Source organism: Macaca mulatta, chromosome 4, assembly GCF_049350105.2.
Source record: "Macaca mulatta isolate MMU2019108-1 chromosome 4, T2T-MMU8v2.0, whole genome shotgun sequence".
NCBI lineage: Eukaryota > Metazoa > Chordata > Mammalia > Primates > Cercopithecidae > Macaca > Macaca mulatta.
Genome location: NC_133409.1, coordinates 149,441,608 through 149,585,198, shown reverse-complemented (window position 1 = coordinate 149,585,198; position 143,591 = coordinate 149,441,608). Strand labels below are relative to the sequence as shown.

The window sequence follows — 143,591 nt, the reverse complement described above, 5'->3', positions numbered from 1 at the left end:
AGATAGAAGTTATTGGTGTTTTCTGACATGGCCTCATGATTGGTTGCAGGTATTAGGATTTCATGCTTCTATCAAGGGACAACTACTCAGGTTTTGGCCCTGACAGCAAGTGGGACATTTTGGGAGGAGGAAAGTAGTTGGAAGTTGGGTTAAATTTGTATCAGTCAGGTTTCTGGCAGGAAAAGGATGGCAAACTCAAATCTGCTAATTTGAGGAGAGTTTTAATAAAAATTCTATTTACAAAGCTATGATCATCAGAGCATAGACAAACAATAGGGACAGAGAGGTAACCTGGGCTAGGGCGAGCAGGTAACAGGTGTGCTGTTACAACCTCAAGCCTGACGAGATGAGGGAAGAAAGTGATGAGGGGGCCCTGGAGTCAGAGAGTGCTGTGTCGAGAGAGTCACCTGAGAGCATATGTGACCCTCTGGTTGAATAAAACTGCCAGCCTTCCATGACCTGCCCAGAGATGGAGTGTGGAGAAAATTAGCCCACTTCCTTCCTTTCCTCTGATCCCCTGATTATGCTCTTCATTGCTTAAATCAAACTAGAAGCCAGGAGGTAATCCATACAGTCAGTTGTTGCTAGGAGCACAGAGCAAGGAAGAGAAGAATGGGAAATAAATATAAAGGACTAGATGGAAGAACTGTGGTTGGGATGGGGGAGCATGGAAACTAGGAGAAAAATGATCACAGGTTGGAAGGGGAGAGTCAGGTGTTGTAAACTCAAATCTATCAGTTGAATGGTTTTTCCTATTTTTGAAAGTTCAAAATCAAGAGTGATTTGGGAAGGAAGCTTATTATGCACTGACTGGACTTTAGGACTATGTATATTAAAATAAAAGTCATGGCTGTTTTTACAGAGTCAAATGTACCCCAAAATACTTTCCTCTTCCCCTTCTTTCTATTATCTTTTTCTTCCCTCCTCCTCCTCCTCCTTCTTCTCTCTCTTTCCTGCACATACATCTAAGGTGCAAAGATTATGAATGACCCTAATGCTTGTTTCATTCCTCACTGTCATCATTGGTCCAAGCTTAATTATTTTTATTTTAGTTTTAGTTTTAATTTTTTTTTGAAACAGAGTCTTGCTCAGTTGCCCAGGCTGGAATGCAGTGGTGTGATCTTGGCTCACTGCAACCTCCACCTCTCAGGTTCAAGTGATTCTCCTGCCTCAGTCTCCTGAGTAGCTGGGATTACAGGTGCATGCCACCACACCCTGGTAATTTTTGTATTTTTTTAGTATAGACAAGGTTTCAGCATGTTGGCCAGGCTGGTCTCAAACTCTTGACCTCAGGTGATTCACCTGCCTTGCCTCCCAAGGTGCTGGGATAACAGTTGTGAACCAGCTCGCCGGGCCAGTTTATTATTTTTAATTTGTTTTTTGTTTGTTTTCAATAATGTAATGGGCACTGGTGAATCTACCACCTGGCACATAGATGAGAACATGGACAATAGCTTTATAATATATTCAACTCTATTCGGTCAAGTTTACTAATTGTGTTATTTAGATCTTTTTTTACATTAAATATATATATTTTTTATTTGCCAGTTATACCTCAATAAAGCTGGAGAAAATATCTCCTTCATAAACTGTAAAGACAAGAGTCTGAAAGAATTATTATTTTTCCAGAAGGTGAACACATTTCCTTCTCCTTTTTTTTTTTTAATTATATTTTAAGTTCTAGGGTACATGTGCACAACGTGCAGGTTTGTTACATATGTATACATGTGCCACGTTGGTGTGCTGCAACCATTAACTCGTCATTTACATTAGGTATATCTCCTAATGCTATCCCTCCCCATTTCCCCCACCCCACGACAGGCCCCAGTGTGTGATGTTCCCCTTCCTATGTCCAACTGTTCTCATTGTTCAATTCCCACCTATGAGTGAGAACATGTGGCATTTGGTTTTTTTGTCCTTGCGATAGTTTGCTGAGAGTGATGGTTTCCAGCTTCATCCATGTCCCTACAAAGAACATGAACTCATCATTTTTTATGGCTGCCTAGTATTCCATGGTGTATATTTCTCAATCCAGTCTATCACTGATGGACATTTGGGTTGGTTCCAAGTCTTTGCTATTGTGAATAGCGCTGCAATAAACATACATGTGCGTGTGTCTTTATAGCAGCATGATTTATAATCCTTTGGGTATATACCCAGTAATGGGATGGCTGGGTCATATGGTATTTCTAGTTCTAGATCCTTGAGGAGTTGCCACACTGTCTTCCACAATGGTTGAACTAGTTTACAGTCCCACCAACAGTGTAAAAGCGTTCCTATTTCTCCACATCCTCTCTAGCATCTGTTGTTTCCTGACTTTTTAATGATCGCCATTCTAACTGGTATGAGATGGTATCTCATTGTGGTTTTGATTTGCATTTCTCTGATGGCAAGTGATGATGAGCATTTTTTCATGTATCTGTTGGCTGCATAAATGTCTTCTTTTGAGATGTGTCTGTTCATATCCTTCGCCCACTTTTTGATGGGTTGTTTGTTTTTTCTTGTGAGTTTGTTTGAGTTCTTTGTAGATTCTGGATATTAGCCCTTTGTCAGATGAGTAGATTGCAAAAATTTTCTCCCATTCTGTAGGCTGCCGGTTTACTCTGATGGTAGTTCTTTTGCTGTGCAGAAGCTCTTTAGTTCAATTAGATCCCATTTGTCAATTTTGGCTTTTGTTGCCGTTGCTTTTGATGTTTTAGACATGACGTCCTTGCACATGCCTATGTCCTGAATGGTATTGCCTATGTTTTCTTCTAGGGTTTTTATAGTTTTAGGTCTAACATTTAAGTCTTTAATCCATCTCGAATTAATTTTTGTATAAGGTGTAAGGAAGGGATCTAGTTTCAGCTTTCCACATATGGCTAGCCAGTTTTCCCAGCACCATTTATTAAATAGGGAATCCTTCCCCCAATTCTTGTTTTTGTCAGGTTTGTCAAAGATCAGATGGTTGTAAATGTGTGGTATTATTTCTGAGGGCTCTATTCTGTTCCATTGATCTATATCTCTGTTTTGGTACCAGTACCATGCTGTTTTGGTTACTGTAGCCTTGTAGTATAGTTTGAAGTCAGGTAGCGTGATGCCTCCAGCTTTGTTCTTTTGGCTTAGGATTGTCTTGGCAATGAGGGGTCTTTTTTGGTTCCATATGAACTTTAAAGCAGTTTTTTCCAATTCTGTGAAGAAAGTCATTGGTAGCTTGATGGGGATGCCATTGAATATATAAATTACCTTGGGCAGTATGGCCATTTTCACAATATTGATTCTTCCTATCCATGAGCATGGAATGTTCTTCCATTTGTTTGTGTCCTCTTTGATTTCACTGAGCAGTGGTTTGTAGTTCTCCTTGAAGAGGTCCTTCACATCCCTTGTAAGTTGGATTCCTAGGTATTTTATTCTCTTTGAAGCAATTGTGAAAGGGAGTTCACTCATGATTTGGCTCTCTGTCTGTTATTGGTGTATAAGAATGCTTGTGATTTTTTCACATTAATTTTGTATCCTGAGACTTTGCTGAAGTGGCTTATCAGCTTAAGGAGATTTTGGGCTGAGACAATGGGGTTTTCTAAATATACAATCATGTCATCTGCAAACAGGGACAATTTGACTTCCTCTTTTCCTAATTGAATATGCTTTATTTCTTTCTCTTGCCTGATTGCCCTGGCCAGAACTTCTATACTATGTTAAATAGGAGTGGTGAGAGAGGGCATCCCTGTCTTGTGTCAGTTTTCAAAGAGAATGCTTCCAGTTTTTGCCTATTCAGTATGATATTGGCTGTGGGTTTGTCATAAATAGCTCTTATTATTTTGAGATATGTCCCATCAGTACCTAATTTATTGAGAGTTTTTAGCATGAAGGACTGTTGAATTTTGTCAAAGACCTTTTCTGCATCTATTGAGATACTCATGTGGTTTTTGTCTTTGATTCTGTTTATATGATGGATTACGTTTATTGATTTGCATATGTTGAACCAGCCTTGCATCCCATGGTTGAAGCCCACTTGATCATGGTGAATAAGCTTTTTGATGTGCTGCTGGATTTGGTTTGCCAGTATTTTATTGATGATTTTTGCATCCATGTTCATCAGGGATATTGGTCTAAAATTCTCTTATTTTGTTGTGTCTCTGCCAGGCTTTGGTATCAGGATTGTTTAGATCTTTTATATCCTACTTTTGCCTTCTTGACTTATAAAGAACCCAGAAACATATATTAAAATATCATACTATGAATGGTAGATTTATTGCTTTCTACCTAAATATTGTATTAATTTTGATTCATGTCTTTGAGGATATTTTATTAGATGCACCTATATTTACAGTTGCTATGTTTTTCTTTTCTTTTCTTTTCTTTCTTTTCTTAGACAAAGTCTGGCTTTATCACCCAGGCTGCAGTGCAGTGGTGCAATCTCGTCTCATTGCAACTTACAACTCCTGGACTCAAGCCATCCTCCCACCTCAGCCTCCCAAGTAGCTGGAATTGCAGACACGCACCACCATGCCCAGTTAAGTTTTTTTGTTTGTTTGTTTGTTTGTTTTTTGCAGAAGCAGGGTTTCGCCATGTTGCTCAGACTGGTCTCGAAATCATAAGCTCAAGCAGTCCACCTGCCTCAGCCTCCCAAAGTGCTGGGATTATAGGTGTGAGCCTCTGTGCCCAGCCTATGTTTTCCTTGACTAGGTGAATGTTTATCATTATATGAGTCTTTCTGTCCTATAATACCTTTTTCCTTAAAATATGTTTTTGACATTAATAAATAAACACCATTTCTTATAATTAGTTTTTGCATGATATGTCCTTTCTATGTTCTACACTTAATCTCTGAAATGACTTTTATGCTTTAGGTATGTGTCTTGTAAACAGTATAACCTGAATTTATGTTTTTGCATGCAATTTATCAGTCTCTGTCTTCTGGTCACAAGTTTAGTCTATTTGCATTTACTAAAATTAATGAGATATATGGACCTTTATATTATTATATTTTTAACTTTAATCTTTCCCATGATTTTACTGACTTTTTTATCCTGTTATCCCTTGCCTAGAACCCATTCTAGCATGTGTATCAGGCCTGGGTATGCTGCCTAGAAGGTGGATGTATTTTGACTCCTACTTTGGGATGTGTTTTCAGTCTCTGTTAAGGTTTTGGTTGTTCATTTCTGGCAACCTCCTTCACACAGGAAATACCCAGACTCAGCCATTTGCAGATTTTGAAACATTGTTCTGGTTCTCTGCATATGGCCTGTCTCTGGACTCAACTCAACACCCCATGTCCTCACTCAGACTATGTTACTTTAGACCCAGCCTGTTAATATGTACTGCATGTCTGCTTGTATTTTTTCAAAGAAACCTCTAAAAGAAATTATCAATTTCTTTGAAACATTAACTTGATAGGTTCTTTTTAAATCAAGTAATTTATTGAAAATTATATGGGTGCTCTAAACTACACTCCCTGGATAATCTAACCTGTAAATAGTTTGAACAGATATCTTTTACAGTCAGAATAATGATACTAGTTAATACCAGAGGACTAATCCACGGGTAGATCATTTCAAAATTTACTCTGAGAGCTTAAAAGAAAATATATTTTGTAGGGAAAGAATATTTTTCCAAGATCCAATCAGTAGTGAAGGCATCCTAACAGTATCCAGGATCCTCACATGTGAAGAAAAATGTACTAGGTAACAAATGAGAAGACTTACATACACTTAGTTCTTGCAGGAGGAAAGGAACTGTCTGGGTATGGAAAAGGTTGCTAGGCAAGACTGCGATTGAAGAGAAAGGATAATGATAAAGGGGCTTTGCAGAAGCTCTGGTTAGAAGAAACAACTGATAGTAATGAATATGTATCTCTCCAACCAACGAGAAGCATATGATGAGGCAGAGTCACTTGTCTCGGGCAGCCCAAGCTACTAAGAAGCACAGATAAAATATATAGCAGCAGGGGGAGATGGGTGAGAGAATGTAGGATAAATTACCATTCAAACTGCCAGTAGAAATATAAAATTTCAAGGAATAAATTCCACAAAGAAATACAGTGTTTTAATTACAAAAATTTACCATGCAGCATAAAGACATAAATGATTTAAGAGATGTGGCATGTTCAGAGATGGGAGTATATTTTGGGCTTGTATTTTCTTTTTTTTTTTTGAGACGGAGTCTCGCTCTGTCCTCCAGGCTGGAGTGCAGTGGCCGGATCTCAGCTCACTGTAAGCTCCGCCTCCCAGGTTTACGCCATTCTCCTGCCTCAGCCTCCCGAGTAGCTGGGACTACAGGCGCCCACCACCTCGCCCGGCTAGGTTTTTTTTGTATTTTTTAGTAGAGACAGGGTTTCACCGTGTTAGCCAGGATGGTCTCGATCTCCTGACCTCGTGATCCACCCGTCTCGGCCTCCCAAAGTGCTGGGATTACAGGCTTGAGCCACCGCGCCCGGCCTGGGCTTGTATTTTCAAACAAAATTCATATGACAATGAGAATTCAAACACATTAGATTATTAAAATTAAATTTAATGAAGTTGGTAGCTATATTCCGGTTATGTGCAAGAATGTATCCTTTTCTTAGGAAATACACTCTGAAGTAGTTAAGGATAAACAGCTCTGATGTGTGCAATTTCAGAAAAAAAAATATATAAACACAAAATACTATTCTTATTGCAAGTTTTCTTTAAGTTTTACATTTTTACAACTAAAATGAAAAAATCTACTTAAGGCTATAAAAATATTACCTCTATAAAATAAAAGCAAGATGCAAGGTAAAAAGAGACTGGACATACCATAATGCGAAGATTCTCCTTTTTGTGTGTACTTGTATATCCAAGAAGGAAACTTTCCATTTTTCAGTTGGGAAGTAGAGCCAAGATGTAGGAGCAGCAGGGGAGTTGAGAACCAACAATTCAGTAAAAATGCTTTCAGTCAATTCCCATCTGTATTCAAAAAAAAAAAAAAAAGTCTTGCTCTTATCCCCCAGGCTGGAGTGCAACGGCGCGATCACGGCTCACTGCAACCTCTGCCTCCTGGATTCAAGCGATTCTCCAGCCTGAGCCTCCTGAGTAGCTGGGATTACAGGTGCCTACCACCATGCCCGGCTAATTTTTGTATTTTTAGTAGAGACGGGGTTTCACCATGTTGGCCAGGCTGGTCTCAAACTCCTGACCTCATGTGATCTGCCCACCTCGGCCTCCCAAAGTGCTGGGATTACAGGCGTGAACCACTGCACCTGGCCTCAAAATTTAAATAAGTAGGTAACAAGTTATAACACAATTATATACAGTCCTTCAAAACAATGTTTTAGAAAGATATTTAATGACAAAATAGAGTTGCTTACCATATGTTAAATTTAAAAGGAGTTACAAATTAGCACATTCACTGTGATTTAAAACCTTTAAACCTGTTTATGTTTATATTTATATCTGCATTTATCCCTTTGAAGCCTTCTCCAAATCAACTGTCACCCAAGGTTCTAAAATACAATAAAAGTGATCTTGTTTTCTTCTGTTCTTGGTTATAATTCTAAGATGGTCTGACAAGTCTATTGTGATTGACTTTAAAAATGCAGGTGTTAAATTAAATCTGTATGTGGAACCATTGATCTCAATGATATATGCATCTCTGGAAGTTGGGTACTCAACTTTATCTAATCTCCCCCTTTGTTCACCTCCACCAGGCTTGCAATGCCCTCTACAGTCCAGGCAACACATACACAGTTTTCAATCCCATTTGAACTGCTTCTGGGTCTCCCTATGTTGCCTAGGCTGGTTTCATGCTCCTGAGCACAGGCAGTCCTCCCACCTTGGCCTCCCAAATTGCTCAAGCATCTTCTCTGAACACAGTGGAATAAAGCTAGAAATTAATAACAAGAGAAATTTGAGAAACTATAAAAATACATGGAAATTAAACAATACGCTCTTGAATGACCAGTGGGTCAATGAAGAAATTAAGAGGGAAATTGAAACATTTATTGAAACAGATGACAATGAAAACACAATATACCAAAACCCATGGGATACAGCAAAAGCAGTAATAAGACATAAGTTTATAGCTATAAGTGCCTACATCAGAAAAGGAGAAACTTTAAATTAGCAATCTAATGTTGCATCTTAAAAACTACAAAAGCAATGGGAAACCAAAGCAAAAATTAGTTGAAGAAAAAAAAAGTAAAGATCAGAGTAGAAATAAATGAAATTGAAAACAAAAATACAAAAGATCTATGAAACAAAAATTTGCTTTTTTGAAAAGTTAAACAAATTGACAAACTCTTTTAGCCAGACAAACTAAGAAAAAAGAGAGAAGATCCAAATAAATAAAATCATAAATGGAAAAGGAGACATTACAACTGATACTGCAGAAATTCAAAGAATCATTAGTGGTTACTATGAGCAACTATATGTTATAAATTGGAAAATCTAGAAGAAATGGACAAATTTCTAGATGCATGCAACCTACCAAGATTAAAATAGGAAATAACTAAAACCTAAAAAGATCAATAACAAGTAACAAGATCAAAGTCACGACAGTATACCAGTAAATAAATCCCAGGACCCGATGGCTTCACTGCTGAATTCCACCAAACATTCAAAGAAGAACTAATACCAATCCTACTCAAACTATTCCAAAAAATAGAGGAGGAGGGAATACTTCTACAAGTATTTTATGAGGGAATACTTCTAAACTCATTCTAAGAGACCAGTATTACCCTGATACCAAAACCAGACAAAGACACATCAAAAAAAAAAAAAAAAAAAAAAGACCTATAATGTCTCTGATGAATAGTGTTGCAAAAATCCTCAATAAAATATTAGTAAACTGAATTTAAAAATACGGGGATGGTTAATGGGTAAAAAAATGGAAAGAATGAACAAGATCTACTATTTGATAGCACAACATGGCAACTATAGTAAATAGTAACTATACATTTAAAATAACTTCAAGAGTGTAATTGGATTTTTTGCAACTCAATGGATAAATGCTTGAGGGTATGGATGCCCATTCTTCATGATTTGCTGATTTCACATTGCATCTTTTTTTTCAAAACATCTCATGTACCTCATAAATACATACACTTACTATATGCCCACAAATATTAATAATAAACAATTTAAACAAATTAGAGCTCATACATCCCATATACATACTTCCCATATTAAATCCCAAACATCTCATATAAACACTTTATTATTTGAAATTATTGGCCATGGACTATGGTATACTTTCATTTAATTTCTTCACCAACTCTATCCAAAAACAAAAAAATACCCTTCAATCCCCATGTGCACAGACCTTTGTTAGTCATATCTGCTCATGGACTCAACAAGCAGTAATTGAGTCCACTGACTGCATTTCCGAAATCCACACTCATGATCTTCATCTGTATGTTAAATAAATCAGAGCCATCATGAGAGCATGTCTTCATGGGGAACACATGTGCCTGAGTTAGATTCATCAGAAAGATAAAATTTGTTATAACAAAGGGCTAACTCACAGAAGCCAAAGAAGATATGTAAAAGGATTGATCTAAGGATAGTACACTGCGTTATACAAGAAATCCTCTGTTTATTTCTTATCTCTAATTTTCTCTGCCTGTCATCTTCATTATTTTACATATCTCTGCTTTCAAATTCACATAGTACAAAATGGTCCCTGCCAAGATGTTCTCAGTTCATCTCTCCTTTGCCCTAGGCATCATCTTATAGATTTAAATGGAATCCACCTGTGTTGATTCCAGATTCCTGTGGGAAGGGCTTCTTTTCTTAGACCAGTCAGATGCTTACTGTGCACCAGTAAAGTGTTACCAGGGGATGAATTCACATTACAGTACATGAGCATAGTTACTCTTGATGTGAGCTTATGGAGGGGATGAGGGAGCGGTACAGGTGATACACAAAGGATCTGCTGGTCTGCACATCAGACTCAATATTCTCTACTACAAGGAGACAGGGTATAAGCCCAGTCCACCTGCTTTGGTCTTTGACAGTACATTTCATTCAAAATAAGTACAAATGCAAAAATCTGTGGTTGTAAATCTACTGCACTATTCTTATGTCTGACGCTAATAACCCAAGAACAACTATAATAAAATATTTCTGATTTTGAAATTAGCCTGCCACGACTTGCATGGAAATTTACTACCGGTAAGCCCTTGTTTCTCTATCCCCTTACTCAGCTTTCTTCAGTTGTATCTTCAGAGCAAGAATCACCACCTAATACTGCATATCTGTTTATCATGTGATTGTTTTTTCTTTCCTGCTAGAATTAAAGCTCATAAAGGTAGGGACGTTTTAACCTTGTTGACTATTTTATCTGGAATAGTACATAGCACTTACTAGGAGCTAAATAATTATTTGACAAATGAATGGATACATTAATTGATGAATTTCATGTGCAAATCTAGCCTTCTTTCATTTATATAAACCACTGTTTTCCACTAGTCACATACGCTGCCTGCTACATGTAGAGAACCATTATTCAGGATTTCAGTTCTGCCCTAAACACTTGGATCCTTTCACAATCAGGGATCTTCAATTTCTCCACTTGGTGTTTTGCTCAACAAATGAAAGTGCCTTTGAATATTCACACTTGGTCTTCCAAAGCCACATCAGCTTTTAGAACAATGTTTCTAGACAATTTATTAGTAACCCTTCAAAGATGTGCTCCCCAATTTTTATAAATGTGTAATTACATTTAAACTGAAGTGACATAATGTTTTTGTGTCAAATATTGTAGACAATGTTGACCATCTTTGCATATGCTATTTTCCATTTGAGTTCTTCTGTGAATTGCCTGTTCACCTACTTTCCAATATTGCTATTAGGTTATTTACCTCTTTCTTATTGATCTGAGTCGTACTTTATTTCTTCCCTTGTGTAATATATGTATTTAAAATATCTAAATATATTTAATGACTATGTTGTCCAACTTTTGTAATCCATATTAACAAATATCTACCTGTTATATCCATTTTTAAGAAATAAATAAAATGTAATAACCTGTACTTTTCTCATCCTTCTTTGCTTTTCTAAATAGTATTTATGTATTCCAACTCTTTTTTACAGTTTAAATATAATATACTTAAGTGTGGGTTGTTTTGTTTTTTAGTCCTGCTTGGTGTTCTCTGAGATTTGTAATCTGTGATTCGTTGTCTCTTATTAATTTTGGCAAGTTCTCACCTGGTTTCTACAACATCAGACTCTTGCAGCTTCCTCAGCACCCAGCTTTTGCAGGGTAGGGCAGCCAGCAACACCCACAGCTTCGTCAGGCAGGCACATCCCCTTTAGCAGTCTCACAGCGGAGAGTGACCACCACCACCCCACTTCCACGAACCCTACAGGAACAGCTTTCCCCAACACCTTAGAGGAAGGATTTCTGACAAGTCCCAGAGGGTGGATTCCGGCAAACTCCTGCTGGAGCAGCAGCACAACAGCTACCTCTCTGCCATTCACTGAGCCATGGACGTGCCTCCCTAACAAGGTCTGACCTCACCCTTGGAAAGAAAACTGGAGAAGGCTCCTTCTTGGGTGCTCTTTCTTAACCTAGGTGATTGGGTGCTCTTAACCTTGGGTGCTCTTTCTTAACCTAGGTTAATATTGAGTGTCAACTTGATTGAATCGAAAGACACTAAGTATTGTTCCTGGGTGTGTCTGTAAAGGTGTTGCCACAGGAGGTGAACATTTGAGTCAGTGGACTGGGAGAAGCAAGACTCACCCTCAACTGGGTGGGCACCATCTAATCAGCTGCCAGCACCACTAGTATAAAAACAGGCAGAGGACCATAGAAGGACTAGACTGGCTATCTTCCACCCTTCATCTTTCTCACTTGCCAGGGACTCTCAGACCTTGGACTACAGATGGAAAGCTGCACTGTCAGCTTCCCTACTTTTGAGGTTTTGGGACACGGACTGGCTTCCTTGCTCCTTAGATTGCAGATGGTCTCTTGTGGGACTTCACCTTGTGATCATGTGAGTCAATACGCCTTAATAAACTCCCCTTTACACATATATCTATTCTATTAGTTCTATCCCTCTAGAGAACCCTGAATAATACACTAGGGAAGTAGCCATTTCATATTATATTATATTATATTATGCACTATTATATCTGTGACTGCTATATTATTTAGAGTTCTCTTTACTTCTTTCTAGCCAATCTCTCATTACTCAAATCCTGTTACAGTTTGTATTTCTTTATATTGATCTTTCTCATTTCACATTACTGTGTGATTTCCTCTCTCCTGACTAGACCCAGACTTATAAATCCATAAAATTTCATTCAGGCATGAATCTAGAATAAAAATGATTCTCAGACATGCAAAGATTAGAAAATTTGCTTCCAGTATATCCTTTTTTGGATATTAACAGAGGTTTGTTTTAGCAAAATTAGGTAGTCAAAGCAAGTAAGAGGAAGATATCAGATACCTGAAACGGTATCTTCTACCAAAGAAAACAATGAAGAGAATCCCAAGATAACATCTGTTCAGCAATCCTGGCAATCATTTCTTAGATTGAAACTAGAGAACTAAGAGCACTGGGAAGTGGATAAACATGATTAGTATGATCCCATAAATTTTACAGTATTGTTGAGATATTCAAAATATCTGAGGATGTGATTAGAAAGAAGACTACATATATATATATGAGGGAAAAGAAACTGCAAATAGAACCTTCATAAAAATTAAAAGATGACCAACAAAGGAAATATATTCTCAATAGTGAGCATTTACGTGTTTAAAAAGTACATGGTAACAAACAAATCATAAATACTATCAGGTTTGAAAATATTAAATATAAATTATAAATGCCAGAAATTGGGATATGAAATAGGGAAAAAAAAGTAGAATAGGAAAGAATAGGGTTAGCAGTATCTTCATCTACAAGGAGAAAACTCAAGAGATCTTGAATATAACTGATAGAGTAATAGAGTACTGTGTTTAAAAATACAGGGATTGCCTACAGAGGAACTAAACATAGTAAGATAATAAAATCACAAGAAAGATGTCAGAGACATAATTGTTGGTGGTCCAAATTATCTGGTTTCATAACAGGAAGTCAGTGGATGTCTAAATTAATACCCCCACATACACAAAGATACGCATATTACTGTTAAAAGTCATTGAGTTGGGGATAATGTCAGTGGAGGAAAGGAATGGCATGAAGGGCTCTTGTTTTCATTAAAATAGATCTGTATTGTTTAACCTTCAAACTATATACTGGTATCCTGATAAATTTAAAATAGTAATTGTAAAGTAAAATATCATTCTTACTGAAATACCCAGAATGCTGAGATGGTGGCAGAATGTTCAGTGTGAAAAAGCATAGTGGCTTGCACTAGAATGACAGCAGTGAAGTTTGTTGTAAGCATATAATTTTATAATGGCAATCTCTTACCTGTGAGAGCGTGTAAAAGACTGAGCTCCTCAGTTCTCAAACAAAAGCAGACTTTAACTCTTGCTCTAGTTGTGCTTCTCCGCTTCTCAAACATCCAAAACCGCGTCTCAGATTGCATCATATTCTGAACACATGGAAGGACGAGTACGGGAAATAAGAATAGCTGGGTTACCACCCTCAAGGAATCCTGACCTCTCAAATCCAGACCTGCCAAGGGTCAAGGAAGAAAGGGAAAAGCGGCAGCTCCCTTGAATTTCTAAAGTGCAATGTCCCCACCTACTCGTGTATACGACCTGATTAACATCCCTACAGCTGTCCATGTCCTCCTAAAATAAGAACCTTGAACTTCCAGTAGTAGAATCCGTGTCCTTTAGCACAATTCTACACCAAAAGATAAACAAAATATTAATCAAAAAATTTTACAATGCAATGAAAGTGTGGGAACGAGAATTTTAAAACATGCCACACAAGGTTCGTTTTAAAATAACACCATCGTTAGCATTCCCTTTCCCTAGTATCTATCTACTCTCACAGCTTCTGCTCAGATTGTCTTCTCTCCATTGTCTCTTCCATCTCCCTGTACAAATCTCGTCTCTTAAACTGTCTTTCCTGCCAACACCCTGCTTCCCCATGTATGAAGCTGGCAGCCCTTTTTCCCTCTCATTGTTTTCCAGCTTCTGATATTTCAGATAAGAAATCTGATTCCAGTCTGGTTCTTGTCTTTTTATGTGTAAACTGTGTATTTCCTTCTTGGAAGCCATTAGATCATTTTTATTGCCATTTCATTTTCTGATTTTGTAGTAAAAATTTTCATCCCTATAGCTACATAACTATTTGTATATTTTCATGATTCCACTTGATTCCTTTAAATTGCATGAATCTTATCTAGCCAGAGGCCAAAGTCTTCCTTTCCTTCAGAAAAAAAAAAAAAAAAAATCTTCGATTTTTTTATTGTATCCTATATCCTTTCGATTTTTCTGGAACACCTATTATACAGCAGTTGGAGATGGCTGTATAGAACTTTCTCAACATATTTTCACAATTTTATGTGTTCCAAGGTAGTTAAAACAGGAATCCGGTTTCTTTTGTAGTCTCTTTCCCACCCTCTTATTTTTTTTTACGACTCAGAACCACTACTTGAACACTCTAATTGATAACTGCTTAGTTATTTCTCACCGACTTTAAAGAGTGTTTCTTCATTATGCTCAACAACGAGAGCAATTTAAAATGAAACAATTTTAACCTGTCTCCTCAGAGACAAGTTCTGTTGGCTTCTTTTTTTCCTATGTATTATGTGTTGGTAAAATTTTCCAGTTTCTTTGCACATCTTGTAATTTTTGTTTGATACTGATATTTTAGATAATGTAATGTATTAGCTGAATTCGGATTCCCCAGTCCCTAAGAGTAAGTGCTCTTGCTGTTTGTTGTTTGTGTTAGTGACTTGCTAGGGCAAGTTCTTCAAAGTCTGTTTCCCCCTAGTATGCAGCCTATGGTCTCTCCGCTAAGGTTGCTTGATAATTTTTGCTTTCATTATTAAGCCTGATTTCCTAGGGTCACCCCGGTCATCATAGCTTAATGTCAGCCTATGATTGATGAAAGGTTCTGCTTAAACACCTTGAGTCAGTAAGGCTTCCACACTTTGCCATTGAAATGAATGTGACTTGGAAAACGCTTTCAAAGTTCCGGGACTTTACACGTATGTCCCAGTTTTTACCTTCTGCCTTCACATGAACTTATATTCAGCCAGGTCTCTCCTGAGCAGGCTTAACCAAGCTGATGCAGACAGCTTTCCACACCACTGGGGATAAATGAGATTTTTAGCAAGGCTATTTTTGACTATCTCGTTCTCTGGATCTCCCTGTTAAAAATTCCTGACTGGCCTGCCATCATAACTTCAAGCTAGTTGAGATGTTAACTTTCCGTAATCATTTGTCCTGAGAGCTATGCTGTTTTCTACAAACGCCAAGACATTATTTTGAGGGTGTGTGTGTGTGTGTGCGCACGCGCGCGCATGCATGTGTGAACACTCTTTTCCAAACAATGTGAGCTCCCTCTGGCAGGTTAGAAGAGCTGTCTAATCCCATGACCTGTCCTCCCACACAGGAGAAATTCTGCACCATAAGTTGGGGTGAAGGAAGTTGGTGAACGCATACTCTGGCCAAAATAATACTGATTTTGCTGTTTTTATTAAGATTCTATTTAGATTCTCTTAAACTAAATCCTTCTTAATGTTCATATCCTTTGGTCAATTTCCAGAGTCTTTAAATGATTATTTTTGGCAACTTTGTCCAGTGTTATCATTGCTTTTCAGATTCGTTGAAATGTTTTAATGTCAATATATGTGGTATATTTTTATGTACTTTCTATGTGAATTTGAAAATAATCTGTATTTAGCATTTGGTACATACACACTTAGGAGTATACGTCTTGTTGATGTGTTGACTCTTTTTCATTATGAAAAATTTATCTCCAGTAATATTCCTTATTTGTAAAGTTTTCTTTATCTGATATTAATGTAGCCACTGCAGCTTTCTTGCCCAGTGTATATTTTTTCATCCTTATATTTTTAACCTATGTTTTCATACTTAAAATGCATTTCTTAAGGACAGTGTATGGTCAAAAGTCTTGCTTATTTATCCAGTTTAGAAATATGCATTTAATGTAATTACTGAAGTACTAGATTTAAGTCTACCACCTTGCTGCTTTTTGTTTTTGGCCCATCTGTTCTTTTCCTTTTATTCCTCTTTACTTGCCTTTCTTAGTATATTTTTCTCTCTCCTAATGGTAACTGAGTAGAGAGATGTCAGAACTTAGATCTTTAAGATTTGTGGAACTTTAAAAAATATTTTATTTTATTTTATTTGAGACAGAGTCTTGCTCTGTTGCCCAAACTGGAGTGCAGTGGCGCAAAATTTGTAGAATTTGAGTGGAAAATCCTAAATAAGAATACCACAGAGGAAAGCCCAAAATTCTGCATTTGAAAGACATTTGCATGCAGAATAGGGGTCCCTCTTCGAGTTTTCATCTTTTGGGGGGATTTTTCTCCTTAATAGCAACTCATTCTTTCAGCACCAAACTCCAACCTCCGTCTTCTCTTCCTGGTAAGACTGCATCTTTCTGCTTGAGCTTTGTTCTACCGTCTACTGCTTTAGACTGAAAAGTACTCTCAGGGGAAACTCACAGCAAATGTTGACCTCACCTAGTTACTTTCCTTTTCTCAATATTTATCTCCTCATGTATTCTGCATGCTTCAAAAGATCTCCAATGATTGCAAACTTTTAAGTCATTTTTATAGATTTCATAATTTTTGTTTCTAGGAAGGCTAGATGTAGACATAAGGTTTTTAGTATAAGTAAGTAGCTATAGAAATAAATGTATAGATGTTTACGTGTATGTCCACAAATAGGATCTTAGGTTTTTGACATTCCCATAGCAATGAGCACACCTAACACACAGATCTTGATGTAACTTTTTAACCAGACAGTTCTAAGAGGAACCAGAGCTATGACAGATTCTAGAACTTGAGAAAAAAAATAAAAGATGATTATAGAAAGTAAGGATATTTTAAGAATGGTGAATACATGTCAGATGTCAGAGATTAAGAATGTGTTCAAAGAAGAATGGTAGATAACGTGCTCTTTACACAGATAGGCAGAAAATAACTGGAAGAAAGAATGCATACTGCAAATACCTAAATAACAATAAATTCAGTATGATCATATTAATAACAAACAAAATAATCTTCATTAAAACTACGTTTTCTTCTTTTTTTTTTTTTTTTTTTTTTTTTGAGACAGTCTTGCTGTGTCACCCAGGCTGGAGTGCAGTGGCAAGATCTCAGCTCACTGCAAGCTCCACCTCCCGAGTTTACGCCATTCTCCTGCCTCAGGCTCCCCAGTAGCAGGGACTACACGCCCGGCTAATTTTTTGTATATATATATATTTTTTAGTAGAGACGAGGTTTCACCGCGTTGGCCAGGATGATCTCGATCTCCTGACCTTGTGATCCACCCGCCTCGGCCTCCCAAAGTGCTGACATTATAGGCGTGAGCCGCCGCGCCTGGCCTAAAAATACGTTTTACCAGAAATAAAAATAAAACTTAAGTCATAATGGAAAAACTGTAAGAAGAATATAACTTTTCTAAATATGTATGCATCTAATAATATGACTTAAAAATAAATGATACGGGCCGGGCGCGGTGGCTCACGCCTGTAATCCCAACACTTTGGGAGGCCGAGATGGGTGGATCACGAGGTCAGGAGATTGAGACCATCCTGACTAACATAGTGAAACCCCATCTCTAATAAAAATACAAAAAAATTAGCCAGGCGTACTGGCGGGCGCCTGTAGTCCCAGCTACTCGGGAGGCTGAGGCAGGAGAATGGCGTGAACCCGGGGGGGTGGAGCTTGCAGTGAGCCGAGATCGCGCCACTGCAGTCCAGCCTGGGCGACAGAGCAAGACTCCATCTCAAATAAATAAACAAATAAATAGATAGATAAATAAATAAAAAATAAATGATACAAAAATTGACAGAAATGAAAATATAGATAAATTTGCAATCATAGAGATCTTAAATGCTTCTCTCAATAATTGGTGAAAGAAATAAACAAAAAATCAGGAAAATATATTAAACAATTGAATAGCACTAATAATTAAATCAGCCTAATTGACACTTATAAGACATTAGAATATGCAATGGCAAAATACATATTATTTTCAGGTGTACATGAAATATTCATCAAGATAAACAACATACTGGATATAAATTTAGTCTCAAGAAATTCAACAGAATTAAAATTGGGTAGAGTATGTTCTCTGACACAAAAAAAAAACCCTCAACTAAATTAGAAAGCAGTACCAGACTAATAACTGGAAAATCCCCTAAATATACAGAAATTAATCAACACACTACCAAATAAGCCACAGGTCTCAGAGGAAATTACAAAGGAAATTAGAGAATATTTTAAGTGAATGATCATAAAGTTCATTATATCAAAATGCAGAAGATAAAGCTGAAAGAGTGCTTGAAGGCAAATTAACTTCTTTAAATGTATACATCAGAACTGAAGAGAAGTTTAAAATTAATGGTGTGAGCTTCTACCCTAACAAGGTAGAAAAAGGAAAGCAAACTAAACCTAAAGAAGATAGAAGAAGGTAGAAAGAAGGAATTAAAAAGCAAAGACTTGACCCATCGATGATAGACTGGATAAAGAAAATGTGGCACATATACACCATGGAATACTCTCAGCCATAAAAAGAATGAGTTCATGTCCTTTGCAGGGAGACGGATGAAGCTGGAAACGATCATCCTCGGCAAACTAACACAGGAACAGAAAACCAAACACTGCTGTTCTCACTCATAAGTGGGAATTGAACAAGGAGAACACATGGACACAGGAAGGGGTACATCACACACCGGGGCCAGTTGGGGAGTGGAGGGAAAGGGGAGGGAGAGCATTAGGACATATACCTCGTGCATGCAGGTTCTAAAACCTAGATGACAGATGGGAGTGCAGTGAGCTAGGATCATGCCACTGCACTCCCACCTGGGCGACAGAGTGAGACTCTGTCTCTTAAAAACAAAACAAAACAAAAACACAGAAAGCCAAAGATGGTTCTTCGGAAAGATTAATAAAATTGATAAACTCCTAGGAAAGAAGAGAGAAACAGAAATTACCAGTTAGAAAAGGAGAATAGGACTGTCATTATAGATGCTTGAGACACTGAAGGGATAAAAAGAGATACTGGGAATAACTATGCAGACTAATTCAACAACTGCATTTACATATATAATTTAGTTTTAGCATACTAACGGATTATGAAGTAAGACCATTCCATTTCACAGAGAAAATTGGTGGGTAAAAATGACATACATCAATTGTCCAAGGTGGTGCAACTGATTAATGTAAATGAGAACACGTATTTAAATTCCAGTTTTTGTTATCATGAAATCGATGCACTTTCTGCAAGTTCCATCCAGTCTCTGTTATTATGATGGAATTTTAAACACTGTTGGATTTTGAGACCATAAAGAGGCCATGGAACTGATAATAAAATGCAAAACCCTTGAACAAACTACAGATTTTTCTGGTATATATGTTGACTACGACTCATTTGAATGCTTTTCATGGAATGTTTTTCTCAGAAAACCTGCATTCATATAAATAATGATAACTTAGCAGACTAGTCAACTTAATTACAGTATTTATATTAAATAGCATTATCAAAATATGTTTCTAAGTATTTTAGAATACTAGCAGATTATTAGGAAATTTACATGATTTAACCTTGCATCTTTTTCCATTAAATTACCAGGAGAAACATTTTGTTTTCTTTAGCAGACAACAGAAAATCTCATGTTGTTCAGTGTCAAAATGATATTCATTCCTCTCACTTGAGTCAATGTACTAATAATTTTACATTGCTACATGTAAAGCTAGCATACTAGGCTCAAAACCAACTAGGAAGTAGTCAAATGTAATGTGTAGGTGAGATCGAAGGCAGGCTGAAAGTCAGTATACCAAGTCTCCCCAAACCTTGCAGAGGCTGCATACGCAACACACACACACACACACACACACACACACACACACACACCCATTATCTAGTAGCAGGACTTTGGCTGGACTAGTCTTCAACTGAATCTGAGCTCTGAAGCTAGGCTCTCACTGTTTGATGGTGTTCTGATCCTATGCGTGAAAAACCACAGCCTACCAAATGAATTTATAAATAAATATTTTAAAGTAATAATAGGCAAAATCTAATGGCATCGCAAAAATAAGTGGTCAGTTTGCTGTTGGAATCTCAAGAGATTTCTGCAAGATAGAAGGTAGATTAGAATGGTGTGAGGATAATCCTGCAGTTTGTTGTGCAGAAAGTTGGAGGCTATAGCAGATTCTGAATGGAACGAGGAGGAGAACACCTCCATGTTCATAGAGGGGCATGCTGGAGGAACAGTGAAGACCATCAGAAACTTCATATGTTTATCACTTTATCATTAATTGAGACAATTCTCATTGATATATATCATTTCCACAGACTTCCACTGAACATAGATAGCACCAGGCACAGATCATAAGAAGCGTGCCAAGCAGAAAAAATCAGGATGAAGAAAAGGGTGTATGAATGGTTAATATGGATGGTTCTACATGATGTTACAACTCTATATGACATTACACATTTTTAAGCATTTGGAAAATACAGATGTTTAAAATTCTGGGGCTTTTAGGAATACAAGTGAAGAACTCGCTTAATTGAAAGTACAGAAGAAGAAAAGATAAGATGTTCCTTGGCTCCTATTAGTAGAGATATTTTTTTTTTTTTAGAATAGAGCTAACCAGAAATGTAGAAAGATACGTGATAAGCAGAATTGCTGTCCATTGTGTTTCTCCTGTATCCCAGTCACCTAAAGCATAACAGGTGTGGAGACATGTGGAGTGGGGTGTGGTGGGGTACAGCATGGTAAAGGTTTCTTAGGGGCCGGGTGCAGTGGCTCACTCCTGCAATCCCAGCATTTTGGGAGGCTGAGGCGGGTGGATCATTTGAGGTCAGGAGTTCCAAACCACCCTGGCCAACATGATGAAACCCTGTCTCTACTAAAAATACAAAAATTAGACGGGCGTGGTGGCGGGCACCTGTAATCCCAGTTACCCGGGAGGCTGAGGTGAGAGGATCACTTGAACCTGGAAAGCAGAGGTGCACCAGGGAATTCCTCTGATGGGCTGAAACGTGGGACAGCTTAGGATTGGGCTCCACCTACATGGTTTCTTCCAGCAGTTCGCTTTTGATCATTTTCCTTGCACAGTTCTTATGGCTGCTCCACTCAGAACAGCCACCCCTGAGGAGACAATTGGAGGAGAATGACCACGAACACGGCTCTGATTCTCGGAGTCTTTGCCCTGACCACCATGATAAGCCCCTGTGGAGATGAAGACATTGTGGGTGAGTGCACAGTTGAAGCATGTGGATTCAGAATTGTGAAAGAGAATGGCGGCCGGGCGCTGTGGCTCGCGCCTGTAATCCCAGCACTTTGGGAGGCCGAGATGGGTGGATCACGAGGTCAGGAAATCGAGACCATCCTGGCTAACACGGTGAAACCCCGTCTCTACTAAAAAATACAAAAAACTAGCCAGACGAGGTGGCGGGTGCCTGTAGTCCCAGCTACTCAGGAGGCTGAGGCAGGAGAATGGTGTAAACCCGGGAAGCAGAACTTGCACTGAGCCGAGATCCGGCCACTGCACTCCAGACTGGGCAACAGAGCAAGACTCCATCTCAAAAAAAAAAAAAAAAAAAAAAAGAATGACAAGAAACTGTGAATCAGGTTGTTGGCCTCAAGAGGTAGTCTGTGAAGCCCCAGCTCCTCTCAATCTGAATTGTTATGTTTATGAAGCCAAATCCCAGCCTAAAATCCATGCTTAGTTAGTAGACCAAAGTGAATTCCATAAGGTCCACCTGTCATTGAAGTGTTCACCAAGGGCATTATTTTCTTTCTAATGTCAGAACCATATAATATACTCCTGAACATTATTTGGCACTGATTTACAATAGCTGCTGGTATTACAGATGTTTCTCCAGATAGATTGCTTTCCTTTAACAGCCATTTATGATTCTACTACTCCTAACCTACTCTAAACTGTTTCTCAAAACTATTATTAATTTATTTTCATTGTGTCTGATTCCTTTGGACAACCAGGTCCATAAACTTTCTTTGCCATATAGAAAGTAGCATGTCAGGCCGGGCGCGGTGGCTCAAGCCTGTAATCCCAGCACTTTGGGAGGCCAAGACGGGCGGATCACGAGGTCAGGAGATGGAGATCAGCCTGGCTAACACGGTGAAATCCCGTCTCTACTGAAAAAAAAAAAATACAAAAAACTAGCCAGGCGAGGTGGCGGGCGCCTGTAGTCCCAGCTACTCAGGAGGCTGAGGCAGGAGAATGGTGTAGACCCGGGAGGTGGAGCTTGCAGTGAGCTGAGATCCGGCCACTGCACTTCCAGCCTGGGCGACAGAGCGAGACTCCATCTCAAAAAAAAAAAAAAAGAAAAAAAAGAAAGTAGCATGTCATATTCTTTCTTTCCAATATAATCTATATTTTCCAAGTTTGGGCTTGGGAGGTGAGGAGGACAAATTTTATTGAAGATTGTTGGAATTGGAGAAATTAAAATAATTAACTGACATTGAGTATGTGAATTCACTACTTTGATCTTCGTATTTCTCATATGTAAAATTAATTGTCCCATTGTTCTAAGAAATGCATAATCTAATAAAATAAGTATGCAGATGTGTATTTTAATGACAAAGAGCACATGGCAGCCTGGGAGGGGCCAGGGTCAGGACCCAGCCTGGGTGCATCGGTGGCTGCACAGTCCTCAGGTAGCTGCACCTCCTGCCCCCTCCTCACCGCCCTATGCCTGACTCACCACAGCTGCTGGGCATGGAGCATACCACCCATCCCAGGAGAGGGAGTTGGATGACCATTACCTGCTAGACATGCTCACCTACCTGGAGGCCTTCTGGGGCTGCATGTGCTTCACGCTGCTGGAGCTAGTGGGCTTGCATCAAGCTGTTATAAGTCACCTCACTCCAACCAATGGCTGCCCACGGACTGCCTGGGCCCTGCAATGGGTGTCCTCTATGAGTGCGCCTGGCATCTGCCCAGTGCCTCTGCAGCTGCGCCACCTATGTCCTCCTGGCCATGTTCCTCATCCACTACGTACAATGGTCCTTGTTTTCCCACTTCTGACTCCAGAAGGAAAAGCAGCGCCACTCTGTTCATGTATATTGGCATTCATGTTCTATACCTATAACGGCTACTGGCCAAGCAGGTACTTGAGCCAATATGCAATATGCTGATGACTGGGTAACAGATTTGGGTTTTCTAACAAGTTTTGTCTTGTGGATAATGGGAAGGCTGATAAACATCTCCATTCTGATCCTATCCTAAGAAATCTCAGAAAACCAGAGGAGGCTGGACACAAAATATCAAGAGGAGGCCTGTTTGAACATAAACTGTGGCCATCTACTTTGAAGAAATTGAGAGGCATTGCCAGAGGCATTGGAATCAGACCAACTCATCTTGAATAGGATCTGCGTAAAATGAGGCTGAGACTTGCTGGAATGCATTTCCAGGGGATTTGGCATTCTTAGTCACAGGATAAGATAGGAGGTCAGCTGGACTGCTTTCACAGATACCTTGCTCATAAAACAGGATGCAGTAAAGAAGCCAGACAAAATTCACCAAAACCAAGATTCAAGTTAGCAACCAAAGAGACCTCTGGTCTCCTGACTGCTCATTATTTGCTAATTATGATGCATTATCGTGCTAAAAGACACTCCCACTAGGACCATGACAGTTTACAAATGCCATGGCAACGTCTGGAGATTATCCTATATAATCTAAAAAGAGGTAATTTAATCTAAAAAAGGTAATTTACAGATTAGATGCCATCCCCATAAAGCTACCAATGACTTTCTTCACAGAATTGGAAAAAAGTACTTTAAAGTTCATATGGAACCAAAAAAGAGCCTGCATTGCCAAGACAATCCTAAGCCAAAAGAACAAAGCTGGAGGCATCATGCTACCTGACTTCAAACTATACTACAAGCCTACAGTAACCAAAACAGCATGGTACTGGTACCAAAACAGAGATATAAACCAATGGAACAGAATAGAGCCCTTGGAAATAATACCACACATTTACAACCATCTGATCTTTGACAAATCTGACAAAAACAAGCAATGGGGAAAGGATTCCCTATTTAATAAATGGTGCTAGGAAAACTGGCTAGCCATATGTAGAAAGCTGAAACTGCATTCCTTCCTTATACCTTATACAAAAATTAATTCAAGATGGATTAAAGACTTAAACGTTAGACCTAAAACCATTAAAAACCCTAGAAGAACACCTAGGCAATACCATTCAGGACATAGGCATGGGCAAGGACTTCATGTCTAAAACACCAAAAGCAATGGCAGCAAAAGCCAAAATTGACAAATGGGATCTAATTAAGCTAAAGAACTTCTGCACAGCAAAAGAAACTATCATTGGAGTGAACAGGCAACCTACAGAATGGGAAAAAATTTTTACAATCTACCCATCTGACAAAGGGCTAACATTCAGAATCTACAAAGAACTTAAACAAGTTTACAAGAAAAAAATCAAACAACCCCATCAAAAAGTGGGCAAGGGATATGAACAGACACTTCTCAAAAGAAGAAATTTATGCAGCCAACAGACACATGAAAAAATGCTCATCATTAGTGGCCATCAGAGAAACGCAAATCAAAACCACAAGGAGATACCATCTCATACCAGTTGGAATGGCGATCATTAAAAAGTCAGGAAACAATAGGTGCTGGAGAGGATGTGGAGAAATAGGAACACTTTTACACTGTGGGAATGTAAATTAGTTCAACCATTGTGGAAGACAGTGTATGTGGCGATTCCTCAAGAATCTAGAACTAGAAATACCAATGGGTATATACCCAAAGGATTATAAATCATGCTGCTATAAAGACACATGCACACATATGTTTATTGCAGCACTATTCGAAATAGCAAAGACTTGGAATCAACCCAAATGTCCATCAGTGATAGACTGGATTAAGAAAATGTGGCACATATACACCATGGAATACTATGCAGCCTAAAAAAGGATGAGTTCATGTCCTTTGTAGGAACGTGGATGAAGCCAGAAACCATCATTCTGAGAAAACTATCACAAGAACAGAAAACCAAACACCTCATGTTCTCACTCATAGGTGGGAATTGAACAATGAGATCACTTGGACACAGGGTGGGGAACATCACACACTGGGGCCTGTAATGGGGTGGGGGGAGGGGGAGGGATAGCATTAGGAGATATACCTAATGTAAATCATGCATTAACGGGTGCAACACACCAACATGGGACATGTATACATATGTAACAAACCTGCACGTTGTGCACATGTACCCTAGAACCGAAAGTATAATTAAAAAAAAAAAAGAATGTTCCCAAACTCTTGGCCTCTTGGCATGCATGTGTGCTCATGCACACGTGCAAGCACGCAGACACAGACACAGACTCACACACACAATTATCTGTAAATTCCCAGAGGCAGGGAAGTGTTTTGAGTTTCATGCTGATAAGATGAAGGTTGCACCTAGTTTTTGAAAGGACAGGAAAAATCTCACAAACAGCTAGGGAATTGTGAATGGAAAGCCTCCCCTAAAATGATCAATAAACTCAAGGCATGGTAATCATAAACTCATATAAGTTCATTGTCTTTTTTGTAGAAGTTCGTGCAGTGTCTGGCTTTCCCAAATCTTCTGTGGTCTTGGGTGTTTCCAACACTCTCATCTGCCTAGTGGACAACATCTTTCCTCCTGTCATCAATATCATTCGGGTTTACAATGGATGCTTAGTTCCAGGAGGTATTTCTGAGACAACCTTCTACCCCAAGAGTGACCACTCCTTCCTCAAGCTCAGTTACCTCATTATTCTCCCCTCCACTGATGATTTTTATGACTGCAAGGTGGAGCACTGGGGCCTATAAGAGTCACTCCTCAAGCACTGGGGTATATTTAAGTCCCATAATGGTGTATATATCCTCCAATTGTATCCCAGGTCCACATTGCCTTGCCTTATGACCTTTAGCCCTCATTGCCACAACTTCATTTCCCACAGTTGCAAAATTTTGTAATGATTGACTTCACTCGTCTCCCAAAGTCTAGGTGTGTTGTACACTTCCAAATGCACACACCAATCTCCTCATAGACACACAGTATCTTGTAACCCTATCTATTTCTTTTTTCTCAGAACCTGAGATTCCCACCCCATATGTCAGAGCTGATAGAAACCATTTGGTGTAAACCAAATCTGCACCCTTGGGTTGGCTGCAGGCCTCATGGGCATTGTGATGGGCACCATCTGCATTATCTGAGGTCTACATTCAGGTGATGTTTCCAGCCCCCAAATCGCCACATTATCCCGGCCCGCGGGATAGTCAGAGCAGGCCCTGGAGGAGGGGGTGGGAATTTGGGGAACAAGAGACACGAGAAATGGAGACAAGACAGTGCTCTGATCAAGTCTCGTTTAATGGCGGTAATGCACTGCCTTATATACACTTGGAGGGGAAGGGGTTGGGCTAAGGCGGAAATGATCTCATTGCCGAGGGCGTGGCCAGGTTGGTTTCGGTTTCTCTGGTCGGACGTCATGTTGCGCCTGCGCTGTTAAGTAACAACTAAGTAACAATTTTCACGCTCGCGGGAAAAGTGAGCGAAGAAGAAGCAGGAAGAGTGCCATCTTTAATGAGGTATTAGTACAGGGGAAAAAAGGCAAAGATAGGGAGAAGGTGTGGGGTGGAAATGAATATAGCTCAGGCGTTTAATCCTTAATTATTATTCGCTATGGCCGGGGCGTGCAGCTCCGGACAGGTCCCCCTTTTTATATTTTTATGACAAGAAAACCCCTCGGGAACTGCGCCTGTCTTAGGTTGGGTCAACTCACCCCCACCTTCTAGGCCCGTCATGGGATAAGGCAGCAGCAAGGGCGGCCCTCCTGTCTTAGGCTCCGATGGGGATAGTGTCCTCTTACCCGTCATTGACTGTCCAGTTCAGCACACAGGGGAGGTGGTCTTATTAAGATAAACAAGACTCACCATTTTCAGTCATCTCAAGGCGATGATAATGGACCTGTATAGGTTTGGCCTGGAAGGCCTCAATTTGTTGTCTGACAAATGCCATAAGCTTATTAAGGATTATAGGCCCGAGAGTGAGGAAAAGTAGAAGAGTGAGTAAAGGACCAAGAAATGGCAGGAGATAGGGGAGAAGTCCATCGAGTCCAGTCCATAGTGGATTGGCGGCCAGGCCTTTTCTGCGCTTTTCTAGTTCTTCTTGCAAAGTTTTTATCTTATCTCTGACGATTCTGGATTTGTTGGCGTAAAAACAGCACTTTTCCTGTAAAGCCAAACATATCCCTCCCTGTTCTGCCGTTAACAAATCTAGACCTCTTCTATTTTGGAGAACTACTTCAGCTAATGAGTCTACTTGGTCTTGTAAATCTTGTATAGTACTGGATAAAGTTTGTACATCTGAGATTAATTGATTGGATAATTTAGTATATTGGGTTAGTGAGACTCCTAGGCCTGTGGCTCCTGTAGCAAAAGCAGTGGTGATTCCTAGTCCAGCCAACAAGGGAATAAATTGTATGGCTCGTTTCGGTCTATAAATAAAATGTTCAATAGCGGGGATGGGGATAGGTTCATCTCCCGGGATGATATCAATGTCGGGGAGAAGAGTCGCCAGAACACAAAGCCCTGTCCAATTTGTAGGTAGATACGTATATGCCATGTTGTTTCCACAAACGAAAACCGAGCCATTTATAGCACACAAAGGGTTGGTGGCATTGATTATGGAAGTACAGTTGCCAAACACAACATAGCCTAAATCAATTTCTTTAGTGTTATTATATGATGGTGAAAAGAGGCAAGGGGAATTAGAAAACGTCATCGGTTGAACTAAGGGGGGGGGGTAATAGGACAGGAATTATTTACTAAGGATTCATTTGAGTAATTGACATAGGACAATGAAAGGTTAGGTATAGCTAAAGGAATAGGGGGGCCCATTTTAAGGCAAAGCCAACAATCGTGGGCTAGGCTTGTATTGGACATTTGAAGTAGATTGTAAGTAGCATTGAGGATATCAAAGGTTTGGGCATCGAGCTTAAAATTACCTCTAAGCTCAGGCAGGGCTAAAGGGTGATATTGAAGTTCAGGATAAGAAGCTTTATGAATTTCTTCTAATTTTTTCTGGACGGTTTTAATTCTTGCAATATCTAATGGGCCTCCTCCATCAGAAATGTGAATGGGGGCGGTAGTGCTCCAACAAACAGGCTTTCCTTTTTGGCTGTTACAAGGAGATTGTACAAGTTTATTAGTGGATCCTAATACTTGTACGTCATTGATGCCTCCTGTTTGCGTTTTCAGTAACGTGGCCGTATAATATGTTCTATTGCCTGATTTGCATTGTTGATAGGATGTATAACAGGAACTATGTACAGAAGATTGGAAAGAGCTACAAGGGCATTCTAAGAGCGGCCCGCTAGGTGAGGTATCTCTTGGGGTAGACTTACATTTCCATAACTGGTTTGGCATTAGGTAAGCTGTCTTGCCCGTGCAGGTCACCTGGGTGATTCTATCTGACGGAGGTTCAGATATTTGTCCCCCTCTGCAGTCACAAGGCTGGCCGTATTGTTTTCGTAATAATTCTCTTGCCTTACGAGGGTCACCAAAACCTGCATAGACTGTCACTATGTTATATAGAGCGATTATTCTCCAAAGGAATTTCATGTTAAGCTTCATTTTCTGAAAAACAAGAAAGAAAGAACTTCTCAGGGAGATTTATCTTCCCTGGACTGACAATGGTTATGATTTATTTGTCTTACCAATCTTTCAGGCAGCCATCTGGCTGCATCATTTTTTTGTGAGAAGATGCATACTGAGCCTCTTCCCCAAATTAAAACTGGATCGGGGCCATGCCATGAACTATCGAGTGGATCTTTCCATTTTACCATTGCAAACTGTTTTTGAGATTCAGGATGCCAGAAACGGTCGGCAGCCGATTTTCCATGACTGTCCAAATTTTAAAAATTAAGGATAAACAGGGCATGATTGAGTATGTTTCTGGGAGTACCCTTCACAGGGTACCAGCTCCCCCCTTTTAATTTTGTGATAATAGTTTTTAATGACAGATGAGCTCTTTCTACTATACCTTGTCCTTGGGGATTGTAGAGAATGCCTGTGGTATGTTTAATTTGTAGGGTATTACAAAATTGTAAGAAGGTTTTGGCTATATAACCGGGGCCATTATCTGTTTTGATTTGTTTGGGTATTCCTAAAATAGAAAAGCAGTGTAATAAATGAGCTATGACATGTTTAGTGGCCTCTCCTGTTTGGAGAGTTGCACTGATGAATCCACTATAGGTGTCTATGCATACATGGATATATTTTAGTTGACCGAATTCTAAGTGGTGAGTAACGTCCATTTGCCAAATTTCGTTGGGGATGAGTCCTCGGGGGTTAACTCCTAGATGGGGAACAGGTAAATATGTTATGCAGTTGGCGCATTGTTTAACTATTTGTCGAGCTTGTTCTCTGGTAAGTTTAAACATAAGTCTTAAGGTTTGGGCGTTTAAATGATGTAAGGCATGTGCTTTTTGCGATTGTTGCAAATTGTCTGTAGTGACTGTGGCTATGGTTTTTGTTGCCATGTCAGCTGTTGCGTTACCTTGTGTTAGAGGTCCCGGTAATCCTGAATGTGCTCTAATATGCCCAAGAAAAAAGGGAGTAGTCCTTTTTCGGATAAGTTGTTGACATTGTAAAAATAGGTTAGCTGTGTCTGAAATATGTTTAATTTGAGACACGGTCTCTAAGAGGGGTATTGAATGAGCCAGGTAGGCGCTGTCTGTATAAATGTTAAGTGGCTGACAAGGAAAAGCTGATAGTGCTGCAATTATAGCTTGCAATTCGACCAGCTGAGCTGATGTATAAGTGGTCTGGAATTTAACGACTACATTATTGTAAGTGTAAGCGGCAAGTCCTGTGGAAGATCCATCAGTGAAAATTAGTAATGCGTCATTGAGAGGTTCTTTACTGGTAATATGGGGAAATACAAACGCATGAAGTTTACAAAATTGAATAAGTTTGTTAGGTGGGTAATGGTTGTCAATCGCGCCAGTATAAGAAGCGCAAGCAATTGGCCAGGCTTCCGTATTTTGTAACAGCCAATGGATGCGTGATTGAGTGTAGGGCTGTATAATGGTAGAGGGTTCTATTCCAAAGTATTTTCTACTGTTTTCTCTTCCCAAGATAATTAGATCAGCTATGGCATCATAATAAGGCAACAAAACCTTTTTAGGGGAGGAGGGCAGGTGTACCCACATAATGGGATTGTTCTGCCAAAATAGGCCAGTAGGGGTTATTGTTGTGTTAAAAATAAGGAATATTAATGGCTGAGAATAATCAATACCGGTAACAAATTGTGTTGCAATGGCATGTTCTACCTGTTGGAGTGTTATTAATGCTTCTTTAGTAATGGACCTGGGGGATTTTGGATTAGAGTCTCCTTTTAATATATCGAAAAGAGGTTTTAACTCTCCTGTAGTGAGCTTTAAGTACAGTCGAAGCCAATTTATGTCTCCCAGTAATTTTTGGAAATCATTTAAAGTTTTTAAATGATCACGACGTATAACGGCCTTTTGATTAATGATTTTGGGTCCATTAATTTGGAAACCAAGATAAGTGTATGGATCTTGTAATTGTACCTTTTCTGGGGCTATTTGTAGTCCAGCTGCTGTTAACTCTTGTTTGAGTTGGGCGAAGCACTGTAAGACTTGTTCGCCAATTTCTCCTGCTATTAAAATATCATCCATATAATGTATAATATACATTTGTGCCCATGTTTTTCTGACTGGCTCTATAGCGGCAGCTACATATTTTTGACACAAGGTAGGACTATTGGCCATACCCTGAGGTAAGACTTTCCATTGATAGCGCTTCATTGGTTGTTTAAAATTTGTAGATGGAAGACTAAAGGCAAATCTTTTCTGATCAGCAGGGTGAAGGGGAATTGTAAAAAAGCAATCTTTAAGGTCAATAACGATTTTAAAATATTTTTGAGGAATCGCAACCGGTGAAGGCAATCCTGGTTGTAAGGCACCCATAAGGATCATAGTGATATTTACTGCTCTTAAATCTTGTAAGAGTCTCCATTTACCAGACTTCTTTTTAATAACAAAAATAGGTGTATTCCAAGGGGAATTACTTTCCTCAATATGTCCTGCTGCTAGTTGTTCCTGCACTAACTGTTGGGCAGCACTTAGTTTATCATTGAGTAAAGGCCACTGATCAACCCAAACGGGCTCATCTGACTTCCAAGTAATGGGGTCAGCGCACCTTTGGGGTGCAGGTATGTCAGTGGCCTGAGCTAAAAATTTCCAAACCCCTTTTTATCAAGTTGTCCTGAAACCAGTATAGGCTGTGGGATACCGTTCTCTCCTTTTCCAAGACCTTTACCAGGGGTGTATCCTTGAGTTAACATTTGTGCAGTAACTATATCATTTGGACTACACATTATAATTTTCATTTGAGAGAGCAGATCTCGCCCCCAAAGGTTAACAGGTAGGTAAGGGATGACAAATGGCTTAATGAGGCCTGAATTGTTTTTTTTACCTGTCCATGTTAGGTATTTAGAACTTTGTTTAGGATTACTGCTTTGTCCAATTCCTCTCAAGTGAGTTAAAGTTTCTGTAGTAGACCAATGAGAGGGCCAATCTTCCTGTTTAATGATAGTTACATCAGCCCCTGTGTCTATTAGTCCAGTGAATGCCTTCCCGTCTAACCATAAGGTTAGAGAGGGTTTTTGATTTGTAATTGGTTGCACCCAATATATATCTGATGATCCGAAACCTTTTATATTTCTATTAGAGTATTGGATATTATTATCTGTTTTAACCAAAGGTAGCAGGATTAACTGAGCTATTCTAACTCCTCGAGGGACAGTAATAATACTATCAATAGCTCTGGCCATAATTTTAATTTCTCCTTCATAATCATTATCGATAACTCCAGGGAGGACTTGTAAGCCTCTCATGGTGACACTACTTCTTCCTAACAGTAGCCCAAAAGTGTTAGGTGGTAAGGGTCCATATATTCTGGTATTTAAGGTTTGCGGTCCCATTTCAGGTGTTAGTATTGTGTGGGAGGTGGAACTGAGGTCCAATCCTGCACTTCCTGGGGTTGCTCTACTAAGTTTTGAAATGGATTGCTGTTGCTGGCTGGAACAAAGCTGACTGCCCCATATGCTTGTTTCGGGGCCTGAGGCTGGCCCCTCATCCCGTTTCCCTGCCTGGGGGGTAAAGGATTTCCTTGATTGTCAGTTTTAGATTTACATTCGTTTGCCCAGTGCCTTCCTCTTTTGCACCTTGGGCAAAGGCCTGGGATTTTTGCTTCTGGACTCTTATTTTGGTTTTCACAGCAATCTTTTGCAAAGTGTCCCCTTTTACCGCATCTAAAACATCCCCCTTTATCTTTACCTTTGTTAATGAGGAAATCTCTTACTGTTTGGCCGCTAAAAGCGGCGGCCATTGCTAGGCCTTGTTGATATGAGGGCCCAATGTCTGAACAAAGGCGAATGTATCCTGTTAAATCTGTTTTCTTTCAATAAGGTCTGATTGCCGCTTGGCAGGCGGGGTTAGCATTTTCATAAGCTAACTGTTTAACATAATCTACACCCGTTTCTGCATTTCCAAAGATTCTGCCTGCCGTGGTCATAAGTCTATGCACAAAGTCTGAAAATGGCTCATCGGGTCCTTGTTTAACCGCTGTGAGCGAGGCCCCTGGATCTCCTTTAACGGGAAGTTTTCTCCAGGCTTTTGTAGCAGCAGCCTGGATTTGTGAGAACAGTCCAGGGTCATATTGCATTTGGGCCTGAGTGTCTGCATAATTACCTGAACCAGTTAACATATCAAAATCCCAACCGTTTCCTGCCTGTTGATTTCTTTTAGCTGTATCTCTACAATTTTCAAAGAACTCTGACTTCCAAATTAAGTGGTCTCCCCCAGAAAGAACTGCCCTGACTAAGGTATTCCAGTCTGTAGGAGTGAGCCAATTCTCAGCTACAGATTCCACTATAGCAAGAGTATATGGAGCAGTAGCCCCATACTGAGAGGCAGCAGTCTTTAACTCTTTTATAATAGTAAAATCAAATCCAGTATGATGCCTCCAAGCCTGTCCCTGTTCATCTATGGTTTCCGTGACCGGAAAAACGTCTTTGGGGGAGGAGTCTTCTCTATGTCGGCTAGCAACTAACCCCCTCTTGGAACATGTTGTCCAGGCCGCTGAAGTGGGCGCAAGGAACCCTCCATAGTGTCTGAGTTAGGTATTTTTTCATTTCCTGTTTTTAGCTTTTGGAGCCTAATTATCAATGATTGATGTAACTCTTCAAGTTTAATCTGTTCTTCTAGTTGAGCAATTTTTTGCTTTAATTCTTCTTTGGGATCTATTGCTGCCATAACAATGGGCGCAGAAGCCTCATTATGTGTCTTATTATATGGGGGTGGGTATGAAGTAAAGGGAGGCAAATCAGTGTTGTGATATTTAGCCGCCTCTTCCTCTAAATCATCCCAATTTATATCCAATTGATTAGGCTTATTAATTTCCTCCTCCTTTTGAAGCATCTGTAAAATTGGGTATTTTTTTGGTTTGTTTTCGTGTGGTATTTCTTTATCTATTACAGAAGGAGACTTCATTTCCTCATGATCACTTTCGAGGGAAATGAGATCTTCCTCCGTATCTTGCAGAGGCTTTGCGAGGTTAGAGCGGGAGCTAACCTTTAAAATATGCTCTGTCTGAGCGACCGCAGCCATGACTTGCGGATCGGCCTCCTTCTTATCTATTAAATCTCTAATGAGGTTCCAATAAGAGAAGGCGGTTACAGGAATTTTTTCTGGCCCAAAAGCATTATAATAGTCCTGCAAACAATCCCCTACTCTACGCCATCTTTTAATATCAATAGTTCCTTCCTGTGGGAACCAAGGGCAAGTGTCTTTTACAAAATCAAAAAATTTAAACAAATCATTACCTTTAACCTTTACTCCTCGTATCTTTAAAGCCTCTTTTAATTGTCCTACATATATTTGATGTTGGCTTAATTCTTGTCCCATTTCGGACGCGTCACTTACCTTCGATCCTGATGCGGCAGGTTCCCGCGGTGATCGGAAGAATTTGACTCCTTTTGTCTTTGTTAGCGGTCGACCGTCCTTTGGCGTCCTCTTCCTCACGGAGTCCCTCGTTTCCAGGTCCCTGTTCGGGCGCCACGTATCCCGGCCCGCGGGATAGTCAGAGCAGGCCCTGGAGGAGGGGGTGGGAATTTGGGGAACAAGAGACACGAGAAATGGAGACAAGACAGTGCTCTGATCAAGTCTCGTTTAATGGCGGTAATGCACTGCCTTATATACACTTGGAGGGGAAGGGGTTGGGCTAAGGCGGAAATGATCTCATTGCCGAGGGCGTGGCCAGGTTGGTTTCGGTTTCTCGGGTCGGACGTCATGTTGCGCCTGCACTGTTAAGTAACAACTAAGTAACAATTTTCACGCGCGCGGGAAAAGTGAGCGAAGAAGAAGCAGGAAGAGCGCCATCTTTAATGAGGTATTAGTACAGGGGAAAAAAGGCAAAGATAGGGAGAAGGTGTGGGGTGGAAATGAATATAGCTCAGGTGTTTAATCCTTAATTATTATTCGCTATGGCCGGGGCGTGCAGGTCCGGACACCACATGAGTTATGGCCTAGAAAACAGGAAGGTGAGGACTCAGACATGTCATACCTGGAACAATATATCTGGAAGAAGTGAAGCTGGGAGTGGAGGATTCTCATCTTGTATATCTAAATGTGTCTGAAAAAGTTGTGGGCAAATTAGAGACTGGGTTGACCTTGAGACAGGAGCATGGAACTCACCAACCTCATGTGACTTTGTGCTTCAGGTAATCAGTCTTTTTATTATTATTTTTCATTTTTACTTTTACTATCATTTTTATGTTTTATTTTTTTATTTTTCTAAATTTTTTTCAACAAAAATTGTTTTTCTTTTTTTTTTTTAAATTATACGTTAGGTTCTAGGGTACATGTGGACAACATACAGGTTTGTTACATATGTATACTTGTGCCATGTTGGTGTGCTGCACCCATCAACTTGTCAGCACCCATCAACTCGTCATTTACATCAGGTATAACTCCCAGTGCCATCCCTCCCCACTCTCCCCTCCCCATAATAGGCCCTGCTGTGTGATGTTCCCCTTCCCGAGTCCAGGTGATCTCATTGTTCAATTCTCACCTATGAGTCAGAACATGCGGTGTTTGGTTTTCTGTTCTTGTGATAGTTTGCTGAGAATGATGGTTTCCAGCTGCATCCATGTCCCTACAAAGGACACAAACTCATCATTTTTATGGCTGCATAGTATTCCATGGTGTATATGTGCCACATTTTCTTAATCCAGTCTGTCACTGATGGACATTTGGGTTGATTCCAAGTCTTTGCTATTGTGAATAGTGCCACAATGAACATACATTTGCATGTGTCTTTATAGCAGCATGATTTATAATCCTTTGGGTATATACCCAGTAATGGGATGGCTGGGTCATATGGTATTTCTAGTTCTAGATCCTTGAGGAATCGCCATACTGTTTTCCACAATGGTTGAACTAGTTTACAATCCCACCAACAGTGTAAAAGTGTTCCTATTTCTCCACATCCTCTCCAGCACCTGTTGTTTCCTGACTTTTTAATGATTGCCATTCTAACTGGTGTGAGATAGTATCTCCTTGTGGTTTTGATTTGCATTTCTCTGATGGCCAGTGATGACGAGCATTTTTTCATGTGTCTGTTGGCTGTATGAATGTCTTCTGTTGAGAAATGTCTGTTCATATCCTTTGCCCACTTTTTGATGGGGTTGTTTGTTTTTTTCTTGTAAATTTGTTTGAGTTCTTTGTAGGTACTGGATATTAGCCCTTTGTCAGTTGAGTAGATTGCAAAAATTTTCTCCCATTCTGTAAGTTGCCTGTTCACTCTGATGGTAGTTTCTTTTGCTGTGCAGAAGCTCTTTAGTTTAATTAGATCCCATTTGTCAATTTTGGCTTTTGCTGCCACTGCTTTTGGTGTTTTAGACATGAAGTCCTTGCCCATGCCTATGTCCTGAATGGTACTACCTAGGTTTTCTTCTAGAGTTTTTATGGTATTAGGTCTAACATTTAAGTCTCTAATCCATCTTGAATTAATTTTCATATAAGGAGTAAGGAAAAGATCCAGTTTCAGCTTTCTACTTATGGCTAGCCAATTTTCCCAGCACCATTTATTAAATAGGGAATCCTTTCCCCATTTCTTGTTTCTCTCAGGTTTATCAAAGATCAGATGGCTGTAGATGTGTGGTATTATTTCTGAGGACTCTGTTCTATTCCATTGGTCTATATCTCTGTTTTGGTACCAGTACTATGCTGTTTTGGTTACTGTAGCCTTGTAATATAGTTTGAAGTCAGGAAGCGTGATGCCTCCAGCTTTGTTCTTTTGGCTTAGGATTGTCTTGACAATGTGGGCTCTTTTTTGGTTCCATATGAACTTTAAAGCAGTTTTTTCCAATTCTGTGAAGAAAGTCATTGGTAGCTTGATGGGAATGGCATTGAATCTATAAATTACCTTGGGCAGTATGGTCATTTTCACGATATTGATTCTTCCTATCCATGAGCATAGATTTGTTTGTATCCTCTTTTATTTCACTGAGCAGTGGTTTGTAGTTCTCCTTGAAGAGGTCCTTTACATCCCTTGTAAGTTGGATTCCTTGGTATTTTATTCTCTTTGAAGCAATTGTGAATGGAAGTTCATTCCTGATTTGGCTCTCTATTTATCTGTTACTGGTGTATAAGAATGCTTGTGATTTTTGCACATTGATTTTGTATCCTGAGACTTTGCTGAAGTGGCTTATCAGCTTACGGAGATTTTGGGCTGAGATGATGGAGTTTTCTAAATATACAATCTTGTCCTCTGCAAACAGGGACAATTTGACTTCTTCTTTTTCTAACTGAATACCTTTTATTTCTTTCTCTTGCCTGATTGCCCTAGCCAGAACTTCCAACACTATGTTGAATAGGAGTGGTGAGAGAGGGCATCCCTGTCTTGTGCCAGTTTTCAAAAGAAATGCTTCCAGTTTTTGACCATTCAGTATGATATTGGCTGTGGGTTTGTCATAAATAGCTCTTATTATTTGAAGATATGTTCCATCAATACCGAATTTATTGAGAGTTTTTAGCATGAAGGGCTGTTGAATTTTGTCAAAGTCCTTTTCTGCATCTATTGAGATAATCATGTGCTTTTTGTCTTTGGTTCTGTTTATATGCTGGATTATGTTTATTGATTTGTGTATGTTGAACCAGCCTTGCATCCCAGAGATGAAGCGCACTTGATCATGGTAGATAAGCTTTTTGATGTGCTGCTGGATTTGGTTTGCCAGTATTTTCTTGAGGATTTTTGCATCGATGTTCATCAGGGATATTGGTCTAAAATTCTCTTTTTTTGTTGTGTCTCTGTCAGGTTTAGGTATCAGGATGATGTTGGCCTCATAAAATGAGTTAGGGAGGATTCTCTCTTTTTCTATTGATTGGAATAGTTTCAGAAGGAATGGTACCAACTCCTCCTTGTACCTCTTGTAGAATTCAGCTGTGAATCCGTCTGGTCCTGGGCTTTTTTTGGTTGGTAGGCTATTAATTATTGCCTCAATTTCAGAGCCTGCTATTGGTCTGTTCATGGATTCAACTTCTTCCTGGTTTAGTCCTGGGAGAGTGTAACTGTCCAGGAAATTATCCATTTCTTCTAGGTTTTCTAGTTTATTTACATAGAGGTGTTTATAGTATTCTCTGATGGTAGTTTGTATTTCTGTGGAGTTGGTGGTGATATCCCCTTTATCATTTTTTAGTGCCTCTATTTGATTCTTCTCTCTTTTCTTCTTTATTAGTCTTGCTAGTGGTCTATCAATTTTGTTGATCTTTTCAAAAAACCAGCTCCTGGATTCATTGATTTTTTGGAGGGTTTTTGTGTCTCTATCTCCTTCGGTTCTGCTCTGATCTTAGTTATTTCTTGCCTTCTGCTCGCTTTTGAATGTGTTTACTCTTGCTTCTCTAGTTCTTTTAATTGTGATGTTAGGGTGACAATTTTAGATCTTTCCAGCTTTCTCTTGTGGGAATTTAATGCTATAAATTTCCCTCTACACACTGCTTTAAATGTGTCCCAGAGATTCTGGCATGTTGTATCTTTGTTCTCATTGGTTTCAAAGAACATCTGTATTTCTGCCTTCATTTCATTATGTACCCAATAGTCATTTAGGAGCAGGTTGTTCAGTTTCCATGTAGTTGAGTGGTTTTGATTGAGTTTCTTAGTCCTGAGTTCTAGTTTGATTGCACTGTGGTCTGAGAGACAGTTTGTTATAATTTTTCTTTTACATTTGCTGAGGAGTGCTTTACTTCCAACCATGTGGTCAATTTTGGAATAAGTGCAATGTGGTGCTGAGAAAAATGTATATTCTGTTGATTTGGGGTGGAGAGTTCCGTAGATGTCTATTAGGTCTGCTTGGTGCAGAGTTGAGTTCAATTCCTGGATATCCTTGTTAACTTTCTGTCTCGTTGATCTGTCTAATGTTGACAGTGGGGTGTTGAAGTCTCCCATTATTATTGTATGGGAGTCTAAGTCTCTTTGTAAGTCTCTAAGGACTTGCTTTATGAATCTGGGTGCTCCTGTATTGGGTGCATATATATTTAGGATAGTTAGCTCTTCCTGTTGAATTGATCCCTTTACCATTATGTAATGGCCTTCTTTGTCTCTTTTGATCTTTGTTGGTCTAAAGTCTGTTTTAATCAGAGACTAGGATTGCAACCCCAGCTTTTTTTTGTTCTCCATTTGCTTGGTAGATCTTCCTCCATCCCTTTATTTTGAGCCTATGTGTGTCTCTGCATGTGAGATGGGTCTCCTGAATACAGCAAACTGATTGGTCTTGACTCTTTATCCAATTTGCCAGTCTGTGTCTTTTAATTGGACCATTTAGTCCATTTACATTTAAGGTTAATATTGTTATGTGTGAACTTGATCCTGTCATTGTGATATTAACTGGTTATTTTCCTCGTTAGTTGATGCAGTTTCTTCCTAGCATCAATGGTCTTTACATTTTGCAATGTTTTTGCAATGGCTTGTACCAGGTGTTCTTTTCCATGTTTAGTGCTTCCTTCAGGGTCTCCTGTAGGGCAGGCCTGGTGGTGACAAAATCTCTAAGCATTTGTTTGTCTGTAAAGGATTTTATTTCTCCTTCACTTATGAAACTTAGTTTGGCTGGATATGAAATTCTGGGTTGAAAATTCTTTTCTTTAAGAATGTTGAATATTGGCCCCCACTCTCTTCTGGCTTGTAGAGTTTCTGCCAAGAGATCTGCTGGTAGTCTGATGGGCTTCCATTTGTGGGTAACCCGACCTTTCTCTCTGGCTGCCCTTAAGATTTTTTCCTTCATTTCAACTTTGGTGAATCTGACAATTATGTGTCTTGAAGTTGCTCTTCTCGAGGATTATCTTTGTGGCATTCTCTATATTTCCTGAATTTGAATGTTGGCCTGCCTTAGTAGGTTGGGGAAGTTCTCCTGGATGATATCCTGAAGAGTGTTTTCCAACTTGGTTCCATTTTCCCCCTCACTTTCAGGCACCCCAGTCAGACGTAGATTTGGTCTTTTCACATAATCCCATACTTCTTGGAGGCTTTGTTCATTTATTTTTCCTCTTTTTTCTCTAGACTTCTCTTCTCGCTTCATTTTATTCATTTGATCTTCAATCGCTGATACTCTTTCTTCCAGTTGATCAAGTCGGTTACTGAAGCTTGTGCATTTGTCACGTAGTTCTCATGTTATGGTTTTCATCTCTATCAGTTCTTTTAAGGACTTCTCTACACTGGTTATTTAAGTTAGCCATTCATCAAATCTTTTTTCAAGGTTTTTAGTTTCTTTGCACTGGGTACGTAGTTCCTCCTTTAGCTCTGAGAAGTTTGATCGACTGAAGCCTTCTCTCAACTCGTCAAAGTCATTCTCCATTCAGATTTGTTCTTTGCTGGCAATGAGCTGTGTTCCTTTGGAGGGGGAGATGCGCTCTGATTGTTTGAATTTCCAGCTTTTTCGTATGCTTTTTCCCCATCTTTGTGGTTTTATCTGCCTTTGGTCTTTGATGATGGTGATGTACTGATGGGGTTTTGGTGTGGGTGTCCTGTTTGTTAGTTTTCCTTCCAACAGTCAGGACCTTCAACTGCAGGTCTGTTGGAGTTTGCTTGAGGTCCACTCCAGACCCTGTTTGCCTGGGTATCAGCAGCGGAGGCTGCAGAAGATAGAAAATTGCTGGACAGCGAGTGTTGCTGTCTGATTCTTGCTCTGGAAGCTTCGCCTCAGGGGTGTACTGAGCCGTGTGAGGTGTGGGATGTTGGTTTGCACCTAGTGGGGGATGTCTCCCAGTTAGGCTACTCAGGGGTCAAGGACCCACTTGAGCAGGCAGTCTGTCCATTCTCAGATCTCCACCTCCATGCTGGGAGATCCACTGCTCTCTTCAAAGCTGTCAGACAGGGGCATTTACCTCTGCCGAGGTTTCTGCTGGTTTTTTTTAGCTATGCCCTGTCCCCAGATGTGGAGTCTATAGAGGCAGGCCGGCCTCCTTGAGCTGTGGTGGGCTCCACCCAATTCGAGCTTCATGGCAGCTTTGTTTACCTACTTAAGCCTCAGCAATGGTGGGCGCCCCTCCCCCAGCCTCACTGCTGCCTTGCAGTTAGATCTCAGACTGCTGTGCTAGCAATGAGGGAGGCTCACTGGGTGTGGGACCCTCTGGGCCAGGTGTGGGATATTTGCCTGGTGTGCCATTTGCTAAAACCCTTGGTAAAGTGCAGTATTAGGGTGGGAGTTACCCGATTTTCCAGGTGTTATGTGTCTCAATTTCCTTTGACTAGGAAAAGGAATTCCCTTCCCCCTTTTACTTCCTAGGTGAGTCGATGCCTCGCCCTGCTTCAGCTCTCGCTGGTCGGGCTGCACCCGTGGACCAGTGCCAACCGTCTGACACACTCCAGTGAGATGAAACTGGTACCTCAGTTGAAAATGCAGAAATCACCCATCTTCTGTGTCACTCACACTGGGAGCTGGAGGCTGGAGCTGTTCCTATTCGGCCATCTTGGCATGCCCCGCCCCCCTGAGGACTCATGATTTTTGAGTGTCCTTGCCTGGACATTGTTGTCTTTGGAGGTCATAACTGAACTAGAGTTCTAGAATCTCATCCCTTTCTTAGTTCAGTGTTTCCCACCAACACCACTATCCTACTCAATCAGAATTTGAAACACAAGTGACTCACAAATCTATTTAATTTTGAAAAATTAATTATTGAATTATAAGAATTTTGATATTTAGTTCATGATCAGTCTTCAGAAAGAGAAGAAGGTCGTAAGAGCTTATGAAAGTATTTATGGTCCAAACAGGGACAGCAGACAGCAGAGAGCAGAGCTCTCATTATCATGGTAATGAGCAAACTTTTTAGGAAATTTCTTGCAGGCAAGAATTTAGGAAAGACAAGAACAAGAGACAACCTGGCAGCCACCTCTCAGTCACCATGGGAGTCATGTCCTGATGAGTGACACAGCTGGCGGAAATGGCTCACTCACAGGCCTGACAGAAGGGGGACTGGGAATTACAGACAAGAGTAAAGCCAAGACAAGACAAGAAAGAGGTAACAGATCCCAGAAAGAGAAATGTTTGCAGTCAATGTGTGAGCCCTCTAGGGGAGAGAAGAAACAATCACACTAACCCCTGAAGAAACACAGCCCCTTCCTGCCTTGGGGCCTCTCTGCAGTTATCAGGACACTAAAGTTGAGCTTATGTCAACACCTGCTCCTCGTTACTTTTCCTGGTAACTGAGTAGAGATGGTAACAGGAATGCCTCATTTTATTGTGCTTTGCTTTGTTGTGCTTCTCAAATATTGTGGTTTTTTAAAAATTGAAGGGTTGCATCAAGCAAGTCTATCAGCACCATTTCACAAATAGCATGTCCTCACTTTGTGTCTCTGTGTCATATTTTGGTAATTTTTGCAATATTTCACGTTTTCATTACTATTACATGCCAATCTGTGATCAGTGATGTTTGATGTTACTGTTGTAATTGTTTTGGGGCACCAGGAACTGAACCCATATAAAATGAACTTTATTATTAGATGTTGTGTATGTTCAGACTGATCCACTGACCAGCCGTCCTCCCTCTCTTTCTCCCTCTCCTCAGGCCTCGCCATTCCCTGAGAACACAAGAACAATAAAATTGGGCCAATTAGTAACCCTACAATGGCCTCTAAGTAAAATCACTTGTCTCTCACTTTAAATCAAAAGCTAGACATGATTAAGCTTAGTGAAGAAGACATGTCAAAACCAAGATGGGCTGAAAGCTAGGTCTCTTGCTTTCAACAATTAGTCAAGTTGTGAATGCAAAGGAAAAGGTCTTGAAGGAAAGAAATTAAAAGTGCTACTCAAGTGAACATACAAACGATAAGAAAGTAAAACAGTCTTACTGCAGATGTGGAAAAAGTTTGAGTGATCTGGATAGATCAAACCAGCCACAACATTCCCTTAAGCCAAACTCTAATCCAGAGAAAGGCCTTAACTCTCTTTGGTTCTATGAAGGCTGAGAGATGTGAGGAAGTTGCAGAAAAAAAAGCCTGAATCTAGCAGAGATTGATTCATGAGGCTTAAGGAAAAAAGTCACCTTCATAATATCAAAGTACAAGATGATGTAACAAAGCTGATATAGAAGCTATAGCAATTTATCCAGAAGATCTAGGTAAGATCACTGATGATGGTGGCTACATTAAATGATAGATTTTCAGTAGAGATGAAACAGCCTTCTATTGGAAGAAGGTGTCTTCTAGGATTTTCAGAGTTAGAGAGAAGTCAATGCCTGGCTTCAAAAGTTCAAAGATCAGGCTGACTCTCTTGCTGGGGACTAATGCTGCTGGTGCCTTTAAATTGAAGCCAGTGCTCACTTATCATTTCAGAAATACTAGGGCCCTTAAGAATGATGCTAAATCTACTCTGCCTGTGCTCTATAAATGAAACAACAAAGCCTGGTAAAAGCACATCTATTTAAAATATAGTTGGCTGAATATTTTAAGCCTATTGTTGGGACCCAGTGCCCAGACAAAAATATTCCTCTCAAAATATTACTGCTCGTTGACAAGGTACCTAGTCATCCAAGAGCTCTGAAGGAGATGTACAAGGAGATGAATGTTGTTTTCATGCCTGCTAATGCAATATCCATTCTGCAACCCATGGATCAGGGGGTAATTTAAACTTTCAAATCTTATTATTTAATACATTATGTAAGGCTATTGCTGTCAGAGACGGTGATTCCTCTGATGGATCTGGGGAAAGCAAATTGAAAACCTTCTGAAAAGCCTTCACCATTCTAGATGTCATTGGGAACATTCATGATTCATGAGAGAAGGTCAAAATATCAACATTAACAGGAGATTGAGAGAAGCTGATTCCAACCCTCATGGATGACTTTGAGATATTTAAGACTTCAGTGGAGGAAGGAACTATAGATGTCGTGGAAATAGCAAGGAACTTGAACTAGAAGTGGAACCGGAAGATGTAACTAAATTGCTGCAATCTTATGATAAAACTTGAATGGATGAGGAACTGCTGCTTACAGGATGAGCAAAGAAAGTGGTTTCTTGAGATGGAATCTACCCCTGGTGAAGATGCTGTGAATGTTGTTGAAGTGGCAACAAAGGATTTAGAATATTACATAACTTAGTTGAGAAGGTAGCAGCAGGGTTTGAGAGGATTGACTACAATTTTGAAAGAAGGTCTACTGTGGGTAAAATGCTATCAAACATCATCACACGCTACAAAAAAAATTTTGTGAAAAGAAAAGTCAATCTATGCAGCAAACTTCATTGTTCTTTCATTTTAAGAAATTATCACAGCCACCTCAAACGTCAGCAGCAGCCATCAACATCAAGGAAAGAACCTTCTATCAGCAAAAAGGTTATAACTCACTAAAGGCTCAGAGGATCATTAGTATTTTTAGCTATAAAATATTTTAATTAGGGTATGCACTTTTTTGGACATAATGCCATTTTGCACTTAATAGACTGCTGTATATTGTAAACATGACTTTTATATGCACTGGGAAACCAAAAGATATGTTTGACTTTCTTTCAGTGCTCTCTGGAACCAAAATCACAAAATATCTAAAGTGCACTTTAGTCTGTTAAAGTGAACACAAAACATCAGCTTGAAGGGGCCAGTGGAAGGCAGAAGAGGATGTCTAAATGCTTTGGTAATGCACAGGTCATAGACTAACTGGAATGGTAACAACTGTAATTCCCTCTCATCTCACCTACTACCAAGTTCAGCAGCACTCTCTGCAATTTGGGGATATGGGGGCATCATCCAAGCCTCACTGAATGACTGATGCCACAAGTTGGGTCTTATTCTGAGGAATAATCCCTGAAGTTTCCTGCAGAAACTTTTCAGAATATTCCAGAATTTTTCCAGAATATCCCAGAGGGAATTCATGTTTCCTTGGCAATCGACATAGACCAAAAGTAAGGGAAAGTTATGTTAGTTTTTCAGAAAGTTTTTCTCATTTTTATCACACTTAGGAAACCCTGTCCAAATCCCACCCAAGACTATAAGAACCTCTCAGGAAGGCAACTCTAAAGAATGTTCTACAGAAAACAGAGGCATAAGAAGACTCTATTGTGAACATTTTCATGAATTCTTTGAGAACCCACACTCCCCTAGTTCAGAGCCCGGTGAGGGCTACTGCATCTCCATTCTCATGGAATTCTCAGTCACTAGGCACTCTAGAATACTAGCAGCTTCTTTCTTCTATGATCTGTTTTTTTGGAGGCTTGTTTATATATTCACTAATTCATCAAAATACAAAAACAGTCATTGAGTAGCAGTGCTGTAATAAGTACTCATACTTTGTTGAGTGTTATTAAAATAATGTGAAAACGATTACATTCATTATCTTCATAGAACTTACACTCCAGTGGGAGGAAAATACATATAATACATAATTCCACAAACATAGTTACAAGGTCTGAAACATTTATAAAGAAAAAGAATGAGGTAAAACGAGGCAATGTTGCACAGGAAAACCAGGTATAATTCGGGGGAGTTTAGAGGTGGCTTGAAGAAATGTATCTTGAGATGAAATAAGATAGTATATAGTATGTAAAGCACAAGGTCAAAGAGGGCAGAGCAAATGTTTGAGAAACTCTTACAACATGAAAGAGAAGATGAGAATAAAATAACATGAAAATAATCACAGATTTAATAGAGAAAGTTCATGTAACAGCAAACAAGTTTAAAGTCATTCTAATTAGAATTCTTGATCTGTAAAAGTAATAACAATGCTAAAAATGGAAAATTTAATAGAAAGATTGGAAGATTAAATCAAGAAAATCTCACAGTAATTTAAAAGGCAAAAAAAATGTAATACATGGTAGAAAAAATAAGATGGAGAACAGACCAAGGAAGTCCAACATCAAGTGACAGCTAGGAAGATGAAGGGAGAAAATGATCAGAACAAATAACAAGGAAAAATTTTCCAGATATAAAGGATTTAATTCTTTCATAGAATAGTCTTGTCAGGTATTTAGCAAAATTAACAGACTCACTTCTAAATATCTCATTTTCAAAATTTCAGAACTTCAGGTGTTATAGAAAGGTCATAAAATATTCCAATGGGGGAAACCAAAATGAAACAAGCTGACAACAGACAAAACACTTCTATTACTAAGATAATGAGAAAGTCCTTGAAGTTCCAAAGGGAAATTATTCTTTATTAATAAATGCAGACCTTTTCAAAGTCACAGTCAGGCATGGAGAAAGAATAAAAATACCCGAGGATGTGAAAGGACATAAAATTTACCTACCATGCAAAGTTTTACTAGAAGTTGACTAAGGATATGACCAATTGAGATTGTTAATCAGGAAATGGGAAGGTAAGGAATCCAGGAAAATGGGTTTAACCCAGGATCTCACTGAAAAGGGATCCTACTACAGCAGTTTCTTGGCAAGCAAAGAATACCTGACTACATAAGTGATATTTAGAAAGCAATAAACTTTTTTTTTCAAATTTAGAATTAAGCTGTGAGCAAAGCCCAAGGAATCTTATTGTTACAGCAGAATGTCAATATTTTCAGCTTTGACAATATTGAAAAAAAGATATAGATACCTCATTTTGGCTAGTGGAAGCATAAAGGAGAGGGGAAAGGGAGGGTAACAATGCCAATAACTTCATCTTCCAAGGAGGGGAAGAGACATGGCCCATACTTATAGAAGTCACAAAGATCAATATATTTAAATTACAATCACAACTGAAAAAAAGTATGTAAAATGACTTATGAATTACAGCAAGGTTTTAGAAATTGGACTATTATTTCAGTTACAAAAAAAAAATGGACTGTTATTCTTTGGCCTAACTAAGCTATTTGGAAGCTGCAAGAGCCCCTCAGAGTTGGTCCGAATTAGAGCAGGGTTTAAGGCTTTACCTTAACCCTGCAGTGCAGGTTTACCCCTGCACCGACCAATCGTTATAGGTGAGTTCCTCCTGGGAAGTGGAGTAAAATCCAATGAGGCAGCTTTCATCACCTAAGGCAATTACAGGGCATGACTGACAGCTGAGGGCAGTCAGCCAGCAACATTCCCAGAATAAATCGTTCAGTCTCAAAGGGAGGAGTTTAGATACAATGGAACAGCACCCACGACAGAAACACTGTTCTAGTTCCTGGGAATACATATACATTCATGTGGAAGAAAACAAACAGATAAAAGTTTTTAAAATTCAGCATCTATTTAAAAATTACAAATAGAACTACCACAGGATCCAGCAGTTCCACTTCTGGGTACAAACGCAAAGAAAATGAAATCTGTATCAAAGAGATATCTGCACTCCCGTGTTTACTGCAGCACTATTCACAATGGCCAAGAGATGGAATCAACCTAACTATCCATCAGCAGATGAGTGGATAAAAAAAATGTGGTGCATATACACAATGGAATACTATTCAGCCTTATAAAAGAAGGAAATCTTGTCATTAATAACACGGATGGACCCACTGGACATTATGCTAAGTGAAATAAGCCAGGCACAGAAAGACAAATACCACATGACCTCACTTACATGCAGAATCTTAAAAAGTCAAAGTTATGGAAGGGGTGGGGTGTGGGGAGAAGGAGAAAAAGAATGAGATGTTGGTCAAAAGGTACAAGTTTCAGTTGGAGAGGAAGAATAAGTACTGAAGATCAATTGTGCAGCATGGTGACTATAGTTGATAACAGTTGTCCCCTGGCATCCATGAGGGATTGGTTTTAGGACCCTTCCTGGATACCAAAATTTAAGAATGCTCAAGTCCCTTATTAAAAATGGCTTAGTTTTTGTACACACCTAAGTATATTTTCCCATATATTTTATATCATCCTTAGATTACTTATAATACTTAACGCAATATAAATGCTATGTAAATAGTTGTTATACTGTATTGTCTTTCAAGTTGTATTATTTTTATGTTGTATTGTATTTTATCATTTTTTCCAAATATTTTCAATCCCTGGTTGGCTGAATCAGAGGATGCAGAACCCACAAATACAGAGGGCCAGCAGTATTGTATATTTGAAAATTGCTAAGATGAAGTTTAAATACTTACACTACATGAAAAAATGAGTATGTGAAGTGATCGATAGGTTAATTAGCTTGATTTAATCATTTCATAGTGTATATGTATATCAAAATGTCACATTGTACCTTATAAATACTCATAATTATTTGTCAATTAAAAATAATTTAAATTTTTTGAAATGTAACATTCTTAACTTTTTCTTGTTCAAATAAAGTTTTCTGTTCTTTATTTTCAAAAACTTTTTTTGTTTAAAAATATCATCTCAATCATCTCAATTTCCATTAACTCAATTGATTCACCCTATTAACTTATGAACTCTCTTCTGAAGTTAAGCATTCCATAATTATCGGGAAGGGCAAAGCTAACGTGCAGTAAGATCTTAGCCCACAGTAAAAAGCAAATCTCAGTGGCGTCACTCAATAAGGAGACTTAATTCCACAGTTTCTCAAGTGCCTCAGGTTATAAGGAGTTTCCAACGTCTCATCGTGCATCTACTTGCAAGTTCCATTGGCTAGTATTAGTCAAATGATCCCAACCTAACAGCAGAAAAGACTGGGAAATGTAAAGAACCTTATGGCATGTTGGCAAGCACCATTGTCTCTGAAAGATATACTGATATTTCCTAAGGTAAGAACAAATGCTCACAACTGGCAGGTTGTTCTCTAGAACACCCATGCACTTTCCTCCAAGTTATATGCCTGCTAAGACTAAATTATTCTTGTTAGCAAACTTATTTATTAAAAAATGTACTTGTTACTTTAATTATCAACTAAAGATTATACTACCCAATGAAATCTGGGTGCAAAAAATACTTGTTTCTATGAAACTGTCAGTGGAAGAAAGGGAAAAAGACTTTGATCCTCTCATAACCAAAGAACCTTCCAGAATGTGTTCAGTGTGACAATGTTGAACTGAAAGAACATTCTAGAACCTGTGTTGGACCACATTAAACACAGTGACGGGCTGCATGCAGCCCGTGGTCTGAGGGTTGGACAAGCTTGTCTGCTTTAATGACAAACCCAGAGACTGAGATGTAGACCATCTTCAGGGCTAAGCCCATATCAAAGGGGCCACAGTGTGTGTAGTGACATCCCTCATAACCGGGAAGAAGGTGTCATCAGGAATCAAAAGGCTACGATGTCAATGATAAAGGGAGCTTAGACAAGGAATGAGATTGCTGTGAACAGGTACCCCCACTGAGGGACCCTAGAACCAAAAGAAGCTCCGCTGTTTGACCTGTGGGCTCCACAGGAAACAAACTTCCCCATACACCACTCCACTGTGAGGAGGCTCTGGAGGCTGAGGTGCTCCACATGGCTGGGGTAGACATCTGTACACTGGAAGTCATGTCCAGCATCAGAAGGATCTGGAAAATCCAGTCTTCTTTCCTAATAAGAAGGATGAGCACGCTGGCTGGCAGCATCCTATGCACAGGATGGTGTGTTTGGGAGGTGTACATGTTACCCAGGCTCAGACAATCAGAATCTTTCCCCAAATTATTAAACTCTGGTAGACACTCTAGAAACATATATAACAAAGACAGACAGACAGACACATACAAACACTCACACAAAGAGAGAGATGAGATAAGGTGTGAGGTGATAAGAGAGATGCAGAAAATAGAGAGATGCAAAAAGAGAAAGAGAAATAAATGCAGATAAATAGTGACAAAGGATTATAAAAATAGAGAAAGGCAATGATGCAGTGAAAGAGACACAAGAAGGGAGCAAAGACAAAACTGGAGAGAGACACACAGAAAGAACTACACAGGGACAAAGAGACACACAGAGAGGCGGATGCACAGATGGAACTATAACAGAAAGAGGAGACATGAAGATCTCATTGAATATCTGGAACTAGTCACTTCTGAAACCAACCTTCCTTGTAACATGAATCAAATATGTTTGGGTTGGGTGTCTATCATTTGGAACCCAAAATAGTATTTTCATTGCTGGTTATGCTTTCTTAAAAATAAGAATTAGTATTGATTGATGTGACTTGCCAGCCAGAATGTATTTGAAACATCAATCACTATAGTTGTCCCCAAACAATTCCACCAAGCTTACTTAGACAACACTCACCAAACCGGAAGTGAGGCTGGGATGTCCTAAGGCCATTGCACTGAACATCAATATTAAAGAACCATGAATGATGTGATGACTGAATTGATTTTCTACCTCTTCTGCCTACCCTTACTTTGCACCCCAAGATGCTTTCAGTGTCTTTTCAAGGTACAACCCTCTTTCTAGCCACGGTTTGGCTGGGTCACCTCAAGGTATGTTCCTTCACTTGGCAGTGATTTCCTACCTCTGCTCAATTAAGGAAGTTCCAAATACAGATAACTCAGAATCATGTTTAATTATGGAAAAAAGCACTAAATTCAGGTAAGTGATTTTGTCGTGCTTCTCTTGACAGGTCTGTCTGTGGAGAATGGAAACAGAGAAGCCCCTGGGGGCCTGAGTAGACACAGCTTGCAGTGCACAGGCAGAGGCTCTGGGTCAGTGCAGGAAGCAGAGTCACAGCCAGTGCCTTGGGGTGGTGATCACAGGAGGTGACCTGGTGGCTGCGTGAGAGCCACTGTAGGACTCTGACCTCAGTGGGACAGGGTGACACAGGCAGCTAGGAATTCTGGGCAGGGGCAGGTGGGCATTACAGAAGAGTGATAACCAATCCCAGACAAAAGTCTTCAGGAGTCAGTGCAGGGGCCCTGAAGAAGAGAGACGAGGCATGATCACCACAGGGTACCCACAGGCATGGTCAGCACAGGGACACACCCTCTCCCTGACTCCTCAGGTTCCTCTGCAGCATCAAACAGAGGATGCTGAGGTCCAGGGCATATCATCATCACATTCCCCAAGATCTGTGTAAAGGTAAAATCAGCTCATGAGGACACAGAACTTCAGCTTGATGCAGACACGTGGAGGTAGGGGAACAGCAGTTACCTTTCTGGGTAATATGAAGGGTTTGGTCTTTTTAGTAAATTGGAGACACTTCATTTCCACCACTAGCAGCCTCTTTCAGTCACTGAAAATGCCTACAGGCAGTAGCTAACAAAATGAGGCACAAAGTGGGCATCACCCTACTATCTAACATTCAAGATGTAGCTCTGTCCCCACATTTCCCAAAAAGATACCACCAAAGTTAAGGCCTGGTTCTGGGAAACAATCGCTGGAGATTCCTAGAAACTGGCAAACTTCTCCCCTAAGTCTTAACCCTCAGAGCAGCAAATAGGCCATGAACAGAGACCACTGTGCCCTGGAACATTCCACTCATGCTCTTCCCTTTCTTTTTTTGAGCTAGAGTCTAGCTCTGTCGCCCAGACTGGAGTGCAGTGGCGCTATCTTGGCTCACTGCAACCTCTGCCTCCCGGGTTCAAGCGATTCTCTTGCCTCAACCTCCCAAGTAGCCAGGACTACAGATTCATGCCACAATGCCCAACTAATTTTTGTATTTTTAGTAGAGATGGGGTTTCACCATGGCTCTTCCCTCTTATGCCTGTGCCCTCTCCCCTGACTGGATCACAGCTGAAATATTACCTGCTGGTGGAGGCCCTCGAGGTCCTACAAAAGGAAGTTATACAGAGAAAGGTCTTGTTAAACAACTACTCTCTCACCCCAAAAGAAAATGACCATTGTAGTTTAATTGGGGTTATATCCTCTTCCCTCCCATGTTCTTTAAGTCCTTAAGCACCCTAAGTTAAAATCCCCCAAAACAAAGGAAATTGTCACCAGAAGGTAAGGAGGCCGAGGCTCTGACCCTCTTAATGGAGGAAGCTTTTAGAAAGGAGTCAGTGAGACTGAATGAAAGAGAAAGTAGCATAGTGATGAGGAAATTATGGTGAGATATTTAGGACAAGAAGCTATTTTAAAAGAATTTTAAATCATTTTTCTTAAAATACAATCCTAATCTGATATTTTTCAAGAGGTTGCAATAATAATTTGAAGTGTTTGAAATGGAGTACCGGGAAATTTACTCTGGCCTCTTTAAAGAATATCACACTGGGACTGCTTTCAAGGATAGAACAAGTTATCCTGCATTTATATTGAATACATTAAGAATGTAGTGCATAATAAAAGCAAACTTTTAATCCAGTGGAATAGGAAAAATTACTAAAAATAGTGCTGGGTCAATTAGTGAGTTAGTGGGATAGTAAAAAGAGCCCATACATACACACATACAGAGATTATATTGAGGCAGATTAAAAGGCTAAATGAGAAGGAACTGAAAACTGAGGAGGAACTACCCAGAACATGCTTGCTAGTAACACCTCTTCCCACCCCCTTATGAATAATCATGTAAGACTCCCATAAAGGGAATTTCCCCAGTAACATTCAACACTGTGTCATCCTCACAAGCAGCCTGCCCTGAATCGTCTCTCGGGGTGTACTGTTGATTCTGCACCTAACTTTCAGCGTATCCTTTCTCCTTTGCAATAAATTGCTCTATGCTACATCTCCTTTGCTTTCAGAGTATCCTTTCTCCTTTGCAATAAATTGCTCTTTGCTGCATCTCCTTTGCTGTGTCTCTTGTTTAAATTCTCTTAAACTAAGAAGACAAGAACTGAAGTTTCATGAAAGCTATCAACAAAAATATATTTAAAAATAAATAGTTATTTTATTAAAAAGTGATGAGATGACTTCAAATAACAAAACAAAGAAAGAAACCATACAGGAAAGTACTCTTAGACTATACTAAGAAAGACTAAAGAATTAATATGTGAAAGGTATATCAATTTTAAGCATTCTGTTTATGTCAAAAGGTGCTTATGGTGCAGTATGTAAAACTTAAATAAGCAAAGCATGATGTATTAATTTTGTAGCCACTGTCATAATAAATTAGTAGAAACTTTGCAGCTTAAAACAACACCCATTTATTATCTCAGTTTTCTAGGTCAAAAGTCTAGGCAAAGCTCAACTGGGCTCTCTGCTTAGGATCTCACAAGACTGAAGTCACAAGCTGACATTATAATTCTCATTTGAGAATGAGTCCTCTTCCAAGCTCACAGAATTTATTTCCACGTATGACTGAGGTCCATGTTTTCAAGCTGACTATCAGCCATAGATCAGTATCAGCTCCCAGTGACCAGTCTTAGTTCCTTGCCACATGGCCCTCTACATCTTCAAAGCCAGTAATAGAGGGTCTTTCTTGTGTTTAACCTCCCTCTTCAAGAAAAGTTCAGTCCCTTTCAAGGGCTCATCTGATTAGTTCATGCTCACCTACAATAATTTCCTTTTCATAAGGCTAATTGCAGTCAGAACATAACCCAATCACAGTGGTGCTCATACCATTAAATTTGCTGGTTCCATCCATACTCAAAGGAATGGAATTTTATAAGGGTATGTACGACAGGGGGTGATAGATATTCCTGGGGGCCATCTTAGAATTCTGCTTTCCTTCTGACCTCTTCAGTCCTCTGGCCACCTGTAATTCATGTCCCTCTCAAATGTAAAATACATTAACCCCTTCTCAAGGGACCCCCAAAGTCTCATTACATTACAGCATCAGATCAAGTCCAATATCCTGTCTAAATCTTGTTAGCTCAAAGTCCAAATTCTCAGCCCCTTCATACCAAATTATAGGACATGAAGATGTGAGAATTAGGAATTTGACAGAATATCCGATTATAATTGCTGACAGAGTCATGAGATGAGTTTATTAATTCAAATCTTACCTGGGAACCAAGTGTATAAATGTCATTGAATCCCTGGGGATAAAGACAGGGAAGCACAGGGATCTGATGATATTTACAGTCACTTAACAAAAAAGACTAGGTGGCATTTTGTTAACCCGCACCTAACTTTGCTGACATTGAGAAGGCACACCTAAGGGAATAATTAATCATACCTACAGGACCCCTTCTTCACCAAGACAGAAATAAAAATGAAGTCATTATTATTGGTGTCTTTTGCACTCTACTTATTCATACTTCATACACTTACATACTATATACCAGAACACTAAAATTAATTTCATCTCCAATTATTGTATATTCTTTTTTTCTTTTTTGAGACAGAGTCTTGCTCCGTTGCCCAGGCTGGAGTGCAGTGGCATGATCTCGGCTCACTCTGCAACCTCCGTGTCCTGGGTTGAAGTGATTCTCTTGCCTCAGTCTCCCGAGTAGCTGGGGTTACAGGCATGTGCCACCACACCTGGCTAATTTTTGTATTTTTAGTAGAGATGGGGTTTCCTCATGTTGGCCAGGCTGGTCTCAAACTCCTGACCTTAGATAATCTGCCTGCCTCGGCATCCCAAAGTGCTGTGATTATTTCACATTCTAGATGTTGATTTTGCTGTGTTAATTAATTTCCTGATGATTGCAATAGAATACCTGAAACTGGGTAATTTATGAAGAATCAAAATTTATTTCTGGAGACTGGGAAGTCTAAGAGCATGGTGCCAGCATCTGGTGAGAGCCTCTTTGCTAGTGGGGGCCCTCTGCAGAGTCCCATTGTGGTGCAAGCCATCACATAGGAAGGAACCGAGAGGGCTAGCCTTGAGCTATCTCTTTCTCCTCTCATCAAGCCCTTAGTGCCCCATTGCCCCATTCTCATGACCTCATCTAATACTAATTACTTCTCACATGTCCCACCCCTGAAATATCATGGTCTATTTTCATACCCTTTTATACTGTTACAATAGGGATTAAGATTCTACATAAGGTTTAGAGGAGCAAACATTCAAACCATAGCATTTCACCTCTACAGCCCCAAAACTCATATTCTTCTCACATTCAAATACATTCATTTTATCCCCAGAGCTCCAAAGTCTTAACTTTCTCTAGTACCAACTCAAAAGTCCAAAAGTCCAAAGTCTCTATCCGTGAGCCTGAGAAACTAAAGCCATTTATCTACCTCCAAGATACAATGCTGGGACCGGAGAAATGGGCCAGAAGAAAGAAGTAACAGGCCTCAAGGAAGTCTGAAACTCAACAGGGAAGAGATTAAATTTTAGAGCTGGAAATAATATCTTTTGACTCCGTGTCCCTCATCCTGAGCACACTGGGGCAGGAGTTGGGCCCCCAAGACCTCAGGCAATCCTGCCCTCATGGCTTTGCTGGTTGCAGCCCACATATGATTGTTCTCATGGGTTGGAGTCAGGTGCCTTGGCTTTTCCGAGCTAGCATTGCACGCTGGTAGCTAGCTCTACAGTTTTGGAGTCTCGGTGGCAGTCCCACTCTCACAGCACCACTGGTGAGGACTCCCTGTAGCAGTTCCAACCCCACAGTTCCTCTCAGCATTGCCCTAGTAGAGGCTCTTGGTGGTGGCCCTGCCCCTGTGGCAGGTTTCTCCCTGGGTTCCCAGGCAGTCCGATACATCCTTTGAAATCTAGGTGGAGGTTTCTATGCCTTCCCACTAGTCTTGCATTCTGAAGACCTGCAGAATTAGCACACCACATGCGTGTGGACACTGCCCAGGCTTACTGCTTGTGCCCTCTGTAGCTACCATATGAGTCACATCTGGGACCACTTGAGCTATGGCTGGAGCAACCAGGATGAGGGAAGCACTGTCCTGAGGTGGCATTGGGCAGGAAGCCCATGGAGGACACCCCAGGCCTGCCCCCTGAACCATTCTACCCTCCTAGAGCTCTGGGCCTGCGACGGCAAGGGTAGCCTTGAAGATCTCTAAAGTGCGCTCAGTGTTTGTCTCCCATTGTCTTGATGAATATCTTCTGGCTTTATTCTATTCAAACAATTATCCTTATCAATCAATCCCTCCTTATCAATCATTCTTTCAGACACACCCTTGGTTTCCTCTGTTGAAAATGCTCTTTCAGGGCCAGGCTGCAAATTTTCCCAATCTTTCCACGTAGCTTCCCTTTTAATTATAAATTCCACCTTTAAGTTATTTTTACCTCTCACAGCTTTAATGTAAGCAGTTAAAAGTAGCCATGCAGCTGCCTGACTGCTTTGCTGCTTAGATATTTCTTCTGTCATATAGCCTAATAAAACTCTCAGATATAGACAGAATTCAGAGCCAAGTTTTTCACCCATTTATAACAAGGATGGCCTTTACTCCAGTTTCCAATTCCTTGTTCCTCAGATCTGAGACCTCAGCAGAACAGCCTTTACCATCAATATTTCTATTGACATTCTGGTCCTGACCACTCAAGCCATTGCAAAGGAGTTCCAGACTTTCCTAGTCTTCTTGACTTCTTCTAAGCCCTCACCAAAATCACCCTTTATCACCAGAATTGACATGTAAGGCAATACAGGCTTTTTCCAGCCTGCCCCTTTAAGTTCTTTTAACCTCTACCCGTTACCCAGTCCCACAGCTGCTTCCACATTTTGAGATATTTGTTATTAGCAACGGCCCAATATTTTAGTACCAATTTTCTGCCTTAGTCTGTTTCTTGTTGCTTGTAACAGAATGTCAAAAATTGGGTAATTTATGAAGAAACAAAATTTATTTGTTATAGTTCTGGAGGATGAGAAGTCCCAGAGCATGGTGCCTGTATCTGGTGAGAGTCTTCTTACTGGTGGGCTCTCGGCAGAGTTCTGATGAGGTGCAGAGCATCGTGTGACAAGGGGGCAAAGGGGTATAGCGCAAGGTCTCTTTTTCTCCTCTCAAAAAGCTCTTAATGCCCCACCCTCATGACCTCATCTAATCCTAATTACTTCCCAAAGGTGCCACCTCTCAAATACCATAGTTGGATTTACAGCCCTCTTAATACTATTTCAATGGGGATTAAGTTTCAATATAAGTTTCGGAGAAAATAAACATTCAAACCATAGCATTGTCCATCTCTTTTACTCTCCTCCTTCCTCTTCCTTTGTGTACTCCACTCTCCCTGTCAAGAGGTTTTATTTAGCCACTCCACCTCAGCCCATCAGGCTTCCAATCAAAATCCCAGTTCTTCAATGGTCATTCAGATTTATTGTCCTGTTGTAATATCTGGAACAATAACAATCTTCTCAGGACAGTTTTTTTTTATTTGCTTCAACTCCTTTTGGGAAAGTTATTCTGTGTCCTCTCACTTCCCTGTATCTATAGCATACAAGTGTTTGAAAACATTCTCCTCAACCTCCTTTAAAATCATGGGGAGCCCGGCCTTAGCTCCTAGCCAGAAGCAGAAAGTCAAAATTTGGCTCTCTTTCCTCCATGGAGCACTTTTGGTTTCTTTCCCACGTAGGAATTAAATTCCCAGTCAATAATGCCTACTTTCAGGCATAGAAGTCAAGACTTCAGCCCTACTCACCATATGCATATCTATCTTATTTGAAGTTCTCAGGAAGAACTTTTGTATCTACACTCATACTTTTTAATCCTTTTTAGTACATTGCTTCATATAGCTTTCTTGGTGGTGGTTGTACTTATTACAATATATACATATAACTTATCACAGTCTACTGGTATTGATGTTTTACCACTTTGAGTGAAGCATAGAGTCCATACCTCTAGTACCATTAGCATATTTTACCCTCTCTACTTTTTAAATGCAATTGTATTAAGTATTTATTCCACATACTTTTCCATCCACAGTTTGGATATTTGTCCACTCCAAATCTCATGTTGAAATTTGATCCTCAATGTTGGAGTAGGGCCAAACGGGAGGTGTTTAGACCATGGGGGCAGATCCCTCATGAATGGCTTTGTAGTAATCTCATGATCCTAATGCTTGTTTTATTCCTCACTGTCATCATTGATTCAACCATAGCTTTTATTTTTAATTTGCTTTTTGTTTGTTTGTTTTCTTTTCTTAACTACTATTTTAAGTTCAGGGTACATGTGCAGTTTTGTTACATAGGTAAACTGCGTCATGGAGGTTTGTTGTACAGATTATTTTGTCAAACAGGTAAGCCTAGTACCTATTAGTTATTTTTCCTGATCCTCTCCCTCTTCCCACCCTCCACCCTCTGACAGGCCCCAGTGTGTGTTGTTTCCCTTTATGAATTCATGTGTTCTCATAATTTAGCTCCTATTTATAAGTGAGAACATACAGTATTCAGTTTTCTGTTCCCCCATTAGTTTGCTAAGGATAATGACTTTCAGCTTCATCCATGTCTCGGCAAAGGACATGATTTTGTTTTTCTTTTTATGGCTGCATAGTATTCCATGGTGTATATGTACCACATTTTCTTTATCTAGTCTATCATTGATGGGTATTTAGGTTGATTCCATGTCTTTGCTATTGTGAATAGGGCTGCAATGAACATACACATGCATGTGCCTTTATAATAGAAAGATTTATATTCCTTTGGGTGTATACCCAGTAATAAGATTGATGGGTTGAATGGTATTTCTGTCTTTAGGTCTTTGAAGAATCTTCCACAATGATGAACAAAACCTCTGAAAGATATGGGATTATGTAAAGAGACCAAATCTATGACTGATTGGTGTACCTGAAAGAGAGGGAGAGAATGGAACCAACTTGGAAAACATATTTCAGGATATCATCCATGAGAATTTCCCCAAACTTAGCTAGAGAGGCCAACATTCAAATTCAGGAAATGTAGAGAACCCCAATAAGATACTTCATAAGAAGATTATCCCCAAGACACACAATCATCAGCTTCCCCAAGGTCAAAATGAAAGAAAAAATGTAAAAAAAAAAAAAAAAAAAACAAAAACAGCTAGAGACAAAGATCAGGTCACTTACAAAGGGAAGTCCATCAGACTAACAGCAGACCTCTCAGCTAAAACCCTACAAGCAGAAGAGAATGGAGGCCAATATTCAATATTCATAAAGAAAAGAAATTCCAACTCAGAGTTTCATAATTGGCCAAATGAAGCCTCATATTGAAGGAGAAATAAGATCCTTTTCAGACAGGCAAATGCTGAGTGAATTCATTACCACCAGACCTACCTTAAAAGAGCTTCTGAAGGAAGCACTAAATATGAAAAGGAAAGACTGTTACCAGTCACTACAAAACACCCTGAAGTGCACAGACCAGTGACACTATAAAGCAACCACATAAACAAGTCTGCAAATTAACCAGCTAACATCATGATGACAGGAGAAAATCCACATATGTCAATACTAACCTTAAATGTAAATGAGCTAAATGCCCCAATTAAAAGACACAGAGTGGCAGACTGGATAAAGAACCAAGATATATTGGTATGCTGCCTTCAAGAGACTCATCTCACATGCAATGACACATAGGCTCAAAATAAAGAGATGGAGAAAAATCTACAATGCCTTTTTTCCTTAACATTTTTTTACATTAATAAATCAATATCATTTTTCAAAATTAGTAGTTGCATGATATGTCCTTTCTATCTTTTACACTCAATCTCTGAAATGACTTTTATGCTTTAGACATATGTCTTGTAAACAGTATAATCTGAATTTGTATTTTTGCATTCAATTTGTCAATCTCTGTCTTTTAATCACAAGTCAAGTCTACTTGCATTTTACTGAAATTAATAACATATATGGACCTTTATATTATCTCAATTTTTCATTTCAGTCTTTTACATGATTTCAATGACTTTTTTCCTGTGAGTCCATTTCTATAACCCATTCTAGCATGTGTTTCAGGCTGGGATGGCAGGTGGATTCATTTTAACCTCTACCTTGAGATGTGTTTTCAGACTCTGTTAAGGTTTAGGTTGCTCATTTCTGGCATCCTCCTTCACATAAGAATTACTGATTCTATTTGTATTTTTTCAGCAAAACTTCTAAAAGTAATTATCAATATTCTTGAAATATTAACTTGATAGATTCTTGTAAAATCACATAGTCCATTGAAAATTATAGGGGTGCTCTAAACTATACCCCCTGGATAATCTCACCTGTACACAGTTTGAAAAGATGTCCTTTACAGCTAGAATAATGATACTGGTTAATACCAGAGGACTAATCTATGGGTAGATCATTTCAAAATTTACTCTGAGAGCTTAAAAGGAAATATATTTTGTTAAGCAAGAAAGTATATTTTCCAAGATCCAATTAGCAGTAAAGGCATCCTAATAATATCTAGGATCCTCACATGTGAAAAAAATAAACTAGGTTACAAAAGAGGACTTACATACACTTAGTTCTTGCAGGAGGAAAGGAACTGTCTGGACATTGCTATTTTATTCAAAATAAGTATAAGTATAAAAATCCGTGGTAGTAAATCTAATGCACTATTCTTACACGTGACACTAATAACCCAAGGAAAAATAATAAAATATTTCTGCTTCTTTTGAAATGAGTCTGTCATGGCCTGCATGGAAATTCACTACTGATAAGCACTTCTTTCTTTATCCCCTTACTCAGTTTTCTTCATTTGTAGCTTCTTAGCAAGAATCACAACCTAACACTGCATGTTATGTCTGTTTATTATGTGACTTTTTTATTTCCTGCTAGAATTAAAGCTCATAAAGGTAGGGACACATTTGCCTTTTTGACTATTTTATCTGGAATAGCATGTAGCACTAAGTAAGAGCTAAATAATTATTTGACAAATGAATGGATACATTCATTGATGAATTTGATGTCCAAATATAGGCTGTCTTTATTTAAATAAACCCATTATTTCCATGAGTCACTTGCTCCTCCTGCTACATGTAGAGAAAGATCATTCAGGATTTCAGTTGAGTTCTAAACACTTGGATAATTTCATAATCAGGGATCTTCAATTTCTCCACTTGGCGTTTTATTCAACAAATGGAAGTGCCTTTGGATATTCACACTTGATCTTCCAAAACCACGTCAGCTTTTAGAACAATGCTTCTAGATGGTTTTTTAGTAACCCCTCAAAGATGTGATTTCACATTTTTATCGATGTATAATTTTATTTAAACTTAAATGATGTAATGTTACTGTGTCAAATATTATAGAGAAAGGTGGCCATCTTTGCATATGCTATTTTCCATTTGAATTTCTTCTTCGAATTACTGTTCATCTACTTTCCAATATTTCAACTAGGTTATTTAATCCATTGATTTGAGTAGTAATTTATTTCTTCCTTTGTGTATATATGTTTTGAAAAATATCCAAATATACTTCATAGCTATGTTGCCCAAATTTTGTAATGCATACTAACAAATATCTACCTGTTATATCCTTTTTTAAGAAATATACTAAAATGTGATAACTTGTACTTTTCTCATCCCTCTTTGCTTTTCTAAGCAGTATTTATGTATTTCAACTTTTTTAAAAGTTTAAATATAATATATTTAGGTGTAGGTTTTTTGTGTGTGTTTTTTTAATACAGGGATTACCTACAGAGGAACTAAGCATAGTAATATAATAAAATTGCAAGAAAGATGCCAGAGACATATAATTTTTGGTGGTCTAAAATATCTACTTTCAGGTAATTAGGTAACTGATGTCTAAATTAATACCCCACATACACAAAGATACGCATATTACCGTTAAAAGTCATTGAGCTGGGGATAATGCCAGTGGAGGAAAAGAATGGCAAGAAGGGCTCTTGTTTTCATTAAAATACATCTCTATCATTTAATCCTCAAACTACATACAAGTGTCCTGATAAATTTAAAATTGTAAAATAAAATTTAATTCTTACTGAAACATCAAGAATGCTGCAGATGGTGGCAGAATGCTCAATGTGAAAAAGGATAGTGGCTTGCACTAGAATGACACCAGCGAAGTTTGTTTTAAGCATGTAATTTTATAGTGCCAATCTCTTACTTGTGAGAGCATGTAAAAGACTGAGCTCTTCAGTTCTCAAACAAAAGCAGACTTTTTAACTCCTGCTCCAGTCCTGCTTCATTGCTTCTCAAACATCCACAACCACATCTCAGATTGCATCACATTTTGAACACATGGAAGGAAGAATAAGGGAAATAAGAGTGGCTGGGTTACCACCCTCAAGGAATGCTGACCTCTCAAATCCAGACTTGCCAAGGGGCCAGGAGAGAAGGGAAAGCAGCAGCTCCCTTGAATTTTTAAAATGCAATGTCCCTACCTACTGGTGAACATGACCCAGTTAACATCCCTACAGCTGTCAATGTCTTCCTAGGTCATTGACTTCTAGTAGAATCAGTGTGCTTCAGCTCAGTTTTACACCAGAAGATAAACAAAATATAAATCCAAGATTTTTGCAATGCAGTGGAGGTCTCTGAGGGTGTTGCAATGAGAATTTTAAACACAAAGCTAGTTTTAAAATAACACCATAATTAGCAGTCCCTTCCCCCAGTATCTATCTACTCCTCACAGCTTCTGCTCATTGTCTTCTCTCCATTATCTCTTCCATCGCCCTATATAAATCTCCTCTTTTACCCCGCGTTTTCTGCCAACACCCTGCTTCCCCATGCGTTAAGTTAGCAGCCTTTTTTCCCTCTTGTTGTCTGCCTTTTGATATTTCAGATAAGAAATTCGTTTCTGGGCTGGGCGTGGTGGCTCATGCCTATAATTCCAGCACTTTGGGAGGCCGAAGCGGGTGGATCACCTGAGGTCAGGAGTTGGAGACCACTCTGGCCAACATTGTGAAACCCCTTCTCTACTAAAAATACAAAAATTATTCATTGATCATCTAGTTGGTGTCCAGCACTAGGTAATTCCTAAGTATCACTGAATTTTGTGATAACGCTGAAGATATGTTTGGAGGTTTCAGAAACCAGAAGAAGAACATGATTTGGCATATTTCTTCTTGTGACATGTATTTAAATTCTTGGGTTCTTATATTTAAGGTTTGACTGTAGCTGGGGGAGGGTGGGAGAGGGATGGGAGAAAGAAAATGGAAAGATATTTCCTGGAAAAGAAGATAATTGTCTAAGAATTGTTCATTTTTTCCTTGTCTTGACACTATGAGACACTGGGATATAATATAAAAGGTAACAGATTTTGAGAAAAATGCATTTGTCCCATAGTTGGAGAGTTTATTAAGTTTGTGACCCTCAACAAATGACATATTCTCTGTTAGCCTCAGTCATTTTAACTTTAAAGTTTAGGTAGCTTCCATTTGGTGGGATTAATATTAAGATGAAATAAAACTTTATATATGAGACCTACTAATTGCAGATTCTGACAAAGAGTTACAACAACAAAACTAAGTCCTATTATATGCTTCCACAGGGGACAAAATAGAGGCTGTGAAAAGTAGATAGTTGAGTAAAGCTCATTGAATTATTTAATCAGCTACCTCCATTCTCAACACATAAATCTTGCATAACCATTTAGAGGATGCTATCCTGAAAAAGATAATCAGTTTTACAGAGAAGTCTTGGTAGCTCTGAGGCTATTAATAACCCATTACTACAGTAACAACTGGAAGGTGAAACAGATTAATCAGAAGTATAGGTTAAAATAAAGGTTATCAGAGTTCTGGGAAATCTCTATCTATCCCAGAGAAGAATAAAGGATAATGAGTGGTAAAATACTTCATTTAAAAATTTTAAATTACCCACAAATTATCTCCCATTCACAATTGCCATAAATAGAATAAAATATCTAGGAATATAGATAACAAGGGAAGTGAAGAACCTCTTCAAGGAAAACTGCAAATCACTGTTCAAAGAAATTAGAGATGACATAAACAAAGGGAAAAACATTCCATGCTCATGGATAGGAAGAATCAATATCACAAAAATGGCCATACTGCCCAAAGCAATTTATAGATTTAATGCTATTCCCATTAAACTACCATTGACATTCTTCACAGAATTAGAAAAAACTATTTTAAAATTCACATGGAACCAAAAAAAGAGCCCGAAGAGCCAAGGCAATTCTAAGCAAAAAGAATAAAGCTGGAGGCATCACACTACCCAATTTCAAACCATAATACAGAGCTACAGTAACTAAAACAGCATGGTACTGGTACAAGAACAGACGCATAGACCAGTGGAACAGAATACGGAAACCAAAAATAAGACCACACACCTACTATCATCTGATCTTCAACAAATCTGACAAAAACAAGCAATGGGGAAAAGATTCCCTCTTTAATAAATGGTGCTGGGAGAACTGGCTAGCAATATGCAGAAGATTGAAACTGGACCTCTTCTTACACCATATACAAAAATCAACTCAAGCTGGATTAAAGACTTAAATGTAAAACTCAAAACTACAAAGACCCTAGAAGAAAACCTAGGCAATACCATTCAGGACATAGGCATGGGCAAAGATTTCACGATGAAGATGCCAAAAACAATTGCAACAAAAGCAAAAATTGACAAATGGGATCTAATTAAAGTAAAGAGCTTCTACACAGCAAAAGAAACTATCAACACAGTAAAAAGATAACCCACAGAATGGGAGAGAATTTTTCAATCTATGTATCTGACAAAGATCTATGATTCAGCATCTATAAGGAACTTAAATTTACAAGAAATAAAACAACCCCATTAAAAAGTGGGCAAAGGACATGAACACATACTTCTCAAAAGAAAACATACATGTGGCCATGAAACATATGAAAAAAGCTCAATATCACCGATCATTAGAGAAATGCAAACCAAAACTGCGGTGAGATATATCTCACACCAGTAAAAATGGCTATCATTAAAAAGTAAAAAAACAATAGATGCTGAAGAGGTTGTGCTGGTGGGAGTGTAAATTAGTTCAACCATTATGGAAGACAGTGTGGCAATTCCTCAGAGACCTAGAGACAGAAATACCATTTGATCCAACAATCTCATTACTGGGTATATAACCAAAGGAATATAAATTACTCTATTATAAAGACATATGCATGCATATGTTCATTGCACATATGAGAAGACATCTCACAATAGAGAAGACATGGATTCAACCCAAATGCTCATCAATGGTAAATTAAATAAAGAAAATATGGTGCATTATGCAGCCATGAAAAGGAATAAGATCATGTTCTTTGCAGGGACATGGATGGAGTTGGAGGCCATTATCCTTAGCAAACTAACACAGGAACAGAAAATCAAATATTGTATGTTTTCATTATAGGTGGGAGCTGAATGATGAGAACACATGGACACATGGAGGGGAAAAACACACACCAGGGCCTGTTGGAGGGTAGGGGATGGGAGGAGGGAGAGCATCAGGAAGAACAGCTAATGGATGCTGGGCTTAATACCTAAGTGATGGGATGATCTGTGCAGCAAACCACCATGGTACACATTTACCTATGTAACAAACCTGCACATCTTGCACATGTACCCCTGAACTTAAAAGTTGGAAAAAATATATTTAAATTACATTATATTTATCGAAATTATTATACTTATTGGTATAACAGTAACAGTTATCTTTTTTAGACCTTAATATGTGCCAGACACATTGTATATTAAAATATATTATCACATGTACTTTTCTTAACAGACTATGAGGTAATTATTATTATCTAAATTTTCAGATAAGGAAAACATCCTTCAGTTTGAGTACCTTGCCCAAGATCACAGCTCACATTTTGTTTTAATGATATACCTTAGATAATCAGTTTTGAAATTTACATAATACTTCAGTCATTTACACTAATAAGAAAAGTGTTTGAGCAAAATATTAAAAAAACAAAATTACATAATTTCAAATAATACAGCTTTTATTAATCCATTAAATACATTACAAGGAACCAGTCTAAGGACTGTTGATTGAATCAAAAGAGTGATTGTGACATTCTCTTTACAACTGTCTTGAAATTAATACAAAACACTAATTTATATCACATATTACTAAATATGAATTTAGTTAACAATGTATATTAGTTGATTCTGTATAAGTGCTTTCGAAATACTTATGATGTTTGAAAATTAGACACACATTGGTATTTTAATGCCCCAATTGCACCTCTCCAAATGGATTACTGAGTAATCTTTTTAATTTTTATTGCACAAACAGAATCTCAGGTAAGTTTCTCAATTAATTGATGCTGGTGATTAGCAAATAAACACCCTTTATGTTTCATATGTCATGTACAATTAAGGACCTGAAATGAATTGAGGAGAATAGAGAACCTGCATTGACGAGACATTCCCTTGCTACCATCATTGTAAGTATCCAGATAATTTGGGGGTTTATTATAGACATGGAAAAAGTATTTTGTATAATGAGAATCTTCCATGTCTGCCTTTGGTTTTGCTTTCTCCCTATTACCCTTAGTTTTATGATTTTCTGGTTTTTCAAACCTAAAGTGTTCACAGATCAATCTGAAGAATTCCATATGGATTCAACAGAAATTTACTAAATGCCTAAAATATGTTAAAGATTTAGATAAAATAACTGCCTCTGTTGTGTATGTTTATTTTGGAGGAGGAAATACGCTAAAAATTTTTTTTTAATCAAATATTTTACCAGCCAGTATGCATCAGTTACTCTCTAGGTGCCAGGAATATTACAGGGAAGGAAAATGGGCATGGACTCCGCTCATGGGGCTGAGATTCTAGTAGACATGACAAACAGTTGTCTTTTGTTTTCCTATCATGTTAAGATCTGGGAGAACATTCCAGGCAAAAGAGAGTGCAAGGCTCTAGAGGAGAGCATGAGCTTCCTGAAAGAATAAGAAGGCCAGTGAGGCTGGAACAGAACGGGTTGGTTGGATAATTGTAGGAGACAAGGTTGGACAGGTACACATGTGAGATATGGTAAGGAGATTTGATTTTATCCTAACGGTGATCAGATCGAATATCTCCATCCTAAAACTTGATTGTCACATTTCATAAAGACATACACAAATGTGAAATCTTCCAGTGAATTTTTTCTTTTTTTTTTCTAAACAAACTTTCATATTCTCAAAACTAAGGAGACAGCATCCAAGAGCAGAACCTAAGGAGAAGCAAATCAGAAAAAGGGAAATTAGGAAATAAGAAAGTTAGCAGTTTCTTTGATAGCAAGGGGAGGAATTAAACATTCCTGCATTGGGCTGGGCTTGGGGGCTCACCCTTGTAATCCCAACACTTTGGGAAGCCAAGGTGAGAGAATCGCTTGAGCTCAGGAGTTCAAGACCAGTCTGGGCAACATAGTGACAGCCCTGCCTCTACAAAAACTTTAAAAGGAAATTAGCCAGGCTGGTGGAATGTGCCTGTGGTCCCAGCTATGAAGGAGGCTGAGGCAGGAGGATCACCTGAACCCAAGAGGTCAAGGATGTAGGGAGCTGTGTTTGCGTCACCACACTCCAGCCTGGGTGACACAGACTCTGTCAAAAAACAAAAAAATCCTACATTGGAAAAATGGATAAATAACTTCTATTTTTACCTTACTAAAGTGGAAAACACGAAATACAAAGCTGTCAGCCGGCTTCCGCCAACAGTGATCTGATGATAAATGGTGTCCCCTCAGAATATAAGGTGTTCTTTGAACGTTCATAGGAATGATACCTAACCCAGATCACAGAGGGTGTTCATGTTCAGAGGACACTAAATTTGAGTCCCTGCATGGATCACACAAGTCTTCGCCCAAACTACCACTTGCAGGCTCACCTCTTAGCCCCACCCCTATGGAGAACACAGAGCCACTTGCATGCTTCCTGTCCTTGGGAACAGAAGAAACTTCAATTACGCGATGACTTTGTGCTACCTAGACCTCTTTTTCAGTCTTTGGCATATTCTAAACTCAGAGGCGACTTGACACAAATGGCAACAGCATTCGCAGCTTGGAGATCTTTTACCAGTGGCTGAAACTTGATCCAACAGCCTCAGCCGGTTCCAGCTGACTCCAGTCCTCTAGATGCTTCTCAACATCACCCTCACCTCCTTTCCTTTATTTAGGACAGTCATACCAAGAAATGCCTAAGAGAAGGGTGACCCTGAAAATGTCTTGACTCTGGGAGAGGAGCTTCTAACCACTCCACTCCACGTGATAATAAGCACAGTGTCGACAGGTGTGAGGACTGAAGCCACGAATGAGGGTGTAGGGGGCAGTCAAGACAAGCTCCCAAGGGAGCATGATCTGTGTAAATGCAGATTCTCTGGGTATTGTAAGATCCTTGAGGACAAATGCCAAGAAGACATCAACTTTTTTTATCAGGATCTTTCAGAGTCCATGCCTTGTGGGTAGTTATATGTGAATATCAGAATCGCCCTCCACTGCCAGAGAGACCCAAGGTTTAATCTTGTATCCAATTTGGAAACAAACAAAAAATGTATATGATGAAATTATTCTGTAGTTTTGCTTGTAGCAGCCTCAGTTATCTTAAATATTCCTCCAACACATTATTTTCTTTATTAACTGTTACTAACTGTGCCCATGGCATTCATCACTCCGACACTTTCATAATGGATTTTGAGGCTCGTACTGATTGATTGATTTATTAGTTTGTTTGTTTGTTTGTTAGAGACAGGAGTCTCACTGTGTTGCCTAGGCTGGTCTTGAACTCCTGACCTCTAGTGATCCTCCCACTGGGACTTCCAAAGTGCTCAGATCACGGGCATGCACCCAGTCACATTTTTAACCTATATAGAGATGGGTGTCGGGGGGAACTCCAAAGCATTTTTCCTACTGTCTTACACAGTTACTTCTGACATCAGGTATGTGGAGAATTGCCACCCCACACACCAAGCAATTCTCCAGCAGACACCGGCTGGGTATCCTCTAATTCATTTCAATTCTGACACTATTTACCTAAAAATAGCATCAGATCCCACAGATTGAGGGCTCAGTCATGCAAAATTGCCAGCCACCCCCCAACCCCACCGCCACCTTCAGATGCCAGTTGCTAGTAGGCTGTCACCTGTACTTCTGGCCATCCAGTTATAGACTGGAGGTTCCCACAAACCTCTCCTCAGGTTCAATTAATTTGCTAGACAGCAGCCCACAGAACTCAGGGAAACACTTACTTACATACACTGGTTTATTACATAGGATAAGACAAAGCATACAGATGAACAGATTGATAAAGAAATGCAAAACACATAGGACAAATCATGGGGGAAAGAGTGCGGAGCTTGCACGCCTTCTTCAAGAGCCTACCCTCCAGGCATCTTTCTGTGTTCTGCTATCTGGAAACTCTCCAAACTCTGTCCTTTTCGGTTTTAGTGGAGGCTTTGTTATATCAGCATGATAAGATGATTAAACCATTGGCCATGGGCAGTCAACTCAACCTTCAGCCCCTCCCTTCTCCCCAGAGATTGTGAGCGGGCTGAAAATCCCAACTCTCTAATCCTGCCTTGGTCTTTCTGGTGACCAGCCCCAGCCACCAGTCACCTCATGAGCATGCAAAAGACACTCTTATCACTCTGGAGATTCCAAGGGTTTTAGGAGCTGAAGGGCAGGAACCAGGGTCAGAGACCAAATATATACTTCCTATTATATCACAATATCACATACACTAACTTGGGTCAATCAGTTGCGTTAATTATTTGTGTATGATGTGAAGTACTCTTTTTTTAGTCACAAATTTATCTCTTTCAAATCACCAGGTAGGAAGTCAAAGGGAAAATTCTTTTTCTCACTTTTGGAAAACTAATGAATAAACTAAATTATTAGTTGCATGCTATTTCCACTTCTGTAAAAATGATATAGACCCTAGAGGCCTGTTAGGATTCATAGATGAACTTTGCAATGAAAAGCTGTGCATGTTACTTTTTATTAGAATGAGTATGGCTCCAATTTTTATGTGACTATCAAAAGAGAAATGTGGTTCTCTTCTCTAATTTCGAGTTTATCTAATAATGGTCCGTGAGCTCCTGTGACCTCCCTTTAAACTAAGGTACATCTCACCCCTTCAACCCATGCCTCTGTGTCCTGCTCAGTGATTCGCCATCTCCCTGTATAGGTGAGCAAACTCACCTACACACATATAGTCTTATTCTTGGAGCAGAGGTCCCAAAAGCAGAGGCACACACAAAAAATTCTGTGTTTAAGAGCTCAGGAGAGACAGGAGCCAAAAGAAACATTCTACCAGCAGCTAATGATTTGATTCCTGAAGGGATTTGCTTCCATGAATAAGAATACGAGTAGGTACTCTCAACGGTACTTCTTCCTTATCTGTAGGTACCTGAGATGACTGTGTCCTTTAAAGCTTCTGTGATGCTAGATGCGCCCAACATCATTTTCCGTAATTGAGTACCATAGCTTTCCCCTGTGATCCTCCAGCTCTATTGTGGGAAGATAGTCAGAAAAGCATCTTTTAAAGTAGGAATAAACTTCTTTTTACAGAATCAGCTCCCCTTCCTCTGCACTTGTGGCTTCCATAACTATAACAGAGAGCACTGAAGTCCAAAGAAACTACTGTGTATTTCCCTTTTGGGGCCCTGATGTCCTGCCCATGGCATTCATGCCCCCAAAATTGTTCCATGCCTCCAGGAAATTGCCTCCACATGGTGCCCACCTTTTTCCCTTCACTCATATTCTCAACGTTTCCAGAACCAGAGGGAGAGACAGAGACACAGGGAAGTTCTGACCTCAACACCACCTTTTCCTACAGAATATGTGGCACCTGTATTTTGTCAGAGAAGACAAACACTGGTTGTTGTCAGATTGGTAGGATTCATGGGCATTTCATCCTCATAATATGAGGTCGTACTCAGGCAGTGCCTCCTGGTATGAAGAAGCCATGTGAGTTACACCACAGAGGAGAGGAAGTTAGGGGTTTCAGATATGTCAAAGAATACGGAAGCTAAGTCATACTCAGAAGTTAAGAAGAACTTTGGGGAGAGAGGAAGTCAAAACACAGAAATGCATTCAAAAAAAGTTTGGGATGTAGAGGAGGATGGGATCACCGTGAGAGAGCCGTCCAATGCCCATGATAGTTCCTGTTACAGTAAGCCATGTCTTCAGATAGAGATAGAAAAGGCCACATGTATGCTTGCCCTGTATGAATGAGCACTGTTCTTTAATGAATGCCATCTCTTCCCCTCTTTTCAGTCCCTTCGTCCTCATTGTAATAACAAGACTGCTGGTGATGTGGCCATGCAGAGCTCTTGTCCGTCATGTTCTTTCCACCTCAGTCTTTCACTTTTCTCTATTTCTGCTTCTCCTGGGGCTACCTGGGCTCTCCCCAAGGGCTGCTCCTCACCACGCAGCTAGTTACATGGCCACCACCACCCTGCCAACTACGCAGAGGTCCTCCATCTCTCTGTGACAATTTTGATGAGATCTCTTTTTTTCATGGCATCCATCTTGGCAGTAGCAAGTTCATAGCCAGAAGTAAGAGGATTACATGTTGGGATGCACAAAGGAATTTAAGCTCCATTAAAATTCATGACCCAAATCATTGTTTATGCTTAACAGAAATAGCAGCAATAAGATTGATTGAGGCAATAAGATTGATCTCACGTACTAAAATAGAAGACCTATCATTTTATGGGAGGTAGTAGCCATGAATCCAAATCAAGCCTAGTAAGTAGTACATTGCCCAGTGTGCTCAGAATATGCATAGAGAGTTTAAATCAAGGTGTAAGAGTTTCCAACCCTTCTATCTGTATGGCCAAGCCCCATTCATGTTAGTGCTGGAAGCATTCTTCCTGGATCTCATTGGTTTCTCAGGCACTTTTTCTCAAAGTCTCCATTTAAAAACATTTATACAGAGTTCTGGTTTCTGCTTAGGGATGCAGAGAACTGGAAACAATGATGCTCCCTTGCAACAAGAAAGAAATCAGACAAGTTGCAAGATTGCAATTTTTTTGAACCCATCACAGAGCTGAGGTTGAGCTTCCAACTGGCTTGAAATCTAGGAGAGTTGTTGCCTGAGTGCTTGCTTACCTAAGGCAGGTACAGCTGGGCACTGGTAAGAAGAATTCAGCTGGAATCATTAAAACTTGACTGAGGTCAAATGTGGGCTGGAAAGAGTGCGGAGCCCCAGGGGCTCATGGGTATAGGGGCGTTCACACCTTTTTGCAAGCTCTTATCCAGGAACGCCAGTGGGTGTTCACAAATAAAAAATGGGAGAGTCCTGAGAAGGCATTCCGCATGCTTTTCAAGGAAAAGAATAAATAGAAGTTAAAGGCTTTATACATTGATGTGTACCAAATGAGTTAATTAGCAGAATATAAGGGAAGCAAAGACTTTTTACTATCTCGTGTTGAGAACAGACTACATACTCAAACCCTATTTCATCTGTCTTGTTTGTTTGTTTGAAGACGGAGTCTTGCTTTGTCGCCCAGGCTGGAGTGCAGTGGCGTGATCTCCTCACACTGCAACCTCCGCCTCCTAGGTTCAAGCGATTCTCGTGCCTCAGCCTCCCCATTAGCATGGATTACAGTTGCGCACCACCACACCCGGCTAATTTCTTTTCATATTTTTAGTAGAGATGGAGTTTCACCATGTTGGCCAGGCTGCTGTCGAACTCATGACCTCAAGTGATCTGCCTGCCTCGGCTTCCAAAAGTACTGGGATTACAGGTGTGGGCCACTGTGCCCCAGCCTCCTTCGTTGATCTATTATCATTCTTCTCTAATATTCTCAAACTTACTTAATCCATTAACATGATATATGTTGACATCTCATTAAATATGTCTCTATTTATAGCATACTAAACAACATGTGTGTAGTGTTATAAAATTTCAATTTATTTTATAAATATGTAACACTTACTGAGTGCCAGGCATTCTTCTACGCACTTAAACAGCAGACAGGCAGGGTGGCCCACGCCTGTAACCCCAGCACTTTAGAAGGTGGAGGCAGGAAGATCACTTGAGCCCAGGAGTTCAAGACCCTGTGGTTTCAGAGGCTGAGGTGGGAACATCACTGGAGCCCAGAAGGTTGAGACTACAGTGAACCATGATTGCACCACTGCACTCCAGGATGTGGGGCAGAGTAAGTGAGACCCTGTCTCAGACGAGAGAGAGAGAGAGAGAGAGAGAGAGAGAGAGAGAGAGAGAGATGCATATGCACACAACGATTACATAGTAGGGCTGTTTAAATTACTCATTCAGGCTCTGGCGTCTGTGCTCTAAACCACTATTGGTATGCTATTTCTGTCTGGCTGGTCTGGAAAGCTTCACACCACCCTTTCTCCCTTCCCTGAATTTCCGTATTCCCCCCAATCCGCATTATCCCTTTCAGAGTCTCGCAGGTTGAGGTGATGTGAGAGAGGAAGCAGAAGGGAAGGTTACGCGAGGAAAGCCCCTCGTTAAACTGGGGATTTTCACGGGGATTCAGGTGAGAGGAAGTGGAGAAAACCAACTTAAATTACGGTCTCGGTCGCCATCTGGTGGTGAAAGTCCACGTTACATCCTCGGAGCAATGGCTGGGAACGTTGTACAATAGAGCGGGACTCAAATTCTAAATTAAGTTTCTGAACTTTTTCCATCTGGAATTTTATTTGATGATTAATCTAGCATCGTAATGGTGTCCTTCGTGTTGACGTGAAAACTCAGTCTTCCTTCAGTTCATTTCCCGTTTATTAGGGATGCAAAACTCCAGCCACAGATGACCTACAACTCTGACTCCCTCCCCCGTTACTTTACCCTCCCCTCCCCCAGCACATTCTGGAGTCAAACCCTAAGAGTTACTCGTTCATCGCTGGGCCAGTGATGAAAACGAAGAAGTCTTCTGATGAAGCGAGACCCCGGAAGTGCAGCTTCAGGCAAAATCCTGAGCGAATTCTCTGCTGCCAGGGATGGTCCATAGGATCTTACTCTTAGAAATCACATAAGTAGGAGCAGTCAACGCTGAAAAGCAGAGAATGTGGTTTTCTGGTGGACACCAGAGGGAGACCAGGAAATCCTCTCACTTACAATCCATCAAGAGTAGTTCCTCCAAATTGAGTACAAAGTCTCTAAAGGCCAGCACAGACAAGTAAGGACTACAGCTGCAGCTCACCACCCAGATCAGAACATAAAAGGCAGGAGACCTCACGGCCTGGAGACTCACTAGAGCAAAATCTGCCATCCCAGGCAGGGAGGAGAATCAGGGGGAGGCCTGACATGGTGAGGCCTTGCTCCAAGTGGAGAAGGTGCATAAGCTTAACAACTTTGTTATTGCCCTGAGGATGTGATGTGGCAAAAGGGACAAGGATTGGATAGATTGTCTTACTGATGGAAGTTGGTAACAAACAAGGCAAATCAAAAAAGAAGCCATGAGATCCAGGGAACTGCTGTACAGGGGACATGGCTATAAAATGTTGGTATAGTAACTCATTATGCACTTGTGTGACAGACAGTGGCTGAATTCCAGAGACGGAAAAAATTAATAAGACATGGAGTCCTGCTTACCACCCAGGAGACATATTAGCAAACAAAGGGGCTCAGCAGAAGTGTGTGTAAAATGGAGACATTGAAGTCACAAACAATTAGGAAAATTTTCTAGAGGAAATGACATTCAAGCTGATCGAGGGCAAATGGAGAATGGCTTCCAAGTCTAACAAAGCACGAGAGGCCTGGACACCTGGACAGCCTTCAAGGGAAGTGAAAGTCATTCGGAATTGGTAAAATGGGCGGGGAACAGATGAAGCAGAGGGCTAGGGACGGATGCCTCACACACCAGGCTAAGGACTTGGGTCTTTGACCTGCAGTCGGTAGGACCAGCATGCAGACTGATGGTAAGGGAAGGGTCATGGGCAGCTTCATGTTTTAGGAAGACTCCTCTGGTGGGAAGAGTGGGTTAGAGGAGCACAAAATCGAAGCAGAGAAAGCAGGTGGGTGACTGTTAGAGTAATACAGACCAGACATGATAGGGCTCAAATGAAAGTAGGATCAGGGATCTAGAGAGAGGATCAGAGACATGTGAGGGAGCAGATGCGGCATGATGTGTCCTCATCCATTGTATATGGGAGAGAGGAGAAGGCGAGAGCAGAAGATACTTGGGAGACCAAGTGGTTAGTAATTCCAGTCATCGAGAAGGGACAGCTTAAGAGAACATTCCATATTAGATATTTTGTATTTATAGGGCCTATGGGTCATCCAGATGAAATTTTACTCTGTGTGGTAGATGGAATAATGCCCTCCACTGCCACCCTGAAATATCTGAATCTATGAAACCTGTGAATCTGTTACCTTACATGGCAAGAGGGACTTTGCATTGGTGATTAGATTAAGGATCTTGAGATGGGGAGATTATTCTAGATTAGCCAAGTGGTCTTGATGTAATCACATGGGTCCTTTGAAGTGAAAGAAAAAGGCAGGAGAATAGAAGAAGGAGATGTGATATTAGAAGCAAAAATCAGAGGAAAGTGACTGCCGGAAGGGGTCACAAGCCAAGGAATGTAGCCAGTCACTGCAAGCTGGAAAGGCAAAAAATAGATTATCCTCTAAAGCCTTCAGAAGGGGAGCACAGACATGCTAACACTTTGATTAGCCCTGTACAAGTGTTAAAAGAAAAACTTTGAACAAATTCAATTCAGCACCATTTATTAGAGCAAAGCACAATTCATGAATTGAGCAGCATACAGGACCAGAAGAGGTACAGAGAGCTCCACTCCACAACAGGGGCAGGCAATATTTATAGAGAGAAAAAGGAAGTGGTATACAGAAGTAGCTTGATTGTTTACATCGCAGTGTTTGCCTTCTTTGATCATGGTCTGATCAGTTGGCCACCTGTGATTGCCTGAAGCTTGGTTGCTGTGTTTGCCTGAGACTCAGCTATTTATTACAAGAATATGCCCTAAAGTTAAGGTACAATTTTCTTATACACTAAGTTAGATTTCAGTATACTATGTAGGAATTCAAAGTACAAAGACAGTTTTAGGCCAAATAATTTAATTTAATAGGACTCATTTTAGGCTTATAATTTCCAGAACTGTCCAACAATAAATTTTTGTTGTTTTAAGCCACTAAATTGTGGTAATTTGTTACAGCACCAATAGGAAACTAATATATCCTGTAAGTAAGAAGCAGTATAGCTCAAAGCTCAGGCTTGGGGGCCATATGGATTTGAGTTCTTATCATAGCTCCATCGCTTCCTACCCATATGAACTTGGGTGCGTTAATTAACCTCCCTAAGCCTCCATTTTCTCACTTGTAAAATGGGACTATTTACTAACATTTCTGTCCGGAAAGAGGAATGGGGAGGCAGTGTGGTCAGCTGTTTTGCATAACAAGCCTTGTAGAAATACGGATGCTCCCTGACTTAAGATGGGGTTGTGTCCTGATAAATCCACTGCAAGTTGAAAATGCATTCAAAACCCCTAACCTATCAAACGTCATAGTTTAGCCCAGCCTACCTTCAAAATGCTCAGAACACTTACACTAGCGTGGCTGACTGGGAGCTGTGGCTCACTGCTGCTGCTCAGCGTCAGGCGAGAGTGTTATAACACTTATCACTAGCCCAGAGAAAGATCGACACTTTAAATTTGAAGTACATTTCCTCCAGAATGTGTACTGCTTTCACACCGTCATAGCTGAACAATCTTAACTGGAACCATCATAAGTCAGGGGCCATCTGTATTTGATGTTTTAAACCATGTCACATATACTTTTTTAAAAAATGAAAAATAATCTTAAATATTAAAATAGGAAAATTTTGAAAAGAAAAAAGACCTACATTTTTATTTTCTAAAATGAAAATTTTGATAATTTAATTTTTAATCCCCTTCAAAAAGCTACTATGTTTATGAGATTTATAGAGAATTCTGTACAATTAATATTAAATATATTCCTACATCAGAATTTGTTTAATACAAAATCAATTATTTTAGGTTAAAATGTTAACACTCTTCTGCTAAATTATCACTGCGATTGTATAATGCTCAGGATATTGTCAACAGAGGAAATAGAAATTGACCTTCTTGCACAATAGTCAAAGAAAATTGACTATACAAGATTTTGGATGCTCGTTACACTGTTGACTCAAAACAATTCTAAACAACTCAATGTACCTGATGGACAGAATGTACTAAGAAATCAACAAAAGCAATTCATTTCTTACTTAGCTATATAAGCTAAGTAAGAAAATTGCAAATGCTGACATCAAAGGAAGATTTCCAAGCACAGAAATAAACTCTGATAAATTATTTCAGATTCAGGATGTTTGGAAAATAAATCAGATTGCCTTTTTCGATAATTCCTAAAGAATCACACAATTATGACTTTTGAATCTTTTATTAATGGAGGTTACAGCAGCCTAAATAACTTGAAAAGCAGGGTTGGCTCTCAAATGACATGGAGGGTTTGTTTTAGAGGAAATGTGTAACACAACAGGACTCTGAAGCAGGTGCTTTAAAACATAAGGACATGTACCCCTGTTGACAGAGGATGTATAAATATTGTGAGTCCAAATATGTAAGCCACTTGTTTAAGAAAAAAAGACATTAGGAGTATAAAAAGGAATCAAATGTAAGTGCAAACTCATAACAAATCTAAACTACATGAGGCATAAAGCCGAAATAAGTGCTTAAGTCGTTGAAATAGTATCACTTTATGTTGGAAACCTGAAAGGGACTAAATATATGACATAGAGTCCATATTTAAAGATTTCATGTAGGCATTAAATAGAAAGAATACGCTCATTTGACAACCAGTAGAAAAGGCAGTTATTTTTAAAAGCGTAATCCAAGTTAATAATGTACATATATGAGGTTTTAGAATACATAATTCAATGGCCATTCATGATAAAATGCTTAGAAAAATGCAAATAGAGAGGAGCTACCTCAACTTGATAAAGAGCATCTGCAAAAAATCTTACAGCTAACACAGTGGTGAAAGACTGAAATTTTTCCCCCAAAGATCGGGGACAAAGCAATAATGTCCACTCTCGCCATGCTTATTCAACATAGTGTTGGAAGTTCAGACAGTGTAATGGGCAAGAAAAAAAAAAAAGCCATGCAGATTTCAAAGGAAGAAATAAAAATGGATCAAAGACTAACATGTAAAACATAAAGTCATAAAACCATCAGGAGAAAATCTTCAGGATCTAGGGTTAAGCAAAAAGCTTTTAGACTTGACACCAAAGACATAATCCAAAACAGGAAAAATTAATAACGTGCAACTATTAGTGGTTTGTCTCCACCAATTTGTATTTGAGGTTTATGGGGATACTTTGACACTTAGTTTTGTTGAAAATGTTAAGATGTTGTATTAAATTATACTTTTTATTTTGATACAATGGTTGATTCACAGGCACTTTTAAGAAATATTGCAGAGATACCTCATGTACATTTTACCTAGTTTCCCCTAATGATAACATCTTGTAAACTACAGTAAATTATCAGTCTGGATATTGACGTTGATATAATTAAAATAAAGAACGTTTTCATCACTATGATATCCCTCATTTTACCCTTTTGTAGCCACAGCCACTCCCCTCCCGTGTCCACTTCTTCATTAACACAGCAACTATTAATTTCCATTTCTATCGCTTTGGCATTTCAGGACTGTTATATAAGTGGAATCATTTAGTAGACAACATTTTGCAATTTTTTTTCACTCAGTATAATTCCCTAGTGATTCATCCAGGTCGCGGTGCCTATATCCAGTTTGTTTATTTTTATTGCTAAGTAGTATTTCCTAGTATGGATATACTACAGTTTGTTTCCAGTTTTTGTCTGAATAAAGCTGCTATGAGCATACATGTGCAGATTTTTCTCTGAACGTAAGTCTTCATTTCTCTGGGATAAATGCTCAGGAGTGCAATTGCTGGGTTGTGTGGTAGTTGCATGTTTTGCTTTTAAAGAAAATGCCAAACTATTTTCCAGTGTGACTGTACTATATTACATTCCCAGCAGCCAAATGTGAGTGATCTATTTTCTCTGCATCCTCACCAGCACTTGGTATTGTGCCTACTTTTTATTTTAGCCATCATGATAGGTATATAGTAAAATCTCATTGTGGTTTTAATTTGTAATTCTCTAATGGCTAATGACATTGCACATGTTTTCATGTCCTTATTTTGTATCTATGTATCCTTTTTGGTTCCATATGCATTTTAAAATAGTTTTTACTAGTTCTGTGAAGCATCTCAATGGTAGTTTAATAGGAATAACATTTAATTATAAATTGCTTTGGGCAGTATGGCCATTTTAATGATATTGTTTCTTCCTATCCATGAGCATGCAATGTTTTTCCATTTGTTTGTGTCATTTCTTATTTTTTTGAGCAGTGCTTTTTAGTTCTTCTTGTGGAGATCTTTCACCTCCCTGCTTAGCTGTATTCGTAGGTATTTTATTCTGTTTGTGGCAATTGTGAATGGGATTGCATTCCTAATTTTGCTCTAGGCTTGACTGTTGTTGGTGTATAGAAATGTTAGTAATTTTTGCACATTGATTTTGTATCCTGAGACCTTGCTGAAGTTGTTTATCAACTTAAGAAGCTTTTTGGGCTGAGATGATGGGGTTTTCTAGATACACGATCATGTCGTCCGCAAACAGGAATACTTTGACTTCCTCTTTTCCTACTTGGCTGCTCTTTACTCTTTTCTCTTTCCTGATTGCCCTGGCAAGGATTTCCAGTACTATGTTGAATAGGAGTAATGAGAGGGGGCATTCCTGCCTTCTGCCAGTTTTCAAGGGGAGTGCTTCCAGCTTTTGCCCATTCAGTATGATATTGGTTGTGGGTTTGTCATAGATATTAATATGATGTTCTTATTAATAGATAATTATTAATTATTAATTAATTTTTAATAATTAATGATATTTAATAATAATTAATAGATAGTTAATTACCTATTAAGTATTATTAGTTATTATTTTTAATATTATTGATTAATTTTATTTATTATTATTAAATATTATTTAATATTAAATGTTATTATTGAATAATAATAAATATTATATTTATTATTATTCAATAATAAATATTGTTATTGAATAATACAATAAAATTATATTATTAAATATTATTTTAATATTATTAAAAATTTTGATAATATTTTTAATATTATTTAATATTAATAATTACCTATTGATTAATTATTGATTATTAATAGGTAATAATAAGATGCTCTTATTATTTTGAAGTATGTTCCTTCAATACCTAGTTTATTGAGAGTTTTTAACATGAAGGAGTGTTGAATTTTATGAGAAGACTTTTCTGCATCTATTGAGATAATCGTGGGTTTTTTCTTTAGTTCTATTTATGTGATGAATCACATTTATTGATTTTTATATGTTGAACAAACCTCATATCCCAGGGATAAAGCCTACTTGATCATGGTAGATGGGCTTTTGGATGTGCTGCTGGATTTGGTTTGCCAGTATTTTGCTGAGAATTTTTTGCATCAATGTTTATCAAGGATATTGGCCTGAAGTTTTCATCCTTTGTTGTGTCTCTGCCAGGTTTTGGTATTTAGATGATGCTAGCTTTATAGAATGAGTTAGGTAGGAGTCTCTCCTCCTCAATTTTTTGGAATAGTTTCAGCAGAAATGGTACCATTTCTTCTTCATACACCTGACAGAATTCAGCTATGAATCCATTTGGTCCTGGGCTTTTTTTTTTTTTTTTTTTTTTTTTTTTGGTTGGCAGGCTATTTATTACTGACTCAATTCCAGAGCTCATTATTAGTTTGTTTGTTCATTCATTCAATTTCTTCCTGGTTCAGTCTTGGGAGGGTGTATGTGTCCCTGAATTTATCCATTTTTTCTAGATGTTCTACTTTATGTCATAGAGGTATCCATAATATTCTCTGATGGTTGTATGTATTTCTGTGGGATCAGTAGTAATATCTCCTTTGTCATTTCTAATTGTGTTTATTTGAATCTTCTCTCTTTTCTTCTTTATGAGTCTAGCTAGCACTCAATCTATTTCATTAATTTTTTCATAAAACCAGCTCCTGGATTCATTGATCTTTTGAATCATTTTTGTGTTTCAGTCTCCTTCCACTCAGCTCTGATTTTGGTTATTTCTTGTCTTCTGCTAGCCTTGAGATTGGTTGACTCTTGGTACTCTGGTTCTTTTAGTTATAATGTTAGGTTGTTAAATTGAGATCTTTCTAACTTTTTGTTGTGGGAATTTAGTGCTATAAATTTCCCTCTTAACACTGCCTTAGTTGTGTCCCAGAGCTTCTGGTGGGTTGTATCTTTGTTCTCATTCATGTCAAAGAGCTTCTTGATTTCTGCCTGAATTTCATTACTTACCCATAAGTCATTCAGGAGCAGGTTATTTAATTTCCATGTAATTGTATGGTTTTGAGTGAACTTTTAGTCTTGATTTCTAATTTGATTGTGCTGTGGTCCAAGAGATTGTTAGTCATGTTCTTTTGCATTTGCTGAGGAGTGTTTTACTTCCAATTATGTGATTGATTTTAGAGTATGTGCCATGTGGCAATGAGAAAAAATGTATATTCTGTCTTTTTTGGGTGGAAAGTTCTACAGATACCTATCAGGTTCATTTGATCTAGAGCTGAGTTCAGGTCCTGAATATCTTTGTTAATTTTCTGTCTTGATGATCTATCTAATATTGTCAGTGGGGTGTTAAAGTCTCCCACTATTACTGTATGGGAGTCTAAGCCTCTTTGTAGGTCGCTAAGAACTTGCTTAATGAATCTGGGTGCTCCTCTTTTGGAGGTACATATTTTTAGGATAGTTAGACCTTTTGTTGAATTGAACCCTTTACCATTATGTAATGCCCTTCTTTGTCTTTTTTGACCTTTGTTGGTTTAAAACCTGTTTTGTCTGAAACTAGTATTGCAACCCCTGCTTTTTTCTGTTTTCCATTTGCTTGGTAGATTTTTCTCCATCTGTTCATTTTGACCCTATGTGTGTCATTGTATGTGAGATGGGTCTCTTGAAGACAGCATACCAATAGGCCTTGGTCCTTTATCCAGATTACCACTCTGCCTTTTAATTGGGGCACTAGCCTATTTACATTTAAGATTAGTATTCATATGTGTGGATTTGCTCCTGTCATCATGATGTTAGCTGATTATTTTGCAGACTTGTTTATGTGGTTGCTTTATAGTGTCACTGGTCTCTGTACTTCAGTGTGTTTTTGTAGTGGCTAGTAACAGTCTTTCCTTTCCATATTTAGTGTTTCCTTCAGGAGCTCTTGTAAGACAAGTCTAGTGGTAATGAATTCCCTCAGCATTTCCTTCTCTGAAAAGGTTCTTATTTCTCCTTCACTTTTGAAGCTTAGTTTGGCCACATATGAAATTCTGGGTTGAAATTTATTTTCTTTAAGAATACTGAATGTTGGCCCCCAGTCTCTTCTGGCTTGTAGAGATTCTGCTGACAGGTCCACTGTTAGTCTGATGTACTTTTCATTGTAGGTGACCTGGCATTTCTCTCGAGCTGCCAGCTGTTTTTCTTTCATTTCAACCTTGGAGAATCTGATAATTTATGCCTTTGGAATGATCTTCTTGTGAAGTATCTTACTGGGGTTCTCTGCATTTCCTGTATTTGAATGTTGGTCTCTCCTGCTAGACTGGGGACATGCTCATGGATGATACACTGAAATACATTTTCCAAGTTGGTTTCATTCTTCCCATCTCTCTCAGGAACACCAATGAGTCATAGATTTGGTCTCTTTACATAATCTCATATTTTTCAGAAGTTTTCTTCCTTCCTTTTCATTCTTTTTTCTCTATTCTTGTCTGACTGTCTTATTTCAGAAAGCCAGTCTTGAAGCGTGGAGATTCTTTTTTCCACTGGGTCTATTCTGCTATTAATAGTTGTGATTGCATTATAAAATTCTTGTAGTGTGTTTTTCAGCTCTATCAAGTTGGTTATGTTCTTATCTATACTGGCTATTTTATCTATCAGCTCCTGAATTGTATTATCATGGTTTTTAGCTACCTTGGATTGGGTTTCAATGTACTTCTGTAGCTCAATGATCTTCATTTCTCTCCTTATTCTGAATTATATTTCTGTTATTTCAGCCATCTCAGCCCAGTTCAGAATCCTTGCTTGAGAGATGATGTGGTTGTGTGGAGAAAAGAAGGCACTCTGGCTTTTTGAGTCGTCAAGGTTCTTGCCCTGATTCTTTCTCATTTATGGGCTTATTTTCCTTTAATCTTTGAGATTGATGACCTTTTTTACTTATCCTATTTGATGACTTTGAGGGTCTGATTGTGGTGTAAGGTGGATTCAGCCAACTGACCTCATTTCTGGAAGATTTTATTTGGCCAATATTCCACTCCCAACTCCTGGACTGCATGCTGTAATTCTTTGGGACTTATATGGGGCCCTGACTTTGTTCTGTGTTTCCTCAGAATTAGGAATCTGCTGTGATGAGGGGGTTGGGGGTGCAGCGGGAGTGGTGCAGTCCAAAGTGCTCCCAGACCACTGGTCACCACACTCCAATGAGTGGTGTCAGCCAAAATGTTTCATAGTACAGTGACAGCAGGATCTGTCCTTGTTTGAGTGTGCCAGCAGCAGCAGTAGTGGCAGCTGCAGCAGAGTACTAGTGGGTGCCAGGGTGCCCGCCTCCCTGCAGGCATCCACCACAGTGGCAGAGGCAATGCAGCTGTAGGAAGGGAAGCAGGGCCCCTGCTGGCAACTGTGTGTGTGGTCACACAGGAGGTGGTGTTGGCTCACGCGTAGGGCATTGGCAAATGCAGGTCTGTGTGCCTTTTCTGTGCAGGAGTGGTCACTCAGGTTGGGGAGGATCTGCTGTTCTCTGCACAGTGTTAGCACAGGGTGGGACGATGGAGGGAGTGGGGCTGGTTGACTCTGTGCCCACCAAGGCTCTGTCTACAATGGCGGTCATCAGGAGAGTAGTGGGGGGTGAATTGCACTCCTATATGCTGGTGAAGCAAGGAAAACAAAATCTACCCAGCAGACATGTACCAGCAAAGTGATGCGGGGAGCTGCTGTGGGCCCAGAGGAAGCTGCAGTGTTGGGAGGGAGCATGCAGGCTGGTGCCTGGTCATAGGGGCCTCCTCGTTGGAGCTCTCCACTCACTGATCAGGCATGGTCTACCAGTGTAGAAGCTATGGTGCAGGCCCACAGGGCACCTGAGGCTGCCCTGCAAGCAGATATGGCCAGGCTGGGGCCCCAGGAGAGGCCAGAAGACCAAGGGGTGCTCAGATAGAACCAGACCCATCTTATGGGCAAGACCACCCTATAGATTTCAGGACCAACAGTTCCCCTAGGGTTAATGTTTCCTGTGGGAGTAAGTTGAGCCTAGGGAAATGGCCATCCCTGGCCATGCTCCACTGCAGATGCTCCTGCACCGAATCCTCTAGGCTCCACAGCAGCTGGCTTGCTGCCCCTACCACTTCTCTAAGCAGTTCTCCCTGCCAACTCAAGTGTCCACGGTGGTCAATGAGTCTCCTCCTGCCATGGTTCCAGAGGTCATGGTGACAGTGGGTTGCTCCTTGCCAGTTCAACTCACCCATTTCCCTGGAGTCACTGGAGGACAGGAATGAGTCCGGATGTGCTGTAGCCCTATGTAAGGTTCCCAGCTTTCTCCCCCTTCGGCCCAGCTTCTATGTCTTCCCTCTGTCCACTCTAGGTGCCTTCTGTCTGAATATCTGTTAGGAGCACGCTAGTCATCTGGGTTCCTCGTTGAGAGCTGTTCCACCTGGCTGCATCTCGTCGACCATCTTGCCCTCCTCCCGACCAAGATACATTTCAATAAAATTTGTGGATACTAAAGAAAAAGAAAATACCATCTGGATACTCAGCAAAAGTAGCAATGACTTCTTATTAATTAGATTATCATCAGATTTTTTGATAGCAGTTATGTGAAAATATGGTAACTTTTTAAGATACTCAGCAGAAAATAGAATCAAGATTTTTATAGCCACAAAACTGACTTTCAACTATGAAGTATAAGAACTTTCTGGTGTAGATTGAATGTGCCTTCCCAAAACTCATGTGATGAAACCCTAACACCCAAGGTGATGGTATCAGGAGATGACGCCTTTGGAAGGTGATTAGGTCATGAGGGTGCAGCCCTTATGAATGGGATTAGGGCCCTTATAAGGGAGACTCCAGAGAGCTGCCTTTCCTTCTGCCACGTGAGGTCTTAGTGAGTAGATGCTGCCAGCAGGCCTTCACCAGATCCCTGCCAGGCTGACACACTGATCTCAGACCTCCAGCCTCCACAACTGTGAAAAATACATTTCTGCTGTTTTTAAGCCACCCAGTCTCTGGTAGTTTGTTATAGCAGTTCATACAAACTAAGATACTTTCCTAAGCCTTCCTGAGGCACCTAGCAGAAATAATTTCAAACAGTCATGATGACTACATCAGTAGTTATAAGTCTTTTGGATCAGGATTCCTTTTTATTCGTAAAACTATTGAGAACACCAAGAAACTTTAGTTTACATGGGTCATGTAAAGTGACATTTATATTAATTTGTTTATTTGTTATTAAATAACAATGACAAACCCATTACATGTTAACATAAACAACATACTTTTATGGAAAATAGCTGTCTTTTCCAGCACAAAAAATATAGTGAAAAAAAGGAATTATTTTACATTTGTAAAAATCTCTTTAATGTCTGGCTTAATAAAGCTAGCTTGGTTATATATTCTTCTACATTCAAGCTGTAACAATATGTTGTTTTGGCTAAACTACAAAAAAAAAAAAAATCTGGCCTCACTCTGATACACAATTGGAAAAAGAAGGAAAGTTTCAATAGCCATTTCAGCTATTGTAACTGTTCTTCCTTGATAAGACACCAAAACTCGAGAAATGGCAGATTCTTACAGGTTAGTTGCTGTGTGGAATCTGAAACCTTATCAATTAACTTTTCATACTCTGTTATGTTAAAATTCACTAGTCTATCTTTAAATGGATCTTTTCCTCTATGCATGACTTTGCAGTATCATGCATTGATTATTTGTAAATTATTGGTTCATGGGGTTATGCAGATCTTTAAAGTGTTGACATATTTTATTAAAATATTTTTAAACCATATTTGTTAATACCACCACCAAGCTCATCAGAAAAAATATTTAAGTAGTGAGAAGCTGTGGCACACATAAGTTTTCCAAACTTTTAATTTTCTCTTGAAATTCCAATTTCCACTGTCAATATTATTTTCTTTGATGGGATAGGCTCATTTTGTTCATTTTTGAGAAAATTTCTACCAAATACCCAAGTCTGAATAATCACAGAGTGCCTTTCGGTCATTCTTTCAAGGAAAATGATGACCCACTTTAAAAAAAAATGTTTAACTTCACTCACAACTCACGCAATTACACAATAGCTTTTCCATAGGACAACTGCCTTTCCATCACTATGCACCAGAAATGCTGCCTATTTTCTTACACTGATTATTAAACAGATGTGTGCTTGAGGTTTAAAACACAGTAAACTAATGATTTTATTGCTTCATCAAGGTCACTGGCTTTTGCTTTTTGTTTGTTTGTTTGTTTGTTTTACCGTAAGCTTATGGCAGTGAAGAACATGACTACCTGTACAACTTGGTGTCACCGCCTTGATTTGTGCTCAGGCATTAACAGTTTCACGTGACCACCATAGATTTCTGTACCACTATGTAAATAATACAGTGAAAAAGGCAAATAACATCTTAGTATTATTACAAAAATAGCTTGACTTCATAGGCCCCTTGAAGGGTCCCAGGGACCTCCAGGGATCCACGGACCACACCTTGAAAGCCACCACATGACAGGGATATCCACGTAAGGAATGATGGTGAGCGTTAAACATCTCTCTACTCACAGAACTAAGACTAATAAGGGAGCAAGTAGTCTATGCAGTGGTACAGGATCAATTAGTATAGATACAGTTCAATTAGAAACGGGGGGAGAACATAGGTAAAAACGGAGAACACAGGTAATAGGGAAAAAGTAGGTAAAAAGAATTTCAACCTTTTTCAGTAGCGATTTTGGTGGTTTTAGTATGAGGGTTATTATCCTTAGACTGCTGTCTGTGTTAACCCAGGAAAAGCAAATAAGTATGGACATTCCCTGCGTCCCTGAAAACCAGAGTTCTTGGTGTAAAAGAAAGGAGATGCAGATGTAATATAGAAAAGACTGACTTTTTTTTTTTTTTTTTTTTTTTTTTTGACGGAGTATTGCTCTGTCACCAGGCTGGAGTGCAGTGGCACGATCTTGGCTCACTGTAACCTCCGCCTCCCAGGTTCGAGCGATTCTCCTGCCTCAGCCTCCCGAGTAGCTGGGACTACAGGCACCTGCCACCACACCTGGATAATTTTTGTATTTTTAGTAGAGACGGGGTTTCACCGTGTTGCCCAGGATGTTCTCAATCTCTTGACCTCGTGATTCACCTGCCTCGGTCTCCCAAAGTGCTGGGATTACAGGTATGAGCCACCGTGCTCGGACGACTGATTTTTAAAAAATGTATACATGTATAAATGTTTTTTTCCATTGATCAGGCCAGACACAATGACCACTCCTATCTATTTAGGCTCCCCCACTGCCCCTCTCCCTGCTTTCTCTCCATGTCCTGACCAAAAAAATCACAGAATGCCTCTGTGACCCAGCTAACTGCAGGTTTTTCCCAGCAGACTCGAACCCAAGCCAAGGCCTTGAACACGCCCAGGCACTGATAAACGTATTTAGGTTGTTACTCTAAACACTGAAACTTTGTCCCAGCCCTGAGCCAGATGCCCTAAACCTTCATATAAACTCTAAACCCTAACCCCCTCGCTGCAGACATACCTAGGCAGAACATCCCTTTTCTCTTGCTGTCTGCGAGGACTCCTAAAGCCCTCTGAAGGTAAATTCCCCGAATAAATGCTTTGGACTGATCACCCTGGCATTTAGCGCTTCTTTCTGAGTCTTAACCCACACCACCTCAGGATGGTTTGAGGCACTTCCTTGTGGCAACTCCCTTGACGCCACTTTTGAGGTGACGCCAGCACAAAACACCCTAACGCTGGGTTATAGTCTTAAATGTAATTTCCCACTAAACTAAACCAGGGACTTCTGGAAAAATGGCTGCCTCCAGGTCTGGGCAAGACATGAACAGGATGAACCAGAAACATCTTGTCATCCCAGATAACAAAGAAATTATCAAAAGAACTTTGTGTCAAAAGAACTCCGTTTCATTTTTAGCCACTTGAAGAAGTTTTCACTCACCAAAAATATAGCAATAAGCTTTAACAAGCATAAAAATTGCAATAGAGTAAAACCTATCAAACATTTAAATCCTTCTGTTTATAATTATTTTAAGAATGAAAAGTAAAACCTGATTGGCCATCTATAGATTTTATTAGTAGTGGGAAACCAAGTTGTTAATTTGAAAATTGGTAAATAAAAGGAGAGTCGAACACTGATCCTGCCTTTCCACTGTACCACTGAGTAGCCCACTAGTAAATGAAGGGAACTGCCTCTTTGTAGCATTAATAAAGCATATAAATGAAGAAAAAATGACAGAATATCACCTTTCAGCAATCCCCAATAAATTAACAGACTAAGCAATTAGTATCAATGGTTGATAACATCACAAAAAGAAACAGGTGGAAATTACGTGTCTCATGGTGAAAGGCCACAACACCGCGTACAGATTTTCCAAAGGAAAAGATCGAACCAGAGACTGATCCAGGCTCTACCTCCAGATGCCAATTTGCAGGAGGCCCAGAGGGCAGAGGACGTGTTACACCGCACCGTGTGTACGCAGCCAGCACAGTCCAGAGTGTGGGAGACTCTACAGGTCAAATGGCTCGAGCTTTTCAACAGATTAATCATAAGGGGGAAAAAAGGTTGATGGGGGAGAAACCAGTGAAGTACAAGAGACGTAAAAGACAACTAAGCTGTGGCGTCCGGGAACACATCGCTGGGGGAATAGACTACAAAGACAAGAAAGAGGTCACAATAAAGTCAGCGTACGGTCACTTTTGAGGGGAGGGAGAGGCTATGATTGGCCTGACGTACACAGGGACTTCTGCTGGAGCTGACAAAGTCCTGTTCCTGGACTTGATTACAGGGGGTTTCTTTCAATCATTCACTAAACGGTACATTTTTTGTATCTCCATTTTATTTGACAACAAAAAGGTTTTTAAAAACAGTGAAAAGGAAACAGTGACTACCTGAGCATTTGTCTTCTGAAGACTGTGGAGACTGCAGTTGGAAGACAGAGAGCTTTGGAGATCATGACTTATAGGAATACGGCTGGACCACAGAAAAGTAAATGATTTGGAGCTGGAAGCAGTAAGGTCTTAGGGGAGTTTCTGGACAGTGTCCTTGGCAATGGGGATTAATGATATACACGTAGAAGGGAGAAGGTCAGATGGGTGGGAGATGCATGATCTCAGAACACAGAGCTCCAGAATCAGTTTAGGCTCCTCCAAGGATCAGGGAAGAGGTTATTCCCAGAACATTGACCTCATGGATGTCCTTTACCTCGCCCACGGCCCAGACTACTCATCACTACTTCAGGCTCCAGGGAGAGAAGCTTCAGTGAGGACCTCAGCATGGCTGAGGGAGCAGAACAGCTCTTGAGACCTGGAGGAACAGTGATGAGGGTCTCAGCAGGCAGCCTCACCACTCCCCATAGCCGTTCCAGAGACTCAGGGGACAGTCCCGTCCAGACAGCACCAGCCTTACTCCTCCCTACCCCCATGGCATCTCCTTCTGGCCAAAGAACCGGGAGAATGATCTGCCACTCAAAGACAAGGGAAAAGAGATATTACCTCATCACCAGACATCTGTGTCCTCACATATCCTGGAAAGAAATCGAGAAAAGAATGGATTGCCCCAATTAGGACCCAATATGATTATCCTGAGGGAAGAACAAATGACTGGCAATGTCAGCACTCTTCCTGCTTATCCTCTGTTTCTAGCTTCCGAAAAAAATTATCCCAGTGATCCCTGAGAGGTACAATCAGCTTTCCTTGCCTCAGATCATTGACGTTAGGGAAGGTGGGAGTGGGGAAGGTCTGGGACAGGCGGCAGGGCACTCCTCACAGGCTCATTACCTTTCTGAGCCCTAAGCTGGATGATGATTCCCATCAGAAGGAAGATTAGCCCAAGTGGGAAGGCTGCAATGCCACTCAGCATCTTTCTCCAAGAATATTCAGACTGAACTCCTATGGAAAACAGGTCTTAAATTAGTAAAAACATCCCAATATTTAAAGCATCTTCTTGAAATCCCAGAATCTGTACTAGACACCAAATCCAATGCTAGCTAGAGAAAAATAAATAAATTTTAAAATGGTTCTTTGAAACCAAAGTTGGCACCCATGGAGTTACCAGCCATCTGTTACTAATTCTTACAGCCCATAAGAATGCCTCTTGAATACTAAGACCAAAGAATTGGAGGACACGAGTTCATAGGGTTGGAAGCACATAATGAGGTGATTAGACCTCCTTGTTTCTTGGAAGATATGAGGATAGATATCTACCATGTTTTCTCCCACCCTAACCCAAGGACTCCGGTTTCTGTGACTGTCTCAGATCAAGGGAAAGAATAATTCATGCTGTGACCAAGATAAATGCAGAAGTGACACAGGCTCTGTATTGAGTCAGTATAGTCCTGAGTCAGGCCCAGAGAGTACTAGAAACTAATTCTCACTCCACTCCACAGAAACGGGGCTCAGTAGGCTGGAGTGATGGACAAGGCAGGTGTAGACATCTCCAAGTTCAGGAGTCATTTCTAGCATCACCACAGTCTGAAAGGTCCAGTCTCCATTCCCGATAAGGCCAGTGGACATGACCCCAGCTCTCTCCTCCTGCCCATTCAGGAACCACCTGATCTTGATGTCCCCTGGATAGAAGCCCGTCACAGAGCAGTGCAGCAGATTATGCTGGTGCAGGAGTGCGGTCCTCTCTGGGTACACTGTCACCTCTGGTTGCACTAGGAAGGGAGAGAAAAATGAGACGCTGTGGAAGAAAACCATCAAGCTGGGACAGGAGATTCTTTAGGGACCATCACTATGTCAATCTCTTTCCCAGATCACCCAGGCGAACACAAAGTATGGGCAAGTCTCAGCCCCCAGGCTCAGTAACGGGGTATGTCAGTGTCTGCCAGGAGGATTTAGACTTCTGAGGTACTCCCACGATTACTGCTTCTCTTTGAGAGTACACTAGCCCTCGAAGTCCCTGAGAACTGAGAACCCTGGGGGTCTGAGACCAAGATCACAGTGGCTGACTTGTGAGGATAATGCATCACAGCTGGGGCCAGAACATCTATACAGACAACCATTTATCCTAAAGCAGAAAATTGCTTACAAGGAAGAAGAGCTGTGGCCAGGTTCACATGGGGGACATTCCTGAGCCCCACCAGACCTCACCTTTTCTCCCCACAGTGAAGGGTGCGCCCAGTCTGTAGTTGTGTCTACAGACCCCATCCACGGCCTCTCTGCTCCTCTCCAAGAGATCCAGCCGGCTGTTCCACTGCTCAGCATCTGGCTGCCCCAGCTTCGTCAATGCCACAAACATCCCCACATCACTGTCGAAACGTACATACTCCTCCAAGTTAAAGATGAATCTGACCACAAACTGCACCTTTTCTGTCCCGTTGGTGAAGTAACAGTCAGCCTTTGCCTGAATCACAAAATCTTCTGGAAAACCAAAACAGGGACCATGAACCAGCCCCCTCCTCTGGGAAAACCCATGCCTGGTAAGTTACGTCAGACCACATGGATCTAAGAGGAGGCCTTTGACCTCAGAATGCTCAAAAAGCACAGTGTCAAGTGAGAAAAGAAACAGAATGTGATTCAACACACAATGATATTTACTAAATTTTAAAATTACATAAAGGGAAATAATGCTACATATTTCTAAAGGCCACTCTCCTACTTAGAGACATACCAGACATGTTTAGAATGGATTCTCTAGGGAGGGGAGAGAATGAGAATGGAGGCAACGGAAGAGAAGAGAGAGTCTTGTACTACTGCCAATAATTACAATGTGCTGTGAACTCACTGGGTAAAATTAAACCAATTCTATGCACTTAACAGCAACAGCTGCAATAAAAAGGAAATTCAAATGGGGTTAATAATGTAGGTAAGTCAGGAAGGACTTCCCGAAGAAACTGCATCTAAGTCAAGACTTGAAGGATAATTGCTATTAATATTGGGTTGTAAATTTACTTTCATTCCTAAGTTCAGAGGCCTCCTCCAACTCTGAACTGAGCCATAAGAATGACCTTCCTGGGTGAACCCCACTTATCCCTCACTCAGTACCTAATGTCAGATGAAGTTACAGCCTGCAGTTTCTCAGCATGTATATTCTTCTCTATTTCCTCTAGTAGTCTAAACCAGAGGGGGAAATATGAATTTTTCATCATCATTGAAAATCTGTGCTGATTTTTTTTTTTTCAGTTGTATTGTTTAATGGACATTATAGACTCAGGGCGGTTTCTCTTCTCTAAGAATGATGATCTCCCCCGGCCAGGTTTGTTCCTGTTTTGTATTTAATGAAACTAACATGCAAAGTGGATTCTGTTCTTAGCACATTACATCCTGTTTCTGCTCATTAATATGTGCTTTCATGGTCTCACATTGCTTCATGGTTGCATCGTCTGTCACCTGTGCTAGAAAAATAACAGTGACAAGTAACTTGTACCTGGTAGCCTGAGGACAAAGACAATGTATTCTATTCAACATCTCTTACTTCTCAAAACTGTTTAGTACAATTCTGACCATATAATAGTGGCTTAATAAATGACAGAAGGAGCAACCTTGGTTTCCAGTTTCATTTGTCCACATATACCCCAACTGAGGTTTCTTTCCGTGTCCTGACCGAAAAATCACAGAATGCCTCTGTGACCCAGCCAACTGCAGGTTTTTCCCAGCAGGCTCGAACCCAGGCCAAGGCCTTGAACATGCCCAGTCTCTGACTGAGGTTGATATACACAATAAGGACCCTAAACAAAACACAATGTTTCCCTCTTTATGCCTCCCTACCCCTCTTTAGTAGGTGACTCTAGTATATGAAGTCCATCCCATGCAAAGAGGGAAGAAGTACTTTTCGGCCAAAGGGCAGAACACTGCTCTTTGAAACCAAAAGCCACTTCCAGTCTGATCTGTGGCCTGGACTTACAAGGAAAGGCATCACTCCCCCATGCTAACTCTTGCATAAGCACTGGAAAAAAATAATTGCTCTGTTCTTACCTGGAGAGTCTGTGCCTTGAGTCATGGAGGAATCCAGTCTGGTCAGATTCACTAGCAGAGCCACCACCCAGGGGACCCACCCAGAACCCATTCTGGAGAAAGCAAAAAAATGAGATAGTAAAATCGTCAGCCTCTTCAGAATGGTTTCAAAAAGTACTCATTAAGAGTATAAATAGGTGTTTTTCTGGCTTCCCCAGGATTGGAAACTCCTCGGATTGACAACCAATCAAGATGGAAGAGTTTTGCATCATCAGGTACTGGGTAGGATACTTTCACAAAGTTGTGTCATACCACTCAACCATTGTTTGCCTGCAGAATCACTGATAGTAATTTAGGTATATTAAAAATGGGCTGGGAGAAGAAGCAAAAATATATATTCGACACATTATGGGGCCCTAGAAGAACTAAGCAGACTGTTTATTATGTATTCTTCTATTCCCTGGCCTGTTCTGACCAATAGGCCTCCCTCCCTATGGGGTGTTGACATTGCCAACAGGCAGTGTATAAATTAAGAAGGAATTAAGAGTATGTAAATTAAGCATTCTGAAGCATATGCCTCAAGAGGATTTAGTAAAGGGATTATCAGAGAAGAAATAGAAGACAGAGAGAACATTTGGAGAGTACGGTTTCCTATAAGCCAAAAGGACCACAAAAAAAATAAAATAAATAAATAAATAAAACCACGGAAAGAGAATTCTCAAATAATAAAATTCTGCAAAAAGGCTCACCAGGATACAATATAAGAGAGCATTAATGTGTTTTATGATTAGTAGGGCACCAATAACCTTCAAGAGGACAGCAGAGTGTTAAAGGTAGAAGCCATATTTCAAAAGACTGAATTGGAAACAAGAAAACAAAAGGAGCAGATTAAAAGAGTCTTTCAAGAATTTTGAAAGTGAAAACAAAGAAAAATGGGATACACTTGAGAAAAAACAACACCAAGAAAAAATACTTTTCTTGGGTTATTTAAATTGACACGTAATAATTGTACATATTTATGGGGTACAGCATGATGTTTCAACACACGTATACATTGTGTAGTGATTAAATCAGGGTAATTGGTATGTGATATATATACATGATGGAATACTCTTCAGCCATAAAAAAAAGCATGAAATCCTGTCATTTGCAACAACATGAGTGAACCTGGAGGGCCCTATGTTAAGTGAAATAAACCAAGAACAGAAGGACAATATTACGTGATTTCACTCTTATGTGGAATCTAAAAAAGTTGACCTCATCGAAGTAAAGAGTACATTAGTAGTTACCAGAGGCTGGGGAGTCAGGGGTAGAAATGGGTAGAGGTTGGTAACGAGTACAAAGTTACAGTGAGACAGAAAGAATGAGTTCTGGTGTTCTGGAAAAACAAACTTTTAAGACAGAAGAGATCTTAGCAAGGTTCCAAGTGAAGTGGAAGGCATCTGTAGAAAAGAGGAACTGAAGATAAAAAAGAAAAGAAAGGGACAATTTTCTTCAAAATGCTGTGGTCTGAATATCACTCAAAATTCATGTGTTGCAACTTAATCACCAATGTGATAGTATCAAAAGGTGGTCCATTTAGGAGGTGATTAAGTCATGAATGCAGAGGCCTCCTGAATGGGATTAGAGACTTAAAAAGGGCTAGAGACAGCAGCGATGATGGCTCATGCCCATAATCCCAGCACTTTGGGAGGCTGAGAAGGAAGATTGCTTGAGGCCAGGAGTTAGAGACCAACCCTGGAAAACATAGTGAGACCCCCGTGTCTAAATAAAATTTAAAAATATTAAAGAAAAAAATATGCTGGTATGCACCTGTGGTCTTAGCTACTTTGGAGGCTGAGGTAGGAGGACTGCTTGGGCCCAAAAGTTCAAAGTTTCAGTGAGCCATGAATGCACCACTGCACTCCAGCATGGGTAACAGAGCAAGGCCCTGTCTTAATCAATCAATCAGTCAATCAATAAAAATAGAAGGGCTGGAGGGAATACCTTGGCACTTTTGCCCTTCTGCCTTCTCGTTTGTGAGGACTGTTACACTGGAATGATTCGACTGAAGTGTTTAGTTAAGTATTCTTTCAGTAAAACCTAGACAGTAAAACACTATCTTTAAGCAAATAAAACCAAAAGTGCAAATTGTAAACCACCATCTATGTTATTATTATTTAAAGGACAATGTTTACTCATCATTTCACATCATCTTTCAGCATGAAATGTGGCCCTGATTTGCCTATACTGTGCACATTAAGAATGAACCCAGGATATCATGGTAACCACAAGTTCACTGCAATTACTTTTTTTTTTTCAAGTCGATGGCCAAGGCATCAAATCTTCCAGAGCTATGACCTTGAACTTCTAACTTCCAGAACTGTGAGAAATAAATTTCTGTTCTTCATAAATTACCCTGTCTCGTGTTTCTTGTTACAGTAACACAAATGGACTAAGATAGCGAGCATAAGGCTTGGGGGAAGAAAGGTACACTTCTTCAGATAAAAGAACAAAGACGGGATGATTAGCAGGGGAGAGAGGGGAATGAGGGAGTTCCATTTAGATGGTTGTGATGGACTCAGCTGAGAACAAGACAAGATCTGTCAAAAAGGAGTTGAAAGAAAATATATTTGATAACTAAGAAGAGCAAGAAGTGGTTTGTAAGTGAGTTTTTAAAGTTAATTAAGCAGGATTCAGAAAAGAGAGGTGAAATGCAATTGTGCAAACTTTTACTATTCTATGACCCTTAGTAAACATGGCCTTGGTTAGAGGCCTGGATCAGACCAATCAGAAAAATAATTTCTTCCCCATGGGAGATTATAACAGGTAAAGAAAAAGAGAGAAGACATGGAAGACATCGCTAATGTTCATCGTCTAATTTCTAGGCCCATGGAAAACAAGAAACTAGACTTCCTACTCTCCTGGAGCTGTGCGACTCGTTCTCACCAATGGAAAGTGAACAAAAGGTTCCTGGTCAAAGAATTTAACTCCCCGCACATGACTTTTCTCCTCTTCCCCTACCAAGTCAACCAAGACAGCCTTGTGTTGAGATGGCACAATCCCAGTAGAAAAGCAGTCTAATTAGCTGAGTCACCAGGAAGAGCAGCTGCCCCAGGGATTCACTCACACCTACAACACACTCTATGAATGAGAAACAACTGTTCTTTAATGAAAGCCCTGGAGGTTGTTGGTTACCACAGCCTGGCCTGTCTTGACTTAACCGCTACAGGACAGGAGGTAGGAGGCTGACACCTCTCTCTCCACATCTCTCATGTAAATGTGATGATTCATGAAGTGGAAGACTGGCCACAGGCTTACTGGTAGACCCCAAGTACAAGGCATTTGACCCTGGTTGTGAGTACTTCTCCAGGTGCATGGCTGTGGAGCTCACACTGGTGAGGGCTTGTGTGGAGCTGAGGATAAGGAGGCATCAGAGGGTGATCAAGCCACTGGCTCTAACTTCTTCCCTTTTTCCTGCCCACACCTACCTTAGTCTTTCCCAAATGTTTTATTGCATTTGGAAATGGAGACAGACACCCAACTTAGGCTAAGTGAATGAGGACATGGCGTGGAGATGATCAGATGCAGTAACAGTATGAGCGGGTGGAAGAGGCGTGTGTCCCCTTCTTTGTAGACAGCACCATGGCTGGGCTTCTGCAGCTTCCCTCAGAGCTGAAGGAAGGGCCATGTGGAGAGGAGAGGAAGGGCCTAGACAATATGGATCAAATGGGGGCCTGTATTTAGATGTAGAGGAGATGGGGGTTGATAGATGGCAAGGGGTGGGGAGAACATGGAGGATATGGCGCTGGACCAGAAAGTTAGGAGGGCTGCTCTTTCTTCTGTGTAAATGTGTCTAAGTCTCACAAACTCCAAAATCTGATCTGCCTACATAATAATAATAACTAACATTTGTCAATTGCTTATTATGAGTTTATTTTCTAAGTACTATATAAATGTGTGCTTGTGTGTGTGTGAGAGAAAGAAAGAGAGAGAATTATCACAAAACCCTTTGCAATAGATACTATCATGATCTCCCTTTTACAGATGAAGTAAGTATGGAATGAACCACAGGTCACATAACTAGTAAGTCCCTAGGCTGCACTTTTTCCATCACACTGTATTTCTTGGGAACCCAGGGAAATTTTATTCCTACACCTTTAGCATTCCGGTAATGATAAGGCACACAAAAAGGCAAAATAACCAAGGAATTTCATCATAGCTATTTGGTGTTAGGACAGATCTCTGTCAGGAAATCATATCCTACCTAACAAAGGGAAATCAGTGGTCTCACATCACAAGCAAGGAATGGCATAGAGCCTGGCGATGGGAACTAAGAAGAGAAAGCAATAAGCTTCAGTAAGCAAGCTATGGATCTCCTTCGTCAATGGCCTCTGGTACATCCTAAGTAAACTGAAGCATCATATTCACCCCATTAGAAATGTTTTTGGGTCATTTTCTGTGCTTAGTGTCAGTGTCTACAATAGAAGGGCCTGGGCTTATCAGAGACACTGTTCAGTTCCGGGGAGACAAGAGGAAAAAGATGTGGCTTGCTTCCTTTCTCCCATATTTATGTTTTTGTCTTCTACCTGAATGAACCTGAAAAATAGGGCAGGATGTTTTGATCTTTTTCTTCCTGTCTGACCTCAGCCAGCAGCCCTCCCTAAATAGCTACAGGCTCCTCTATGATTTTTCACTCAAGTTCATGTTTTGCTTCTCTCTTTTCTTTCCTTCCTCATTCTCTGAGAAGTGAGAGAATTTGGGTGTATGTGTGGTTGTTTTTTTAGGGTGGTATTTATTCTCCCTACTGCCTGACACAAATATCCCTTCAACTGCTGTTTTGGTGACTTTAACATGGAAGCAAAATGTACATCTCAATTCATTTTCTTCCTTCTACTTCCTCCTAACATGCCAACATAATCCACTCTGCCCTGGAGGAGTTATGGAAAATATTCTGAGTTGCTAGATAGAAAATTAAATCGTATTTTTAGAGAACACTATTGTTGAGCTACAGTTTAATTGAAGGAGTTGTACTAGGCTAAGAATTTTGCCAGCTCAAAATACTGGTTTAATTCTTTCTCAGTGGTGACTGACAGCTCCAACTAGCAAGAGGTGTAACATGAGGGGAAGGGGCTGGGAAAGAAGGAAAGGATGTGAGAAACAAAATAAATAGCTAGAATTTGGGGTGTCCAAAGCAAACTCATGATCCCACCTAGTGAGAATCCATTTGGAAACTGAGGAACCAAAGACTTTGGGCTCCAATCTGCAGTCACTTCTTTGATATACCTTTGGGATGGGTGGACTCACCCAAAGTATTGTTTTATATGTACTATTTGCCTCAATTTCTCTATGATGGTTTTGTCCATCACCTCATCCTGAAAAAAATAAATGTTGGTGATGCTTTGTTCCACATATTCATTCATTTGCACTCATCATTCCTAGGAAATATCCATTGAAATTCAAAATATCATGAACTTACAAAAGGTTTTCTAGAAAGAAAAAAAACAACCTTGATCTTGATGGGTGTTTTTTAATCTGTGCTAGAATCTGTTTGCAATGTTTTATTTAGGATTTCTGTGTCAATACAATAAGTAAATTCATCTACAATTTTTATTTTTGAGCATTGTCTTAGTTTAACATCAATATTATACTTGCTTCATTAAAAATGTTTCTTCTATGCCACTGAGCCATTTAATTTTTATTTGTTTGTTTGTTTGTTTGTTTTAGAGACAGGGCTTCACTTTGTTGCCCTGGCTAGAGTGCAGTGGCACGATCATAGCTCACTGCAGCCTTGAACTCCTGGGCCCAAGCGATCCTCCTGCCTCAGCCAAGTAGCTGGAACCACAGGCACAAGCCACCACATCTGCCTAATTTTTGTATTTTTTGTAGAGACGGGTTTTCGCTGTTGCCCACATTGGTCTCGAACTCCTCGGTTCAAGCAATCCAACTGCTTCGGCCTCCCAAAGTGTTGGGATTATAGGTGTGAGCCACTGCGCCCGGCCTCTATTTTCAATTGTAAAAGTTCAATATAGATGTAGCATATCTATTTTTTTATTGATAGTAATATCTTCTATCTTCTGTGTTCATACTTTTTTTTTTTTTAAATGGACTCTCACTCTGTTGCCCAGGCTGGAGTGTGGTGGCGTGATCTTGGCTCACTGCAACCTTTGCTTCCCCGGTTCAAGCGATTCTCCTGCCTCAGCCCCCCGAGTAGCTGGGATTACAGGCGCCCACCACCACACCCGGCTAATTTTTGTATTTTTGGTAGAGACAGGGTTTCACCGTGTTGGCCAGGCTGGTCTTGAACTCCTGACCTGAGGTGATCCGCCCACCTTGGCCTACCAAAGTGCTGAGATTACAGGCATGAACCACCACACCTGGCCTATTTTTTTGTCCACTTAACTGGTCTAGTCCAGGGAAAGGGAATTAAAGTGTTCTATTGATAGTACATTTCTGAATATTTTCCTTGTATCTACCTTAACTTCTGCTTTATAAGAGCTATCTATTTGGTATTTAGAACCTAAATATACATCTTATATAGTCATATGAATTTTATACTTTACATTATAAAGTGCCCTTCCTGTCACACTCAATTTTTTTTTGTTGTTGTTGTTGTTTGTTTTTTGTTTTTTTATGTGTGTACGTGTGTGTGAGGAGTGTCTGAATTTCATCTTGTTTGATAAGACGAATGTGACCTCTGCTTCCTTTTTGTTTGCATTCTCTTGTTATGCCTTTGCCCATCATCTTATTTGTTGAAAGTAATTAATACATCTTTCTGAGTGGCTTTATGTTAGGTATGTTAGGTGTCTTTTGCATATTGCAAATAATACAGTTTTTATCTTAATCTAATTTAAAAATATTTTCATTTATAAAGTTCAGTTAAGAAGCCCATTTATAATTATTCTTATGGCAAATAGATTCAATCTAATTTGGAGATATTAACTTCAGTTAAATATAATGTTTACATGAGTATTTATTTTTGAAAACCTTTCACTATGTCTTTATTGTGCATTTTTTAAATTTTAGCTTTTCAGATATTAAGGAAGGTGTATATTTCAAGGTTACTTTGATAAGTTTATTTGTATATAATACACTTAGTTCTCTCTTTCTTTAGACAATTCCTGTTAGTCTTCTATAATGAACAATCATAAAACTAGCTCATATCCTCTCCCTTCCTCTTTCTTTGTGTGTGTGTATGTGTGTCTACCTTTGTACTCTTAAATATGTAAATACGTGCACTTGATTTATTAGTTTTAAAGAATATATTTTGACTTCTAGATGTTACAGACAAGAACATCGACAAGCTTATTTGATATCCTTATTCCTTTTTCCACTTACTCTCTAATCATTGAGACATGTGTTTCAATTTGTCAATTAATTTCTTCTTATAATTCTCCTATATTTCTTACATGTTTTGTAGTTTTATTGCTAGGTGCAGACTGATTCAGTTTTAGTATAATGTTCTGGTGACTTCACTATCATTATGTAATGGCTGTCTTTGTTTTTACTAATGCCTTTGGTATAAGACTATACTTTCAGATATGTCTGTAACTACATAAGCTGTCTTTCTGTCTCCTGTTAGTGTTTGCTTTGTGTATCTTTTATCTGGTTTTGATTTAACATTTTCATGTTTTTAGGTTTTTTGTGATCTTATAAAGGGCATGTAACTGGATTTTGCGATATTGTTTATCTAATCTGAGAACTTTCCTTTAACCCACATATTTAAGCTATTTATACTTGTGATCACTGTGCTATTTACATTCGTTTCTGTTACAATATATTGTGCTTTGTATTTGCTATGTCTTACTGTGCTTCTTTTGTTTTCCTTGCATCACTTATATTAAATCAATTAACTTTTTATTTAAAGTCTTCTTTAATTTTCCCTTACTAATTTAGGAGTTTTAAATTCTAGTTATATTAGTTAAAAGTCAGTCTTACATTTATAACATGCTTATCAAATGTGGCAGCATCTGAAGGTAATCAATATCTCTATGCTCCTTTCAAACAAGATGAAGACTTTAGGTGCTTTAACTTTGTCTGCCTCATTCTCATGTCATTTGTGGTTGCTCTGCCTTATTTTTAAATTTAACAGTCATTTTTATTACTGATTTTTATCATTACAGTCATATTTCATTTCTCATTCTGATTTTCCAATATTTTAGACAGATTTCTTATTGTTGTTTATATGTGTGTTTCTTTTTCTTATCTTTGCTCCCTTATCCTTCTGGGTTTAGTATCTCTGTTACTTACATGATAATATTAAAAAGCAAATGATAACTAAAATACAATGCTGTTTTCACCCAGAAGATTGTCAAAATTTAAAAAATTAACATTCTCTGTTGGTTAAAAAAAAAAATAGGTTGCACGCCCAAGATGGACGAATAAGAGCAGCTCCAACCTCCAGCTCCCAGTGTGAGTGACACAGAAGGCCAGTGATTTCTGCATTTTCAACTGAGGTACCAGATTCATCTCACTGGGGCATGTCGGACAGGTGGCGCTGGTCTGCGGGTGCAGCCTGACCAGCAAGAGCTGAAGCAGGGTGAGGCATTGCCTAATGTGGGAAGTGCAAGGGGGAAGGGAATTCCTTTTCCTAGCCAAAGGAAATTGAGACACACAACACCTGGAAAATCGGGTAACTCCCAGCCTAATACTGTGCTTTACCAAGGATCTTAGCAAACGGCACACCAGGATTATATCCCACACCTGGCCCAGAGGGTTCCACGCCCACGAAGCCTCCCTCCTTGCTAGCACAACAGTCTGAGATCTAACTGCAAGGCAGCAGCGAGGCTGGGGGAGGGGCACCTGCCATTGCTGAGGCTTAAGTAGGTAAACAAAGCTTGAATAGGGTGGAGCCCACCACAGCTCAAGGAGGCCTGCCTGCCTCTGTAGACTCCACCTCTGGGGACAGGGCATAGTTAACCAAAAGCAGCAGAAACCTCAGCAGAGGTAAATGCCCCTGTCTGACAGCTTTGAAGAGAGCAGTGGATCTCCCAACACGGAGGTTGAGATCTAAGAACGGACATATTGTCTGCTCAAGTGGGTCCCTGATCCCTGAGTAGCCTAACTGAGAGACATCCACCACTAGGTGCAGACCAACACCTCACACCTCACATGGCGGGGTACAACCCTGAGAGGAAGCTTCCAGAGCAAGAATCAGACAGCAACACTCGCTGTTCAGCAATATTCTATCTTCTGCAGCCTCTGCTGCTGATATCCAGGCAAACAGGGTCTGGAGTGGACCTCAAGCAAACTCCAACAGACCTACAGCTGAGGGTCCTGACTGTTAGAAGGAAAACTAACAAACAGAAAGGACACACACACCAAAACCCCATCAGTACATCACCATCATCAAAGACGAAAGGCAGATAAAATCACAAAGATGGGGGAAAAGCAGGGCAGAAAAGCTGGAAATTCAAAAAATCAGAGCACATCTCCCCATCCAGTGGAACACAGCTCATCGCCTGCAACGGAACAAAGCTGGACGGAGAATGACTTTGATGAGTTGAGAGAAGAAGGCTTCAGTCGATCAAACTTCTCAGAGCTAAAGGAGGAACTACGTAACCAACACAAAGAAACTAAAAACCTTGAAAAAAGAATGGATGAATGGATAACTAGAATAATCAATGCAGAGAAGACCTTAAAAGAACTCATAGAGATGAAAACCATAACACGAGCACTACATGACAAATGCACAAGCTTCAGTAACTGACTCGATCAACTGGAAGAAAGAATATCAGTGACTGAAGATCAAATGAATGAAATGAAGTGAGAAGAGAAGTGTAGAGAAAAAAGAGTAAAAAGAAAGAACAAAGCCTCCAAGAAATACGGGATTATGTGAAAAGACCAAATCTATGTCCGATTGGTATGCCTGAAAGTGACAGGGAAAATGGAACCAAGTTGGAAAACACTCTGCAGGATATCATCCAGGAGAACTTCCCCAACCTACTAAGGCAGGCCAACATTCAAATTCAGGAAATACAGAGAATGCCACAAAGATACTCCTCGAGAAGAGCAACTTCAAGACACATAATTGTCAGATTCACCAAAGTTGAAATGAAGGAAAAAATGTTAAGGATGGCCAGAGAGAAAGGTCGGGTTACACACAAAGGGAAGCCCATCAGACTAACAGCAGATCTCTTGGCAGAAACTCTCCAAGCCAGAAGAGAGTGGGGGCCAGTATTCAACATTCTTAAAGAAAAGAATTTTCAACCCAGAATTTCATGTCCAGCCAAATTAAGTTTCATAAGTGCAACAGAAATAAAATCCTTTATAGACAAGCAAATGCTTAGAGATTTTGTCACCACCAGGCCTGCCCTACAAGAGATCCTGAAAGAAGCGCTAAACATGGAAAGGACAACAGGTACCAGCCATTGCAAAAAAAATGTAAAGTCTATCGATGCTAGGAAGAAACTGCATCACCTAGCGAGCAAAATAACCAGCTAATATCATAATGACAGGATCAAGTTCACACATAACAATATTAACCTTAAATGTAAATGGACTAAATGGTCCAATTAAAAGACACAGACTGGCAAATTGGATAAAGAGTCAAGACCCAACAGTTTGCTGTATTCAGGAGACCAATCTCACATGCAGAGACACACATAGGCCCAAAATAAAGGGATGGAGGATGATCTACCAAGCAAATGGAAAACAAAAAAAAAAGCAGGGGTTGCAATCCTAGTCTCTGATAAAACAGACTTTAAACCATCAAAGATCAAAAGAGACATAATGGTAAAGGGATCAATTCATTAGGAAGAGCTAACTATCCTAAATATATATGCACCCAATACAGGAGCACCCAGATTCATAAAGCAAGTCCTTAGAGACTTACAAAGAGACTTAGACTCCCATACAATAATAATGGGAGACTTTAACACCCCACTATCAACATTAGACAGATCAACGAGAAAGAAAGTTAACAAGGATATCCAGGAATTGAACTCAACTCTGCACCAAGCAGACCTAATAGACATCTACAGAACTCTCCACCCCAAATCAACAGAATATACATTCTTCTCAGCACCACATCACACTTATTCCAAAATTGATCACATAGCTGGAAGTAAAGCACACCTCAGCAAATGTAAAAGAACAGAAATTATAACAAACTGTCTCTCAGACCAAAGTGCAATCAAACTAGAACTCAGGACTAAGAAAATCAATCAAAACCACTCAACTACATGGAAACTGAGCAACCTGCTCCTGAATGACTACTGGGTACATAACGAAATGAAGGCAGAAATAAAGATGTTCTTTGAAACCAATGAGAACAAAGATACAACATACCAGAATCTCTGGAACACATTTAAAGCAGTGTGTAGAGGGAAATTTATAGCACTAAATGCCCACAAGAGAAAGCAGGAAAGATCTAAAATTGACACCCTAACATCACAATTAAAAGAACTAGAGAGGCAAGAGCAAACACATTCAAAAGCTAGCAGAAGGCAAGAAATAACTAAGATCAGAGCAGAACTGAAGGAGACAGAGACACAAAAAACCCTCCAAAAAATCAATGAATCCAGGAGCTGGTTTTTTAAAAGATCAACAAAATTGATAGACCGCTAGCAAGACTAATAAAGAAGAAAAGAGAGAAGGATCAAATAGATGCAATAAAAAATGATAAAGGGGATATCACCACCGACCCCACAGAAATACAAACTACCATCAGAGAATACTACAAACACCTCTACGCAAATAAACTAGAAAACCTAGAAGAAATGGATAATTTCCTGGACACTTACACTCTCCCAAGACTAAACCAGGAAGAAGTTGAATCCCTGAATAGACCAATAACAGGCTCTGAAATTGAGGCAATAATTAATAGCCTACCAACCAAAAAAAGTCCAGGACCAGAGGGATTCACAGCCGAATTCTACCAGAGGTACAAGGAGGAGTTGGTACCATTCCTTCTGAAACTATTCCAAACAATAGAAAAAGAGGGAATCCTCCCTAACTCATTTTATGAGGCCAACATCATCCTGATACCAAAGCCTGACAGAGATACAATAAAAAAAGAGAATTTTAGACCAATATCGCTGATGAACATTGATGCAAAAATCCTCAATAAAATACTGGCAAACCGAATCCAGCAGCACATCAAAAAGCTTATCCACCATGATGAAGCTGGCTTCATCCCTGGGATGCAAGGTTGGTTCAACATATGCAAATCAATAAACGTAATCCAGCATATAAACAGAACCAAAGACAAAAACCACATGAGTATCTCAATAGATGCAGAAAAGGCCTTTGACAAAATTCAACAGCCCTTCATTCTAAAACCTCTCAATAAATTAGGTATTGATGGAACGTATCTCCAAATAATAAGAGCTATTTATGACAAACCCACAGCCAATATCATACTGAATGGGCAAAAACTGGAAGCATTCCCTTTGAAAACTGGCACAAGACAGGGATGCCATCTTGCCACTGCTATTCAACATAGTGTTGGAAGTTCTGGCTAGGGCAATCAGGCAAGAGAAAGAAATCAAGGGTATTCAGTTAGGAAAAGAAAAAGTCAAATTGTCCCTGTTTGCAGATGACAAGATTGTATATTTAGAAAACCTCATCATCTCAGCCCAAAATCTCCTTAAGCTGATAAGCCACTTCAGCAAAGTCTCAGGATACAAAATCAATGTGCAAAAATCACAAGCATTCTTTTTTTTTTTTTTTTTTTTTTTTGAGACGGAGTCTTGCTCTGTCACCCAGGCTGGAGTGCAGTGGTGCGATCTCCGCTCACTGCAAGCTCCGACCCCCCGGGTTCACGCCATTCTCCTGCTTCAGCCTCCCGAGTAGCTGGGACTACAGGCGCCCGCCACCTCGCCCGGCTAGTTTTTTTGTATTTTTTAGTAGAGACGGGGCTTCACCGTGTTAGCCAGGATGGTCTCGATCTCCTGGCCTCGTGATCCGCCCGCCTCGGCCTCCCAAAGTGCTGGGATTACAGGCTTGAGCCACCGCGCCCGGCCCACAAGCATTCTTATACACCAGTAACAAAAAAACAGAGAGCCAAATCATGAATGAACTCCCATTCACAATAGCTTCAAAGAGAATAAAATACCTAGGAATCCAACTTACAAGGGATGTAAAGGACCTCTTCAAGGAGAACTACAAACTACTGCTCAGTGAAATAAAAGAGGACACAAACAAATGGAAGAACATACCATGCTCATGGATAGGAAGAATCAATATCGTGAAAATGGCCATACTGCCCAAGGTAATTTATAGATTCAATGCCATTCCCATCAAGCTACCAATGACTTTCTTCACAGAATTGGAAAAAACTGCTTTAAAGTTCATATGGAACCAAAAAAGAGCCCGCATTGCCAAGATAATCCTAAGCCAAAAGAACAAAGCTGGAGGCATCATACTACCTGACTTCAAACTATGCTACAAGGCTACAGCAACCAAAATAGCAAGGTACTGGTACCAAAACAGAGATATAGACCAATGGAACAGAACAGAGCCCTCAGAAATAATATCACACATCTATAGCCATCTGATCTTTGACAAACCTAACAAAAACAAGAAATGGGGAAAGGATTCCCTATTTAATAAATGGTGCTGGGAAAATTGGCTAGCCATAAGCAGAAAGCTGAAACTGAATACTTTCCTTACTCCTTATACGAAAATGAATTCAAGATAGATTAGAGACATAAATGTTAGACCTAAAACCATAAAAACCCTAGAAGAAAACCTAGGTAATACCATTTGGGACATAGGCATGGACAAGGACTTCATGCCTAAAACACCAAAAGCAACGGCAACAAAAGCCAAAATTGACAAATGGGATCTAATTAAACTAAAGAGCTTCTGCACAGCAAAAGAAACTACCATCAGAGTGAACAGGCAACCTACAGAATGGGAGAAAATGTTTGCAATCTACTCATCTGACAAAGGGCTAATATCCAGAACCTATAAAGAACTCAATCAAATTTACAAGAAAAAAACAAACCCCCCCATCAAAAAGTGGGCAAAGGATATGAACAGACACTTCTCAAAAGAAGGCATGCATACATCCAACAGACACATGAAAAAATGCTCATCATTACTTGCCATTGGAGAAATGCAAATCAAAACCACAATGAGATACCATCTCACACCAGTTAGAATGGGAATCATTAAAAAATCAGGAAACAGGTGCTGGAGAGTGATGTGGAGAAATAGGAACACTTTTACACTGTTGGTGGGACTGTAAACTAGTTCAACCATTGTGTAAAACAGTGTGGCCATTCCTCAAGGATCTAGAACTAGAAATACCATTTGACCCACCCCTCCCATTACTGGGGATATACCCAAAGGATTATAAATCATGCTGCTATAAAGACACATGCACACGTATGTTTATTGCGGCACTATCCACAATAGCAAAGACTTGGAATCAACCCAAATGTCCATCAGTAACATACTGGATTAAGAAAATGTGGCACATATACACCATGGAATACTGTGCAGCCATAAAAAAGGATGAGTTCATGTCCTTTGTAGGGACATGGATGCAGCTGGAAACGATCATTCTCAGCAAACTATCGCAAGAACAGAAAACCAAAAACCGCATATTCTCACTCATAGGTGGGAATTGAAGAATGAGATCACTTGGACACAGGAAGGGGAACATCACACACCGGGGCCTGTTGTGGGGTGGGGGGAGAGGGGAGGGATAGCATTAGGAGATATACCTAATGTAAATGATGAGTTAATGGGTGCAGCACACCAACATGGCACATGTACACATATGTAACAAACCTGCACGTTGTGCACATGTACCCTAGAACTTAAAGTATAATAATAATAAAAAAAGAAAATAGAAAGGAAACGTTTGAGCTGTAGCAATGTACATAAAGCATCAATCAATTTGCTCTTGAAACATTATATTAAAAAGCAACCAACAGAAGATAATATGTATAACCTTGAAACACCCAGAATACTGAAATACTAGAATAAGCTACATTGAATCTCAGAATTTTAGGACTTCAAACAAATCAGAGATAATTTGAAATCATGCTTTTACTTAGTATTAAGAAAAAGAAACTAACTCCTAAAACTAAGTACTTTATTCACTGTTTCATAGCTAGTCAATCTAATTTCAGTATCTTTTAATAAGATGATTTCCTTAACAATGCAGATACAATTTTTTTATAAAACATTCTTGAAAATAAACTGTTACATACCCAAAAAAAAGTGTATATATATATATACTTTTATATATATATATGTATATGGAGATATATATATGGAGATATATATATGGAGATATATATATGGAGAAACAGATAAACTCATACGTTGCTGCTGGAATGATAAATTAATATAATGTCTATGAAGGCAATTTTGCAATATCAATATTCATAATGTATATATTGGACTCAGCAACTCCTCTTTAAGATTGTATCATACTCGTATTTTTGCATATGTGCATTACCATATCTATACAAGACTAACTAGCAACAGCAAAAGACTTCCAATAACCTAACTAGCCATCAGTAAAAGGAAACAGGCTAAATAAAATATGGAACTTCCATAAAATAGAATACTACATAGCCATATATTTTTAATTTAAAAAATAAAGTTCAGAACAGTGCACTTAGAGAGCTGCTGTTTGCAAAACTACTGAGCAAGAATAAAGATATACATATTTGCTTAATACACAGTAAACTACTCTGGCAGAATAAACACAAAGCTGGAAGCACAGATTGCCTGTGCAAGAGGGATTAGCAAACCTTGGGGAAGGATTGAGAGTGAGGGTTTCCTCTGTATATTTTTTTGTGTCTTTTGAATTTTAAACCACATTAATATATTGCTTATTTAAATAAATAAATAATATATTTTTAAAAGAGGATAGTAGGAAGATAAGTGGAATCAGGGAGTATAGGCAACTCTTTTGAGGAGTTGTTTTGCAAAGCTGGGCAAAGTCCACTTTTTCCTTAGCTATGTGACCCAGGCAAGTTAGTAAATGTTTCTGAAACTCCATTTTCTCCTTGTTAGAATTGAGACAGTAATACCTGCCACAGAGAATTATCTTGAAAATAAGGTAAGAAGATATGTGTCAGATACTTAGCACAGCAATAGCACATAGTAAGCACCAGTGAATGCTTAGTAGTAGTAGTATAATTCCTAAGAGTCCATGGAACTCTAGGTTCAAAATCCAGTATCTTCTGGGACCATCAGATGGCATCAGACTCAAGCACGTGCTCCTCTAGCTGACAGCTCTAAAACACAAGGAAGATCTTTGTTTTCCTTATTCCCTAGTCCCTTCCCCAACAAAATTCTGACAATTCCGCATTTCCTCCTCTTGTTTCACAATTGCCATGTGGATTCCAAGTGGCTATCCCTGGGTGGAGGCATAAAGGACTTGAAACTCAACGCTGTTTCCACATAGGGCCGGGCAGACACGGTATGGAGTTGTTTTGGCGTCCAAGGAAACCTATCAGTTTCCCAAGCTTTCCCCTCTCCATTCATACTTTCCTTCAGAAAGAATAAGGCATGCCTAGGTGGGAAAGATACTGCAGGTAAGTGACAAGAAGGGGAAATTATAGGGTAAGGAGATCAACCAAATGGTGATGGAGGGTAGGAGTGAACAAAAAGAACTCGGGAGCAAACCAGGATTAGTGACATCTGTGGTTCCTAGACACACCACACTTACAGGAATTTGTCTGTCTAGCCCGAATATTATGACTTTCAGAGAACATTTTTCTGTGTCCCTGACACAAAGCCTACCTGGGAGTTTCCCCTGAGATAAGAAACTTTCAGGACATCTTAAGGTCTACTGCTTCTTCCTGCGCTGCCCATCAAGATAAGTTTTCCACCCAACTTTATCATGATGAGCTGTGTGATTTCATGTGAGTTTCTCTGTAAAATTAGATTTGACTGTTACATTATTTTTAAGATGCCTTCCAGGCTTAAAGTATTATGATGCATGGGTGTAACTGTATTGAGGAAATCAAAGAATTTCTCAGATCATCTTCTTCCGTGAGGGCTTCAGCTTCCATGTTGGGAGATACAGGAATTATTATTCCTGTTTTATGAATAAAGGACATTTGTGGGAGGGAAAGGAATCAGGCCAGAGTTCTTTCTCTCCAAAAGCCTATTTTACTGTCTGTGAAACTTGAGAGATGGATGGGTGTGGAGCTGCAAGTCAGCCCCAGGATGAAAGAAAGGCAAATCTGTACAAGAACTGCCCACTCTTACCCCATCCTCACTGCACCCTGCTCCCAACAGCCAACAGGCAAGAAAAAATCCAGAACAGCAGTTCTGGGGAATCCGTTGCCAGCACTGGAAAGTACCTGCTATTTCCGGGAATATGAAGGTTTCTCTTTCCTAGAATAGCAACCTTCCAAGTTAAGTCCCTCCCATCAACCAGTGATCTGTACAATGTCGCACTTTCAGTAGTGGGAGTGGGCAGGGAGGATTAAGATTGAGCACTATGGAGGAGATATTTATTCATTTATTCAACGGACTTTTTATTTATTCTCCACTATGAATTTGGCCCTCGACCAGGTAGCAGATATAAAGCTTCATAAGATATGTGGCTTTCCACCCAGGTGTTCATGGCCTGGTGGAAGGTCAAAAAAGCTGGGAAGGGGAAGATAGAACTTTAAAAGGGCTGTGAAAGAGGTAACCACACAGTGATAGAAGCACGTGGAAAGGGCTCTTTGCCCAGACTGACGACGTAAGGAAGGCTTCCTGGAAGACCTGAAAACTGAGTTAGGTCTTGAACTTGAAAATCAGGGGCGAGTCAAGCAGAAAATGGGCAAGAAAACACCATATGCAAAGGCACAAAGGTATTGGGGAGGGCAAGAAGTTTGTTGTGGAGCTGAATGCAACAGGAAAGGCTGAGACAGATGGGCTGGAACACTGTGTGCCCTGAAAAGGATCTCTGCAGTAGGGCTCAAGAGCACCTGAAGGAATTTTCAGAAATGCCATCATCGTATGTGACATACAATTTAGAAAAATGACTTTGTGAAGAATGGCTGGAAGAGGGAAGCTAATGGCAGAGAAACCGCTCTGGTGATGGGATTATCTTAAGTCTATGAGTGAAGACTGTAACAATGGGACCGGAGAGAAGAGAATAGATTCAGAATTATTTAGAGCTCAAAGCAGCAGAGCTTTTCTCAATCTGATTATGGATTAGGGTTTATGGACCCAAGATGCAATATCATTTCTTGGGTCAGCGTGTGGACTCTAGGGTCAGGCCTGTGTTCAAACTCCAAGTCCACTACTACGACCGCCTTGGGAAAGTCACTTAACCCCTGTGAGCTTCAGTCTCCTCGTCTGTAAAACAGGGGTAATAACCAACCTCATAGGGTTGGGGATAATGATTAAAAACAATAATACATTGAAAACACATAGCATAGTTCCTACTCACATTAAAACTATAAATTGTAGCTGTTACCAATGTTGTTATTAATACTGTTAATCAGGGAACTGTTCTCTGTCCCTCCATACCCTAGCTTCTTCAAAATAGCAGATACTGGTGGGAACAGGGAAGGATATAGAAAGGCAATCTCATGAATATTTATGTCATTTTTTGTTAATTTCTATCTCAAAAAACAGATAAACAACTGATGGGACAGGCAGCAAAATAGTAACTATGGTTATCTCTGGGAAGTGACACAACGGGTACTTTTACTTTTCTTCTTTGTACTTTTTTATATTGTCTAAATTTTCTATATGAATGTATACAGTTCATGTAAGAAGGAAAATATTTTAAAATATATTTATTATGCCACAAAATACTCCTCATCACCAGGCAAAGCTCTAGTCACCAAGGAATTAAGTTTCCTGGACATAGACAGCCCCCACCCAAACCCACCCCACCCTTCCATCCCACCAAAAGCACACAGGGTCCAAATCTCCATCGTGCCTGCAACTCAGGAATAACTATCTGGCCACACAGCTCTGGGAAACTCAAAGCAGGAACAGCTCTGGGTCCTGGAGACGCCCCTGAGAAGATGGCCCAGTATCCCTGGGGCCTCAGTCCATCAGCCGCTGCTGTACCAGGCGGGAATAGAAGTCCTGCCCCTCTTGGAGCTGGGCAAGCTTCTGCAGCTCGCCCTCCTGGAGAACGAGGATCTGGTGGGCGCTCTGAACTGTCTGCAGCCTGTGAGCGATCACCAGCACCGTGCGATCCCCACGGGAATTCCAGTCCTGCAGCTGAAGGGGTGATCACAGTGCCTCAGACAGACAGGAATAAGACGGACACCACATCCACCTGGGCACCATCTCTTAGGACTTAGGATAAAGAAGATGTGAAATAAAAGAAGGTAGGAAAGGGCAGTAGATAAAGGCCTGGACTGCCCTTCTCGCCTGGCTGTACTGCCACAGCTGGAGGAACTGGAGCCCAGGAGGAATTGGGGCTGCCTTCACACCACCAGATTCCATTCCCCAACCCCAAGAAGGCACAGACTGTTTCCACTAGTAGGTCCTTCGTCCTCCCTCTGCCCAATTCTGCACAGGCTGATCCTCCCAGCATGCCCGCTCCCAGGCCCCACTGTCCCCTGCCCCTCTCACGGTACTCACGGCCTGCTCGCACTGCACATCCAGGGCACTAGTGGCCTCATCCAGGATGAGGACTCGTGGGTCTCGCACAAGGGCCCGGGCAATGGCCAGACGTTGTTTCTGTCCCGCAGCCAGCTGGCTCCCCTTCTCCCCTACATCTGAGGACATCAGAGAAATTCCCTACCTCAGATACAAGTGACAGAGACAACATACAAGGAGGGACAAGTGCATAGCAGGTACTTCCAGTAGGACCTCGGGAGGTAGGAGGGTCCAGTGGGAGGAGGGCCATGGGGTGGAGACCTGACGAGGCTGCCCGTGGAGGGAGCACCACTGCTGCATTGCTCTCTGCAAACAAAGGCTCTTGAGCAAGATGGAGGCTGAAGAATTCAGGGTATGGAGAAGGAGACATAGGAATGGAGGAAAGGGCAAAGGAACAGCAAACATCAAGTTACAGGGACACGACTCTCACCACTAAGAGTAAGTGTGACTTTCTCTTTTTCACTGAAGGAGCAGGCTTACAATTTGTAGAAGATACCTGTGTATATTCCATGCTCCATTTCCTGGATGAAGTCATCTGCGTGGGCAGCCTGGGCAGCCGCCATCACCTTATCATCTTCGCAGCTCTGCAGCCCATAAGCAATGTTGTTCCTCACAGAACCGGAGAACAGCACAGGCTCCTGCCCAACTGAAACCACCTGTGCAGACGGGACGGGGCAGAGGACTATGTGTAAACCCCCAAGGCAGGGGCCCTCTTGTCCTCCCCACCTACCTCCCTCAGAATGAACACCTGGTGCATCTTCCCGTGGATCTCCCATCCTCTCTCTGTACATGCTCCCTTCTCCTGTCCCGTCTTCTCCCTCCTCACCCACCTGGCTGTGCAGGTAGCAGTGTTCATATTGTGAGACGGGCTTTCCATCCAGCAGCACCTGTCCCGCGGTGGGCTGGTACAGATTCTGCAGCAGGGCAGCCACTGTGCTCTTCCCAGACCCATTGGGTCCCACCAGTGCCGTCACCTCACCAGGACGTAGGGTGAACGTCAGCCCCTAGAAAACCAGAAAAGAGTTAAGGGCCTGCCCCTTCTCCCTCAAAATCCCTCCATTTCTCTTCCTAGCAGAGGCAAGACCAGTTTCTCAGAGGCAAATGAACTACAGGCTGTGATGTCCAATTATGCATTAGCAGCAGAGAGCAAGGGTCCAGGTTTCCTCCCTCTTTCAGGCACCTTGAGCACAGGCCTGTCGGGGCGATTGGGATATGCAAAGGAGACGTCTTGGAATTTCACAACCCCCTGCAGAGTGGTGGGGGCCAGTGTGCCAGGTGAGGGCAGATTTGGCTGTCGGTCCATGTAGGAGAAAACCTTGTCCGCAGCTCCCACGTTGCTGAGCATATCCCCATATATGTATACCAGGGTCTGGAAAACAGGAATGGGAGAGCCGGCTAATCAAACACACTTCCACCAGAGACCACCCTCCCAACTCCTCACACACTCCACTCACAACTGTACTGCTCCTCCTCCGTATTCAAAAGAGATTCTCCACCTTTAAATGTACAATTTGGATGGAATTTAAGAGCAGCACCAATACCCCAGTGTTCCAATTCGCAATGTAAAAGATACATAGTCCATTCTCCTGCCATTCAGCATTGCCTCTAGCCCCAGATCTTTTCAGTTACTGCTTCCTATTACTTGGGCCCAGTTCTGTCTTGCTTGATTAGACAGGAACTCCTTAAATGCAGGCACTGTGTCCAACTCACCTGTGTAGCCATCAGAGTGCCTAGCGCAGTTCTCTACACAAAAAAGATGTTTATCAAGTGTCTAGGAAAATGTTTAAATAAAGCCCTGGATGAAGTAGCTGTTTTTGAGAACTGGTAAATGTAGGAAGAGACCTAAATGCTCACTCTGCCTTTCCTCATCAAACTGTACCACTGGGTAATGAAATGGTAGATAAGGGGAAGTCTCCCTTTATAGACCTACTTCAGATAATATGTGAAGAATGACAGAGTATCTCCCTTTTGCAGCCCTAATTCTGTCATGGATCTAGGTACTGCTCATCGGTGGCTGATGTTGCCACAAATAGAGAACCAGACACTGTGTGACTCTTGGAGAAAGAAAGCATCACCATCTAAAAAGCATTGTTGCTGGAAAAAGACAAAAAAAAAAAAAAAAAAAAAAAAAAACCCTCAGTCTCACAAGCTTCTAGGTGTATTTATCAATAGACAGGAAATACAGAGGAAGAAGAGCATATAATACCACAAGGATTCAGTCAACAAAATCCAGACCCTAAGAAACTCTACAGGACAAACAACCTATTTCTTCAGCAAATAAACTGTGCAAGGGAAACTTTTAGAAAGACACATGGATTGATGGATAGATGGATGGATGGACAGACAGACAGATGGACATAGATAGATAGATAGATAGACTTAGATAGATAGAGATAGACAGACTTAGATAGGTAGATAGATAGACAGACAGACAGACAGACAGATAGATAGATAGATAGATAGATAGATAGACTTAGATACTTAGATAGATAGATAGATAGATAGACTTAGAGAGATAGAGATAGATAGACTTGGATAGATAGACAGAGATAGATAGATAGATAGATAGATAGATAGATAGATAGATAGATTAGATAGATAGATAGATAGATAGACTTAGATAGACTTAGATAGACAGAGATAGATACAGATAGACAGAGATAGATAGATAGATAGATAGATAGATAGATAGATAGATAGATAGACAGACTTAGATTGATAGATAGACTTAGATAGATAGACATAGATAGACTTAGATAAATAGATAGATAGATGGATAGATAGATACATAGATAGATAGATAGATAGATAGATAGATAGATAGATAGACTTAGATAGACAGACAGATAGATAGATAGATAGATAGATAGATAGATAGATAGATAGATAGACAGACAGACAGATAGACTTAAAAGATGTATCAACCAATCACAATATGTGGCTGGTTTTGGATCCTGATTCAAGCAAAGTACAATAAACACACTCATACACATATATTACATGAATAGCACAAGTGGAAATTTGACAACTGACTGTATTTGATAAATTTTAAGAACTATTGTTAATTTTTTGGTGTGATAATGGCTTTGTTGTTACATACTTTTAAAGATGTTTATTTTTTAAGAAACATACCAAAATATTTACAGATGAAACTATATAATATATTGGATTTGCTTCAGAATAATATGGGTGGGGGAAGTGGCTGGGGATACAGATCAAACAAGATTGGGCATGAGTTGATCACTGTTAAAGCACAGGATGTACACAGGTGAATTTGTAAAAGTATTTTGTCTCATTTTTGGCATATGTTGAAAATTCTCCATAGTAAAATTACTTGGCGGTTTTGGTTTTGTATTGTATTGTTAAAAGGAACAAATAAAGCCCAAGGCCCAGAAGGCCACAAAGAAAAAGAGAGGGAAAAAAGGAGAGCAGGCTTGGCTTCTCACTCACGTGCACATAGCTCCCCACGCTCTCCTGGTAGATCATAAAGGAAAGCAGGCTGCCCTGGGTGAGCTCCCCATCCTGCATCTGCTGCAGCCCACAGCTCAGCATCAGCACCTGCACCCCCAAGTGCAGCACCTGGGAGAGGAGAAGAAAGAAATGAGGCTGGGAATCTTCCCATTCTTTCCCCCTCTCTGCCTCTATGAGACTGACCTGCAAAGGCCCCCAGAACCAGCTGTAGTTTCCCTTTCCCTTTCCCTCCCCTTTTCCTGGCCTCCTTTCACAACCACTCTGCTATCTTACCCTCCTTATGAGCAGGTACAAGGCGCGTTCCAGGTCTCTCCGCCAATACAGCTGCCGGCATTGTTCAAGGGCCTCTTTATAGCGACAGACTTCATGCTCCTCAGCCCCAAAACTGCGAACGGTCTGCAACCCTCCAACGGCCTCCCGCACCACCTGCCCTGCCCTGGCCACTGCATCCTGGATCTCCCGAAGCACTGCCTGGAAGAGGGTCAGCAAACACCGGGGCTGATGTGGCAGAGACAGCAGGCCCCCACATCTTATTCCAGCCTATGCGATGCTCCCTAGTCTACCTAAAAATACCAAACTGTTTCTTTCCTTCTTCCTTACTCTTCTTTCCAGAAGGAGTAAGAGTGAAGGAGCGAGGGAACAAGATATTATCGAGCTCTCAGTGTTAGGTAGTATAGGAGATACATGCAATTTTTTTTTAACCTTCATTTGAGGTAATTCTCCCATCCCCAGTGTCTGAATCAGGAAGGAAGCGTAGTTTTCCCAAGGAGCCACAGATAGTTAAGAAAGGGGGAGATGTAATTCCAAATGGATCAGAGGCCTCAACATAAGAGCTAACACTATAAAACTCCTAGGAAAATGTAGGAGAAAAGCCTCATGCCACTAGATTTGGCAATGATTTCTTGGACATGACACCAAAAGCACAGACAACAAAAAATAGATAAATCAGACTTCATCAGAATCTAAAACGCTTGTGCATCAAAGAACTCTATCGACAGAGTGAAAAAGCAACCATAATGCAAGAAAATATTTGTGAATCATATATCTGATAAGAAATTAATATGCAAAACATTTAGTGAACTCCCATAACTCAAAAAAAAAAAAAAAACAAAAAATGGGCAAAGAACTTACATTCTTTCAAAAAAGATACATAAATGGCTAAAAAACACATGAAAAGATGCTCAACATTTACTAATCATTAGGGAAATGCAAATCAAAACCACAATGAGATAATCCTAATCACCTAATCACCACCATTAGGATGGCTATCAGAAAAAAAAAAAGACAACAAAAAGTAGTAAGTGTTGATGAGGGTGTGGAGAAATTGGAAACCTTATGCACCGCTGGTGGGAATTTAAAATTGTTGCCTCCGCTATGGAAAACTGTGTGGTGGTTTGATACAGTCTGGCTGTGTCCCTACCCAAATCTCATCTTGAATTCCCATGTGTCATGGGAGGGACTGGGTAGGAGGTAATTCAATCATGGGAGCAAGTCTTTCCCGTGCTGTTCTTGTGATAATGAATAAGTCTCACGAGATATGGTGGGGTTAAGAAGGCGAGTTCCCCTGCACAAGCTCTCTTTTCTCTTGTTTGCTGCCATGTGAAATGTGTCTTTCACCTTCCGCCATGATTGTGAGGTCTTCTCAGCCACGTGGAACTGTAAGTCCAATAAATCTCTTTCTTTTGTAAATTGCCCAGTCTTGGGTGTGTCTTTATCAGCAGTGTAAAAATGGACTAATACAAGGTTCCTCAAAAATTTTAAAACAGAATTACCATATGATCCAGCAACTCCACTTCTAAGTATATACCCAAAAGAACCAAAAGCAGGGTATCAAACAGGTATTTGTACGCTCATGTCCACAGCAGCATAATTCACAATAGCCAAAAGGTGGAAACAACGCAAATGTCCATTGACAGACGGATAATCAAAATGTGACGTATGCACACAACAGAATATTATGCAGCCTTAAAAGGGAGGAAATTCTAATGCATGCTACAATAGGGATGAGGCCTGAAGACATTATGCTAAGTAAAATAAGCCAGTCACAAAAAGACAAATACTGTATGGTTCCAGTTACATACAGTACCTGGAGTCATCAAATTCATGGAGACAGAAGGTACAATGGAGGTTGCCAGGGGCCAGGGGTTGGGGGTGGTAGGCAGTTACTGTTTAGTGGGTACAGAGTTTCATTTTAGGAAGATGAAAAAAGTTCTGGAGATGGATGGTGACAATGGTTGCCCAATAACAATGTGGGTTTCCTAAATGTCACTGCACTGTACACTTCAAATGGTTAAAATGGTAAATTTTATATTATGTATGTTTTACCACAATATAAGAGAAAAAGAGAAGGTGGAGCTGACATTCAGACTCAGGACTTCCTGATGACGCCTCCTTTCCCTATGCTTCATCCAGACTTCTTCTGCTGATTTTAAAGGGAAAATCTCCCTGCCTAAAAGCCTCCAAGAAATCATTTTTAATCTTCGCAGTAGGGGCGGGGGATGTATAGACTCCTTTAAGAAGCTAATGAAAAGTTATCATCTCCTATCATCTCCCCTTCCTATTCCCTCCCCCACACCCTCACACACACTTTTACATTTTTGTTTACAGTTCTGGAGGATCATGAACCTTCTGAACTCAAATATCCATTGTTGGATGGCTGGACAAGCAAAATGTGGTATATACATACAATATACCTTCTCCCCTAAGGGCTGAGAAGAGAACATCTCTCTCTAGGAGATCCTCTAGCCACAAATGTGGAAGCCTCCTCACCTGTCAGTTTTATTCTCCCTTTGGGGTTCCCTCACATGCACACTCACCTGATGACGGGTGTTGTACACCTTCTCGGCTGCTATTGTGAAGGGCACGTCCAGCAGAGAAAGGAGGGTGAGTCGAGGCGATATGCTGAGCATGAAGCCATACAGCCCCACCACTTTCACCAGGCTTCGCAACAGCACATTGGCATTTAAAGGAAGCCAGTTACTCATCAGGGTGGTATCCGAGCTCAGCCGTGAGTTCAGCTCCCCTAAGAAGGACAGAGCAGGTGAGGAAAGAGGAAACTATGTGTACTGCAGGGCCCCCAGAAACTCCCTCCTAATCGTTCCCTCTGACACAGCCCCCTCCTCTGAACATCCTTCTTCACTTGCAGAGGGACAGTGGAGGCTGCTTCCCCCCCTGTCCCAAATGAGAGAAAAGCATCCCCAGGTCCTGGCATACGAGTGAAGGCAGGAGGAGAGGCTGTGGATGGAAGATCACTGAGGGGCAAGGGATGTCCATGGGAATCCCAGACCTGGACTCCAGGTCCCACCTGTCTTCACCTCCTGGAAGAAACCGAGGTCCTGGCGCAGGAGGGAGGAGAAAAGCTGCTCCCGGATCCGCAAGTTGATTCTAGACATGGTGTAGGTGAAGCAGCCTCCTCGGCAGCCTGCAGACAGTGAGCTGCAGGGTAGGAGATGAGAGGGGAGGGAGATGCAGAGAAGGAGCAAGCCAGCGGGTGAAACAGAGGAGCAAGCCAGGAGTGCAGAGAAGCACAAAGTCGGGGGAAAGCATGCCAGGAGAGGCAAAAGAGAAAGAAATGAGAGACAGACACACAGAGAGAGAAGAGGCAAGGAATACACAGAGGAAGAAGGGGAGACATGGTGAGCTAGATATGAGAACAAAATCATAACATGTACAAATTCACAAGTATTTATGGAGTGCACTCTGTACTAGACACAATAGAGGGCTACAATAGAAGGGAAAAGATATTGTGAAAACAAGTATCCCAGTGCTTGCTTCTGTCCTGGCCTCCCTCAGGCTTGTCCCTCTGTGCGTCTCCTCTGCCTTTGTCTCCTTCCTGCCCCACACCCAAAGCCCTTCCCTGTCATCATAGATACTTCATCATGGGAACTGCAGTAATAAACTCCCTGCCCCCACCATTCTCTGGAGCCCGAGTCATGTGGTTCCCATCTTTCATCCTTCAGGCTGGAGAATTCCTCTTAGACCAACTACATGACGACAGTAAAACTTAGAGGAAAAAATATAAAAGCATAAAAGCAGGTATTTTACAACATATATGTTTCTAACACAAATTTAGTTACCATATTGAAGAAGCATTTGGAATAGTCAGACATGATATAATGAGGGTTTGGACTTTAATGAAAGGGATGCATTCTGAGAAATGTGTCATTACTTTCATCGTTGTGTGAGCATCATGGAATGTACTTACACAAACCTAGATGTCATAGCCTACTGCACACCTAGGCCATGTAGTTTAGCCTATTCCTCCTAGACTACAAATCTGTACAACATATGACTGCACCTAACACTGTGGGTGACTGTAACACAGAAGTAAGTATCTGTGTATCTAAACATAGAAAAGGTACAGTAAAAATATGGTATTATTATTTTGTGGGTCCACCATCTTATATGTGGCCCATCATTGACCTACACATCATTATGCACTGCATGACTGTAGTTTCAGCAGAAAGCAGCCAGGATGGAATGAAGGCACAATGAAGAAATGGTTTTTGAGGGTATTCTAAATTAAGTATGACCATAAAAATAGAGACAATCAGGCCGGCTGGGATTTGGGTAAGGTGAGTGCGCACCTCCTTAAACTTTGCACCCCAGGTGCCTCACTCACCTCATCCCAGTCCAAGCCTTATCAAACAGTTTGTTTGTTTATGTCTAGAAAGAGAAGGGAAAGCAAGTGAAGGGAAAAGAGTAACGATTCTGGAAAGAAAGGTGATAAGCCTCAGAGTAAGATCTTCAGGGACTGGCAAGGTAAATTGGGAAAGAAGAGTGAGAGGGAGAAGCATGCCCGTCCTGAGGAGAGAGTGACCCTGGAGAATACTTTGGAGACAGACTTAGCGGTAGGAGGCAGAAAGAAATGGAATTTCATGGGCCTAGGAATGTTGAGAGACAACTGAGAGGCATTCCATCTGAGACTTCAATTCCTTCTGTACTACCTTCACTCATAACTTGTACCTATAATAAGATCAGATAAACTTTGAAGATACTGGATGAATATGAATGAAGGAAGAAATGAATGGATAGAAAAAACAGAATGGTGACTACATTCGCCATATTTTAGTTTGAGTATTTTTGTGCTTTGCGCCTGAAAGGGCCTAGAAATAGAGTTAGGGAAGTGAAGACCCCTGGAAAGATTTGGGGCTAGCAAATGGGCCCAGCTGCCCATCACCCACCTGCCAAAGGAGAAGAGGCACATGAAGAAGATGGCACTGGCAAAGGCATGGGGGTCAAAATCACCTCCCAGGATGTCAATCACACGACCAGAATAGTGAGGGATTAATGTCTCACCTGAGAGAGGCATGAAAAATAACGCATGAATGTACTGGTGCCCAGGCCCTTTTCCCACCTCCAACTCACAACGTCCTCTCCCGACTCACCTAAGACAGCAAGGACAAGGAAGAAGAAGGCGGCAACGAGGAGAGGCAGGTCCGGCCTGGAGAGCTTCAGCAGCCTCCACATCAAGACTTTGTTGTTCACCTGGTCCTGCTCCTTCTCCTGGGCTCCAGGAGGGCTCAGCACAGCCCACAGTGACCAGCTGAGCCCCGCGGCCCCGTACCCCACCAGCAGCCAGCTCCAAGAGGCTGAAGCGACTCTGGCTGGGGGAGCACGTGAAGCCCCCGCGACCAGGGCTCTCAGGGAGACAGTCAGAGGGGTGGCCAGACAGAGTGGGGGCAGCAGTGTCCCCACAAATCCCAGCAGCCCTCTTAGCTTCAGCAGCCCCCACAGCCCTCCCAGCCGCAGGGTCCCCTCCAGCCATAGTCCTGGCAGCCCTTGAGGAAGCAAAGTCCCCAGAGGGCCCTGAAGCAGCCACAGTAAAGCCGCGTCCACCAGCAGCAGGAAGGTCCAGGGTCTCAGGTCAGGGAGCGGCATGGCTCTGTCAAGGATACGAGATGAGAAATTATGGGGGTGGAGTCCCAGTCCTTGTCCCTGCCCTCCTACCCGCCTGGCTTCGCCCAACCCGTCCATCGGCTTCTCATTTTATCCTATTCGACCCTGAGAGCTCTCCTGAGTAACCGGTGCTCATCCGTACACCCCTCCTACAACAGACAGCTTTCGGCCTGCCTGGGGAGCTGGAAGCATGACCATCAGGAGCCTCGTGCTTAAAAAAAAAAAAAAAAAAAAAAAAAAATTCCCCGGACCCCCACCCCCACCCCCCGCAGCGAGCTAAGCGGTCCGGGCTCCGCTCCCTCCTATCGCCGGGTGCAGAGGGACTGGGAAGCTGGAGCGTAGAGTGGGTAGTCACTTGGGCTGCGTCCCTGTTGGCGCTCCAGGTTCCCCTCCGCACCAACTCACCAGCCGCGGCGGGGAGACTGCACCTCCGGGATCTTCTGCTTCAGCGCTGAGGTCCGCTCCGCCTCTCCCAACTTCGCTACCGGCTCTGGTCAGCCAGCTACGCTCAGCCAGGGCGGGCGTCAGGGCTCGAGCAGCTTTCGCTTTCGCTTTCGCTTCCGCAGCCGAGGCCTTCATTCTGGCCTGGGCCACCGGGAGGGGGCGCGCGAGACCCGCAGACGGCGGAATGGGAGCTCGAACTCTGGTTCGCAAGGCACAGTCCTTGGTGAGTCTCACTCACCCTTTAGTGGTGGTTACTCTGGGATATAAAACTGCAAAAATGTTTCTTTATCATTAAGTAAAATACAGTTGTCTCAAGGACAACTTTATCTGTTGTCCTTGCTTTGTAATTGAAGAATCACTAAATTTTCTCAAAGTTACTTCTTCAAGCTCTGAACTTATTCTTAAGAAGTGCCCTCTTGCGGTGGCTCATGCCTGTAATCACAGCACTTTGGGAGGCCGAGGCGGGCGGATCGCCTAAGGTCAGGAGTTCGAGACCAGCCTGGCCAACATGGTGAAACCCTGTCTCTACTAAAAATACAAAAATTAGCCAGGGCGTGGTGGCAGACGCCTGTAATCCCAGCTACTAGGGAGGCTGAGGCAGGAGAATCGCTTGAACTCAGGAGACAGAGGTTTCAGTGAGCCGAGATTAGGTCATTGCACTCCAGCCTGGGCGACAAGAGCAAGACTTTGTCTTTAAAAAAAAAAAAAAAAAAAGTGCCCTGTTCCATGCAAGCTCCAATTTTAGGTGAGCGAAAAAATATGCCAGGGTCTCCTAAATAGAAGGTTCCAACCAATCTCACCAGGCCAAAGGGGATTTTCACGTACAGATTTTGAATTTAGGAGGCCCTGACCTCTTCATCCGTCCTTCTCTTCATCCGTCCTCCTCAGCAGAGCACCTTGAGCTGGCACGTGCTTAGATGCCTCTAAGCCTGTATTCCAAATTATGCTGGGCGCACCTTCAGCCTATGAGGGAAATGCACGGTACTGGGCTTTGGTTCTTGTTCTATTTTAACACTGTTTAGAACAGTAATCAGGTTTCTAAATATCCTTCCTGACCCAGAGCCTACCTATGCAACAGAAAGATTCGTTTATTCCAGAAAGGACTCCAGATTGAAACCACCTTCCAAACTAAAAACAAACAAACAAAATCCCCAAAGGAAGGGTCGCTTGGATTCCAGATCACCATTTTGAAACGTTATCTGTGTGACTACCAAGGAGTCACTTAAAGTTTAAAACAGTGGTGGTGGGGAGGAGGGATTTTAAGTAGGGGCTCGCTAAAGTTTTTACAACTCTATTCATTCTGGAATTTTAAGTATCTCTCTCTAATGAAGAAAGTTCCATGCTGAAGCTCATGCTCCTACTTTCAAACATTTGTTTCCTTATTCTCTGGAAAGCGGCGCGGTCCATAGTTCCAGCATGATTCCGAAAATCTCATGATGTGTGTCTTTTTCTTCTAACCTGGGCCTTTCACATTTTCCCTGCACGCCTCACTTAGGGGAGTCTCCCTGATCTCTTCTTCCTCTAGAATTATAGTCCTGTCATCTTGCAATTCAGCATGACACATCATGGAATTGGACCCCTAATGTCTGTCTTTATATTCAATATCCAGTATCTCCAAAGTGTTATTTGGGGGTAAATGGTATGGTGTTTATATGATTACCATGTTAAGGTGAAGTGGAAGCTTTTTCATCCCACTCTGTAAAGTCAAAAACAATTATCCTAGGTGCCCTACTCCCTGTTCCTCAAACCATTAACAGTGGAGCACACAGGAGTCCCCAGGTGTCCCTCTATGGAAAGGACCTAACCTATGTGAAATTGCAAATAAATGTCCATGGACAACAATGAACAGCCTTCCTGAGGTCTTGGAGAGATGAGTGTGGAAGGAAACCCCAGGAAGAAATATGTGGTAAGGCCACATTTCTTAGATAAGGGTCTGAGTCTCTTCTCCAGAAAAAGTGTCTCTTTATTTCCTGCCCCACCCAACCACCACAGGCCCAACCCCATTCAGCCACAAGAGGCATTTATAACCGTTTTTCTTTATTCTACTTAGTGGGGCACCCAGAAGCTTCCCTGGGGGAAACACTTGTTCAAATAGAGAACACGCAGAAGATGCACGTCACCACCTCCTCTGGCTGCTGAGCCCGTACTCTGCCTTTGGCTCAGGCTAGGCTTCTTCCTCTGGGACTTAACGTGGCTCAGGTCCCTGAGTCGGCCAAGCCCTCGCGGAGGAGACCTGCCCAGCTGCCACCACCACCATTACTCGTTGGCTTCCCGGTACTGGTGCAGCAGGTCACTGACATCTGTACTTTCTACTTTTACCCAACCATCTTCCTTCATGTGGTACACTGTGGACAAATGAGAAAAGAACTCGGAGTCACCTTTCAGCTCAGCAATTCCTGTCACTGATGTTACGTTGAAGGCAGCAACAAGACACATGCGCAGGCTTAAAACCGTATGACTGGGCCTTTAATGCCCTTCTTCTGACTCTGAAAATTTCCTTCCTACCACTCTCCCTCCTTTGAGTCTTTCAATCCTTTTTTTTTTTTTTTTCTTTTGAGACAGAGTCTCGCTCTGTGGCCCAGACCAGAGTGCAATGGCATGATCTTGGCTCACTGCCAAGTTCCACCTCCCAGGTTCAAGTGATTCTCCTGCCTCAGCCTCCCAAGTAGCTGGGACTACAGGCACCTGTCACCATGTCCGGCTAATTTTTGTATTTTTAGTAGAGACGGGGTTTCATCTTGGCCAGGCTAGTTTCTCAATCTTAAATCACCCCCCAACCGCCCGCTGATTCCTCCCAGACATGATGGTGGGAGCATTGGTCTCTTACTATTGACAACGCCTCCAGAATAGCTGTCTCTGTGAGTGGCATGAGCAATCGCCCTGCGGCCAAGGTCATAGGCCTCTTCAGGGCTAAGATTAGGCCGATAGCCACTGTCCATGACCCCGTAGGCATAAGTGTTCCCACTACCAGTGGAGAACATATTTCCTGAGAGCCGAGTCCCATGTTCATTCACGTAGTAGAGTCCAGGACCCTGTAAGATGAAAGATTTCAGGCTGAAATTGGAGAGGAAGATGTTGGTAATATGGAGGTTCAAATGTGAGTCATAAAAAGTGGACAAAAGAATTAATATTACCACAAGAACACTGGAATTAGGAAATCACTCTGGTAAAGTCATAGAACTTTAGAAATAAAAAAGAAAAAACAAACTTGAAGTCAACTATTTAACAAAAGGGACAAGCTTACAAAACACACGAAATGATTCATATCTGGGTCAATAAATAGTCCATGGATATACTGGAACAGTTCTATAACCAAGCACTCTATATGCCATGCATCTTGTCAGGGAAGGAGTGGGAGCATATGATGGGAAACACATATGTCATCCATGGGGGACATGGTGGGGGAACATGGAGAATGGAGAGCACCCACCTTCTTATCCCAGCCACAGATCATACTGCCCATAGAGAGGCCCATGCCCCGGTACTGGCACATCATGTTGGACAGCAGCTTGGAGGCTGCCGACACTGAAATACGATCTCCATTTCGCAGATAGTACAGCCTGGGTGAGGACAAAGTGGAGTGAGGGAAGGGAGGTTAGCTCTTTCCAACTTGATGAGACAGGAAACGATTGAAGAGATAAGCATTGGAAAGGAATTATTTTGTAGGATCTAAGGATCAGAGAAAGATTTGGAATTTAAAGTATCTGAAACATACAAAGGCAGCCTAGTAAATGATACTATCCCACCAGGGTGGATGTGTCAGTGCTAAATAACTGACATATTATCTGGCTTATGTGTGGAGCACAGGCGGAGATTTGGGAGAAGGTTCTTATCACCAAAAAGCTGTTTTGTGAAATATGCTATTAGCACTAAGATGGACCACATAGGACAAGAGTAAGGAGCAATGATCTGAGAGATCCAGGAATTAACCGCTAGACTAAGAAAGGAAGATGAGAGGCCTCACTTACCTGCATTCCTTGGCCAGCAGGCGCTCCCAGTACTGACAGTCTGCTGCACAGCCAGACATGGTGCCAAGCAGGTAAGGGTTAATCTCAATCACCTTGTTCACCCGTAAGGTATCTGGAAGAAGATGGAGTTTTGGGAGAGAAGGGATGACCCCACAGATCCCCCAGTGTGTCCTAAATCAATATCCACTTCCACTTTGCTGCAGAGTTGGCCTCCTGTAGAAAGGGGAGCCCAGCTCCCCAGATTCTGGAGCCTACTGGAGTGTATAGACTCACCAATGTAGGACCCAGCTGAGGCCCGAGAATCCACTGCTACAATCACTCCATGCTGGAACTTGAAGGCAAGCGTGGTGGTGCCATGGGCCATCTCAATCTGAACGTTCCCTTCTCCGTCCCCACCCAGAGACTGGAAGAATTCTGTGGGCTGATAAGAGAAAAGAGGTAGAGAGAGGCAATGAAACATTCTGTAGTAAGAGGCTCCAGGAAAAGGTTTTAGAGAGTATGAGGGTGAGGAGATATGCACAAATTATCTAACCATCAATAAATGAAACAGTTAATAACCCATATCTAGAAGGAAATGACTTGGGAGAAGGAAAAGAAGAGGTATGCTGTATCAACCTTTTCCATTTTCCAGCACAATAGAAATGAAAGCAAGCACTTGTTACCATAATGAAAAAACTTTGAGAGTGACTTAAAGTGTTTCTCCCACGCATAAACCATTCGACCCTCACAAAACACCGTTTAGTAACAGTATCCTCATTTTACAGAAGAGGGGCTTGGGACCTAGACTAAGTGACTTGTTCTAAGTCGCGCAAAAGTGAGTTGCTGAGACGAGGCCAGCAGGCAAAGTTCATAGGTTTCCCAAGACACCATACAGCTCCTATATCATGTGATAACCCCATGAAAAAGGCCCCACGATTTGTGTGTGGACAAGGGCAGGAAAGCTCTCTTGTCTTCCTTTGGGAGCCCCCACCTCACCTGTAACTCTTTGTCCTAACTTGCACTTCCTCCTCTCAGGCCCCATCCCCACGTGGCCTCTTCTTTGGGTCTGGCGCTCTCCAGGACTGAAGGCTGCCGCCCACCCTGTCCCCCGCTCTCCCGTTCTCGCCGCCTCCTCTCAGGCGATCCTCCACTCCTCAGCACCCGCCTTCCCTCATCCCTGAGGGTTCCCCTACAGCCCCGACCTGCATTCCCCGGGGTAAGGCGAGCTCTGGAGACCGCATAGAGAAACTGTAGTGTCCTGGGTCCGAGCGATGCCCGCTTCCCGCGACCCGGAGAGCCCATTCCGGCCGCTGCCCTCGGGGGGCTCCGCATACATCCAGTAGCGCCATGACCGCCCAGCACCCGGAGATCTGTCGGTTCTCGGAGGAGGAAGTGAAAGCGAAAGCCACAGATCGAAGGGGAGGGAACCAGAATCTTTTCCACATCCCCCTGCCTTTTCCGAGAAAAGGACAGTTAGTGCCTGGACCAAGACTATCATATTGGGGACCGTCTTCTCTGCTCTCCCTTTATGGGGGTCGGGAGAACGATGGGTCAAGGGTTGTCCGAAGAAAGCGAGAAAGCGACGGGCGCCTTCAAAAGCCCCCTTGGCGATGTTACAGTAAGAGGTACTTCCAGGCTTGGGCATCTGCTGGAAACAGGGGTGGGTAGGGTCGTGTCATCTAAAGGCGCAGCCTCAACCAGAAGACTGGAAGTCAGCCAGGAGCTGGGAGTCGTTTCACGCGGGGTGGGGGTTCCTATGAGCATCACTTTACAAAACCAGGAGGGACGGAAGTGAGAGGGGGCAGAGTCTTGGGAACAGGTCCTGGGGCAACTGCAACAGAATATAACCGCCGCGTGTAGGGGAAGGGGGCGCCAGGAAGAGGCCGCAGTCTCTGAATCTTTCCACGGCATCCATCCTAGGGCCCCTCCCAGTTCAACGGTCTCCTAACCTGTAGTCACCCACAAGAGCGTGCCCCTTCTGCCCGCCCTTCCTAGCATTGCTCCTTGCTTGGCCGAGCACTGCGGAGTTTCACGCCTCTAAACCACGCCTCTCCTTGCAATATGTGTTGGCCTCATCTACCCAGCAACTGTCGACGTCACACGACCTGGACCTCCCTGAATGGGAGATATTTACTAGACAATCCCGCCTACTGTTCTGAGGTTTCCCCTCCAGGTGCCGCTTCGCAGCCAGGCGAGCCAGGAAGGACCGAAGCGGGCGAGGTGGTGAGTTGTGAGGCGCGCCCAGTCCCTCCGTTCCCCCCTGGCACTTGCTGTGGCCGCGCCCGCCCCATCTGCCACCTTGGAGAGGCCACGGCTCTGAGCTGCGGCCGCTGGTGCTTTGGTGGGCCCTGTAGCCGGGGTCTTGCTCATTCTTGGGGGTGGGCGTAAGGGGATGGGGGAAGTGGAAGGGGCCTCATAGGAATTAAAAAGCTTAAGGGAAAAAATGATGCACTTAGGGGGTAAAACATTGAGGATGATAAAAGACGAGACACCCCGCGTTGAAAAGTGCGCTGCACTTTGGTGTGCCGGAAACATAAGAAACCACAGTACAAAACACCAATTTTATTATAAATATCAAGCACCTACAGGGTGTTTATGGGCCAGCATACGCCTTCAGTCCTATTGACAATAGCTGATCATCTTTCTGTACATTCTGAACATTTCTCAGTTTTCAGAGTGCTGGCCACACCAAAGCATCAACCCTGGCTCTAAACCCAGTCACACCAAGGAATTACAAATCCTGTGTTTGTCCTCCAGGAAGTCTGCATTATCATGAGGAGCTTGGAAAGGAGGTAACACACTCAAAGTAAATTTCAAGTAACTCCTTCTAGAGGCAGCTGCCTACTCTGCAGCTGTGGTTCTCCACCACAGAGAGAAGAAAAGGGAGGGAGATGGAGTGCGCAGGTCTGAGAAGGCTTTCATTCTGGAGCATCTGCAGGAGCCTGTACCATGGCCCAGTAGCACCCCTTTTTCTCCATGAGCTGCTGGTGGGTTCCCCCCTCCCGGATAGTGCCTCCTTCCAGAAAGAGGATGTGGTCAGCCTGCTCCACCAGGCTGAGGTTCTGGGTGATGAGAAGCACTGAGCGAGAGTACCGCTCAGGACTTTCATACAGGAGCTGCTCCACCTGAGGAAAGACATCGGACCATCAGAGCTGGGAGCCCAGGGAGCCACCTTTGTTTCCAGGGCTGGGACTGACCTCACAGGATCACTGTTGACTCTGCCAACAACCCTAAGGACACCAAAGTTTCCCATTCTGAGTACTTCTCTGCAAACCCTTTGTTTCATTAAGAACTGTTTTAAATGAAGGGTGCAAAAGTGGGATAAAAGTGAGAGTCCTAGAGTGAAACACATGACAGAAGAATAAAGACTATTGAATAGTCCTCTTCTCTACCCATGGACTTGGAATTTTTATATTAGATTTTAAGGAAATATAACTTAGTAGTAAAGAGGTGAGCCTTCAAGTCAGGCAGATCCAAATTTGGGTCAAGGCTGCACCACTCAAAAGCTATATGACCTCTATATAAGCAGCTTATTCAATCTCTTTTAGCCTCCATTTTGTCATCTGTAGAATGATGATAAATGCCTAGCTCAGAAGGATTCCTAATGAATAAATGAGTGGCAGTGTGTGTAAAGAGACTAGCTTAATTAATATTATGATTAGGATGGGCTGGGCCCAGGGGCTCATGCCTCTAATCCTAGCACTTTGGGAGGTCAAGGTGGGAAGATCACTTGAGCCCAGGAGTTCAAGGCCAGCCTAGGCAACATAGTGGGACCCTGTCTGTACCAAAAAAAATTTAAAAATAAACAATATTATGAGGATGGCTTTTTTGTTATGTTTCGCTTTAGAAATTGAGTCTATAGGATTGGGCTCGGTGGCTCACACCTATAACTCCAGCCCTTTAGGAGGCTGAGGTGGGCAGACTACCTGAGCTCAGGAATTCAAAGCCATGTACACACACGCACATGCACACAGACACACTCATGCATGGGCAACATGGTGAAACCCCATCTCTACTAAAAATACAAAAGTCAACCAGGCATGGTGGCGTATGTCTGTAGTCCCAGCTACTCTGGAGGCTGAGGGGAGAATCGCTTGAGCCCAGGAGGTTGAGGCTGCAGTGAGCCAAGATTGTGCCACTGCGCTCCAGCTTGGGCAACAGAGTGAGATATTGTCCAAAAAAAAAAAAAAAAAAAAATGAAAGAAAGAAAGTCAGTCTGTAGTTTGTCGATAGTCTCTTTTAACTGGTGCTAGGTGTCTTGTCTTTGCCTTGTCTTCTATCTCTACTCCTTGGGGAGGCATCCAATGGAACTGGATTTGGGAACTGAGAATTGCAAGGACTGGTTTGTATAATTATGATGTTAGTAAAACTAACGGAAGATGTATAAAAGAGGCAAGATGGGGTGGGATATAGGCATTAAGAAGATGACTGCCTCACCCGTAACTGGCTGTTTGCATCCAGGGCACTGGTGGCATCATCCAGGATAAGTACACATGGCTTCCGGATCAATGCTCGGGCCAACGCCACTGCCTGTCGCTGACCCCCGGACAGCTGGCTTCCAGCCTCGCCTACCTCTGCAGAGCAAAGGGCCAAGATGAGAACTGTATAGCCATATGTGTGCGTACATGTACACACACGCACATGCACGCAGACACACTCATGCATTCATGCACTCACACACACCAAGATCTGACAGTTGTAGCTGGATAGGGGAGATTCTGGGAGGGTGAACAGAATCCTGAGGATGTCAGGATGAAGAAGCCATAGGAGCACAATCTTACAACTTCAAATTGATGTCCATGAGTCAGGAGGAACTGAAGGATAAAGGCAAGACTACTGGGGTTTCAGCAAAGGTAAAGATGGCTGGGTGGTGAGATGAGTGGAGAGAGTACCTGTGTCATAGCCCCGAGGGAGTCCAGAGATGAAACTATGGGCCCCAGACTTTACTGCAGCAGCTGTGATTTCCTCCATAGTTGGCTTCTGGGTCAGGCCATAGGCAATATTTTCTTGAAGACTTCTTCCAAATACCTGTGGCTCTTGTCCCACTGCAGCCACCTGAGATGAAATATGATGAAGAGTCATAGAACAAGGCACACGGGAGTATGGTTATCTGGAGATTGAAGACTCAAAATCTTTATTGAGAACATGTCACGAAATCATACTACCTCCCTCCTGACCACACCACCATCTCCACCCAAGGTCTCTTATCATTCCCTAACTCCCCTTTCAGAGTGCTCAGTAAGAACGCTCTTCTTAGTTGATGCTCCCTGCCTTCCTTCATGCCACCTTCTTGCATACCTGCTTGTGCAGGTAGCGGTGCTCGTATTGGGGAAGTGGCTTCCCATCCAACAGCAGCTGTCCCCCGGTGGGCTGGTACAGATTCTGCAGCAGGGAAGCCACTGTGCTCTTCCCAGACCCATTGGGTCCCACCAGCGCCGTCACCTCGCCAGGGCGTAGGGTGAATGTCAGCCCCTAGAGGCCAGAGAAGCACACAATAAGAGGCTACCAAGGCCTCTAACCTAGAGGGTGTTATTGCCTTGTTACATAGCATGATGTCTTAACCCAGAAGAAAAAGAGGGAAACATAGCAACTCCTACCCTGCCACATGCACAGATCTCTGTCTGGGTGATACCTCCCCAAGGAGTAGAGATAGAAGATGTGGCAAAGACAAGGGCAGACACCCAGCACCACTAGGCCACACACTTGATGTCAGATACCACCAGGAAATGAAAAATCACATTCCAAATTACAAAGGAGAAGGAAAGATGGAAGACCGAAGACACAGATTTTCCTGCAGCAGTTCCTTGGAATGTGAGAGCACTCGCTTCGAAACCTCTTCTCCCATTCTCTTTGGAAGCCCAAACTGGGTTCTCGAGTTTGGGGAAGATTTGTGGAACAGACGATGCTTACCATTACCTTTAAAGGGTTAGGAAGGATATGTGCTTGGCAGTAAGCAGGCTGAAGGCAGGAAGAAGATGTAGGATGGCAGAATTGTAGTTGGGGCCAGTGGAATACAGGGAGTGGTAGGTTGTACCTGTAGCACTAAGACATCTGGACGGTTCGGGTAGGCAAAGGAGACATCTTGGAACTGGACAAGGCCCTCCAAGTGTAAGGGAGTCAACAGACCACTGGGTGGGCAGCGCGGGGTGCGGTCCAGGTACTCAAATATTTTCTCTGAGGAGCCCACAGCCTTCTGTACTCTGGGGTAGACGGAGAGCAGTACCTAGAGGGAGGTAAGAATAGTGAAAGTGAGGTGGGAGACCTAGTCTGCTTGCCAGCATTATGTGAAGTGAGAAGGGTAAAGAATGGAAAGAAATCACACAGATGGTGCTGGGCCAGAGGAAGGAATCACACTGGGGAGTGAAGGTGGAAGGACCTCACCTCCACAGCCACGGTGAACTGCATCTGGTAGAGAACAAATGTGACAAGGTTCCCACTGCTTACAGCCCCGCTGGTCACCAGCTGCCCACCGATGTAGAGGATTCCCACCTTCAGCAGCATGCCTGAAATCTATAGAGACCACAGAAAAAAAGGGACTGAGGTAGAGAAATCTGGAGGGGACACAAAGAACCACAGTCATTCACATAAAGGAAATATCAAGTCCCCTTCTCCCAAGTGACATCGGTAGGCTCAATAGGTAGACAGGAGAATGACCCAGAGACCCCAGGGAGTCTGACTCAATGCACATCATGGAAGTCACGGTTATCTTCACCACCATCACCACCATCACCTTGTCTGGGGAGCATTTTACTCTTCGCAAGAGGTTTTCATTCAAGTGATGTCAGCTAGTACATCAAGAGCCCTATAAAGAAGGTTATATCACTCCATTTTTGAAAAATGAGGAAACAGTCAGCCGGGCACGGTGGCTCATGCCAGTGATCCCAATACTTTTGGAGGCCGAAGCGGGTGGATCAGGAGATTGAGACCATCCTGGCTAACATGGTGAAACCTGGTATTTCCAACCATTTCCCAGTAAAGGAGGAGTGGGAGCAGGGTCATAGGAATGGGAATGGAGTTACGGCATCTTAAGGACAAGGGAATGGGTATTCATCTTCAGGTGCTCACACTAGTGGTCCAGGAGTTGACTGCATAGGCCACAGCCTCCTTCTGGTTGAGTGTCTTTATTTCTTGCAGCTTTTCCCTAAACTTCTGGACTTCACCCTCCTCGTTGGCAAAGCTTCGAACTGTAGGCATGGCCGACAGAGCCTCAATGGCCACCTGGCTGGACTTTGCCAGAGATTCCTGCACCTGCACTGCCAACAACTGTGGAGACATGGACAAGAGATGTCACACAGGTTGGCAAACCATCAGGGACACTAACACCTGAGTTACCTATTTGGAAATTAAAGGTGAGAAGAGGCAGAGGAAAGGGAGAAAAGAGAAAGAGACACAGCTATGTCCCTTAGATACTAAAGAAATACAAGGAAAAGGAAAATGACTCAGAATGGGTTGGGGATCAAATTCTTAACGACAGATTGTGGGCAGAAGCTAGAAAACAAGACCCAGAGAGTATGAAGATTAATGTTGAGCAACCTGGGAACATGGACCAGAGGGACAGGGCGTTCCACGAAGACGGAGAATCAGTAAGGGCGCCAGGAAAGTTGGACTGAAAGCAATGTGAGAGGAACTGAGTGTGCCAAGTCTGGGAGATAAGGGTCTGTGTAGTGCGGGCCAACTCCATGAACATACCTGATACCATTTTCCCACCTTCTTGGGCAGAAGGAAAAGCAGAGGCAGGGTGACCAGGGTGACCATGGTGAGGGACACTGACCCCCAGAGCATGATCCCCAAGAGACATAGGCCTCGAACCAGGTACCACAGAAATAAGCTCAGATTCTCACTCAGAGCATCACTCAGGGCGGAAGTGTCCTCTGTTACCCGAGACGTGATGTTACCTGCAGGGTTGGGGAGAAAAGAGTGAGGTGAATCAGACAGGTTCCAAGTGATGAGAGGAACTAACAATGAGCCAGGGTGCCAGGGTCGGGGCATCAGTATGGGGTTCTAAGGAGGCTGCAGGAAACAATGTTAGGGTTCTGCAGAGGTCTGCAAATCTCAGTGCAGGGAGGATAAGTGTTAAAGAGGAAAGCCCTGACCCAAGACCTGCATTTTAATTATAAAGTCATTGATGCACATGTGAATTTCCATTTTCCTGAAAGCTTTCTGTTCCCTAAAGAACCTGTATGTCCCATGCTATACACACAGGCAGGAAGAGCTTAAACTGGTCACATAACAGAGATGGAGGAGGAGGGTGCTGCTAGAAAGCATGCCAAAGTCTGTGGAGCACTCACTGGGACTAGAGTTCTAACCCCAGGTGTGTCTCTAGCTATATGTCACTGTGCAGTTTCTAGTGCTGCTAGAAAGCATGCTGAAGTGTCTGGAGCACTCAAGGGACCAGGGTTCTAACCCCAAGTGTGTCTCTAGCCGTATGTAACTGTGCAGTTTCGCATTTAGGGTCTTGGCCTCAGTTTCCTTCTCTGTCAGATGAGGCAGTTGGTCTCTATGAGCTCAAAATTTCCAGGTTTGAAATTCTATGGTTTCTATCTAAGGATATATAGGAATAGATTTATGAGAAAATGCTAGATGAAAACTCTAGGTTTTTCTTAAGGTAAGGAGGACAATATTTTGCTCCTGAGGTATATCAAGAATGAGAAAGAACAATGTGTGTGTGTGTGTGTGTGTGTGAGAGAGAGAGAGAGAGAGAGAGACAGAGACAGAGGGTATATCAAGAATGAGAAAGAACAATGTGTGTGTGTGTGTGAGAGAGAGCGAGAGAGAGAGAGCGGGGATGGGGGAGATCAAGGCAGATGTATGAGGATATAAACAGTACAAGGGGTATAATGAAAGAGTTTCAGGAGAAACCTGTTTGGTTCTGTTGGAAAAACTCTGTCTCCTGGCGCAGGACAGCACCAAACACCTCTCCCTGCAAGTGGCTGTGCACGTGGCCCATGGTGGTGTTATAGATCCCGTCACCCATGAACTCCAGCACTGCACTAGAAAGAACCCGGAAAAAAAGGGGGTCAGGGTGTGTTCAGGGAACAGACTGAAGGTCCAGGTATCCCCATATAAGTGCATTTTGGACAGCAGCCCCAATTTCCAACTCCCTCATTTGCAGGGTGCCCCATTTTCAGCCCCCAGACCTGGCTATGGTGAGAATGGACATGAGAGTTAAGTTTCGAGTGAAGGTATCGGCTGAGCCATCTTGTAGAATCCAGTCAGTGATACGGCCCGTAAAGAATGGAATGGCCATCTCCCCTGAAGAAAGAGAAGACAGGTCACAAACAAATATTAAGTCTAAGTAGGTCAGTTCCAGTCAGACTGGTCCCACCACGCCTCCTCCCCCTCACCATTATTCTGGAGGGCATCAGCAGAAAGGAAACACTGACGTCTCAATCCCGAACCGAAATAGGCTGCCCTGGAACTCACTACTCTGTGGTTGCTCTACCAGAACTTTCAGGATTTTATTAGGAAGGCTGGAGATCATGAAGTAGAAAAGCCTCCTGTTAGAGATGAGGATGCCCCGCCCTTCGGCCCCAGAGCAAAGGATTTCCCCGCCTCCGGCGTGGCCCAGAGAATCAAGACCCGGCCATCAATCAAGCCTCGAACTTCTGGCCCTGCCAGTCCAATGCCGTTTCTTCTACACTGAAGTGGTGTTCCAAGACCCATGCTAGGATTCCTTCCCCTGCTCCACATTTCCCAGAACCCACGCTACTCTACCTCACTGACAATTACTTTTGATTCCTGTCCCGGTCCCCTTATGTCCTCCCCTCTTGCCCTGCGTTCCCCTTACCAAGAGAGGAGAGGATCACCAGGACCAGGAACAGCGAGAGGCGGCGCATCTCCGAGCCCAGGCAGCCTAGAAGCCGACGCACAGGGTCTCCAGAGACGCCCTGACCGCCGGTCACCCAGAGGCTCCCGAGTTTGTGCCACAGGGCTGCTGCGGGCAGTGCTGCTGCATAACTGACGACGAAGGCGCTAGGGTGACTTCCCCAGTGCAGTAGCCTGGTGCTATCCGCGGCCCCTGGAGCTCCCCACGAGATCAACTCTCGGAACAAGGCAAGTCCCGGCAGGGCCAAGCCCAGTGCCGCAGCTAATGGCTCCAAAGCAGCCAGCCAGCCCTGGGCACCTGCGTTTTCGCTCTTGGAGCCAACTGTTGCCCTGAGGACCCCGCAGGCCCCCAGCCAGAGCACGGCCCAGCGGCTCAGGCCCACCGCCCAGACCTGGAGCAGCGGCAGCGCGGTGGGCACCAGCAGAGAGAATATGCGGGGTAGCGCGGTCCGGAGCAGCACCCAGTCGGTGAGAAGTAGCAGTACTGTCCCCAGCCATGCGAGAGAAGCTCCAGGAAGGCAGCGGCACCCGCGGGGAGCGGGGCACCTAGAGCTAGCCATTGGCACCCCGACGCCGTTCAGGTCCCGGCCGGCCCTGGGACTCTCCGTGCTCCGGCGGGGCCTGAGGCTCTGGGTACCGCGGAGTCCGCCCCTACTGGCGGCTGGGGGAGGGAGAGAGGGCGGAGCTCTCGGAAAGTCCCAGGAACAGTCTGATCCTGCGCTGGCGAGAAGCGCAGCCATTTAGGGGAAAGCGAAATCGAAAGCGGCCGCCTGCTCACTAGATACGCCTACTTCCAAAAGTGGCCTGCCCAGACTATTTTGGGAGCAAGCGTGGAAATCAGATCTGACAATCTTGGGAGCAGCCCTGGTGCCCAATTTTCTCCGTCACGCACACCCTTCCCGCCTCTCCCTGCCTCCTGCCTTCCCACTAGCACCAGTTTTCCCACCCCAGCCTCAGGGCGGGGCTGTCTCGTCACTTGTCCCCGGGCAGATCTGCCCTATACAGGTTAGCGCCGCGCGCAAAGCCGCCGCGCAGCGCGCAAAGGCGCACAGCAGCACCCAGGCGCCTCCTGGCGGCGCCGCGAAGGGGCGGGGCTGTTGGCTGCGCGCTGCGCGCTGTCCCAGGTCCGAAACCAGTGCCCCAGGCGGCGAGGAGAGCGGCGCCTGGCAGGGATGCTGCGGGCAGGAGCACCAACCGGGGACTTACCCCGGGCAGGAGAAGTCCACACCGGGGTAATGGGTCTGGGCTTGAGGGTTGGCACAGGGGTGGAGGAGGTGTACCGGCCAGGGGACCCTGGAAGCGCGGAGAAGTGAATGCAGAGACCGACGGGAACGTAGGGAGGTAGCCTCTAGCAGCCAGCGCTTGCAACCCGCAGTCAGCATAGGGTATTTCTTTTCTTGGGGGGCGGGGGGGGGGTCGCCTAGCGTGTCCGTGAAGGGACCAGGCACGCGAGGCTGGTGGAAAAGGGGGTGCTTTGACTCCTAGCTGGAAGCGTCAAGGAGAAGCTACTCTAAAGCGCTTTCGCTTTCACTCTGGTCCCAGACAGTGGGGGCTGGTTAAATCAAGAAAGGGGGTTGGGGATGGTGCAAAGAGATGAAGAAATGGTTTCCTGGGTGAAGTAGAACAGCACTTGGGAGAAGGAAATATAGGCACTTATTGAGAAGGACCAATTCATCACACAGACTTTTGATAAACTTGCCACTGGGTAACTCTTAGCCCAAGCACTGATAATGGGGGTTCTGCATTAACCAGTGATGCCCTTGCCTAGCTTGACCCAGAAAGGCTCCTCCTTGGCCCAGATGCTGCCTTGCTCCCTTCCCTGTGTCTTCCCTGCCCACTCCCATGTGCCCACTGGGGGGACTTTGCTTAGGATGGGCGCCTGGGGCAGATGGCAGTCCCAAGACTGGCTGGCTGGCTTCTGCTCTGGACTACTGCCACCACTCGTGGCTTGGGGGCAGCTTTGTTACAGAGGAATAGCCTCTAACTTGAAGTTAACCCTGTTCTTTGACCCTCTGTTCATGATAAGTCGGTCCGTCGGAAAGCACACTCAGAGAGGCGTCCTTTGGGGCCAGAGTAATTTACAGCCTGGTAAGAAAGGCACAGTGAAACCACTTATACTCTGGGAAATCTCCCCTCACTGCCAAATGAGCAGTGGCAAGTAGGAAGTAGAAGTGGAAACAAGGGATAAGAGTTAGACCTGAATTTTAGTCCCAGGTCTACTATTAATTCTGTGTGACTCTGCATAAGTCGTTTGCATTTTCTGTGACTTGGTTTCCTCATTTGAACCGAGGATCTTTAAGACTCCTTCCAACTCAGCAGCAGGAAAAATGTAGCTCTATCTCCCCTCACTTTTTCTTGATTCTTTTCTTGACCTGGAAAAGTCAACTTAAACTTCTCAGTCAAATCCTCTCTTGGTACAAATTTACCCCCTGGCTGCTGAGATATTTATTTACCTCTTGATCAGAAATTCCATAACTGAAACTTTTATTTTAAACCATCTACGTGTTCCTTGCTGCTTCTCTCCTGCCTTGCCGCTGGCCATGCTAACCACTGCCCTCCTCGATTTTTTCCACTGTTCAATAAATTGAAAGAGCTCACTTCTGATGAAATGGGGGTTGAGAGTGGAGGATTGTGAACAAAAGAAAAGAAAAGAAAAGGCTGACCTTGTTTCCCAGAATCATAGTCAAATGCTCTGTGTTGGGTCTAAACCACATCTGCACATACTAGGAGCCTTTCCCATGGAGATAATTTTCACTTGTGGAGCTGCTTCACTTCTACCTGTAGGAACCTCATCTCCACCTCTCTCTTTACAGTGGAGAGGATTCCACTAGGCAAGTTGGAACTCAGGGCCACAGTTCTTTCTGTGTTGTATCACAGCTGCGCTGTGGCATTCCCCTGCAGCCAGATGAAGCAATAGATAAAGTGGAAAGATGAAGGGAAAAAAGCCTGTACTGACAGTCAGCTCTGGCCTGTTACTGTGTGATCTTTGAGCCAGTCAACTTCGCCTCTCTGGGAATATTTTTTCTTCTCTAACATGAGGGCATCAAGGCTCTTCCTGCCCTGATATTCCATATTCTGTGTCTCTGCAGACCACCATCATGGCAGTGGAGTTTGACGGGGGCGTTGTGGTGGGTTCTGATTCCCGAGTGTCTGCAGGGTAAGTAAAAGTGAAGATGTATGCATTTGGAAAGAAGCTAATGGCCTCAAATACACATTTTTCTTACCCATTCATGAAAAGACTGGCAAATCGGAGCTTTGGAGGAATGGAGTTGACCTTCCCAAAAAGCCACTATGATAAGCTATTTGGTGGGCGCTTGGGTCTCTGAATTTGTGGAGGAGGATCTGGGGTCTGAATGCGTATGTGACCTGTCCCAGTAGTGTACAGGGATGAGTGTAAAGGAATAGGGTCTGAGTGGGGGACAGGAGACAGATTTTTGAGGAGCTTCTTTCCATCTGTATTTAGAGATCAAAAAGATGATTCTGTCAAGCAGATACCTGGTTTCTCATTTACCATATATTGAACTATGTTGTCTCTTCCCCCCCTCCTAACCAATTTCCTCACATGCAAAATGAGTATATAGGGTTAGGTCAATATTACTTACATTATGTTCCATAGAACATAGTTATGTTCTATGTTAATAGCATAGATTGTTAATAGCAAAGAAAAATTGATGAGGCATATTTTTCTTTCCTTAGCATTTTTTGCTTTGTTATAAAATCTAAGCCTGAAAAATAAACCTAATTTTGATTAACATCTGCAGTGGTTAATAATATCTGAGATGATTATTTGCCTCCTGCTTTAATCCAAGCATTAAACTTCATGCTATTCTCTTGTCAAATAAATTTGAGAGACATTGAATGATCACCCTCAAAAATTCCTGAGTTCTGGTTGGGTGCAGTGGCTCACATCTGTAATCTCAGCACTTTGGGATGCCGAGGTGGGCAGATATTTGAGGTCAGGAGTTCAAGATCAGCCTGGCCAACATGTTGAGACCCTGTCTGTAATGAAAATACAAAAATTAGCCGGGCTTGGTGATTGATGCCTGTAATCCCAGCTACTCGGGAGGCTGAGGCAGGAGAATCACTTGAACCCGGGAGGCAAAGGTTGCAGTGAGCCCAATATTGCACCACTGAACTCCAGCCTGGGTGATAGAGTGAGACTCTGTCTCAAAAAAAAAAAAAAAAAAGAAAAAATTCCTGAGTTTTAACTTGGTGACTGTTGACTCCCTCCTAACAGCGAGGCGGTGGTGAACCGAGTGTTTGACAAGCTGTCCCCCCTGCACCAGCGCATCTACTGTGCACTCTCCGGTTCAGCTGCCGATGCCCAAGCCGTGGCCGACATGGCTGCCTACCAGCTGGAGCTCCATGGGTATGAAGCTCTGGAGTTCTGACTCCCCACCCACTAGAGCTCCCCCAACTTGCATGAATCCCTGTACAGTGTGCTGTTCCAGGAGCTGGACACTAGGAAATGAAAGATTCTTGTTTTGGCTCCTGCTGGCACTTGAATCTGCCAGTTTCTGCATCTGTAAAGTGGAGACAATATAGTACCTTATGAGACGGTTAATTGGAGAACCACGTTATATATGCAAACACAGTTTAAAAGCTGTAAATCACTATCCTAACATAAATAATCAGGAAGAAGGTGATATTGTGACCCACCCTAATATCAGGCAGTTACCATATGAGAAATCAAAGTCGTTGGGATGGAAGTAACCTTATCTGCTTTTTCCCCATAAGGGCAGGGCCCTTGCAGCCAAAAGAAAGTTATGTGGATGGGGCTCAGCGAAAGAGAGTGAGCAATTGAAGCGTTCTTACCAGTTGGTGGTGTGGGACTCTGGTTCCCCTGTACATGTGGGAGGGAGGCTGCAGTTTGAGCTATTGCAGCTATAGTTTTCAGGGTTCGTTTAGCAGGGATGATGGTAACAGTATAGGAGAGTGAGACTTAAAATTCTATCAACCTTTATTCCTAATATTTCCTTCAGGATAGAACTGGAGGAACCTCCACTTGTTCTGGCTGCTGCAAATGTGGTGAGAAATATCACCTACAAATATCGAGAGGACTTGTCTGCACATCTCATGGTAGCTGGCTGGGACCAACGTGAAGGGGGTCAGGTGAGTTTCTCCCAAAGCGCTCTCTCCTCTGGGCTTCCCCACTCTCCTGTAGGGGGAGATGGAAGTCCTATGTCATTCTAGCAATGAGTTCCAAGGACACTACCTCTGAAAGTATAGTACATTTGGGACATGAGATACCAGGGCTTCATTGCAGGGTGCAGAGACCACTTAAAGTCTCACTGGGAAGGAAGGGCTTGATGATTCTTTAACCTGAGGATCCCTCTCCTAGGTATATGGAACCCTGGGAGGAATGCTGACTCGACAACCTTTTGCCATTGGTGGCTCCGGCAGCACCTATATCTATGGTTATGTGGATGCAGCATATAAGTCAGGCATGTCTCCAGAGGAGTGCAGGCGCTTCACCACAGACGGTAACCAGCCAAGTGGAAGGGTACCTGGGGAGGGCTTTTAAACATGGGAAGGAAGTAGATTACGAGGAACAGGAATAGAAATACAGGGGTGACCATTTAAGTTAATGCCCAAACTAGTACACTTTTAAAAGTGAAAAGGGGCAGGACAAATGCAAAGCTCAATGGGGCTCTTGGGCAATACGGATAAACCAGGGCTGTTCTGAGTAAATCAAATGAGGATACACAGTCACTGTAAGAACCAGTGGTGTGCTAAGCACAATGGCTCACACCTATAATGCCAATACTTTGGGAGGCTGAGGCAGGAGGATTACTTGAGCCCAGGAGTTTGAGGCCAGCCTAGGCAAGATGGTGAAACCCTGTCTCTACAAAAAAAAAACAATAAAAAAATACAAAAAAAAATGAGCTGGGCATAGTGGTGCACACTTGTAGTCCCAGCTACTCAGGAGGCTGAGGTGGAAAGATCATCTGAGCTGGGGAGATCAAGGCTGTGGTGAGCGGTGATTGCACCACTGCACTCCAGCCTAGGTGACAGAGTGAGACCCTGTCTGAAAAAAAAAAAAGAACCAGTGGTGTGCTGAGGTGTGCTGAGGCTGGCTTGGGACCGCTCATGAGAGCTGATTGTTAAATAGTCAAGGATTTGTGAGCTGCTCGTTAAGCTATTTGTAACTTGCAGTTGATCATAGCGGGAGCATTTACATCATGGACATCAGCAGATGCCACATATGGAAGCCTTCTTTTAAAAACACTGACTTAGCAGCACACCACTAAATATGTCTTTCTGAAAGATGAGTTTTGAGGTGAAAGCAGTAGTAGGCATATGGATGGAGGGGGAATAAAAATATTTTTGAAGCTAAGCCATTCTCTTTCTCCCTCTCTCCAACTTGAAACCCTCTGCAGCTATTGCTCTGGCCATGAGCCGGGACGGCTCAAGTGGGGGTGTCGTCTACCTGGTCACTATTACAGCTGCTGGTGTGGACCATCGAGTCATCTTGGGCAATGAGCTGCCAAAATTCTATGATGAGTGAACCTTCCCCAGACTTCTCTTTCTTATTTTGTAATAAACTCTCTAGGACAAAAACCTGGTACGGTCGTTGGGAAATGAGTGCTCAGGGAGATGGAGCTTAGGGGAGGGCGCTTCTTCCCTCCTAGATGTCAGCATACACTCTTTCTTCTTTTGTCGCAGGTCTAAAACATCTTTCCTAGAGAAAACAAAAGGGACTAAACTAGAAGTATAAAGAGCACTATACATGACAGGTCATCACGTACTGAATGATTTTGAAGTACTACAAACAATAAAAATTCTTATTCTTGTGCCCAAGGGATGAGGATGCAAGTGAGGTGGTGGGAATCTTTCCTTTGAGGCTAAGACTGACAGATAGGCAAGACACCTGCACACATGAGAATTAGCTAAGTCTATCAGCAAACTCACATGTAAAAGAATTCCTTTCATAATGCATTCATTCACATTAAAGAGCAATGAAAAATGCTCAAATATTTTGGGGCACTTGTGAATTTCAAAGAATAGGGACAATAACCAAAAGAAGCTACATTTATGGCATTGGCTAAATGTTTTATAAATTTTATCTCTTAAAATTCAAACCGGAAAACCCGCTGTAATCCCTCCACTTTGGGAGGTCAAGGCAGGAGGATTGCTTGAGCCCAGGAGTTCGTGACCAGCCTGGGCAACATAGTGAGAACCCCGTCTCTACAAAAAATATTAAAAATTAGTCGGATGTGGTGGTGCACGCCTGTAGTCCCAGCTGCTTGGGAGGCTGAGTGGGAAGATCGCTTAGGCCTGGGAGTTTGAGGCTAGAGTGAGTTGTGATTGCGCCACTGCACTCTAGCCTGGGTGACAGAGAAAGATCCTATGTCAAAAAACAAAAAACAAAAAAAAAAAAAAGGAAAAGAAAAAAAGAAAAACAAACAAATAAAAACACCCAACCCTATATAGGTATTATTCCTTATATAGGACACATAGAGGTTTAGAAAGACTAAATCACTTGACCAAGGTCACAAAATAAGTTCTGAGGCTGGGACCTGGGATTTAGTTTTATTATATGCCCTTCCTCTACCACTCCCTAAAACTTCCCATTCCCTCAATCCCCATATATCATCTTGAAATCTGCAACAAATAGCCCCATACATTGGTTGGCACTTATGAAACTGTTACCAGATGACTGAGTAACTGTATTAAAACAAATTGAATTCTGCTTCTATCTTTGCCCTGCACTCCCTGAGTGACAGGAGTGAACTCTTATGTCCTTTTCTGTCAAAAGATGGTGCTGAATGATTTCTAAGGTAGTTTGCAGTTCCAACATTCAATGCCATTTTGCTAACAAGTGGGCAGTCAACAGGCATATTCAACAGAAATACTAGTAGGATCTCAGGCTAAACATACAAATTCAAAATACTCCAAAACAGTCACATCCCCCTGGAGTGCAAAGAAAAAATCTAAAATTACAAATGCCTGGAGTTGTTTCTAGCCATGATATTTAACTTATTTGAGATTTTAAAACACTAGTTTAATAGCCCATTTTTATCACTGATCACAGGTAGAAATTCTGGGCAGCATACAAAAAGCAAGTACTCAAGGACTCCAAAAAGTAAACAAAAGCAGGTGGATTGTGAAGAGGGTCAAAACTTGGAGGGGGGCCCCTCCTGGGGAGTGGGTTTTCAGTGTTTTCCCCTTTTTTCTCCCAGTTCTGCCCTGACATCAGGCCTCAGGTGCAGAGCTGCACTACGTGGTAGCACAAGCCCTGAGTCAATAAGAGAAATACCAGCTTTCTGGCCAGAGGAACCAAG

General features: G+C 41.6%; 5 protein-coding genes and 2 long non-coding RNA genes across 19 annotated transcripts in view; 2 read left to right on the top strand and 5 right to left on the bottom strand.

Moving 5' to 3' along the window:
• The window catches only part of LOC144340460 (uncharacterized), an 11,816-nt gene extending 4,887 nt beyond the window's left edge, over positions 1–6,929 (bottom strand). Inside the window, exon 1 of the long non-coding RNA XR_013416571.1 lies at positions 6,756–6,929. This is a non-coding gene — a long non-coding RNA (uncharacterized LOC144340460). The remainder of the gene's footprint in view (positions 1–6,755) is intronic.
• A 19,491-nt stretch (positions 6,930–26,420) lies between these two features.
• Positions 26,421–92,416, bottom strand: MAMU-DOB (major histocompatibility complex, class II, DO beta). 5 transcript variants are annotated; one of them, XR_013416076.1, is made up of 7 exons: positions 92,231–92,411; positions 90,407–90,676; positions 89,689–89,970; positions 89,093–89,203; positions 88,808–88,839; positions 87,776–88,619; positions 26,421–26,781 (listed from the first exon to the last, which is right to left on the bottom strand). XR_013416076.1 is itself a non-coding variant. In NM_001194682.3 (6 exon segments), coding segments are annotated over 6 exon segments (822 nt in total). In that variant the 5' UTR covers positions 92,322–92,416; the 3' UTR covers positions 88,131–88,583.
• A 4,772-nt stretch (positions 92,417–97,188) lies between these two features.
• Positions 97,189–121,616, bottom strand: TAP2 (transporter 2, ATP binding cassette subfamily B member). 3 transcript variants are annotated; one of them, XM_078000319.1, is made up of 12 exons: positions 121,496–121,616; positions 120,580–121,076; positions 120,376–120,490; positions 118,497–118,627; positions 118,009–118,214; positions 115,466–115,663; positions 115,172–115,300; positions 112,902–113,090; positions 112,552–112,725; positions 112,218–112,377; positions 111,704–111,840; positions 97,189–97,677 (listed from the first exon to the last, which is right to left on the bottom strand). In XM_078000319.1, exons 2-12 carry the CDS (start codon positions 121,070–121,072, stop codon positions 97,648–97,650), a joined length of 1,962 nt encoding a protein of 653 aa, XP_077856445.1. In that variant the 5' UTR covers positions 121,073–121,076; positions 121,496–121,616; the 3' UTR covers positions 97,189–97,647. The 3 variants fall into 3 exon arrangements, with proteins under 3 accessions (XP_077856445.1, XP_002808427.4, XP_014991571.3); XM_002808381.4 differs by lacking the exon at positions 97,189–97,677 and adding an exon at positions 110,889–111,337 and having other exon boundaries at positions 121,446–121,616; XM_015136085.3 differs by lacking the exon at positions 97,189–97,677 and adding an exon at positions 110,889–111,337.
• Positions 121,617–123,479: 1,863 nt separating this feature from the next.
• PSMB8 (proteasome 20S subunit beta 8) lies at positions 123,480–127,405 on the bottom strand. 2 transcript variants are annotated; one of them, XM_015136087.3, is made up of 6 exons: positions 127,111–127,405; positions 125,776–125,923; positions 125,503–125,614; positions 124,965–125,094; positions 124,362–124,566; positions 123,480–123,879 (listed from the first exon to the last, which is right to left on the bottom strand). In XM_015136087.3, exons 1-6 carry the CDS (start codon positions 127,390–127,392, stop codon positions 123,791–123,793), a joined length of 966 nt encoding a protein of 321 aa, XP_014991573.3. In that variant the 5' UTR covers positions 127,393–127,405; the 3' UTR covers positions 123,480–123,790. The 2 variants fall into 2 exon arrangements, with proteins under 2 accessions (XP_014991573.3, XP_014991572.3); XM_015136086.3 differs by lacking the exon at positions 127,111–127,405 and adding an exon at positions 126,684–126,881.
• Positions 126,920–129,301, top strand: LOC106997907 (uncharacterized). Its single transcript, XR_003729013.2, has 3 exons — positions 126,920–127,106; positions 127,402–127,704; positions 128,239–129,301. It is a non-coding gene; the product is annotated as an uncharacterized LOC106997907 (long non-coding RNA).
• TAP1 (transporter 1, ATP binding cassette subfamily B member) lies at positions 128,029–136,389 on the bottom strand. Of its 3 annotated transcripts, none has more exons than XM_001115506.5 (11): positions 135,269–136,389; positions 134,619–134,733; positions 134,341–134,471; positions 133,171–133,376; positions 132,547–132,744; positions 131,863–131,991; positions 131,516–131,704; positions 130,780–130,953; positions 130,374–130,536; positions 129,919–130,055; positions 128,029–128,606 (listed from the first exon to the last, which is right to left on the bottom strand). In XM_001115506.5, exons 1-11 carry the CDS (start codon positions 136,044–136,046, stop codon positions 128,400–128,402), a joined length of 2,427 nt encoding a protein of 808 aa, XP_001115506.3. In that variant the 5' UTR covers positions 136,047–136,389; the 3' UTR covers positions 128,029–128,399. The 3 variants fall into 3 exon arrangements, with proteins under 3 accessions (XP_001115506.3, XP_077856443.1, XP_077856444.1); XM_078000317.1 differs by having other exon boundaries at positions 135,258–135,966; XM_078000318.1 differs by lacking the exon at positions 135,269–136,389 and adding an exon at positions 134,826–134,992.
• Positions 135,048–142,097, top strand: PSMB9 (proteasome 20S subunit beta 9). 4 transcript variants are annotated; one of them, NM_001194864.2, is given in 7 exon segments: positions 136,416–136,491; positions 136,522–136,538; positions 138,396–138,463; positions 139,544–139,675; positions 140,289–140,418; positions 140,648–140,789; positions 141,687–142,097. In NM_001194864.2, coding segments are annotated over 7 exon segments (630 nt in total). In that variant the 5' UTR covers positions 136,416–136,478; the 3' UTR covers positions 141,815–142,097.
• Positions 142,098–143,591: the final 1,494 nt, after the last annotated feature.

Excerpts from the sequence above, each read along its gene's own strand:
- MAMU-DOB (XM_077998958.1), bottom strand. The coding sequence starts at position 92,321 with ATGGGTTCTGGGTGGGTCCCCTGGGTGGTGGCTCTGCTAGTGAATCTG. Across the intron at positions 90,677-92,230 it reads TCAAGGCACAGACTCTCCAG|AAGATTTTGTGATTCAGGCA; the intron begins GTAAGAACAGAG and ends TTGGTTTTCCAG. Across the intron at positions 89,204-89,688 it reads CCCCGTTTCTGTGGAGTGGA|GAGTTCAGTCTGAATATTCT; the intron begins GTGAGAATTAGT and ends TGTTTTCCATAG.
- TAP1 (XM_001115506.5), bottom strand. The coding sequence starts at position 136,046 with ATGGCTGCGCTTCTCGCCAGCGCAGGATCAGACTGTTCCTGGGACTTT. Across the intron at positions 133,377-134,340 it reads TTTCCAACAGAACCAAACAG|GTAACATCACGTCTCGGGTA; the intron begins GTTTCTCCTGAA and ends CCAACCCTGCAG. Across the intron at positions 128,607-129,918 it reads ATGCAAACAGCCAGTTACGG|GTGGAGCAGCTCCTGTATGA; the intron begins GTGAGGCAGTCA and ends GTCTTTCCTCAG.
- TAP2 (XM_002808381.4), bottom strand. The coding sequence starts at position 121,072 with ATGCCGCTCCCTGACCTGAGACCCTGGACCTTCCTGCTGCTGGTGGAC. Across the intron at positions 120,491-120,579 it reads CCTTGTCCTTGCTGTCTTAG|GTGAGACATTAATCCCTCAC; the intron begins GTGAGTCGGGAG and ends TGCCTCTCTCAG. Across the intron at positions 112,726-112,901 it reads CCGACAGGCCTGTGCTCAAG|GGGCTGACGTTCACCCTACG; the intron begins GTGCCTGAAAGA and ends CTGGTTTTCTAG.
- PSMB8 (XM_015136087.3), bottom strand. The coding sequence starts at position 127,392 with ATGCCGTGGAAAGATTCAGAGACTGCGGCCTCTTCCTGGCGCCCCCTT. Across the intron at positions 125,615-125,775 it reads CTCAGCTGGGTCCTACATTG|ATACCTTACGGGTGAACAAG; the intron begins GTGAGTCTATAC and ends ATCTTCTTCCAG. Across the intron at positions 123,880-124,361 it reads TTCTGGAGGCGTTGTCAATA|TGTACCACATGAAGGAAGAT; the intron begins GTAAGAGACCAA and ends ATTTGTCCACAG.
- PSMB9 (XM_077998911.1), top strand. The coding sequence starts at position 135,739 with ATGCGGGGTAGCGCGGTCCGGAGCAGCACCCAGTCG. Across the intron at positions 138,464-139,543 it reads GATTCCCGAGTGTCTGCAGG|CGAGGCGGTGGTGAACCGAG; the intron begins GTAAGTAAAAGT and ends CCCTCCTAACAG. Across the intron at positions 139,676-140,288 it reads TACCAGCTGGAGCTCCATGG|GATAGAACTGGAGGAACCTC; the intron begins GTATGAAGCTCT and ends TATTTCCTTCAG.